Source organism: Daucus carota, chromosome 1 (genome assembly GCF_001625215.2).
Source record: "Daucus carota subsp. sativus chromosome 1, DH1 v3.0, whole genome shotgun sequence".
In the NCBI taxonomy this organism is placed as follows: Eukaryota; Viridiplantae; Streptophyta; class Magnoliopsida; order Apiales; family Apiaceae; genus Daucus; species Daucus carota.
The window spans coordinates 25,285,877-25,410,544 of NC_030381.2; the positions used below are offsets into that span (position 1 = coordinate 25,285,877).

A 124,668-nucleotide genomic window follows, 5' to 3' on the forward strand; every position below is an offset into this window, starting at 1 on the left:
GGAGTTCACCCCAAGTCACATGACTGCAGATTTGCAGTCATCAGCTCTTAATTAGACTTAGAAAATAATGTACTGAGTTTAACCAAAACTGGAGTATTGTTTATTTTTGCAGTTAAGTAAGATTAGCATTCAGCATAATTAATCATGTCATGTCAGTTATTATAACAACTAAATTAACAACCCATTTGGTCATTTGTCACTGTTCTGTCTGTTAATTGTCTCCCTAAATCCAGTGGCTGACTCACACTGTTCTGCAACTTTAATGCAGCCACAATAAACACATTTTAATAATTTCTTTTTAATTGTTTATTCAAAATAATTAATGTCATTTAATTATAACTGTATTTCATTTCACTTTTTAGAAGCACCGGTCATACATGCTCATATATATTTTTTTAATTACATATATAGTTCATTCATTCTATAAAATAGGGCTCTATTTATTAAAATTTGATATATAGTATAAAATATACCATGTTATTTAAAAATAAAGGTGTTCCGATTATTGATCATTGAGCCCGTTTGACTGTACATATGACTTATTTCTTAATACAATACTCCCTCCGTCCCATTTTACATGTCCCTTTTGAAAAAAAAATTTGTCTCAAATTACTTGTCCACTTCTCTTTTCAAAGCAACTTTTTGTACGTTTTTTCAAAATGTAACAACTTCCAATGTTTGACTAGCATATATATATACACAACTCTATCTAATTCATTACATTTATTAGGGATATGTATGAAAACAAGATATCCACCTAACATTTTCTTAAGATGCGTTATTTTTCCAAGAGGGACAAGTAAAAGGGGACGGAGGGAGTATATAATTAAACATGACTTATATGATAAACTGGAAGCTTAAAATATCTGTTTGGATAATTTTAATTTATTAATGACTTATGAGTTATTATAAATGTAATGTGCTTGTTGAATGGGAGAGAAGCACTTCTTCTCAGAAAAAGTTGACTTTTACTTTTCTTGATCTTTTTGTGTAAATAAGTAGAAGGAATTTTTAGATGTTACAAATGCTAACTTTTTCTCTCAGAGCTTCTACTTCTTTGTCAAACACTTTAATCACTTATAAGTCTTAATTTGCTTTTTAACTTATAATTCATTTTTTTACTTTGATCAAGAAGCACTTATTTCAATCTCACCCAAACGGCCCCAATAATAAAAATAAAAATGATTTATAGATAATTTATGTATTATGAGTAATTTTTATCAAAAAAAAGGTTTAAAAAAATCACTGGAAAAAATATCTCAAACTAACTTCCGACTTTAAGTCAATTTCTGACTTATCTGACTTTAAGTCGATTTCTGACTTATTGCACAAACAGACATTTTTCAACTTAAAATTTGAAACAGATTGACGCCCCGTCTTTTAAGTCGGGACAAACAGGCTCATTACGAGGAACTTTAAAAGTGTATTGAGGTATATTTAACTTATCTTATTTTTTATAAATAAATAAATAAATACATAAATATATGTATATATATATATATATTTAGATTAAATATATTTTTTAACAACATACACACACACACACACACATATATATATATATATATATATATATGGGTTGGTTCAATGAGGAACTAATTTACGTGAGTAACTGAGTAACTCCGTGTGGAGCGTTGGATTTCCGAAGGTGCAGGTTACTTTTTGTATGTGTAGACATAGGAAAACAAAACACATGCACGCGTGAAAGAAGGAATGTAGAATGCAACTGCCAACTGCCACTCAGATTCTTAAACATAACATCTTAATATCTAAATTTAATTATTATCTCAGTCACGTTCTTTTTTGTTTCCTCCTCTAAATCAATTTTTTTTTTATTATCATTAGGTTAGACAGATGTAAAAACAAAAAATTTAAATATGTATCGACTTTTTAAAATCCTTACCTATTTATTTTTGTTTTTATAATTACTAGATTATAAAGAATTTTAATTATGTTTTTGTTTGAAATATTAAATCATAAAACTAACATCATTTTTTTGTTTGTAAAAAGAATGCAACGATAAATTTTATATCTGAATAAAATACCTAATAAATAATGTTTAAAATTTTATATCTGAATATTAAATTTTGATACATACTTAGTTCTGTGATTTATTTTACCTACTACGTAAATTATTTGTGTATATAAATTTTCTTCTCATGTTTTGTAATTTTATTCATATGTAGTTTTTTGTTATATTATATTATCTATTTTAATATTTAAAAAGTTTCATGTGTTCTGTATTTATCAATATACTTGTTCTATAATTTGTTTCATGTGTTCTGTATTTTATATATTTATACATGTTCTGTAATTTGTCTCACATGTTCTGTATTTTATTTATATACCTGTTCTGTAATTTGTTTCATGTGTTCTGTATTTTCTCTATATAATTGTTCTGTAACTTACTTATATTATTTGGATTCTGTATTTTCTATACTTCTGTTATGTATTTATTGTTAATATCATTAGAATATAATATAAAAAAATACAGAACATAGAAATATTTTGAAAAAAATATATAGCATGACCAAAATAATATAATATAATTTAAAGAAGAAGATTATAAATAATATGAAATAAAGAACAATAAAAATAGAACACAAAAAAGATATTTTCATAATATATTAAGCAATAAATATATTTAAAACAAATTATTTTTAAAAATGTAAAAATAAGAGATATCCAAATATTATAGCGAAATAATTATTAAATATACAAATATAAACAAGTCAAAGGAAAAAAATGAAAATGCAAAGTTACAAAATAGAAAACATATGTACAGTTTTTTCAAATTAAAATATATATGATTAACAAAAAAGGTTGTGTTAAAAAGAAATTATATATAACTTAATTTTTATGTTTTGTATTATTGATGTATCGATTTTGTGTTTTTTAATGTTGATTTTTATATTTTCCCACAAGTTCTGTAATTTATTTATTGTGTAATTTAGGTTTTTTATTGTATTCTTTTTTAGCATATTTTTATATTTTTTTATAACACTTTTTGCAGTTATGAGACACAGGAGTAATTAGGTTAGACGTGGGTAACAAGTAACTGTCGCACAGAACAGATCCTCTGCTTTGGGTACCAACATAACTCATCTGCATCTAATATCTAATGGTTAAGATGAGAAGTTACTTAGTTATTAGTTACACTGGTTACTCACTGAGAAGCCCCCTATATATATATATATAGGGGGCTTCTCAGTGGGCAACTAGTAATTTGAGTAACCTAGGAACTCTCTAAGAGTTTTATATGAGAAAAGATGCTAAGTGAGACTACGGCATAAAAATAGGGACACTACCGGTTAAAACACACCCACGTAAACCTAAACACTTGCACACGTAAATAAATAGTGAGAAATATGATCTGGTTATAAAATATAATGTAGAAAAATACATAACATATAAAAATATTTGAGATTTTAATTTTATCGGGTACTGTATTTTTTTTGATATGTATATAATTTTTGTGTTTTTGGGTGTTGATATTTGTTTTAGTATAATATTAAATGTTTTTTTATTGTTTTGCTAAATACTTATAATACTTTGATATATGTTTCTTTTAATGTTTTTTCTGTTTAATATTTTCTAATTTATACATGACACCTACTTATTTGTGTATACAATTATTTTTTATTTTTTATTTTACATTCTGTTAGAAATTTTATTTTAAAAATAACTAAAAAAATGTGCAAAATTAATGTTATAGAAAATAAATATATTATAATAATACATGGAAGAATCCTATAATCCATGAGAATACAAGTAAATTATGATAAAAATATATAATAAATAAATAAAATTTACATTAGTACTCTGTATATATTAAATATTTTTTGTTCTGTATTTTATATATTAGCATACATTCATAGTATATTAAATTTTACATATTTTTAATATACTAGACTCTAAAAATTTAATAACAATATAAAAATATTTTAATAATCATATACTAGATAAAAAAAGTACAGAACACGGAACATAGAACATACAGGACATATTATAATTTTGTTTGTGTACTGTATTTTTTATAAATACAAATAACTTATGAAAAAGTTATAATAAAATAAAAAAAAGGGAGTATAGAACTCATCATTTTAGTGATTATATATTTAATCTTAGTTATACATGTTCTCTATAAATTATTGTATTTCTTTTGCTAAAAATAGTCATGTATGTTCTGTACTGGCGCTAGAGCAGTTGTGTTACAGATACCAACAGTTGTGTTACAGACACGTGCACGGCTCAGATCACAGTTCCTAAGTTACTCAATAATATTAGTTCCTCAATGAACCACACCCTATATATATATATATATATATATATATATATATATATATATATATATATATATATATATTTGAGTATATTTTTAAAGTATATATTTATTTTTACAAAAGTTAGAAACGATAAGCGCTTCTAAATATTTAATTCTGAACAAAATTGTAAATAGATATTCTCTTTTGGAAAGATAAACTTTTTCTAAGAAACAAACAAAGCCAACATGGGTAATTCAGATCATAAAAATAAGTTGCATGCATAGATCTTGATAAAATCGACATATTTTGTTTTGTCCCCATACGGATTCATTGTTTTGTCCATTTCGTAGTGTCTGTGGCGTTGATATATTTTTTGTTTTCTGCCTATAATTTATGACATTTTGCATCTGTAGTATATAGGTTCATGTATATAATTTATAGGATCCCCTTCAGTAGTCCTTCACCATGTCTCTCAGTAACCCCGTCAATATAATATTACGAAATTTTGTCCCATTCACTCTTTATCACTGGCAAATAAAAATAAATAACATCAAAATTTCCCAACAGTCGTCAAATATAGCAGGTTTTAAAAGTCTAACGGCACTTAAATTAAATTATTTATTAATATCGACCATAAGAGCGTCAGGTCTGTTTTAAAGTTCTAACGCCAAACAAAAAATAAACTATTTATTAATATCGTCCATAAGAGCTGAGCCTGTTTAGCTTAATTGAGTGTTTGGTAATATAAATTTATATATTAAAAATTTAAATTATTAAAATATAAAAATCTCAATTAATAAAAAAAATTATTACATATTAAAAATTAAAAACTTTATAATAAAATGTAAGCCACCAAAAACAACTATAAAAAAACTGATATTTCCAACTTATAGTTTCTAATTTCAAAATCCAGAAAAAGGAGTTCTTTTGTCAAACAACAATCTAAAAGCAAAACCGGTTTTGGACAAAGAAGCAAAGCTCCTCAATGCCAAATAGTCCCGTAATATCATTTTTATAGGTCAGTTTCTTGTAATTCGGCCCGGGATTATATAAAGAATGCAGTAAAACAAAATAATTGAAGTTAGCAACGAGAACAAGGAAGAAGAAACAAGAAGAAAGTGAATAAGACCGGGCATCTCATGAGTAGATTAATTTTGAGTAGTCGAGATAAAAAGAGTAAACTGCGGAGTACTTGTATAATAGGAGCTAGGCGGCTAATAGTTTGTATCTTAGGCCATCTCCAGCAGTTGTGATCCAAAAATCTAAATTTGAATTATCAACTGATCTAAATTCTGATCCAAATTTATGATCAACTCCAGCAGCGTGATCCAAATTCTGATCCAAATTACTTTTTGTATATTATATTACATAAATTTTATATTAAACTATATAATCTTAAATTTAATTATTAATCGTTATTAACTACTTATATATATTATATTTAATTAATTTAATTATTATTTTAACATCGATCAAAGTATCTCAAAATTAAGGAAATGAAGATGAAACTCAAGGATCTCAAAATGATATGAATAGCTACGAACAATATTTCGATTATCTCGGTGAAACAAAAATAATCTGTTCGACTAAATCAAAATTTGTATTTATCGTAATGTTTTCTGGTCATTTCCCGGAATTGTAGTTATATTTTATGCATTTAATGTACTTTTTTTTATTCAATTTCAATGAAATTTGTTTTTCTATTATTTTAAGTTTTTACAAAAACATTGATTTTATTAATGATTAATTATAAACTATTATTAATTAAATATTAATAATCACAAATTAATTTTAAGTCTGATATAAAAAAGATAAAGAAATAACAAAATCATTATTTTATAATAAAGTAGGTGATCCAAATTTGGATCAGTGAACAGTGGTGATCCAAATTTGGATCAGTACTATTCACTGATCCAAATTTGGATCACTTTTTGGATCACTGCTGGAGAAGAATTTGGGGTAATCTGCCCCAAATTTGGATCTTTGGATCACTGCTGGGTTTGCCCTAACTTGCAAAAATTACAAAGCAGAGCTGATGATTAGTACAAATCCAATGCAAGATGCAAAATAGCTATAACTATTGTTATAATTTAGCATTAAAAAATGTATTTTATTGCTAAAATAGAACTTCAACTCTAATTCTAGATGTATTTTGCATCCAAATAATTCCAAATTTAAGTAATTTTAGTCCTCTCTCCTAATCTTTATTTAAAGTTCATCACTAAACATATCAATTATAGTTAGTTGATAATGTGGCATGAATGCATAAATGCATCATTGGTTTCAAATTTAGAACCAAAGATGCATATATACATATTTGCATCCAAATATAGAACCCATTGAAGTTGAGATTTTAGCATTTGATTTCAAATTATTGAAATGACATCACTTATAACATTGCATTGGACTTGCTCTTACAGTTATGTATTTGCATTTTCTTGTTTCTTAGTATTTGTGCTGCCACCCCTCTTTGAAATATATTGAAAATTAATTTTCTCATAAATAATATTATTGAATGGTGAAATTTTTGATTTTCAAACGTTTTATGAGTTGGGAGAGGTCCATTATATAAAGTGATCGGACTTTACTTGAGGAAAAAGTTTTGGAATTGTTACTTGACTAAACTAAAAGTATTTAGTAGACAATTATGATTAATTATTACGCTAAAAAAGTAGAAAATTGGACCCGGCTCATTCTGTGACCCACAATTTAATTATAAAAAAACACTTCACAAGTATATGGGGTCACTTAGAGTTGAAACACTCCCATCAATCCCTACTTTTAACTACTTAAATGGACCAATAAACACTTTTGGTTTGTCAAGATACATGTACATTACGCACACAAGTCATAACTAAGACAGTAAGAATGCACTCATGTTATGTGTATGTGATATGCTTGTTCAGACGAAGCATATATGAGTATCTATATTTGGTTATATGACACTTATTAATCTGAATTTAATAATTTATTGTATTATATAGTTTCATCCCTTTTTATTAAGAATTATTAATATCATTATTCATCTATATTTTTATGATCTTATTTGTCTTATTTTATCTTCAAATTTTATCATTTATTTCTTAGAAAAATATGAAGAAGTGTATTTTTTTTTCTAAGTTCACCCAAATATATTCCAGGTAATCACTTTTTATATTTTTTTCATAAATACTTTCTTTTTAAATTATTGTTTATCTCTGTGTGTTAGGTGAACTTGAAAAAAATATATTTTTTCATGTTTTCTTATAATAAATGACTTAATTTTAGAAAATAAGGTAAAAAGACATGATCATGCAAGAATACAAACAGATAACAAGCTAGTTGGGTTATAAAATGCAAGGGATTATAAAATTTACATTGCAAACTGTCACAACAAATTTAAGTACTCATATCTGCTCGGACAAAGTTTAGGATTCTAAACTGTAATTAAGTCTATATTTATTCATCAAATATCATATTCAGTTATGAGAAATTTTGAGAAATTTAAGCTAAAAAGTTGCATTTATGCCTTAAACAAAAATTACAAAGAATTGGTGAAACAAGCTCAAACGATTTAAATGCACATTTGATTCCTAACTCAAAATTATTTATATTTTAAAAGTAGTAAAATATTTTGAGAATATAATTATAATGTTTGGTCATATATTAAAATTATTTATGAAAAACAGATTTATTTGGCTTCATAATTTTTTTATATCCTCAAAATGATGAGAGGTGCTTATATTCGATTCTTGGTTGTTGGATGGTTCAAAGACGAATATAAACAGTTTTTTAAAGATAAATGTATTGTTTGTTTATGTTTCTTAGAATATATAAATGAAAAAATTGTTAAACATATATAATATTATTATATTAATATAAAATTATAGGATAGTTGTATTATTATATTAGTTTCTTTGGTATAATAGATTCTCTTAATATTGTTTATATGTTGGATATAGAACCTTACTCTTATTTTATTTAGGTATAAGTTCACGATAATAAAATTTCTAGTTTTGTATTGTTTGCGATCAAAAATATAAAAGAAGATTAACTGTCATGCTTCCTAACGTGGGTGTTTTCCAAAAAAAAAAAAAGAATGCATCCAACTCGTTAGGCTCGAGGATGATTATTCGGAACCGGTCCAAACCAGCCAATCCAAATCATCCAAATCGAATATTTAGATCTCTTAACGGTTTGGTTTGGTTTTGATTTTGGTAATCAATATTTTTATATATTTAGTTTAGGTATTTAAGTGTTCAAGTTTTAATCAATACTAGGGTAAAAGCCCGTGCAAGGCACGGGCTCTACTATATAGGCTCTGTATTATAGCTAATATAATTCAAATTACAAGCAAATTTAAAAAGTACAAGCAAAATACAATTTTAACCGAGAATGACTATTGACTAATTTGTCTGTATTTCCAAACCCAGCAAGCCAGCCACATCTCCAAGAAAAACTGCATTAAATACCAGCCAAAACACCTACTTCTCTTCTCCTGCAACACCAGACTTGTTCATCTGCTGAACAAAAAGGCCACATCTGCCAATAAACATCAATACTGTGTTAACATTAATCTCCCACGCCCACCCAATACCATAAACCGCTGAAGAAAAATCTCATCTCATATTTGATATTTAAACCAGCAAAAAACAACAAAAGAATGCAACTTCCGGAAGCACATGTAAACACCTTTGGATTGGAGGCAACTCTTAGGATATATTCCATTCTTAGAAATGGAAATCCTCTAATGTTATTTCTTATACTATAATATTCAACGCCATGATTTTTAAACAAGTAGCTTCTTCATTGAAAGAAATCATCTGGCTAGGTATTCTTTTTTGAGTCTAAAACAATTTCAAATTCCGGTCTTGCTAGATAAAATAGTCCATGCTATCCAAAACCAACTTACTAATCACATGCACTGACAATTTTAATTTCCCGACTGCAGAATTGCATTATGGGAAAGAAAGTATGTGCTTTGGCCTTTATTCAGTTGTAAAATTGCTGCTCAAGCTTTAATTTCTTAATCCAATTACATATAAGGGTAAGTCTGCAACATAGTAATGTGTTGATATGAAACTTTATGGACTTTCCGGGGCCTTTTCAGTTTATTTGGATTTGGTGTTATTCATACTAATGATATTTTAGTTAAATTAATCTTTATCGTGTTACATTTGCAGATTGATAGCTTTGAGGTGTTCCCCCCGCCCCCTAACGTCTTGAGATTTTAGGATAACTGACGACTTGTGAACATATTAGGACTTCCTAACAACAAGAGCATTGACCCTTATAAAAACAGTACTTGTGCTTATCAGATTAGATTCAAAGCTAAGCTATATACTTACAAAGGCTGCTCCAACTTTGAATGATCTTAGTTCTTCAGGCTTCGCAATAACTATTCCCGGAGCTGCTGCATTATTCACCTGTAAAAGATTTTTCCATATAAGAGAAAATTTCAAAACCAATCCTATAATCTATCATATAAAGTTTTCGACTAAGCTCCAGTCTACAGAAATTAAAAGTTACCAGAATGTCAAGTTATCACAAAATTGGTTTGGACAAACTTTGCAACTGCTGAAATACTTGCTTCATCTGATATATCTAGTTGATGAAAAACCACATCAGAAAGACCAGAAAGTTTAAGTTTTTCGACACATAAAATGTAAAAGTTGTACAACTTGAAATTTTTTCAACTCGTGTTCATTGTTGTACGGGAGTCAACATGAAAGAAGCATACAAAATGACCCAAAATTTGATTCTGAAAATTTTCATACCTAGACTGAATGCAACATTTTATAGGTAAAAACAACTAAAAATTAGATACGGGTTGCTCGAATCTCGATACATACCAATCCTTGTAATTCCATTCTTGTAATTATTTCGTTGCTAAAAATATGAAGACACTTCAAAAATGCCTCGTAATCATCAGGATTCTGTAACCTCTCTTTCACTTTATGACAAAATGCAACCTCTTGTTTGTTGATGCCTGGCATAAGAGCAAATCAGATATTGCAGTAAGACATGTGTTTTTTTCATGAAATAAAAGCAATATGATAAACATGGTTGAGATTTTAAGTTTAAGCTCGCATAAATCTATATTGAACATATGTTATCTTTAATAATAACTTTATGCTGGCTTGTAATATTATTAAGCAAAGCATGTAACTTAGTTAATTTTTTGATGTAAGTAGTGATGAATAACTTCTGCAAAATTTCAAAACGTATATTATCAACTGACAATCAAGGTGCTGGGAAGATGTCCAAGTTTGACTTTAAAAACAAAACCTTATAATGGAGCAATTATCACAATATTTATATATATATATATATGAGCCAACAATCTTATATAGGCATATAAATATAAATATAAATATAAATATATATATATATGTGTGTGTGTGTATATGTATATATATATAATTATTAAATATTTTGTGTTAGAAAGGACTCTTTAGATTCCTTCCCACTCTGCTGGGACCTTCGTTTTGTGTCCCTGTAATGTCAGCATAGCAGAGGTCCGCTCCTCATACAGATGCATGCATATGCTGCCTGCCAAGTGTAGCCTTGTGTTCTGATGCCACTGCTGAAGCATCGGGCAAAAATCTTATGAACCCATCAAGCAAGTCAGGATGATCACAGAAAAGTGTAGCAACCTGCAGGAATGTATATGTACAACTATAACCAGACATTGTCTCATAGGGAGGGCATGGTTAAAATAAAGAGGGAAACATATATCAACACGCAATATACACATGTGCTCACCTCATAGTAGACCTCATCAATGCCCTTGTGCTCTTTTCGATACATATTCAATATATCCAAAAAAAGATTTGTACACGCGATCACCATCTTGAAAACGCGTCTGCTTTTAAAAATGGGAGCTAAACATTAAATTGGATGTCAAAACTAACATGAGCAATAGCATTAAACAATGCACCATCAGTCTTACCATTATCTTGGTTACAAAGTTTATTGCCTCCTCAAACTCAACCGATCTCTTGGGTGGAGCATCTTCCTCCTTGATGATAGTAATTTCATAGCCTCTAGTCAAGAATGTATTGAATCCAAATATTAAATTAGTATGCCCTTTAAATAAGACTTTCACCCTTGCAATGACACCGGCGGTGTCAATTCTGTAAAAAAAAAAAGTCAATGCATGAGGAAATGTGCTTGTAAAAAGCTCATCTAATAAACTATAACCCTAAATTTCATCACGTCAAGAACATTGTCATATTTCTCCCTATTATATGGAAACATGCCCTTAACTTCCTTTAAATACACTAAAGCATCGTTGGTGGTGAGTTTTTGTCCTGCACCAACACCGACTTTCTCTGTTGCAACAGTAGCTGCACCTCCACCGACAATACCACCACCACCATTGCCACCTCCAGCTTCATAGGTGAGTCTTCTGTGTTTTTGTGTTCGTTGAGTTATTTTTCTATTTTTCTATTTGGTTTTTATGTTGAAGCACAACTGTTCTTGCAGGTATGAAGCGAGTAAGAGATGATTTTTCTAACTCGCCGATTAAGAAGTCCTTTGCTTCTTCTCTGCAGAATCGTATGTTTCTTCACTTTGATTATGATGGTTTTGTGTTCTTTTTGCTTGTGAATTCTCTGCGAAATATGGGTTGTGAATAATTTTAATTAGTTTGTGCTTAGTTTTTACCTTTAGGGATTCTATCGGTTTAGCTTAAGAATGGGTTGTTGGAGAAGCAAGGGTTGTTAATTGAGGGTTAAGTGTAACTAAGGGTTGTTGGTTGTGTACTGATTTGGGGAATTTGTTGATGCCCTTTTCGGGAAAATGGGTTACTTGACTTGTGTGGGTGAAGTTAGGAATATTTTCGTGTATAAAGATGTGATCTTTGTGACTAATTGGTTGGGTGTGTGGGAAATACTATGATGGCTTTATCGGGATATAATTAGTTGATTAATGGCCATATAAAGAGTCATCTGCCATCTAAGTCGAGGTTAAGCATGTGATGTATAGAGTAACATGTTTTAGTCGGGGGCATTTTAGCAATTGTATGTAAACTGAGGCTATATATGTAATTTCACAGGGAATTTTTTTGCTCTTTTTGCCCCTGGTCCCCTTTTAATATATAGAAGTAGATTATAAATATTTTTTACTTTTAGAATTGTTCTTCCCCTTTTTCTCCATCTTTATTATTTTATTTACTCTTCATTAATAATCAAACTTTCTTCTTTTTCTCTTTTAAATAAAATATTTTGTTTGGTTTTTAAAATAAAATGAATTATTTGTTTTATAACAATGTATAAAGGTAGCACCTAAAATTATTTATATCGAAGCGTTATACAAATTTCACTTTTATATTTTATTAAGTATATTGTTAAGTGACAAAAAAGGGAGCACCCAGAATTATTATAAATTAAATAAAGTGTACACTGTTTTAAATATTTTGGTATTAAACTGAAACCAAACCGAACTAATCCGTTAAGAATCGGTGCGGTTTGGATTGGCTTTTATAACATTTCGGGTTTGGATACGGCTTGTAAATTTTTAAAACCGAAAAATTCGATTTGGTTCGGATTGGACCTCCAAAATCCTCCAAACCTAATCGTGCTCACCCCTACAGCTCATGCACTCGATTCATGACGGTTCCGTTGCGGATAAAAACAAGGTTTTCAAAATTATATGTGAAGGTTGTAATTTTCTATGAAAGGTAAAAAGGGACGTTATTGTTCGAAAATAGTGAATATCACAGCAACTAGGGCTGAGAATTCGGCTGGTTCGGTTCAAAACCGAACCGAACCGAAAATCGAAATACGATTTTTTTTAATAAACCGAACCGAACCGAACCGAATTCTCTTTTGAACCGAACCGAAACCGGACCGAAATAATTCGGTTAATTCGGTTTCGGTTATGAAAAACATAAATTTTTTTATGTTATTTTCTTATAAGTGTTTTTTTTAACGTAGGATCCCGCAGCCGTTACCCTTCGAGTGCGCACTGGATAAACCCACGAGCTCACGCAATAGCCTGCAAACTAGGTGAACCATGTAAACCGTGGTCTAGGGTGGAGAGGCATAAGCATCATCATGATCTCGCATATAGCTGCACTTCTTAGTAGAGAGATCAGGAATGAGAAATCGGAGAAACGTGATGTGAGATGTGGATATGCAGCTAAATCTATGAAGGGAGGATTTTTTTTTTATATAAAGACAGATTGTCAGTGAGTTTCTGGAAACCCTTCATCAATTTTCTCTGTGTTTGCGGTAGGCAGCCTCTCTGCTATCTATTGTCTCTCGCATTTTGGTGCTCTTATTGTTATTGCACTGTTTTTTCTGATTCTTTCACCCATAAATTTCACATCACTCATATTCTCATTGTTCTATTAAGTATTACTGTTATTTCTCTATTATATATATACTCCCTCCATCCCAACCAATTCTTTACATTGGGTTTGGACACGGAGGTTAAGAAATATGTATAACGTAGTGGACAAGGGGAAGAAAAGTAGGTGAAGTAGTGGGACCTATTGATTTTTTAAATATATAAAAGAGAGATAGTGGAGTAAAAGTAGTGTGAAAAGGGAGGAAAAGTGAAAAAGTGGTGGGACCCATTAACTATTTTAGGAAAGTTTTGTTATGTAAAGAAATGAGCGGGACGTCCAAAAAAGGGAACTGTAAAGAATCTGGTGGGATAGAGGGAGTATATAATATAAAATAATACATATATATTTCGGTTATAATCGTATTTATAATTTTAATAACCGAGCCGAACCGAATTGTAATTGGGTTAATAACCAAAAACTGAATTAACCGAAATTTTCAGAAAAATTAACACTGGACCTAACTAGAATTGCACGGTTCGGTTCGATTTTTCGATTTAGGTTCAGTTTTGCTCAGCCCTAACAGCAACAATGTACAGAGTAGTTATATGATATAAACAAGAATAGTTTAACGAAATCAATTCAACAAAGCCAACACAAAGGTTATATACAAGTAATCAGATATCGTATTGAGAGAGATATAGAAGAAGGGCGCACCCATCACTGTCGCTTCACATAATAATATACTCCCTCTGTTTTTTTATATGACGGTTAACTTTTTGCACACATTTCAATGTGCCGTATTATATAACTAATATTTATATTTCTAGATTTTACCCAAACTCTAGAGGTATAGTTTAAGCATCTTTATAAATATATTCAGCACAATGATAATTAGTGTTCTACCCCCGATCTTGAACCCCAGTTACAAATATGTTGAATGCACGATTTATTTATGCGTTATTTTTAAAAATTGTGATGTTTTTTCAAGAAATTTCAACATAGATACTTTCTATAACTAAGGATTAACACAGTGGGAAAATTAAAAAAATTCAAAAAAAAAGTTTGTAAGTTTGTAACTTAAAAAGATTTTTTTTGATCCTATCCGTATATATATATGGCAATTAAACAAGATTCGCTTTGACTTTCTACACGTAATTTGAGGTGTAAAAAAGGTAATTCTACATATAATTTCAAAATTTCTTTTCTTGAATGAAAATTTAATAACTATATTTTTATTCAGAAAATGAAAATTTGAAAAAATAATGTATAGAAATATATATTTTTACGTCTTAAATTAAAGTTAAAGCAACTCTTAATTTGGAATTGAAACAGAAGGAGTATTGATGATTTCAAGGAGTATTATATAGTGGTATTAGCTAGTTGTCTTAAGTCTTGTTTGCAATAAGTCATCATCTCATCGTATCACCAAAAATATAAAAAAACAATCTAAAATTTTAAAAATTTATTGTCTTTTTATTATTTAAAATTTTCTAAAAATTAATTTCAATAAAACTGTATTGAAATGTTTCCCTTTTTATGGGCCGACCAACGAGCCAAGACTATCATGAGGCTCTAGGAGAAGAGTCTCAGTTATGATCATACTTTTTATTATTTAAATCAATCATTTGAATCAAGTGTTTCATGAGATGCACCCTTTTGGCTTTAGAGGTGATTCTATTATAAATTTACAAATATTATTTTGTTTCATTCTGAAATTATCCAATTTTTGCATGTAAATATGTTTCCAAATCTGCGTTTTCCTAAGTTACATCGTAACTGATAATGGACTACTTGTTGCTAACAATTGTAAACTTTTCTTTATGTTGTCCTCGTGTAGACGATCAGAGCTGAGGAGGCGTCAAGGATGAGTATCAATGGACCATGGATCACAAAATCGTATCTTGAAATAATCCTTAAAAGAAAAGGTTATGATATGGACATACTTGATGGCCCTTCTAAATTAATGCTAATACATGTTAATATGTTTGAGTGGGCATGAACTGGAAAATTATGAAATCAGTAAAAAACTGAATGACTCGATGACTACTACAAAACCCAAGTAAAAAGACCATAGAAGAAAATTTTGTGAAGAATTAAAGTCTTTATTGAGATTTATCAAGTAACACTAAAACGTAACACAATTAAATCGATTAATCACATAATTGCAGTAACTTACAAAAATTATCTTTATGAAAATTCAACAAATTGGAATAAAATATAAAATTATATCCTCCTCTTTTAGAAAATTAATAACAAATTAATAAATAATTATCGAATTTCCTGTAAATATAGGGTTTTTTTTGAAAGACTTGTAAATATAGGTTATGTATGGTTTGAAAATCTCATGTTATTCAACAATACTATTGAAATTTTTATGTAAATGAAGGTAACACATTTTCAATACATACATACATATTACCGATGCATAAAAATATTCACATATATAATTATTAAGGTTATAGAAAAAGATTAAATAAATAAAATATAAGAAAATATAGATTTTGATAAAAACTTTTTGTTGCAGAAGTAAAATCAAATATACCAATTTGATTTTTCAAAACATGGATAATCTTCATTTACATAACAGTATCAACAGGCTCCCATATGGTTAATCTGATTTTGATACATTTTTTAAAAAAATTTTATGATAAAAACAACCAGGAGGGATGTCACAGATAACATGTCGACTGTTAAAGGAAATTAGGATCCTAGACAAGCTCCCATATGGTTCTAAAGAGTGTCGAGTCCACTGTTAAAGGAAATTAGAATCCTAGAACGGCTCTCATATGATGCTAAAAAGCGTCGAGTTGACATTAAAGTAATATATATATATATATATATATATATATATATATAAAAACGTAACTAAAATATATATACAAATAAAAAAATAATTAATTTAATAGAGAATATTTACCGGTCCATCAGTTACGATTTTATATAACGGACACATTTTTTTCTGTATATATAATATACAAAAATTCTAATTAATATTCATATTGATATAATAATAAATTTATAATTATTAAATTATATTTAATAATAAAATTCCTACCCAGGTCGTTTCGCGTACACGAGACTCCGAGATATTCGCCCTTCGACCAGAGTCGAGTCGTGTCATAACATGACGTGACGTGCCAAAGCGAGGCTTCGAACCGCGCGCGCGAGGCACATGATAGTATCGTGCTCACCCACATGGTGTACAAATCAACACCATGCACTCTTGCACACCTTAATAGTTGTGCACTACACTTGCATGTGAGGTAATATAAAGCTACCAATTTTCTATTATCAAATTCAAGTGGGATTCAAGTTGCTACAATTCAACAAACCACATAACCCACTTCAAACCAGCCTTTTCAACCCAATTTATATATTGATTACATTAAGAAAATATTTTAGATCCAATTATGAAAGTTTAAGTCATCACAACAAAGAACAACTTCCAACTATTAGTTTCCGGAAATTACATGAAGAACATATTAATAATATGTCTCAAACTTTTTATTTCCGAACAATTATACCTATGAGAACTTTTCTAAGAAGAAGAAACATCACACGACATGCTGGATATCCCCAAGAGGTGGCCTATTGATTATGGCTATGGGGGTTTGATCCCATTGAGCAACATACATTTCTTGGGGACCACTTTGACAGTGCATAAGCACTTGATTTACTTGGAGTTGTCTGGTAGGGTGATTGTCACAATATTGTGGAGCATATGACTGACAAAAAATGAGTTAGTATTAACAGAGCTAATTGATGATAAAAGCTGTTAACGTCTTAATAATGACACAAATAGCAAATTTGGGGAAGGTTTCAAATGTTTTGTGTTTTGGGAAAGACCCTTTTTGGAAAGCCAACCTGAAAGGAGCACTCAGGGTATAGTATATTCAATTATTTAAATGAAGGCTCTCAAAACTAGGATTTGAATAGCCGTCTCCCATCCTTTGTCTTTTTCCCTTTTCAAGATAGTAGAGAGGCTTCCCCTGGTTTTTATCCGGTGGAAAACCCTAAACCATTTGTTTTCTTTCATTGTCGTTAATTTTCTTTCAATAAAACCCATTTTTTTGGGTGTTCGTGTGTATCTCTTTCTGGAGTGGTTGTTTTGTCTCTCATTTAGGAGTGATTTGTTATGTTTTTTAGTTATGTGTGTATTTATTCGATGTTAAATCTATTAAGAATGATTCTACCGATATTTGGAGATCTGGAAACCCCCCCCCCCCCCCCGGTCAAATCTGAGCCGATGGTAATCATGACAATGGCTTATCTTTCGCAATCAAAGATTGTTAATCCGTTAGAGATTTACACTTTCGATAATGTCTATAGATGGTATTTGGGATGTACATAGCTGAGATGTCGCTCCTCCAATCTCAGTTTATGCGATTAAAGTTTTTAAACACTTCTCTAATAATGATTTTTATGTGATTAGGTTAATTGTGATATTGCTGCTTTCTGGGATGTTGGTGCAATTCGGATCGCTTGAAATATCTTTGATTTCAATTATAATTTTAAGAATTTTTAAATTATATGTGTTAAACGATTAGGAAACAAAACAACCAAGTGTTTGTGACGGCCGTTAAATCCGGGGGTCTGATTCGGTGCCACTAAGAGAAAAACAATTTAAAACCTGTATTTTCTGGAGAAGGTAAAACGGATATTTGAAAATATGGAAATTTTAAAAGAGATTTAAATCAAAACCACTTTGACCTCCAAAAAATAGGATCGCTAATAGGTTACAGCACTGAAATCAGAAACCAAAACTAATAAATCTTTTTACAATTTAAACTACATTATCAGGTAAACTTCGATAAGAAGAGTAACTGATAACCAAATAAATAAATCTATTTACAACTGAACTGAAAAAAGAACAATTCTAACCATAACTGATTTCACAAACATCTCCTTGACATTCTCGCCTAGCATCAATCTTACGCGTAGCTCAAACAACTCATCTTTTAGAAATTCAATAACAAATAATAAATAATTACAAAAATATCCAAGTCATCACATTGTTTGCGGCATGTTATTTGTTTTTCGACCTAATTATATCGACAGTTCAGGATTTGTCTCGCTGTATCTTATTTCGACTTATGAATATACAATCTTTTTCTGGCTGAAAAAATTATATTTAAACGATGGAAAAGCAGTCCTATTTGTACTATTATATACTTATATTTAATAAACGTAAGGGAGATAATTTGGTCGCATGGTCACATGTTCCAAAAGCTTATCATCCGTTGGATCCTATATTGAACAAATAAGCACCGTTAGATTATAACAAAATTAACTTCTAATTCTATATATAAGGCAACTGATATCTACTTGCATGTTTATAATTCATTTTCTGAACTTAAAACAAATTTTGTCTTTCACATGTTTATGATATTTTTAATCCAAAATAAATATTTCCTACCAGCTTTAATTGTAGAATCATATAAATCGCACCGTCACAAAATTATTTTTATCTAATATATTTCAAAATTAATAAGCCGAATATTTTAATCTAAAATAAATATTTCCTACCAGTTTTAATTGTAGAATTATATAAATCGCACTGTCACAAAATTATTTTTATCTAATATATTTTAAAATTAATAAGCCGGATATTTTAATCCAAGATAAATATTTCCTACCAGTTTTAATTGTAGAATTATATAAATCGTACTGTCACAAAATTATTTTTATCTAATATATTTTAAAATTAGTAAGCCAAATTTAAATAATATTATAATAATTCTAATATAAAATACATTTATAAATATAATCTAATGGAAGTTGACGTTACATATTCTACTCAATATATATTAAAATTTGAAAGAAAAAATTTAATACTTTGGCATGGTACATAAGAGAAAAGGAATGGCTTGATTACAATAGTTTATTTGAAGCTTTTAATGGCTGTGACGGTGTATTTTATACTGCATCGCCATTGTCGGATGATCCAACACGTGTGAACAGTTTTTTTTTTTTGTTTTTTTTACAGAAACAAGTCTGAAAAATAGAACCTATATATTTTTGCAATAGTTCTAACTTACAAACAATCATAATTTCATATTTTATTTAATTGAAAATTTTAATTTATTGTTTATAAATTAAATTCTTTCACATCATTTACAATATATTTAAAAAGTTTACAAATAATTAAGAAGCTCCCGTGCCTTGCACGGGCTATAAGCTAGTACTTTTAAAGCCGAAACATTAAAAGTTTGGTCGGTCGGTACTTGGGCCGAATTATGGGTTTTTTATATAATCTATTATTAAAAGTTTGGTTTTGGGCCGAATTATGGGCTTTTTATATAATCAATTATCCTTTTGTAACTAAAACTATTATTTCTTTTATATTTTTTAACAAAAAATTCAAAATTTTAAAAATAACATTGGACAACATAGCAACTATCCTTTTTAACTAAAACACGTTATCTTTTTCAGATTTCTAACTAAAAAACCGAATTATATACTTATATATAATAAGCGTAAGGGAGATAATTTGATCGCATGGTCCAAAAACTTATCATTCGTTGGATCGTATATTGAATAAATAGGGACCGTTAGATTAGAACAAAATCAACTTCTAATTCTATAAGGCAACTTAAATCTACTTGCATGTTTATAATTTTTTTCTGAATCCAAAACAAATTCTGTCTTTCACATGTTTATGATTTTTTAATTCAAAATAAATATTTCCTACCAGCTTTAATCGTAGAATCATATAAATCGCACTGTCCTAAAATAATATCAGGCAACATAGAAACTATCCTTTTTAACTAAAATATGTTATCTTTTTCAGATATTTAACTTAAAAACCGATTTTCAAAAAAATAACACATGCAACACACATATAAAAAAATAATTATTATAATCTATACTATACTATTAAAGTCGGAAATCAGAAGTTTGATCGGTCGGTATTGGGTCTAAATACGTGCCTTTCTATATAATTAATTATTCTTTTTGACTAAAATATATTATCTCTTTTATGTTTTAAAGTACTGAAAACTCAATCTTCTTAGGGATGAGCATTTAGCCCGCCACGCTCGACCCCGATCCGATCCACGCCCCCGTTTGAGTCGGGGATTCGGGGTCGGGACGGAGAGCGGGGAAAATTTTATAAAAAATTCGGAGATCGGGGTGGGGTCAGGGTTTCGTGTCTCCCCTCCCCGATCCCCGACCCCGATTGTATATATATGTAAAAAATAATTTTTTATATGTAAATAATAATATATTTATATATATTATACTAAATATATTATTAAAAATAGATATCTTTTATGATATTATTAAAATTTAAAAAAATAATCTTAATTTTTATTGATCGATTATTGTTATATTGTAATATAATATATTTAATAATTTTAAAGTTGTTGTTTATTTATATTATAAATCAATTTTAATTTTATTTAATGTTAAAAATATGAGATAATATTATTTTATCAGTATATTTTGGGTTAGTATTTTGTTTTTTATTGAAAGAGTATATTATATAATATAAAATTATTTTTCTTATTAAAAAATAAAATTCTCCGAATCCCCGCGGGGATCCCGTTCCCCATTCGGGGCAGGGATTTGGGAGGAAAAGAATCCCCGTTGGGGGTTCGGGTAGGGTCGGGGATGTACATTGAATTTTGGGGATCCGGGGCGGGATAACACTCCCCGACCCCGAAGTGCCCCCGTGCCCATCTTTAAATTTCTGAAATAACATTAAGCAACATAATAATTACCTTTTTAACTAAAACACACTATATCTTTTAGATTTTCAAACCAAAAAACCTGATCTTTATTAACATGGGTGACCGGTGTTGTAAAAAGCGGGAATCAGATTTAATCAGTAAAGACACCGAACAAAGATTAATCGATGATTAATTTTATTGATCGGAGATTAATATAATGATTAATAGAATAATTTGATATTATTTAATCAGTTCTGCGAGCTACGGAATAAGGATTAATCGTTATTAATCACCGAGTTTTAGAACAGAGCAGGCGACATATTTATAGAAATATAATATGATTATATATAATTAATAATAAAGCGGTGATACTTTTCCACTAAAATACATTAGCATTATTTTTAAATACTCTAATGGTCTCAGTTTAAAGTAATATTATAAATCTATACTATTATTATTATACTATTAAGCTCTGTTGAGTTCGGTGATCCGGTTGATTTTCGACGCACAGACCTCCTTAATTTATAATATGTTATGATATACTTTTCATTATCTATTAAACCAAACCATTAAAAATTAGCTTAGTATGATGTGTCGGTATTTGGGTTTAGGTGTCTTTTTAACTTATAATATGTTTTATATTAAATTATTAATTTTTAACATTTTCATTAAAGTATAAATGTTCGAATTAATTTTTAATTAGTCATTTAACGGACCTAACTATTAAGAATTTATTCTGTCAAAAAAAAACCTATTAAAAATTCATTCAGTCGTTAAATGAAAAATTATTTAACCACATTATTTTATCATAATTTTATTTTTAAAATAAAGTTAGTTAAATTTAAAATATATTCAATAAAATAATAAATATTATATCCACCCGTGTTTTGAACGGTTATAACAACTTAGTATTATTAGTACGAGAGTAACGTCTTTCCAAAGATTCACAAAACCCCAAACCCACCTAAATTTACACAAATAGTGTTTGCCATTTTGCAATTACTCCTCCGAAATCTCACCCCCACTAACCCCATTTCACTCTCTCTCTCTCTCTCTCTCTCTCACACTGACATTCTCGCCGGAGAGAAATATCTCTCTCTCTAAAATCTTGGGTGCTTAACTTACAAGCATAGAATTCGAAAAAGGTGGGATCTTTGAAATACCCGTCAACTGATTTCGATATATTCTTGAAAATCTTGGATTTTCCGCAGGTTTTTAGCACTTTTTGGGAATCTTGGTAAGTGCATTTTGTAGGTGACAATGTGAGGTTAGTATTCAAATCTGTAGTGTGTGTTTATTTGAGTTGTAATGATGGTAGCTGCTGTTTCTGAAGCAGTTTCAAGTAATTCATCAAGAAACCCAAAAGCAAGTCCAATTAGTGATAATCCAAGAAGACCCCCATTGTTACCTTCTGAAAAAGATAATGGAATTAACCCAAAAAAACCCAAATCAAGACAAGTTACTTCGAGATATTTGTCCCCTTCACCTTCAACTTCTAATGCATCACCTTCTACTTCTAATTCAAGAAGATGTCCATCTCCTTTAGTTTCGAGAAATAGTGCCAATAGTTTGAGTACTCCTGCTACGCTTCCGAAAAGGTCAGTATCTGTGGACAGGAGAAGACCCTTTAGGCCGGATCTTGAGTCTAAAGTAGGCAATGTTGGTGAAGTTTCTGCTGCTACTAAGATGCTGGTAACTTCTACTAGGAGTTTGTCTGTTTCGTTCCAAGGGGAGGCATTTTCACTACCAATTAGTAAGACTAAAGTGGCTCCAGCTTCGCCTAATTTGAGTAATGTTAGGAAGGGTACGCCTGAGAGGAGAAGGACTAATACTCCATCAAGGGGGAAGCTTGATGGTGGTGGAGATCAAGTGGAGAATTCTAAGCCAACTGACCAGCATAGGTGGCCTGCCAGAACACGACAACCGAACTCTTTAGCCAGAAGTGTAGATTGTAGTGGTGACTTAAATAGTAAGCTAATTGGATCCGGGAATGTTATAAGAGCGCTTCAGCAGTCCATGAATGGTGAGAGTAGGAGGGCATCTTTTGATGGTAGATTAAGTCTCGATTTGGGGAATACTGAGGTTATGAAGTCAATTGAGCAAACCCCAGATGGTAAATCATTAAATTTGCCATCTGTCTCTTCTGATCTCACTGCATCAGATACAGACAGTGTCTCTTCTGGTAGCACCTCAGGAGTGCAAGAATGCGGTGGCATACCCCTTCGACATAATGGGCCTCGTGGGATTGTTGTATCAGCAAGGTTTTGGCAAGAAACTAATAGCCGGTTGAGGAGGTTGCAGGATTCTGGTTCACCATTAGCAACAAGTCCTGGGTCGAAATCGGGTGTCTCACCAAAATTTATTCAGTCAAAAAAGTTCCAGTGTGATAGTTCATTGTCATCACCACGCACAATGGCATCTCCTAATCGAGGAGGTGCTAGACCTGCATCACCTAGTAAGCTTACGCCATATGTGGCCTCATCGCCTTCAAGGGGGATGATCAGTCCATCTCGTGCCAGGCATTCAGTTAGTAGTACAATTAATAGTCATTTTAGTGAAACACCCTCGGTTCTCAGTTTTGCTGTTGACGTACGAAGGGGTAAAGTGGGGGAGAATCGTCTTGTTGATGCTCATCTCTTAAGGCTTCTCTACAACCGGCAATTACAGTGGCGCTTTGTAAATGCAAGGACCGAAGCTACATTGTTGGTGCAGAAACGCAATGCAGAGGTAGGCAATTTAAAGTTATGTTTTTTTTTGTTCTTTTTAATAGTGAGTTTGTATTTTTACTATATTTAGTAAGGTCAGACCACGTCTCTAGTGGTGTAAGTGCAATTTGCTAATTAAATGACAAGGGGAGAACCAATTAGATGTGAATTACCTCTAATTTAAGAACTGTCAGTAAATATTTTTTTTTTAAAAAATGCGCAATGTGCACTTCTTTGGTACAAAATTATATGCCAGTATATCTTAAAAGTACCACCACAATAGCAACATTCTTGTATCAAGGAAAAAATTATATGACGGCAGCCCTTTAAAAAATTTTATTAACTTGCAAAGTCAAACTAGCACAGAAATCAAGCCAATCAGCCTATGTTGTCAATATGCATTCTTGATCAGGTTCTAATTAGACAACAATCAAGTTAGGATATAATCTATGACTATATTGTATAGGCTGCATCTTTAAAATGTGGACCTGTTCTAAGCCCTTGTTAAAATTTCTATAATTTAGTAATTGCTTTTCCATAAGTATATTTAAGTATGTACATATTGTTGTTCTACATTTTAATCAATAAAAAATTCTGTTTAGGCTTGACATGCTGTTGAGCTATCTTTGGTAAAAGTTACTTGTGGTCTATAGCTGCAAAATCTACCCTTTTTGCTTCAACTTGCAACTTAATGGAAACTATCCGGTCTTAAGTTACAATCTATAGTTTGTAATTTGGTTTATGGTAATATTGAAGTCTAAGGACTTGTATCCATTTAGCATGCCAAATAAACAAGCCATACCCAAGAGTCTAGAGATTAGTGAACCATATTTAGAGAGAGGTCCAGCAATATTTGTTGGGAAATTAATAAATAGGTTGTACAATTCTTATTTGCTCCTCAGAGGATGTCTTGTTGTAATTTCAACATTTCCATCTCTATATATGCTGCATTAAATTCACAGTTATGGTAGCTTGAAACTGTGATGTTGGGTATATTTGCAATTTTTGGCTTACGTAAAGAGAGTTGGATTTATTACCATTAGGGTTATTTTACTTTTGCTACAGAGTGAAAGGAGAATCCTTGTCAAAACAGTGAGATTGGGTCGATTAATCATTAAGTTTTAGGGAATTAATGAACAAATACAGTGATGAACATTAATAACTTTGTTCTTAAAATATTCACCATGTTTAGAAAGGAAAAAAACTTCTGTGACCAAGGCCATTTGGTCTAGCAGTAACCTCGTGCCTCCCTATACAGTTTTGATGGAAAAATGGGGGACATGTGTTCAGTTATTGACAAAAAAACTTTTTGTGGAAGTGCTGTTTGTATTGCATAATGAAAGAAAACTTTATAAATGGTTGTTGGTTGGTCTTGGGATATATCTTGTGAAAAGAGAGTATTGTGATGCTGTAATATGAAAAGTTTCCGATGTGTATCTACTTTTTTAAATTCTGAAATCAGTTATAACTGCTAGATAATGTTAAAAAGGTAAGATCTAGTATATGTTATTATCAATCAGCTCTCGGTAACTGTCTTGTCCTTCAACAAATTCAAATGTACATAATCTTTAGTTGTATCCTGAGTAATCATTTATTGTGTTGCTAATCTTCCCGAGTAATTTGGTGGACTAAATCCCTTCCTTTTATCAGAAAAATCTATGGAATGCTTGGATAACAATCTCAGATCTTCGTGATTCTGTGACGAAAAGAAGGCACAGATTACAGTTATTGAAGCAAAAATTGAAATTAGCCGCTATCCTCAGGGAACAAGTATGTACTATTCCTTTTAAATCTATATTAAGAATATATTATGACTGGGTCCTTATGTTCTTTATAACTGGTTACTTCCTCCTGCCTAGTGCTTGCAGATGAAATTATTACTGCTCCCACTACACTTGCTCACAATATACTTGCTCCACACTACCTTTCTTTTGACCCATCAAGAAAAGATATATTTAAAAAGAAAATAAAGAATTCTTTGTACGTATCATAACATAAACTCTTAATAATTTTTTCTTCTCCTGCCATTAAAAGAAATTTGGCGTACTTGTCCTACCAAGTTCTCTGGAATAAGTTGCACAAGAGGTGAATTTTGAATTTTCCTCACAAAATATGTTGATTTAGCTTCATTAGTTCTTTGCTCAGTGCTCTCATATAGTTCTGTAGCAAAAAAAATGCAGACTAAGGTTTTGAAGTCCAAGTTTTGGTCTTATATACTTATATATCTTTATGGGCTATTGACTTTTGTTTCTACGTGTTTTGATTCTCCCTGTTTGAATTGGTTTCACTGTCTTTTTTCCCCACCGCCACCTGCATGACTGCACCTTGTTTTGTTTATTCTGGTTAGTGTGATCGTTTTTGTGACGCCCAACTAAGCCCCAAGAATTCAAGTATTCAAATCATGGGGATGTATGCATGTTTATGGTTTAGTGTGTCCTCTTCTGTTAGATAGAGACCATTTAATTTAGAGTTGTTTTTTTTGCTAGGTATAAATTTAGAGCTTGTATTTTAAGCTTTAAAGCACTTGTAATACCATACTTCAAAAATTTACACTTACAATACTGCTCTAAAAGATTTTTCATAGTTTGTGTACTTCCATCAAGTGTTGCTAATGGTGTTGGCTTAAAATACAAATAGACAGGGTTTAAAGTGCATTTCGTGTATCTGCACTTCAAACTTTACAACACTTGCAATACTCATATCGTCCATTTGCATTTTCACTCAACGCTGTTAGCAACACTTGACGGAAGTATACAAACTGATGGGAATTTTGGGTTTTAAAAACCCAAAATGTAGGTAAACAAAATACACTTTTCTCTCAAATATAAGGATCCCAATAACTTTCTCTCATCTTTTGTACCTGCCCTGTCATCCATGACTATTTATATCAAATCCTGCACTATTCCTGTCTAGCCAAGACATATCAATCCACTATCAACTTCATGCCAATTTTTGATTGTGATGTAATGAATCAGTCAGTTTAGTTTCTCGTTCTCCTGTGATAGTGCCTTTGAAGCACATTTCTTTCCAAGACTCCAGGTGCTAGACTCCTGTAGATGGTGTTTCTATATTTGACTATTTACTTTTTCACTTTTTTCTCCAAATTCAGTAAGCTTAACTTTGGACTCCCAACCAAATGACGTCAACGTTGTGCTCCTGAATCCAAGAAAGAAAATAATTGAAAATGATATATTTTCCTTTTTCTCCTAATGTTTCGAAATATGGGAAGAAATTGTGGAGACAAATATGTAAGGAATTACTATCTGATTCATTAACTTTTTTTTATCTTTCTTCCTTCAAATTTATTCTGGGACAAGTTAAAGAATTCATTTCTTTCCCTTTCTTTTCTCTTCTTTCAAGAATAATGTTTTTAGAACACAGTATATGCATTTGTCAACAATCAACATAGCAATTTGTAGCAGTCTGCAGATGCAAATTCGTTTTTCATTCCCAACTGCAGTTTAAAGGAAGCTCATACGAAGGGCTTCAAATATAATTCTATTGCATATCTCATAGAGACTCTAAACATTTTGGCCAATAATATCATTTCTTTCTTTAATATTAGTTTTAATTGTTTACAATTAATTATAAAACAATACCAAGGAACTCTTGCTCTAGCTATTGCTTTCACTCCCTCTACGAGGCTTGAGGGTTTAACCCTTGTTGAAGGCAGAATGTCTGTTTGTGTGTGCTTGATTGTGTTTCAATTAAAAAGAGAGTAATTGCATCTAATGCACTTATTTACCTACTACAGAATGCTTTTCTAGAGGACTGGGCTTCCCTAGAGAGAAACCACTCTATTTCGTTGCTTGGCGCAATAGAAGCACTGAAGGCTAGCACTCTTCGGCTTCCAGTTGTCGGAGCAATAGTATGCCCAATTTTTATTCCCAAATTATATTTCTTCTTATCAAGTGTCTGTCATCCACACGATACACATCTGTGATTGAGCTTGATAATATGGTGCTGTGCTTAATTCATGACAGGCTGACATTCAAAGTATGAAAGAAGCTGTTAGTTCAGCACTTGATGTAATGCAGGCAATGGGATCCTCGATATGCTCACTTTTGTTGAAGGTAATTTTACTCATGTCAGGACCTCTGTCATTTGTTTGCTTTCGTACTGAATGCTGTGAAAATTTATGGTTGTAAATGTCTTCACTCAATAATTCTATTCAATTTGTTTATCAGATATTTTTTCATGTCTACTTGATCCTAATTAAGGAAATCAAACCTTGGTTTGATGAGTGTACTTGTGTTGCACAAGTTGCCATCAGCAGCTGTTCCTAATCCTGTCCTAGCTGGACGTAAGGGATTGTCAAGTTCTTAGGACCTAAAAAAACATTTATCAGTATTTACAAAAGATAGAAAAGGCAAGTACTAGAAGTTAGTTTATTCTGCAACTTATAAGACAACCTTAAGTTTCAGGGATGTGGTCATTGGTTTTAAGTAAGCTATTATAAGACTGAAATATTCCAGTTTAGGAGTCTTATTCATCTTTACTAAAAGTCACCATGGTTTGCTATTTTTTGTAATCACAGTGCATTGGTTACTAATGACAATGATTTGAGTTGATTAATTTCTTGCATACTCTAATAGTACTTATATCGGAGCTTGTGTATATGCAAACAGCATAAATAATTATGTATAAGCTTCTGGCAGAGTAATTTTAACTTTTAAGAAGCATGAAGATAAATTTGTGCGTAATACATTCAAAGTCCATATATTCTCAGAATGAAACATATGTGCATCTTGTTATTGGAGCATAGGATATAAATGCTTTTAGATCCAATAAAACCCAAATGCTCTCTAGGATGTTCTATGACTAAGAGATTAAAAAGGTCTTGGAGCTGATTTTAATTTATATTTGTTCGTCTTTGATAGCAAAAAAGGTATACATAAAAAACAATTGATAGTATAGCAGATTTCTTTGCTACAGAAGTATATGTCAGTAGGAATCATTTGTCAATGGAAAAATTCATTTGATTTATTTATGCTTTCTGTTTTATTCTAATGACTCTATTGTCTGTTTCTTGTTAGAAGGGTGAACTGTATGTTCCTTTATCTTTATGTTGGATTTGGTAAAGAAGAATATACTTCAGTATTGTTTGATTAATGCAATTTTGAGTATGTGGAGTGTCTCAACTGAATCTCATAGTTGGAATCTTTTTGTGGGACAATACTAGAAGTTCAATTTAACTTTATATGGCAAAATCTGCAGCTGCTATGTTTTCGTTGTTATGATTGAGCCATTGGGCCACATAAATTAAGTTTCTTCGCACTTGCGATATCGGTGAAAAGACTAGGTTAAAAATAAACGTTATTGACCCTGTGTTGGATATTTTGAGATTATACTCAACTTCAATTAAATCTAGGTGGAGGAACTGTATTCCTTGGTGGCTGAACTTGCACAAGTGTGTGAGAAAGAACGTTCTGTGCTGGAACAGTGCAAAGACTTTTTGTCTGTCCTAGCGACTATGCAGGTAAGAGCTCCTTCTTGATTGCTTTAAAGTTTAATACAGTTGCGAGTTTGTATCTCATACTTAAGCAAGCTCTTTACATTTGTTTTCTTCCTCTTCTACTTTCAATACAGGTTAAGTACTGTAGCTTGAGAACACATTTATTACAGTATAATCATGTACCAACTACCTGACCACAGTTGTAGAATTGATCAACTAAGCTAACATAACACGGGAAAAATCAACCTAGTGAAGCGACAAGTGAAGTTAATAGCAAGGGGATTCTCAATTGGCAATTTTTCGTGACAGCTGAGGGCTTCTATGTATCATATATGAGATGTCTGCTAACCATGTATTCCGTACTTTTTTTCTTAATGATCTTTTAAGGTTTAAAGCAACGTGTAAAGAAAGAAACACTCACTCGCACACAAACGTCTTCTCTCTGTCTTATGTTTATAATTAGGATTACTACATAATTAGAATGGACAGTGATGGCTGTTGGTTTTCCACAATAAGCCCAAGGGATTATGTGCAGAGTCTTATGGTCAATTTTGGAGGATTCAATGGTGCCGTGTTGATGTGTTTTTGTGGGAATTTCAGCCGGATTCCTCTTTTTATCCTTTTAGTCCCTTTCTTTGTCTATCTGCACACGAGGATCAGGTTGACATGAGACAAAGTGGAGTCATTATAACTCATGATTTCAGTAGCTATGAATTGCAGCACCAGATGAGAATGCAGAGGGTAAAAGAGTCACATTATAGTCAATAGTGGCCATATATATAATTTAGTTTAGTTTTAGTTTAATTAGCAGTAATATAACTTTTTAGCAGCGAATGAACTAGTAGTGTAATTAGAATGGACAATGTATCAACTGAAAAGCAGCCGACAGAAGCTTCATTCGTTGGTTTGGTATGAATGGATTATCAATCCACATAGGAGCCGTACGGTTTGCAATAAAAAAGGTTGACTAGGGTACAAGAAACATTAGACGATGTTGGTTAGTTTTGATTGATCGTTCATTATGATTCACTGGTTTCGGTTGTATGCAAGTAGACGAGAGTTGCATTTGATCTGAAATATGAATATTGGTTTAAGTCCTCTGTAAGAGTGTTGGCTCTTATTGTCACAATTTTCAAAAAGATGTGCTTAAATATCATTGTCGGAGAAGATGGTCGCAACACTTGGTGAAAACCTTTTCATTTGCCAAGTCTTTAAAAGGAAAGCAGCTAAGGATGAGTCGTTGAGACTACTGCTATACCGAATCCAGGACCATAGCCGAGTGACTCTGTTTTCATCTACATTGCTTTACTAGCTAAGCTTTGTGCGGGGTACACCTTCTAACCAGAGGAAAAAAGGCGCTCCGCCCGATTGAGTTTGCAGGGCTTTGTTGTCTCAGATTATGCTGGTATAAACCAAATAACTATGTCATCACATGCCAAATATACGTATCCAATAAACCAAGTGTTTGATTTGCCATCCATTCCTTGTCAGCTTATTGTCCACCCTTAACACTGACAACCGATATTATCTGCATTAATTCTCGAGGCCTTTTCAGCAACGGTCAGCGTGCAGATTTGCCATTCTTGAGAAGAACCAGGAATTTTCTTACGGCAAGTTCTCCCTTCCGAAGCAGCTGATTGCTCATGTCTTCATTGTGTGTGTATGTATAAAAGGAAAAAAAAACTTTCAGTTTTTATCTTTACGGATACCTAACCGAAACAGCAAAGTTCAATAATTAATAACGAGATCTTTCAATTTTTTCGGGAATTCCAAGATTTCAAAGCACTAAACAATAAACAGGGAAATCCATCAAAAATTAAGAGCTTATTGCAATTTGCACCCCTAAACTTAGGCCCAAAAACACATTAGCATGCAAACTTTAGATAATTGCACTTCGCCACCCGCATGTATTTTGTGCACGGCAATTCCCACCCTTTCCGTCAACCTCCGTTAAATATTTGTGTTTAACGTTAATTAAGGCGTGGGTAAAATGGAAAAAACGTATTTTAAGGTCTTCTTCCCCATTTTAATGTATATAAACCCTAATATATTTCATATTCATTAGCCCTAATTTACTACCACTTTGTTCCATAACCGTTATGAAACCCAAAACATTCTCCATCTGAATATACCCTCGAAACATTCGAACAAGGTAGTAATTTTTAAACTCGATTTAGGGTTCATAACCCGAAATGGGAGGTTTTTTATTAGTTGATTTTTGACTAATTTTAATGTCTTAAATAGTTTCCCATGTCATTTACAATCGATTGAGGTATATTATTATATCATTTGATTACTAGAATTGATAGAACTCGGTATATTATCATATCATTTGATTACTAGAATTGATAGGTCGAGTTCTTGGATTTTGTTAGTAGCTATTTATCAATTTTCCATATTCATAATTGATTGTTTGTTTGTATTGTTAATTGTAACATGTTGTAGATGTTGAGAGTTTCAGTTTGTAATATAAAATGTTGAGTTTGGTTGAGTTTTGATCGACTTCGTGTTTTCCACCAGAAGAGTCAAGTTCAGGGGTTGTTTTGATCGGAAATCATGATCGGTTGATTGTTAGTTGTTGTTGATTCCTTGCAATTCTGGTCGCCGGAAAAGATGGCCAGAATCTGGGCACTATTGTAGTGTTCTGGAGATTTACCTAAGTCAGCTGAATTAACCCACTAATAGTGTTTAATTTTTTTAAATGTCATAATTGCCCTCAACTTTTAAATGGAACCGTTAAGTTTTGATGGAAGGGGTGGAAATTGCCGCACACAAAATACATGTGGGTAGCGAAATGCAATTATTAAAGTTTACATATTAAAGTATTTTTGGATCGAAATCTAAAAATGCGAATTGCAATAAACTCAAAATTCAAACATAATCAATTTGAGATCTTCCTTTATATATACTGGTAGATATAGACACATCTTTTAATCAGAAAAAAATTTAATTTTATAAAGTCGTATGCGCCGCAAATCCTCCCACTTCTAAATATAGTAATTAATATATGTGCAAAGAGTGAATCACATAACTCATATAACTTCGCAACTTTCCACCTTTTATCCAAAATTATTATCAAATCATTTATCATACTAATTACTGAAGATTCATCGTGAATATCACAATCCTCACGCACATGATTAGAGCTAAAAATGGGGCGGGTTCGAGATGGGGATTTTATTTCCCAGCCCTACCTCATATATATTTTTCCTGCTCCGTTTCCATCCTATTTCCCGCGGGGATATATTTTTAGTCACCTTCCCCCGCCCACTGGGATTTAATATAATTTCATCCCGCTGTTATTTGTAATATTATATTTTGAATAATTACTTAAAAAATTAGTAATTTTTTCTTCAGAATTTAATAAAAATATACGATAAATGTATATTAAATGCAAAAAACTAAAATAATGCAAGTATGTCAAATCAGAATAACAATATATCATGCAATCTTTTCTTAATAATCGCTTTGCATATAAAAAATCAAAGAGGCATCTTATACATAACTGTAATACAAGTTGATGTAGTATCTAGTATCCATTACCACTCTAAAGTTATAGTTCTGTGTATTATAAAATAATAATATTAAATATAATAAATATATTATATTAATTATTATTATTTATTTATATTAGATATATGCGGGGCGCGGCAGAGAATCCCCGCGGGATCAACATATACCATACTCGTCTCATATTTTGGCGGGACAAAAAATTATTCCTTATCACTGCCCCATTACTCATATTAGTGGGACGAATCTGTCCCCATTCGGGTGGGTTGGAGCGGGTTCGCCATTTTTCCGACCCCATTTTTAACCGTACACATGATTATATAATACAGGTAATGCTGAGTAGCTTTTTAAAAATTGTTTCTTTTATCTTACACGTAGAGACTCCAAAATACATATGACTCTACACATGATTATATAATACATGTAATGCTGAGTAGTTAATTAAAAATTATGTCTTTTATCTTACACGTAGAGACTCCAAAATACATATGTAGCAATGTAGGGACGTATCGTAAGCAGTAAAGATAGAATATTTTTTTAACGGTATTGTGAATAATTGTGAGGCTAATAAAATTGAATATTAATGGCAATCTGGTAAACTACGTTAGGCAATTCTGTGTTATATTATTTGAAGTTTATACTATGAATTTTCGAAATTTTTTGGTTCTCTGCCCCAAAAGAAAAAGAATTAACTGAGAAGTCACTCCAAATATATCAAATTATAGCATCTTTAAGTTCAATAATACTGAGTTTGAAACTTTTATCTGTATTTTATGCTTTCTACATTTTGATCATACAAATTAGTATATTCAAACTTTAGTCATGCATAGAATCATATCCCAAAAATAGTTCAGAATCAGTAAAAATAAAAGTAAAAGGAACAATATTCATCCCTCTACATTTGAAATCATATTTCTAATAACAATTTATGCCACAATCTAAATAATAATAATTAATATATACAAAATTAATTTGTAACTCACATTTTCTAGCATCTTTCAAGGTCCATACTATTATTATTCTTCTGATAATCATATATTTCATACTGGTGAACCACCATTTTTAACATGTAAAAAAATGTCATTTGATAGAAGAAAATCCTCCTAGAAGACCTAAAACAAACAACATCAACCAATGCTGTTTCAAGAAACTGAATGCCTTACTTTTCTTGAAGGAGTGGATTTCCCTTCTTCAGGGATTGCTGAGCCAAGGCTTCCTGATGAGTCCGAGCCACTGTTCTCTGTTTGCCTACTTTTGCTCGACAAGAGTTTCGAAAACACTCTTTTTGACATGAACATCCTTTTCATCTTACTGATAGCTGCCTTATCTCCATATTGCTTACTGTCCCTGCTGTTGCTTCTTTCTATTCCATTTCCTAATCTCAAGGCCGCGATCTCCCCTTTCAAGGCCAAAAGTTCTTCAGCTGTAGCGACGGCATCCCAGTCTTCTTCTGTGTTAGTGGTTGCTGATCTTGAGCTGCCATGAGGTCCATTGTTAAGGTTTTTCATGGCTTTAGGCAGGTCAGGAGTGCTGCATCCTGAGGATGCAGCAGCCCGAGCTTGCTCAAAGAACAGCACTTGCACAACTACACGAAGAGGGAGCCTTTCATTCTGCACCGCGTGTGTGCAAGCATCAGCAGAGAGCTTCTTGCAGTTCATTAGCTTGCATATTTTCTTTCTCTCGCTTTTGCTGATCCCGGGGTGCTCCTACACAAGTAAATTAAACTATCAAAGACATGAAATAAAGATTATCCCAGAGTAATTACAATCATGCATTCTCATCTTGTTCTTGCACCGAAAAAGCACAGATTAATTACTTAACATGTTAGAAAGCTCAGAATTTATACACTCAACGCCTACATATATACTTTGAAGATATTTGGCGGATAATTAATAAGCAATTAATTTATCCAGGTCTTTTTATATGCCATATCATATATTATGGGCTCATGATATGCAACAAGCACAGGAGAGAAGTTGCATAACATTATTTTGCCAAGTGACAGGGTACCATAACTTTTAACATCAACAACAGAGTTAAAATCTTGAAGGGCACTTGCCTTTAGATACATGTCAATGGCCCGATATAGACCATCATGAGAGGGACGTGGATAAGAAGACACCACTTCTGCAAGATCAATAAAAGCCGGCAATGGTAAATTGCGATCCTTTGCTATCTCAGTCAGGTACCCGTCAATCAGCTTTGCCACCATAAGCTTTGAGGCTTCTGACAAAATGCCTGGTCTTTTCATCTCCTGAATCTTATAATCCTGAGCTGCATCAGCTCCAAAATTCTGTTCTTGTATCTTAAACTCGTCTAGTATCTTGTGCATCACGTTGACATCATATAGAAGCGTTTCCTCACTCCGGTTCTTTATTAGGAGATCGCTAACAGAAGCCTCCTCCAGTTGCTGACTGATTCTTATAATTAGTTCATCCTTTGTCAGATCAGCTGAGTCAACCCAAATAGCTGCTTTTAACAGCTTGAACAAGAAACTACATGAGACAGTGCTTCTCTCAGAAGGTAACAACTGTACAATCATCTCCACTATTGTACGGGTCTTTGAGAGATCTCCACTTTGGATGCCCTTACTGAAGCCTGGTAGCCTTCTATAAGCATAAGCTTTTAAAGCTTCTCCAATTACTTCGTGAGAAACTAATCCCTTATTTGTTATATGGACTATTACTCGTTTGTATAAATCCATTCCAAGCTCACACAAGTCCTCAACCCACCAATCGTTGGGAACCAATTTGGTTCGAACTCCATTCCAATTAGTATCATTTGCACTTTCTTCAGACAGCTTTTTACGGTTGTAGGAATAAGACCAATCAACTGCTGAAACATCAACAGAAGCCTTCAAAGCTATAGAATCAATGCAATGAGTGTCTAACTTCAATTCTTCGGACAAAGGTGACAATGATTTTGTATTCTGAAGAACTATAATAGAATCTTTCCAGCTTTTAAGAATGCTGGAGTTTAGGAATACTTCAATCTTGTACACCAGGTTTCCTTTCTCTTTATTCTCATGCATCTCCAGGTACTCAGCTGCACAACGTGCTGCAACGACGTTATGAGCATTAAGTGTGACAGTCATTCCATAGCAAAATTTTGCACATATTTCAAAGGCAGCCGGCCCTCCTGGAATGTCGTGTATGTCAATTTCATTGCCATTCCCTACATCTGTAGTAGCAACCAACTTCTGCAAACGAGCACTTTTGGACAAAAGAGGAAACTGCAATAATGTTATAGTTGATTAGCAAATAGAAGATTAACATCATCAGCACAAGTATACGAATCAGCAAGAATGCAGGTCAACCCGAATGCAAGCAAGATTACAACTTCGCCTCTACACACCAAGGACCTTGTTTAAACCCGGGTTTAACTTTCACTCTATTTAATTAATCTCCAATCAAAGCTAGCATTAATAAACTTGAACGGGATGCTAATGTTGTTTCTGATACCTTGACTAGTGCTTTATTTTACCTAACTAATTTACATTTACATATATAAATGAGAAAAGTGCATTTTGTGTACCTACAGGCTACATATTAAGCTCTATCACACTTGCAATACTCTATTTCAAAAACCCAGGGTTACAATATTGATCTTCAAGATTCCCCTTAGTTCTTGTACCTCCGTCAATTGTTGCCAACGGCGTTGAGTTAAAATGCATGTAAACGATAACAATATTGAAAGTACAGTATTGCAAGTGTTGTAAAGTCTAAAGTGCAGACACACAAAGTGCACTATAAACCCTGTCTATTTGTATTTTAACCCCATGTCATTAGCAACACTTGACATAAGTACACAAATTAAAAAAAAAATCTTGAAGAGCAGTATTGCAAGTGTAAATTTTTGAAGTACAGTATTACAAGTGATGTAAAACCCAAAGTACAGGTACACAAAGTGCACTCTTCTCTATATAAATTTAATACTTCCAGGAAAGTGATGCAGACGAGTATCCTACTATGCTTAGCACTTATTACTTGAAACAATATATGTTAAATTACCGCTTGTTTATGCTAAACATCATATGATAAAAATCATCAACAAGATTTCTTGAATCTTCAGAACTTCAACAGACAAAGGTTATTTCATGGCACTGTAACTCTCCTTTTGCACCGAGACACCAGTAACTCGAAAAACCAAATTAGATCATCGAAGATGCAAGAATCATCATAATTTTGCTCAAAAGAAACAGTTAAGAGTAGATAGATGATCAAGTTGAATGATTTTTGCTATATAGGTAACATAGAAGAAAAGTCAAAACTTCTGAAAAGAATCATATAGTTACTTTATAAAAGATAATTACGAGGATGCTGAAAGTTTTACTTTGTGTAGATAGAACTTAACATCCCCAACGCTAACGACGATGTCAGATGCCAGCTCAGTTGCTACATACCTGCACATGAGAATCTTTTCAGTAACTTCTATACAAAGTTACTCAAGGAACAAAATTATGGTCTGTATAACTAATGACTCTGTTACTACAGCGTACTTAACGTTAATTTGAAGCCCTGATATTAAATGTAGAACTACAACGAACTATGTGAAATATGCTTTCAATGTTTTGAAATCAACAACTGAGATTTTGTAGGAGACCTTTTCCGTATCAGACACTACAGATACACAACATTAATCCTACTAACAGTATTCCTGAAGCGGACACCAACGTTCAATAGACACAAATAGTGATACACTTGAGCTGAATAGATTCTGCTTCTACAATCGTTTACTCTGTAGGTACTTGTGTATATAAACACTGAAAATCTGGCCCGAAGTGACAATTAACTCTATCTTACGCAAGGAAGACTTCCTACTGAAGCGACGGAGCTACATGGTACTGCACTAGAGGGTCTTTCCAAATCACTGGTAAAGGATAGGACCTTAGTCAGTAGAACAGGTGCTATTTTAAAAGTGGCGCATCCATTGGAATTGCAAGGATATAGAAATGTAGGAATGTAAACACAAGGCAATTCAAATTTTTCCTTGGAGCCCAAAAAATTTGTGACACATTAGATTTTTATATAATTTTAAATATTTATTTAAAACCTAAACTGTAGTAACAGTTTTTTACCATTGAAGCTATCTTACAGGCCACTTGCAAAAATGGAGGGCAAAAAACCAGTTCTGCAATATAGAGAAACAAATCAAACTTTTCTGCAAGGTAATGGACCAGATTGAACATATTACATATGGTCTAATCACCCAAGACATGTCCTTGTGCTCGGTGACCAATTGGTTCTATACTAAACGACGACATAACCTGGAAATAAATGGTGGCTGAGAAAATTTATTAGAACTTAGTATCTATGTTGCACAAGTTATTACCAAAGATTGTGAAGTTATTAATAATTAAAAGATCTAAACTTCCTACATCGAGCTGCTGAGTTACACAAGCATACAACTTCAGATGCAAGGTACAGACAGACAGTCTTATATTAATTCACTGTATAATGCTTGCGCACCCCAGACAATCATTCAAAAATCAAAATGACATATTTAGATTACACTAACCTAATTGAGCCAATGGAACATATGAAAACATATCAAACATTTGATTTGGTTTTGAAGTAAAGACAAGAAGACGGAAGACATCGAACATATAATTCGGTTTTAAAGTAAAGAAGAGCACGCATTAAAGTTTACAGAACATTATACCTGGCATTGTTCCCATCAGTTTGAAAGGAATCAGGTTTGGATCCAAGTTTCATGAACTTCATTTTCGGAACTACAAAAGATCTGCTTCTGACAAATTACAACTAAAGACCAAATCTCCACAAACTTTTGATCTATCAATGAACCACTAACCACCAAACACTACCCAGTAATAAGAAAATTTACTGATGACTAGAGTCCTGGAAATGGAAAATATAAACGCCACGCATTCAAGGACTTAAACTATGGTCTATAGCCAGTTTTATAGAGTTGAGAGGAAGAAAATAAGATCTCAAAGAAGGGACAGTATGTACGCTACCATTATGACCAAATCTTGGCAGCAACCGAGGCAGGAGGAATTCGACAGAGAGAGAAGGAAAAAGAGAAGTGAGGGTTAGAGCAATTCTTTTTAAGTAGCTGACTTGAATGGGAAGAGAGCAATGGACGATGTTTCCTTGTTCAACGGCAAAACCCACGGACTCCGGATGCATCCGGTCTGCCAGGGAGACATAATAAACAGACTCTTGACACTAAACTATTCTGAAAACCAAAGACACTCACAAGCACAAATCTGACTCCAGTCTACTCCCTCCCTCCATTTCTTTATCATTCTTTCTCTCTCCCTCCTCCCCCTTTTCCTTGTTTCTTGATTTCCTTTATACATTCATCATAAACCCCGCAAATCAGTTTAAAGCTTCAAAGTCATTTTAATGACACACATCTACTTAATTAGCTATAAGGACTTAAAAACCTGCAACAGAAAACAGCATCTCGGTACCAGTTGAAGAAACCCCCAAAACGGCAGACAGAAAGCATCTATCTCGATTTTTTAATTCAAGATTTTCGCATAGTTAAAGGAATAATCAGGAAGAGCCCAAGTGAAGTCACAAGTATTTTTTTAAGATTGGCAATCAAACATCACGCTACTAACAAAATCTGAGGAAGCCAAAAGAATCATTTCAGAGATATCACATGGATCAAACTATAAATTAGTAACCATGTTCATCATATATCGTCCATCCAACGAAAATCGAAATCCCATATCAGAAAATGATCAACTTGCAATCTGCAGACAAAACCCAAAAGCCACTCTCCCTGTAAACCCCACCAAAACCCAAGACTTGCTACTTTTTCATCATGAGCTTTAGTAATTAAAAGCACAAGAACTCTACTATAACTACTGAACCAGTATCAAACATGTTGTGCACATACAAAAATAGGAGCAGATCATTCAAGATTTGAAGAGCACATAGTATAAGCACATGCAAATATATTATATATGTGCATGAAAATGTACGGATATATACAAGCATATAAAATTGACTAAACCAACGATGACCCTCTTGGTGAGATGGTACTTACCTTTGTGTTAAAAATCAGCTGGATCACTCACTCTCTCATGCGAATTTCCCCTGTGTACACCTCTCACGAGTCTGTTCATAAAATGCTTGGAACAAATGTCACAAAAATATTAGAATATTAATTCGCTCAAACGCTTCCTTGCACCCAATATTGAAGTACAACATGTTCAGGGGGTGTCAACCAGAGTCTCACGTCGAGATAAAGAAAATTTGCATATAAGCAGCGAAACAACTCTACCATCTTTGAAACGAGTTTGAAAACAAATTTGAGCCGACTGTGATTTTTTGGAAGAGCCCGAAAATAAATCCTTACGGACTTATCATGAAACAGAACGGATAATATATACTAATAGAACAGATAATATTATACTAATGTGAAATTAACGAGTATTGCGCATTCGAACACCGGAAAAAATTGAAATGATACCAGGTGCAAAGAATGATCAAAATTTTGAAAACGTTACATCTCGTTAAAAAAGAGACACTTTTTGTTATCACCTCAGTATACGATTTTAGTACTAACAAACCAAATATTATTGTTAGGTTGGAATTTTTCTTGTTTTCAATATAGTCGACTTTTTTATATGATATAATAAATTTAATTTAACTGATGATTAAATAATTATTTTAAATTAGACAAGAGCACCAAATTAAACGCATATATGAAGTTCCAACTCACCTGATCTCATTTTGTCTCAGCTTTCAGTCCGTGAACCAACTACTGTATATATTGTGACACTTTACCAGTCACATGATCACCGGTTCACCACTAGATTTTAGTTTATTGTTTGCTCCCAGCAACAAAACTAAGAACTTGTGTATAACAGGCCGCTGAGAAGTGCTTAATATTATTAAAAGTTATTTATTAGTAAAAGTAATATTTAACTTATATATTTGGATATTTTTTTATAGTTACAATTTATTTGATATGAAAAATATTAATATAATAATAGAATGTTATATATATTATCTTTTCAAATAATTATGTATAATTTTTATAAAATCAAATTTATGAATAATTATTGAAACGAATTATTAAAAAAATGATCAAAAAATTATGATTTTTAATTTCTAACTTATACATCAGACGTTGGCTTATAATCATTTTACTCAAACATAACAGTAAATTATAAATAACCTAATTTTGACTTTCAGACACAGGACACAATATGTTTGAGTTTGACAGATTTTTGAGCCCTTGACAACAGCCTGTTCTAAACGACCCTCAGCACTGGACCTGGTCCCCTGGATACGGGTACGTAAGGGTTAAAATTCTAATTCGTTAATATTTTTTTTAGTTAATATTTATTGATTTTTCATGAATTAATTGCATGATTACTTGCTACATTTATTCATGTATGTCAAAATAAAATACCGTGTGCGTATAAATAATTGAGAAATTTGTGGAAAGTGTTAAACATGAATCTTATTTATTATTAATTAATTAATAATTAATTATGATAATCTTGTATTTAACCAAACATTTAGAACACAGGCCACACAGAACGTGTTTATCGGGCCACTCATGGACCAGATTTTAGCCAAAATAAGGATCCTAACATGGGCCCAGACAGGACCAGAGTTTTGGAAATCGGGGTTCTTTCGTATTGCTTTGGTCCAGCTCCCCAATTCAACAGATAAACAATACTAATGCACTTGATCCAACTAATTTCCAAGTCTGCTACTTCTAAATTACAATGCGTTTCTATTTAACAACAAAAAAAACAAGAAGAAAGCCAATTACTCTTTCAAAAAAAAAAAAAAAAAAGCCAATTACAATGTGTTTCTTCTCTACAGTCAAGTTATCTATACTTTATAATATTACTGTTCACAATTCATCTAAACGGGAGATTATGTTTCCAGACATTGCAAAAATCATCTTACCCTTTTTTCCATTACATATTATTGACTAATAAATCTCCAACTCCAATTTAGTACAAATTCTGAACTTTTTTTCCTCACTTGAAGATTTATTGTCAGGTATTCGACTTTAGATCTTATTCTCATGTAAGTGACAATTTACTTACGCTTTGTTTAGTAAGGTTAGAGTGAATGGAATGGAATTTAAAATATAACTAAATTAAATGTTTAATAATTTTATTTAGTTTATCATTCTATCCAAATTTTATCATACAAAATTTATATCGACTCATTATTTCCAAATCCTTACTTTTACTCTAATTTTTCTTTGTTTCTCGAATCTCCAACTAGCCGATTAATTCTTTATAACGTACTCCATTTATTTTTTTGACAAATAGACGATTCTCTATTATTTCTTTTGATTTTACTCATTCCATTATATTCGTCCCAGCCAAACCCAAAACTAAAATCTTTTTTTTTTTGAAACTAAAACTAAAATCTTAAAATATTAGAAAGAGAATTTATCAAATTGTGTTATTTTCTAACATTTATAAATTTCAGATGGCCAAATTTGTGGTTAGACATGCCATGTTTGTAGTAATTGGATTACTAAAAGTCCAACTTAATTATCTAAAAAGATTGTAGCTAACAATCGGTCATGCAGACACATGTCCTCACGTAATGCTGAAGAAGTTTCAGTTAAATCGATAATACAACACTGAATACATGCAATTTGGTGGGAAGTAGTCATCCCACTTTCCAACTAGAAGTTTGTTTGATTCAAAACCCAACTAGTCCACCACCCCCTTATACTATAGTCTTAGAATCAACTTGATATTTGGCGACAAACTACATGCACTGTGTTTAGACTTTAGACTTGGTGTTAACCACATTAATACACGCATAGTGTCTTCTCCATTGAGTTTATGGGGCAGCTTTTGGCCTGCTCAAGTTATAAATTGACTCGTTGCTACTTGACCTTACTTGGGATGACTGGGTCACTTTGACCACTGCGGTACTCTCCGACCCTTTGATCAAACTAAACGCTCCTTGGGTCCGCTTTCAAAAGTGTAAAGAAATGATCGACACAGACATGTAACATCTTACATCTAATGCATGTATATATATTTGTCTTAATCGAACAAATTCACTTAAATTGTAAAAATAATTTAAATATCGTGATAAGAGATAAATAAAGATATTTAGAGCAACTCCAAGGCATTAGACCTCTTAGGTAAAAGTGTTTATGTGGCACCTACATGGCATCTATGTGGCACATTTTAGACAATAGGTAAAAATTCTACACTCCAACCATGACCCCTTAGCAAAAAAATATAGATAACTAAAATTGGGGTTGCTACATTTGTAAAACATCTAAAGCTATTATGTATAATTTTAGATAATACAATTATACATAATACCATTGGAGTGAAACTAGAAACTCTTAGTTATAATTTTAGATGATTATTTATATATCATATTATAGCTAACAAATATAAATAAAATCCTTGGAGATGCTCTTATAACTTATAATGTGAACTGCCGACTGCATATAGAAGTAATCTTCCATTTGTTACAACCGCCATGCACATACTTTTCTTAAAGGAGAATTCAAGTGTTCCGCGTAAGAAAGCGAGTAAGAGAAAATGATATCAACGACCTCCATAACTTTATACTGTTAAATAACAATATTAGTTGTTATATTATTTTCTTTGTTACAAGTTTACGACTGCTTACAAGTTGGGTAAGTAAGTTAGTTTCTTGGAAAAGAATATCTACTTTACTTTTCTTCTAAGTATTATATTACACTCTAGTCTTACTCCTCCGGCCAATTTAATATCGTGCATGTGTTCGAAATTTACATATAATATAATAATTGTCCCATTAATTTATTTATATAAAGTTACAAGATTTACATTTGTATATATATATAAAAGCTCTAAAATATATTGAGAAGTCGGAGTTTTATTTTAATTGAAACGGAGGTATAGTGTATAATATAATATGTACTCTAGTTATTAGAGCAGAGTACCAATGGCAACTACTACCAGGTAGCAAGTAGAAGAAAACAGTTTTGTGAAGACAGTTATTTGCTTGATCCATAAGATAATTTGTATACTTTTATAATATATAATACTAACAACCAACAACTGTCCAAATGCATTAAGAAAGCATCTCAGCTGAGCTGGGTAGCTAGCTTTGTCATTCTTTTCTGGCAAGTGGTTCTTATCTAAATATCATTTTTATTAATTATGTATTTAAATTCCAATCTTATTTTTCTACTGGTTTATAATAGTGAAACAACGCCGTAATGTTACGACGCAAACGATTAAAAAGAAATTTCGCAATCTGATTAGATAAAAAAAAAAATATCAAGAATAATCGATGAACTTGAAAGCAGTACCAAAAATTTACTTATTTATGGAGTTCCAGATTTCAAATTACAATGACGGTATTGTTCTAAAAATTTGTCATTAATCTTGCGATTAATCATCAATTAATATCTGTTTCATAACTCGTCAAACTAGTTAAAAATCTGATTATATAATTTATCATTCAAATAAGTTTTAACTAATTTAATTAATTCTTATTTCCAAATAAGTTCACTGTCCCGGAGTAATATCTAAGTTGTAGAGACGTGGGTATTAATTATCAGCCTTCTGGATAGCCGCCTTGGGTGGTGGTTTGTTTTGCAAGTGTTCCATCTCATTACTTATCCTAATTACGTCACAGTAGAAAAAAGTAGGGTAATAATACTGTATTTGTTTATATTAACAAAACTTGCTTACATTCCTATCTTGTTTTTGGTAAAGATCAGAGGCCAGATCCGCGTCATTAACAAAACTTAACTGCGGTAATAGATAAGAGATGTAGCTATTGAGAGTAGAGAGTCGGTGAAGTTACCACTGTTGTTAAGAAGCCACTGGAAAAATAGAATGAAAAAAGATCATGTGTTTCAGAAACCTACAACAGCACAAGTGGTAACCACGATCATGTCTGGGCATGTAACATGTTCACTTAACTTGGATTTTAATTTTGCAGTTGCACATTAATGACTATAAACATATGCTACCACTCATTTGCCACTACTTCACTTGTGTCAATTTTAAATCACCACCATCTATCATTTTTTTTTTTTTTTTTTTTTTTTTTTTTTTTTTGATAATGAGAATAAATCTCAACGAATATGACTCGGCAATTCACCATGATAATTCTTTCATTCAAGAAAGCTTATTATCTAACCGTCGGACATGCAAGATGACCGGGGAAATTTAGACAATAAAACTTTAATGTCCGAAAAGAAAACCGGTCTTCTTCCAAGAATCCTGAAAATAGAACAAGGAAAACAAGAAAAATATAAGTCAATATATAAAACAGATTATATCAAATATTTCCACAATCATGATAACTCATAATTGAGACAATTAAACTCTCAATTAAGGCACAATTAATAAAATATTAACGTCCTTAATTAAGACACAATTAACACCCTTAATTAAGGCTCAATTAACGCCATCAATTAGGAGGCACAATTTACGCCCTCAATGGCACAATTAAGGCCCTCATTAAGAGGCACAATAAAACGTTCTCAATTAAGGCACAATTAACGCCTTCCTTTTTGAAATCGGATCCCGTACTGATCCCGGAGCCTCTGTCGCCGCCATCCTCGGCCACCATCGCTATGCTATCTCTCTCGTACATGACCGCTTCGATCAAAATTGAGAAAAGAGTATACCAAGAATAAGCATGAGCAGATTCATGACTGCGTCGAGAGCTGGAGGAGTGATTTTATTCGGGAGTCCAAAACAAATTTAACATAACTAAATCCAAGAAACTAAACAAACACATCAAAATTGCCAAGAACAAGCATTCCATACCCAAACAAGGTGCAGTTTAAAATACATACATAGCCAAAAATCAAGAACTATCATGAACTAACACACAATCTATTACCTAAGATTATCAAAACCGCAAAAACAAAATGCAAAATCAAAGGGTGTCCAAGATCTGACACAAAAACAAGTCTTGACACTGAAGTGAACCAAAATCAATGAGATTAATCTCTCTAAAAAGAAGAAGAGATCGTAAATAATAATAAAAAATAATTTACATTTGTAGTGCAATAGGAGCAGATAAAAAGAAGAACGGACTCACCGGACAGGCTTCAGACTATAATATGATGGCTGATCAGATACCCTGCTAGAAAAATTAGTGGTACTTGATTTGCTGAGCAGGTCTTCTGTGTATCGCCACTTCTACCAAGCAGCCACCACCATCTATCATTTCATTTGCTTATGTTCCATATTTTATTCATTCACACCGTACGTCTGTTTCGGGCATATGCAATAATCGCTCGAATTTTCTCACATAATTTAAGATTACGTCAAAGGTTGTTTTTGTATATTATTTTTTATATTTTTTTCTAAATGAGAATATAAATATTAATTTTTTATTCTGAATTCTTACAAACATTTTCAAATTATGTTTTAACGGTGGGAATTCGGAATCGAAGATTGAAGTCTAAACTCTTTCGCACTAAAAACATTAAAAGAACTTCAAATATGGAGGAAAAAAAATCATAAATGAATATTGAATAAATAAATGAGCTAATCATTTAACAAGAATAAATCCAAAACCAATCAACCAATTCTTTGTACATACACCCATTTAACGAATCTTCAAATGAAAATGCAAAATAAAAAAGCTTTATATGTTACATCTATAACAGTAAAATTCGTATATTTTTCTAAAATTCAATGAGCTAATCCAAATCCATCCATTGTGGCGGGCCTCGAAAACCGCGCTTTCTTTCCCGGGTGTGGACTTTCCACTTCCTGTTCGCCGGAGTTCAAATTCTTCCGTCCAAAGTCAACGTTGACCGCCAATGGGACCGCCACTTCCGGCGAAGCCGGCAAGTTAAGGTCAAAGTCCAAGTCCTTGTGGTGGCTCGACCCGTTCCCTGACGATGACGTCACGGCACTTGCGGCGGCGCTTCCGATATTCCCGTCGTAGTGGCGGCGCTTGTGTCCTCCGAGCGCCTGGCCGGTGGGAAAAGACTTGTGACAGATGGTGCACTCGTGGGCCCTGCCGCTCGGGTTAAGCACCGACGTGGCGGTGGTGCCGGAGTTCGTGGTGGCCGAGACTTCCTCTCCGGCGCCGTTGGCAAGCTTGCGGTGACTCGCCTTATGGCCACCGAGCGCCTGATAAGACGAAAAAGACTTTTCACATACAGAGCACTTGTAATGATCCGTCGAAGACGCTTCGACACGGTGGCTCATAACGGCGGCGGAGGCGGTGGTCGTGTCGGTGGTGCCGCGAGCAAGCATAATAAGACAGAGAGCAAGATACTCTTCTTCGGTCGGCGGAGTCTCGGTCGTCTCGGAACGGGGTCGTTTCGTGCGCTTCTTCTTCATCCACGGCTCATGCATGGTAGGAGTAGGGTTGGTTTGTTTTAGGGTTAGGGTTTTGTAATGAAACGATGGGGGTGGTGTGGGTATAGTTGGCGAACTAAGAGCTTCGATTGTCATGATCTTGTGGTTTGAGTTTGGGAGAGATTGAGTTTGAGAGAGAGAGAGGAGAGATGTAGTGTGTGTTTGGGGGGAGAGAGAGGAGTGAGGAGAAAGGTAATGATAGGAATGAGTGAGAGTGAAGAAGAGGTAAGAATATATATAAGAGTGTGGATAAGTGTGGGAGAGTGGGAGAGGTGGAAGGGGCGAGAGAAGTTGCGTGAGGCAAGGCGGTGGTAGTGTTGTACATGTATTCGTCATTATTCTTCTTTACCAAGTATGTATATATTATAATCGTCTAAAATTGAGAGTGTCTATAATATCAGAATTTATTGGAGGTAATTAATTAGAAATTTATTGAAAGGATTATAATTTAAAATTTAGTGTAATTGATACATAGATAAAATATTTTATAAAAAATGATTAATGACTAATTGAGAGATTTTTTAATAAGCTGAAATTTAAAATACATTATCATATAATTTTATTACATTAATTTTGTGATATGTTCAATTATTCATCATTCCATTATTTAATGCTATTGATTATATTTTCGTTTTCATTCCAACTAATTCTGTATATATTACATGTTTTAATACTGTAATCACCAACAACATGATTATGCTATCCTTATATATCAAATTAAATATTAAATATAAATTTATTTAAAAATAATATAAAATGTGATAATCATTAAGTTATTTGATTTAACTGAATGAAATTCTTCCATTATAAATATATTAGTGAAATAAAAGTATTAGCAAAGTGATGAATACATAAATAGTTACCATAAGAGGAATAATAAGAAATAGTAATAATATGAAAATGATTAGATAACAGAAATAGAAAGGTATAAATGTCCAAATAAAAAATAGGAAAGGTAGGAGGCGAGTACACGTTAGTATGAAGGAGTGAAGTTGGGTGTAAAGAAGGAGTGGTGGTGGGGTGGTGGGTCACATATACATACAATATACATACACACACAACTAATTTCAGCTGTTGCCTGGTGGCTTTCCTCTCTTTCTGGTTCAATGTTATGACTTCTTCTCAGTCAAATTACCATTTTATACACTCAACACTCCCATTTTGCCCTTTTACGTTTTCTATTAACTTAATTACACAACTAATCAGGCTTATAATAAATCTAGTATTTCACACACGTTTTAGCCTCCTTTTCTACAGCTATTAATACCATCAACTTGTGAAATAAATTGACCTTTATATTATAGATACTCCTACTTACTTTCATATCAACCTTATCTATAAGAATACCTTCGTTGTTTGCGTACGACAAAAAGGTGCATATATGCCGTCATCCATAGATTCGTAGCAGTAACTATAGTAACTGTAATCCATAATTTGGCCCCATCTAAGATACCAAGTAAGTTTTCGAAATAAATTATAATTTGTTTGACAATTTATTGTCAAACAAATGATATTTTTTATTAGTTTCTTTTTTGGCTGCCAAATCCAATTATTTACTTTTCAAAACTTACCAAAAATAGTCAATGAGTCCCACCACTTCTCCACTTTTCTTTCTTTTTCACACTATTTTTACTCCACTATCTTCTTTTTATACATTAAAAATCAATGGGTCCCACCACTTCACCCACTTTTCTTTTTCTTTTTCTTTTTCACTACTTTATACTCCCTCCGTTTCAATTTACATGTCCACTTTATAAAAATCACATAGTTTAAGAAAAGTGGATGTTCACAAATTATTTGCATTAAATGATCAAAATATGTGGAGTGAGATTGATCTAGGAAATATAAATAAGAGATATGTGGAGTAGAATTGACTTTGGAAACATCATTTTACATTGAGAGTTGAAATGGACAAGTATTTTGAAACAAAAATTTTTCTTAAAAGTGGACAAGTAAATTGAAACGGAGGGAGTACATATTTCTTAACCTCCGTGCCCAACTCATTTGATAAGAAATGGGAGGGACAGAGGGAGTAGTTCTTTATTAAATTATATTTTTGGATAAAAATTGAGTTTAGATTTTGTTTGAAACCCTGTTTGAAACCCAGTACGTTTAAATACTAGTATAAAATTGAGCTTAAAATATTGATCTAAATCACGTCATTTAAAATTTTAAAATTTGGAATAAATTATTTGCAAACACAATTTTATTATAATCTCATAATTATGACAAATTTATATTTCTTTTAAATTTATACTAATAATAACATATCAAAATTTGCTTAAAAAGATACGCCCGTGTATATAGAATATGCTGTATAATATATATACGTTAAAAAAATTTAGCTTAAAGAGCTCTAAAATGGCGGCTGTTCACATTAGTTGACGTGAACGTTATACACTCAATTCATCGTTACTATTCGTAAACGAAGAGCAAACTAATTACCGCGTTAATACCTAATCTGCAAGTAATCTGTATTAAGTGGAATATGTCATCGTGGCGCTATAATTATGCATTCTAGTTATTTGCATGTATGTTAATCTGTCTCCTTACAAGTTCACCAGCATAGACTCCAACTAAAATGAATTTACAAACGTCAAAAATAAACTAAAATATGTCATTACTGACGCGGGTTGAATCATTGACTTGTAAATCAAACACTTTTTACATTTACTTTTCATTTCAAAGAGCGGACACAAGACTTTGACCAAGTCGGGTCCAATGGTTGCGATTTTAGTAGTAATGTCCTAGAAAAGTCGTACGTACAACAAATACATGTAATTTAGTCCTATGTGGAGGCAAGGGTACATACAAATTACTAGTAGTTGTAGTTAAACAAATGATCAATTTAACATGGGCTTTGAATAGGTGATTAGTGGCCAGAATATTTGGTAATGTGTGAGTGTGAGCAGAGGAAGCATCCATATGTGGGCATCTTATTTGACTGGAGATGAAACACTAGTCGAAATGAATATGCTCCATATTGGTGTGAGGTTAATTTGGCTATATTCTTACCTTTTTCAACTTTTATCACGCTCTTTATAATTCCCACGTGTGCGGTAATCCTGGACACTACTTTGTTTCTTGAAGGACTAGACGACTAGTTTATACGGAATTTTTTATCTTAATATTCGATTTTTAGTGTGCCAGTGGTGGCTAAAGCGAACAACCGTGTTTTGTTTTTTGTTTTTTTAAAAAAAAAAAACTAGATAGCTAATTGATATAAATACTTTTTGTGTTAAATATTAATATCGCATTCCTACTAAATTCATATTCGTAAGAAAAACACACACATATATATCCTATATATATATGCTGAAAATAAGTTCTAAAATTTATTTCAATCAACAATCTAACACGTGTTGAATTTATAAGTAAGACAGGCTCTAAAGGTGTGTTCACCGGATAAGATGAAATGAGAGAAGAATAAAATGAAAAATTATATAGAAGTTATACGAAAAAAGAAGAAAGTATGTAACAATAGTAACAAAATATGGATGAGTTTAAACTTTTTTGATAAAAATTGTAATTTTTTTTTTTTTTTGAAAAAAAAGGAGATAATTCAATAAATAATGGCCATACGGCATCTACAAGAATGATCGAGTCGAACAAACATAGAAAAAATTAACATGCCTGTCTTCATACCCAAGATGAGACAAATAAGCGATGTTGAAATTGACGATGGTACATCTATAGATCCTTGCTCTGTGTTCACCATCTTTTCCAAAAACTCCGTTTGAGCTATCGACCACAAATGCAATTCCCGAAAGGCTTTATCTATGAATCCAAACCACTCTCACAAAAGGAGAGAAAAATCACACACTCTCACCAGGGAGAGAAATCAAACTATAATCAAAACAAACTAAAACAATTAGATCTGCACCACGACGCTTAGGAGATAATCGATCCACTCACAAATCCAAAAAAGCCTTTGGAAGCGAATAAGAACGAAAATCGAAAGTTTCGGTGATATAGATCTAAGAAAACTTTCCCCGAAGATGGAGATTTATTAAGAAACTCAATGAAAAAGCAAGAACAATCAAAAACTAGCAATCAAACGAAAAGATTTGGGGCTTTCCACCGGAAACCGATGGAAGCCCCGTCGGAGATGAAAAGAGGAGGCGCTATGTAGAAATGGAATGAGCATCATTATAGCTAAAATAGTTACAATGAAATCAATGAAGGATGAAAATTTTAAAACATTTTCTCTAAAATCATTAGGGTACAAGATTCATTTCATTCTACCTTCATTTCATTTCATCTAAATAAACACAATCTTAGATTTTTATTATTTTGGAAATGTCATTTTGAATATTTTCTAATTCTTTTTTATGTTGAAAATTATTTATGTAGCATTTTCCGTGCATGCACGATTTATAACATATTCTAGTATATGTCATTATAAATTTAAAAAGTTATGAAATAATTTTATTTTGTTTTTTTGTAATTTATTAATGACTTGTTTCGATTAAAAATTTGAAACTCAGATCAATAACATATTGACAAAAAAAGGGGGTTATAATAAACAGCAAAGTATAATTTGATTTTGATCAAACAAGTTATCCGGCATCTATACTATACTATAAAAAGCCAACATAGGTTTAATTTGTAGTCGTACAAAATTTTGGTTAGCTTTTTTTGGTTTAGTCATGTTTTATTGATTTACCCATTTTACCCCTACTAAAAATATAAAGAATACAACTAACAATCAATCTCTTATTTTCCAAACCTTAGTTGGTAATTCAAATATTAGTTTTACAAACAACAGCAAAGAATATCACGGGATCCAAGCATCAGTCTCCCTCTCCATCACACATACACTCAGCATTCGCCTTTTGTCTCTGTCTCCACCGTGCATAGTAGTTTCACATAAAATCCAATAAAAAGTGGCAAAGAAATAGCTCAAAGAGATAAACTTAATAGTTTTTTGAGTTTTAATTGTTGTTTTTTGAGTTTTAATACTTTATTATTCTTAATATAATTCTTTTTAACTTTAATTTATTATACAACAAATATTTTTTTTCCATACGTATGAAGATATATACGAAATATGAAAAATCTGATTTAAAATTAATTGAACAATATATTAACACATATTAATAACAGAAAAATATTCATAAATAGATAATAAATTGTAAAAGTTAAATTTTTATGAGAAAATATAATTAGTTGGTTAATAATTTAAATTCAATTTATTAATACTAAAATACTAATAAAATGATATTAAAATTTAAATTTATAAATAATTAATTACGACCTATATACCCGCCCGTGCTTTGCACGGGTTAAAGGCTAGTAATAATTAACATGTAGAAGGATAATCAAATCTATACTGAAATACGAAAATAAGTATCGCAATCTATGGCCTTGCAACGTACGCAGAGGCTCTCGAGTCCTGATCCTTCTCCACGGAGCTGTCACATTATTTTCCTTTATGGTACTCATAAGCGTAAGAATAGCAGCCATATGTTATCTCCACACATCTTAACTCAAGACAGAGACAGAAATGGTCAACGAGTGGCAGTAGTCGTATACAATCAGTTCACTGTATAGTGGAGTGTACATGTAAATTATAAATGGATATACTCGCACGTACAAATGGCATACAATTACATGGACCGGAGGCCATAGATTGATAGATCACGGGTTGTTGCCTGTTGGAGTTGGACCGGACTTCTTCTGTTCACCTTTTACGATTTTAATTATTATTTTAAGTGTGAAATTTTATAATATCTTTTAAAATGATCTTATATGGTTTTATGAAATTAAGTTATAAGCTAGAATTTGATTTTAACTTATATATATTTGACTTTTTAGGCCTGCCAGATGAGCACTATATTTTGTATAATAAGTTTATAGTAGTATACTCCCTCCCTCTTAGGCTTTTAATATATAAATCTCTTTTTATTTTTGACTATTTAAATTGATTATATTTTGGCCGAAATTTATAGATATTATATAACTAAAAAATATTAAAAAAATATCATCAAATGGTAAATCAAGTCTATTTAAAAATTAATCAATTTGATTTTTGAAAAAGTAAAATCAATTTATAAATTGAGACGAATGGAGTATCTGGTAAGATTTATGGTATTCCATTAGTCTATCATTAATTTGTTTGATTAATTTAATTTTTTAATCTTGAAGAAATTAATAGCATCTACTCGATTGATACTACATCATACATGGTGTGGCCATGTAATGTAGAGGACTTCTTTGCTCAGTCAGACACGGCACGCTACGCGCTGTTTAACTCACTGCGTCGACACGTGTCTCAAATTCATGTATGAGTTCACGACAAGGAGTCAAGGACTCCCAGTTATTCGATACAAGCGAATACAAAAATATCTTATAAGCTATCCTCGGCTGCTTTGCATAACCATGTTCTGCCATTTGGAGTTTTTCCGAACCCTTGTGTTAGGGGTGAGCAAAAAACCGAATAAATCCGAAACCGAAACCGAAACCGCCAAAAACCGCTAGAATCCGAACCGTATAAAACCGAACCGAACCCGAAACCGAAAATTTTAAAACCGAACCCGAAACCGATTATGCGGTTCCGGTTATAGCTAGGAACCGATCCGAAAAAAACCGAACCGATCCGATTTTTAAAATAATTATAATATTTATATAATATTTTATATTTATAATATTTATAGTATTATTTATATTTTAAAAATACAAACTTATATATATATCTACTAGAAATCTAGAGTTTCTGGGATTAAATAGGACTTGGGTCTGTGCTAGTAGTTTGGGCTCTTGATATGCTGCTTGCCTGCTTCTGTTTCTTCTTGTTTGCTATTTTATTTTTTAGTTGCTTCTTTTTTTGCACGTAAATTCTCTTTCTTTGCTAGTGATCCTAATGCTTTTTATTTTATTTCTCTGCTAGTCCTTTACTCCAGAAAGAGACTTCCTTCAACTCCATCCTGAGTCTCCTGACTAAACATACACATTTTAAATAGCATTTGATGAGGTTTACAATACACTAGCAAGACTTCTGGATTTGTTTATTGCCTGTAACTTGATTTAGTGCTAGTGCTGGTTCACAGAATGTTCTACCTAGTAGGCAACATGCAATAGCGTGACTGAACTAAATTTGTATTAATACCTATGTAGACTTATGAATTTTTATGTTTTCTATGTTTAAACTTCGGATGGATGCATAATTTTAAGTTAAGTTTAATTATTTATGTATAATTTTTCTTTTTTTCTTTCATGCGGTTTTATAACCGAAACGAACCGATAGAAACCGAATCCGAGGTTTTGGAACCGAAACCGAAATCGAGGATGAGGTTGCGGTTGAGGTTTTTGATTTTTAAAACCGAGGGCATGCGGTTCCGGTTGCGGTTTTATCCAAAAACCGCACCGAACCCGCATCCGCTCTACCCTACCTTGTGTGGTTGTGTGTACGTTTAGCTGTTTTCGAATTTCGGAAAATTATTGGAATTTTTTCCGTAATCTTGTCAGCTTGCACGCTACTTAAACCAAAAGATTGAGTTCTTTAATTATAGTTTATTAAAAATGAAACAACTTATCTATTGAAAGACCAAAAGAAATAATCTCTTCATACATTTTACTGAGCAGGTGAATAAAAATAGTCCTAATGGAAGTCACGATATTATAAATACTTTAGTCGTAATATATTTCAGAATAAACGAGAGTCGATCGGGACACCAACGGGTTCTACAACTTCAGATATTTAGTCGTTCTGGATTATGCGAACTGGTTTGATATATGGATTGGAGCGAGATCAGATAAGAAAGATCAACGCGACACTGGTACGAGAAACTTCTGGTATATTCCAGAAAGCGAGTTTAGAGATGTGTACAAGAAGTGTTGTTCTGACCTCATGCCTTGCATAATCACTTTGCTAAGAGTATTAGAAATGATCACTCACTTGACTTTAGGGATGAGGAAAACCGAACCGATAACCGGAACCGAAACCGAAACCACAAAAAACCGGATGAAATCGCACCACCAAAAACCGAACCAATTAATAACCGAACCGAATAAAAACCGAACCATTAATATGGTTGCGGTTTGGTTTTAAATTTTTTAAAACCGAATACAAACCGAACCGAACCAAATAAAATTAATTATATATGTATTTTAAATTATGTATATCAATATTTTAATTTAATTTTATAGACTATCATATAATTGTCCAATAAACTATATTCTGCTTTACTTCTTCTTTATTCTGCTTTACTTCGCCAATATTTAAGTTTATATGCTACAACAGAAGGCGGCAACTAACTGGCAAGTGCTGTCCAGTGCACAGGTTACTTCAATAACCATTAGTAATTTATTTGAGATACTTATGAGGGTGTGGTGTTGCCATAGCTCATGCATATATTATTTTATATATTTATATTATGAAAAATTATATCGTTATTTATATATTCATATCGCATTTTGATAAATATATCAAAAAAATTATATATTTGGTTTTGAAACCGAAACCGCACCATTTAAAACCGAAACCGAATTTGAAAAACCGAACCGCACCATTTATATGTGGTTTGGTTTTGGTTTTTGATTTTACAAACTGAATTAATATGGTTACGGTGCGGTTTTTGCTCAAAACCACACCGAACCGCACCATGCTCATCCCTACTTGACTTGGTTAATTTTCTTCTCCTCGAATCCCCGCGTGGAAAACCACTGAATTTATCTATGCATAAATAACTGCATCACAATTTCACAATTCTAACTCAAGTGATCTTCGGTTGACGTTATTGATTGAAGTGATCGCTTGCATATACATATATACTTCTTCGGCAGTTCAGTTTTTTTTTAAATGATATGATTAATCAAACAGAAGATGAGTAAAAGTTAACGATATGAAAGATTGGTTGACTTTGGATCTTTGATCAGTCTCTATTTTTCTACCGTCACAACCACTGAATTTATGCGTTCTATTTTGGTTATAGAATTTATATTACAAACTCTTTTTGCCTGTGCTTCGTACACGGAAATTCTCTATGCTCTATCCAATATTTTTTTAAAAATTGTGACTGATTGTCAATGATGAGAAGAAATTATATTAATCAAAGATAGAAGGTTTTAGTGGTGCGGTTTCATTCGGTTTTTTATGGTTTTGATTTCGGTTTCGATTTTTGGTTCGGTTTTGCTCATTTCTAGTAATCATCATCACTTTCGTAGCTGTCAACATTATATTTTTAATGATCATTATAATTATCATGGTTAAATTAAACCTGTAAGCCATTGTGTAAAAATTTGTCGAACATGCAAGACATTATGCTCGCAGAGGATTGACTATATTTGAAATGCTATATTATTAACGAAATATATATTTTTATAAGGTAACAGATGATGTAGTATTTCACTGCAGATCTTTATGGGTTCAACAAATATAATCGATATTAAGAGGGTGATTATAATTATTGAAGGGTTTTATACAGTTGGAGCAGTGTTCTAAAAGTCCGCGATTAATCGGGATTAGTCGCTGATTAATCGCTGTTCGGTCGGCCATCGTCTCGATTAAACGTTAATCGGTGAAAAATTCGTTTTTCCTGAAAAATCGGTCAAAGAATTAATTGGTAAAAAGACGGTAAAATCCGCAAAAGTCGATAAAATTATGTTAAATTTAAAAATCAAAGAAAAAATATTTAATATTTAAAATTTAATTTTGAGACACATTGGACTATTTATGGGATGAACTAACCTGAATATGTAAAAAAGGGATATTTTGTAGATAAAATCATTGATTTTTTAATTTATAAAATTATATGATGATTATAAATCTATTATAAATATATTTATATTTGTCTAGTTTAAAAAATAATACTAAATTGATTTTGATTAATGATCCAACTAATCAGTCCGATTAATCCCCAATTATTCGATTAATCGCTGGACGATACTTTCACCGACGAAGTTCGATTCCTACTTTTTACGACACTAAGTAGGAGCAGTAAAATCTATACACATTATTTATCTACAAATTTTAATTCGATATGACATATAGATTTCTTATTAAAGAATTTATATGATTAGAAATGCTCTTAACACTTGGGAAGACGTGTCAAAAAATCAACACAAATTAATATAAATTGAAATGAGACAAAGTGATAATTTATATATTGTATAATTGAGGTGAAAAACCAACCCTAAAAAAGAAATAAAATAAGAAATAGAGATTAGAAATAGAGCAATAACTCGGGAACGATCTAACACAATCGAGAGACAGAGAGACAGTGTGACAGAGAGAGAGAGAGCGAAAGAGAGAAACAAGGTTGAAGACTGAAGTGAGCGTCTTCACTTCCTAAACCCTAAATTATACATACATATATACATACAATCATCTTGAATCTATAATTCTAAACCACAATTTCTTTCAGTTGATGCTACATCAATGGTGGTCTGCAAATGCCGCAAGGTAGATCACTCACCAACTTTTACATATTCTATGCTTCGATTAAATTCAGATCAGATCGCCACATATTTATTTATTCTTCTATGGTCAATTGAATAGTTTTTAGATTTACAATTTAGAAAAAGATTTATTTAGAGTGTTACTATTTTGCAAAATGTAGCAGTTTTTAGCTAATTAGTGAAGATGAGATGTTGAAGTTGATAATTTTGAGTGTGATTAGTTGTTATGTTAGTGAAGTTTCGAAGAATGAGAGATTTCAATTGTGAGGTTAGTAAATTTTATCTTATGGGATAGGGGGATAGGTTATCGTGTGCTGTAATTTACTTGAATTGTAACTATAATGTGCACATTATATGTGAAATTAAGATCGTAATTGTTTGTTATTTGTGTTTCAGGCGACTAAGCTATACTGTTTTGTGCACAATGTTCCTGTTTGTGGGGAATGTGTATGTTTCCCGGAGCACCATATATGCGTGGTACATTTACATTGTCAGCATCATTGAAAATTAATATGCCTGTAGTAATGAGATATGTTAATCAAGTGAAAATTATATATATTCTTTGTTGTGCGTGTATAGGAGTATGAGGAGTTCTGACATGTTCCGGCTTAACAGCTCTGGCTCAAGTCCTTGCTCCTATCACCACCTTTTTAATCTAAAAAGAAACCAGACACTGTATTAACAAAAAATGCGAACTGGTTTGCCATGCCAAATTTTGATATTAGACTTCAATTTTAATTTACTGTAAACATCTCTAAGAAAATGATTATTAGCTTCTTACATGAGTAGATCAAATGCATTTTTCTTAACTACTCTGGATACATATTAGCTGATGTTATGCTTCTCAGGAATATAGGTGTCAAGATTGTATTACTTACATGTCAAAATTTGGTATATAGATCCGCACTTATTCCGAATGGGTAATAGATGGAGAGTATGATTGGCCTCCTAAGTGCTGCAAGTGTCATGCTGTGCTTGAAGAAGGGACTAATGGGCAAACCACCCGACTTGGTTGCCTACGTATGTGATCTAAACTCTAAAGAAATGGCCCATGCAAGTGCTGTGCTTATATAACATTGTATTTTCGAGTCATGCAAATTAATGTATCCTTTTTGTTGATCAATTTAGATGTAATGCATACAAGCTGTTTGGCTACACATATTAAAGATTTTCCTCCTCACACTGCTCCAGCTGGATATGTGTGTCCAGATTGTTCAACTACGGTGAGGTCCTCTTACGCCAGTTGTATTGTTCTCATTGGAGTTAGGAATTTAATAGTTGTGTAGGGAAGTATGTAAGTGCACATATATTGATTTTCTTAAATTTTGTCAAGTATGCAAATTTAGTGTTTAAAAAATTACAATTAAGTAGTAGAGAACTATGTGTGGTCTAGTTGTTTTATATCCGACCTTGGATTAATATAGAGAGAACAATGTAATTAAAGTGAAAACTGAACTACTGAAGACTTCTAGACTTGTACTTGGTTACAAATGGCAAGTAAAATTTATGATCTATAGTCATGTGGTGTTTTGTTTATGTTAAAAGCCATTTTATTCAATACTTGTCACATAACATATCTCACAACTTTTAGTGAAAAGAGCATAAAGTAGTAATTAGAGTTTCTCATAGTCTGTACCTATTTTTCTTTTCTAAAATGCCTTGATATGCTTTATGAAAGCCAAAAATTATAAATAATCACAAACAATGTATCATTGATATGTAATATATTCGATGAAAAGTGTATATAATCTAAAACCGGAATGGAAGAAGGTAATAAGTAGTAGACTTTGAGAGTGATAATCAAGTAAGTAGAAACCTACTAGTTATGCTTTTGATCAGATAAATAAATTATATCCACCAAGTACCTAAACTCGTCTATATAGGAAAGTTGTCTGCATTATGACACATGATATTATAGTGGAATTGTTTATGTGCTGAGTATGGGATCTAAAAATATTTTTTGATTTGGGTTTGTATATATATATATATATATATATATATATATATATATATATATAGACAAAAGTTATTTGGAGTACTATAAATATTTGGAGTCTTGGAGTCCAAATCTAGGCCCTCCATTTGAAAGTGATCCAATGGATGAGAATTTAATTGTTTTTTTTTTAAAATCAATTTTTAAAAGATCTGTGTGTATTGTACGTGCGTGTAGCGCGGGTCTTTTGGCCGTTTCAACAGGATGAGGGTTTTACGGTAGTCAGGCGGTAATCTTGTCCTGCATTCTACTAACTGCCATTTTACTATATCCTTTCTCCATGTCGTTCATGTTGGTTGTGCTTCGTTAAATTCGTGGATTCGCAGGACGTTAATGTGATGTCTAATCCTAATCCAGAAACCAGTAAGTACTGCATATAAACTGTTGTCTTGCTTACATGGCTGTATATGAAATGCTCCATGTTCGTTTGTTGTTCAATTTCTTTAATTGATTGTTTGCACGAACAGGTGTGTTAGACATGTCTGCAAGACAGATGGAACTGCGTCCATCTATACAACATAAAAACCTATGCGGTAACTGCAAGACAACTACACGGCACAAGTTCGCCAAAAATCAAGACTAAACGCAACTTTCACATATTAAAAAATTAAATTTGCAGTATGCAGTCCAAATAAGAAGCATCTCCGCTGAACAAGTGTTTACGCATCACACAATATATCAAATCAGCAGGACGCAAACAAGTAGTACTTTTACGCTTACAAACTGCAGTACTATAGATTCCACACACCACATATACAATGCCCCACTCTGTTTCAGACCCCAATTCAAAAGCTCCCCACACCAATAAAAAACGCGGTACTCGAACACCAAATTTCACAAGTGGCAAAACCATCTTTGGCATCCCATTCTACAAATTGGAGTACCACTTTTACTTGACCATAACGATATAGACAGCCCAATCTCCAATTTTAGGACAGAAAATAAGGTCAGTTTATAGCATAGATACAAGGAAACGGGTACGCTGCCACGAACCGCGATCTAGATCGTTCGTACCCGATACGGTCGGAAACGCGAACGGAAACGTTCAGGGTCGCGACCCAGATCGCCGGAAGTGACGACCCGCAAGAAAACACTTCATTCTTGTTTTGAACAATAGATCCATGTCTATGTCATATGATAAGTAATTTATTTTATCAATAAATGTGTACTTTTATTTGTTATTCAATATCTTTTTCTTTATAAAAAATTATAAATGTATAAATTACCAACTAAAATTGTATATTATAATGGAATTTATATATATGATTATAGAATTCTTTTTAAAAGGACCAATCGTACCCATACGTTCCATCGTACCTATACGTTCCATCGTACCAGATTCACTAAAACTAATGTTCCACGTACCCGATTTCGTTCCCCGTTTCGAATCGAACCCAGTCCTATGTAACTATGGTTTATAGATTCAAATTAACACATCTGTATCTGCAGTATTTTATTAGTTTTAATCTCAGCCACAGGATCTTTATAAAATCCAATGGTAGATCTTAGGGACTCCAAAATGTCAATAAATCTAGCACCCCATAGATCTCCACTCAATATATATATATATATATATATATATATATGCTAATATTAAAATGTTTTCAAAGTGAATATGTGCTATTGTATGAAATCCTGAAACAGTTGGGAGTGTCCAACAAAACAGTGGATTATTGCAATATATAGCGAAGACACTATCAGATTATTTTGACATTTATATTGTGATAAATACGCAATTTGAAAGTTTTGAGTAGAATGAGCAACTGCTATTATGTTTATAGACTTCTAAACTTTTCTGGCTAAAGTTTTGTTTTTCTGTTGCAGATATGGCCTCCTAAAATGGTTAAAGATTCAGGGTCCCGTCTTCACTCCAAGCTAAAAGAAGCTATCTTGCAGGTATCTAAAGATACTGAAAATGAGTGCTTTAAGAATCTTTGCCATCACTCTTTTGTTTATTTTGGAATAGCATGATCAACTTTTTATTGCTGGCACTGTCTGAAAGTCCTTACTTTATCTTGTTATACTTTGTGTCTTGCTCTCAAGTTGTCAGATACTTCTGGGAATGGGATGCATTATGTCTTCAATTTTCCACCAGTTTTTCTGTCACTAGTCTTATCTCTTATGTAAATCTGGATAATGGTTTGAACTCTTAAACCCAAAGTGCCTGTAATTGAAGTCTACATTCCTTAGGGCTACTAATAACTAATGTTCCTTTGGGATGAGGGTTGTTCATCTATAAAGATGAAAATCAATAGTTTAATTGTCTTGCACTGTCCTAATATCTACTGAGTGAGATAAGCAGCTACTTTTACTAAAGATATCAGTTTCTCATCTTTGATATGGTTGAAATACTGGTGCAAATTAATCAAATATACATATATCTCTAAGAAAAATATCTGTGCCTTGATATTGAATCGCTATCTTGTATTTGTCGAATTTAACTTATATTATTAATAAAAGGTTCAAGTGAAATATTAGAAATATCATCTAAATTAATTTTGCGATGGACTTACAGTTAGAGATACATCATAAAGAACCTCTTACATTTTCTTATTATTTACAATATCACTTAAGAAACATATGAATTCTTCATAACAGCCACCGTCACACAAGCTATCATCTTCTTTTCTCCTTCCTTTCGTCCACATATTGGATTATTTTGCAGATCTTGATTTTGTTTCAAGACTTTTACCTATTATTGGCCAGACCATAATTTTTTCTCGGCATCATCAATTGGTGTAGGATTTTTAATATCTCGGTATTCAAAACCCGTCTATGGTGCCTTCTCTTCTTTCTAGCTCTTCCTACATATAGTTTGTCAGAGTTGGCAAACTGAATTGAACCGCCAAAATTTGAGTCAAAGTTGACCTGTGATGGCCTGATGGGGATGAGTGACCTGCTTCACATGTCCTAGCATGATCCACGAACAATGTAACACTGAACTCGACTCTGCTGTTGTTTTGAATGCTTTACTTGGTTATTTTTTCTGTATCCTTGTTTTTAAGTAGTTAGTTATAAGTTAAAGCTATACTATGAATTCGCAAGAGTCAAGACACTCAAAGCTTCGAATTACTCAAACCAGTCCTTTTCTTGCACATAAGAACCCATATTTTAGTATGTTATCTATTTATGCGAGTTTGTTCCTTGCATTTCTTTTTTAGTGAAATAAATTAAAGGTGTTTGTTAATAAAAGCATCACTTGCATGGTTGTTTATTGTGGAACACATGTGACATAATGTCCTAAATTTTCTCCTTTGTAGGCTGGCAACGAGAAAAAGTTGCTTGGAAACCATCCAATTTCAGTTTCAGCAGTAGATTCGAGGGATACTCCCCCTGCATTTGCTTCTGATCCATTGATTCATGTATCTGGTAGTGGAGGCATGCTAAGCGGTTCTACTAAACCTTCAAGTATTGGTATTGAGGAGATAGATAATTCTAGTGCAGGAAACCCGTCTTCATCCAATAACGAGTCCAATTTCTTGAAAAGTTCAAGTCCTGTAAGTACACTTTTGCTTTGATCTTTTTCACTAAAGTGCTGCATGTCGAGCGAATTTCATACTAATATGCATTATTACACTAAAAGTAGGCATTTACTGTTGTTTCTGCCATAAAATGCCGCCCTGCACCTTGTAGTGAGTAAGTAATCTGTCGGTAGGCAAGTATATTTGCTATATCATGTATCCAAATATAAAGATATCCGCCACAGAATATTACAATATTTCTAATATTGTTTATAATCAGAGTAGAATATGCAGAAGGTATCTATGAGGATAATAATAAACTTGGAAGCTCAAAATTCTTATGTTAATTTTGAGGAGCATAAGGTGAGGTCTGTGTACATCTCACCGTCTCCAAACCTTGTTTACAGTGCAGCAGTGCTGACATACTGATTGTAATATTTTGCTTTCTGTTTAATAAACTTGGATTGTATTTTTAAATGAGAAGAGTCAATTTTGAATTCTGAACAAAAATCTATTTGTTCAATAGGAGCACATGGTGTGTTATTCTTCATCAAAGTTTCACTGACATGTGGAATATCATGTATCTTCTTTATTATAATGTTAAATGTTAAACTACGCAGCCTGGTGCTACCACAAGGAAAAGTGCATTACAAGCTGAAAGACAGAACTCTGAACTGTCGTACTATGCTGACGATGAAGATGCAAATCGGAGAAAGTATACTCGAAGAGGTGAGCACCTTTTTTTTGGCTATGCATTTTTTCTTTACCTAATCTATTGACTGTAGTTGATAATCATTTTTATACTTCTATTTAAAAATAACAATGATCTCATTTGTAGGATCATTCCGTAACAAGTTTCTTAGATTGCTGCTGCCCTTTTGGTCAAGTGCATTACCAACTTTGCCTGTCACTGCACCGTCACGGAAAGACACTTCACATTCAGATGAAGTCCAAGAAGGTCGTACACGGCACCATAGAACTTCAAGGATGCATCCAAGGAAAATTCTTCTGATTATTGCAATTATGTAATGTCCTCTAATCTACTTATAGGTCTATATGATGTTATTGTATGTGGGGTGTGTAATGTGTGATATATAAATCTATATATCTTAAATGGTTACAAAGCTTTTGTTGGTCCTCTGATATAGCTTATGGAGATGCTTTGTCGCAGCACTAGATAGTAAAACTTGATTCCTTTACCCATCAAAATACATGAACTAATAAAAATCAAGATCTTCACATTTAGTACTGGAGGCAGAAAGATTGCTTTATTTGCAGTTGAGAAGAAAAGGGAAGAGTTGCATGCAACTACTGACAGTTTGGCTTAAGCTATGTGAATATGTATTCTTTGGCCTCCAGTACTAATTTAGTGCTTAAATCCCTTTCCGTGAATCATGTAACTAGTGGATACTAGATTTACTCAGACACTGACAAATGAGCCAATGATCATGAAACAATTTTTACCGAAAGCTGCATTATATGTGATTCTCTCATTGTTTCCCGCTTGGATGTTTCATATGGTGCTACTCTTATCTAAGGTATCCTATAATTGTATTCAGGGCATGTATGGCAACAATGGGTATTCTCTATTACAGACTTGCTCAAGGTGGTTTTGGTGAGGAGTTGCCTGAAGAAGAACCTCAGCAGCAATAGCAATTTCTAAATCGAATATCAAAGATTCTACAGTGCCTTTCGCAACCTTTTAAATCATTTGTGGTGCTTAAGTTCCGTTTGACCTTAACCTATGTGACCTTGTATAATTCATTATATGAACATACACTTGGATGATAGATAAAGGTTACAAACTCTTTCATGAGGGGCTGGCTCCCTCTTTGCCTGTGTCATATTCTTTTGTTTTTGTAATCGTTTCTTTAAAATTTAAGAATTTTTTCCTTTATTGTAATTGTAAATTTCAGTGTTGTTCTCTAAAGCCAGGAGGGCCTTGTCCACCTTTTTGTTGTCAAAATGAGTGATTGTTGATCAATTATATTCAGGAGATTATAGTTGATGTTAATACTATTCGTTATTATTATTTTCTAAATATCTTCCCTTGTGTTGCTTCTTACAATGAAATGAAAAGGCTGAGCCGCTAATGCCATGCGCTCTCTTACTGCAACAAATTTTGCCGATGCTTTGCTCTCAGGTATATTTGGCTATTTCCTTGATCATTCAGGTGTCCGTGTTTGATGTAGTATTCCAGAAAAACCTCAAATATAATGTGGCTGTCTAACTAAAATTAAAAATGTTATTTATTGTTTATTTTTAAGTTATTAAAAATTTTTGGATACTGTAATTTAATAGTTATTTCAGTTTTTGTACAGTTCTGTAATTAAACAAGTAGAGTATTATTTGAGTAGAAAATAGAATAAAAAGAATTTTAAAAAAAGGGTTAATTTTTTAAAAGTGATTCAGATTTTTATGCGTTTTCATTGAAAGAAAAACCCTGCTTCTTAAACGAACAGGAACTAGTAGGTAGTATACTACCAAACAGTTAATCGAACCAATTATTAGAGCAGCGTGTTAAATGTTTGTTATGATGTTTATAAAATACAATGATATAATAACATTAAGATCGTATTACATAGGACTTTCTTGCACGACCAATATATCGGTGCATGCTATGGATTGAAAATTAACTTGTTAATATGTGAAAAGTGAAATTGACAATCTTAGTCATGTTCTGTCGACACATGTTTATGAACACGATATAAGTTAGCTGGAACTTAAGTTAGAGACATTCTCAGCTGAATTCGAATAATTGATAATATTTTTTATATTTTATTTGTAAAATTGAATAATTTTTTTATTTAGATCCCGACTAAAATTGATCACAAAAAAAAAATAGAATAACTGTGTTGTATTTTAACACCAGATTATTATGTTTTCTGATCCCGGCACGTTCCTGATCCCAGCAGCAGTTTGATTATTTTAGAAGAACAACTCCATTGACTAGAATGTACTATTTAACATTATCGTGAAACTGGGAGGCCGTTATAATGTATAAAAGATTCCCCTCTTGAATCATACTATCTGATAATAGAGGAGGATTTTCTGTTAAGATCTTTAATTTTATTATTTCTAAGTTGGCAATCGAATGTTTATAAAAGTATGAGCTATTGATATGCATGGGCTGGAATTATCTATTCATATTGCAAACTGCATAAAACCCAATTGATAATCGTAATGATGGTTGACAATGATCATGGGTTTGACACGTATTAAATCTCCTCAATTTTGCTGCATCTATATCTACTCGTACTAGGCCATAAAATGTTCCGGGCGATACCAGATACCAGTCTATTCAAGTATCAGATCATATTATTTTTAGTTTGTCCAGATTTGGATCCGGGATATTTGAGATCTGGATCTGAACCGAATATGATATAGTATCGCATTTTTAATATTTTAACCGGGTAGTTTATGATCCATCGAATATGAGCCGGATATGATCCACTAACATTAAATATCATTATTATTTCAATAATTCAAATAATTATCATTTAGTCTAAGTAAACATACTATTATAAATATAATAATTTTAAATTAAAACTTATAATTATATGTTGGTACATATCATTTATTAAATATATATATTACACGGGTTTAATTTTTCCGCCAAATTTGGATCGTTTCCAAAACGGATACGAGACATATATCATATTTTCGAGTCGGATATTGACCAAGATACCGGATAGTCCGTAGTAACTTATACAAATAAAATTGATACCTACCTCTCCGCTTCCCAGGCCTCTCGGATTTTCTATGCTTCAAATCTTGATATTGGATTCTGAAATCTGCAACTTTTGTTATTTTATCAATATTCATTTATTCATTAAAATAAAGTAGAGAAAATCTTAATTATATCGATTTTTTTATTATCATTAGTTTACTATATTTTAATTTATCACGAATCCATACTATACATGATAACACTAAAAATTGTCACGAACTCCTTTTCTTATTGGGATGGAATCCGAGATGTTTGTGGAATTGTGATGAAAATGGAGGATTTATGCAAAATAACACCGGAAGAGGGTTGAAACCTCGCAGGATGTCTCTGGTAAGAAAATAAGACATGAAAATAATGTTGTATTTGGTTCAAGGGAATGAAATTAAATGAAATGACTAAAAATAAATTGAATAGTAAAGGTAAGAGGAGCGTTTTTTTTAAAATAGTTGAGTGAATGCAAAATTTTACGAAGAGATTTGAGAAAAAAAAACGAGTATAAGTTGGAATGGAGAAGGATTCCTAATTACCCGGGGGAATGTGATCTCCAGAAGGTCAAAATAGTAGATAATTGGTCTGTGTAAATTATAATTATGGAAGTTCTTGGAGTTTTAGACGAGATGATTTAGATTAAGGATTGGATTATGATCAGGGATGTTTTAGACGAGATGATTTAGATTAAGGATTGGATAATAATCTAGGATGATGTGAATTTTTGAGTTTGCATAAGTAAGGTAAGTACTTTTGACTTACTTTTATTTTCTGAAAATATATTTTGATTCTGCAAATTTCAAATTTTTGTTATAAGATATAAAAATCTTGTTTAGATTTTTTCTATTTTTTAACGTAGGAACCCGCAGCCGCTACCCTTTGAGTGCGCACTGGGTAACCCACGAGCTCACGCAATAGCCTGCAAACTATGTGAACAATGTAAACCGCACTTAAGCGACAAACTTTGATCCAGAAGGCATAATCACAAATTCTCCTCCCTTCGAGAATCGAAGCTGTGACCAAGAGGATACAAGTCCTCTCTTTAACCAGTTAAACCAATCCTTGTGGGCTGTTTCGAAGTTTACAATATATAAGACATGAGAATTTTTGAAGACTCAGTCTCTACGTTTCGACCCTAATTTACGCTATAGTTCTAGAACTAGTCCTAGATACCCTTAGTAGGCGCACAAGTGTCCAATTTTAGATACCTATTAAAAGCGTGTTATTATTGAACTTTAGATCCTGGTCACTGGAAAAGTGTGACCAAAAAATAAGAATAAGATGCTGGTCACTAGCAAAGTGTGTCTGTAGAGCAAGACTGTGATTTTTATAAGATTTTCATTTTGTTTTATTATGTTCTGTTTAAATTCTGAAATTTTTTTAAAATATTAATTGTGGGTTGGATTTGCTTTTAAAAGTGTTTTGAAAATTATTATTGTTTTTAAGAATAACATTTTATCAAAAACACCCACCGATTTCGAGATTAATTTTGAGTCAAATTGTTACTTGCTGAGCAGTGTAGCTCATCCTTTTTTAATTTTCAGATTTGATTTAAGAGCGAGTTTATGTGTATTTGATTAGAGTTAGAGGATATTAGATTCAGAGATGTTTGACACATGGATTATAGATTGTTAGTTGCGTCTTCGTAATACTTATTTTTGAAACAGAATTTTAGATTAATAATATGAATTTAATATTAATATTCTAAAAAGTTGGGATGTCAAAATGCATTACCACAATTCGTAAGGATAATTGGTGGCGTTAAGAGCCATCGCCAAAAGATCTTTACTATTTTATTTTAGATAGTAATTGTTTCATCCCATTCTTCTCTCTTGCCCCCTCTTCGTAGAATATGTGTATGTCTTTCGATATTTATCGATGTATTTGATAATTTTTTGTTGTGTTATCATTTAGTGATAAGATTTTAGGGTGTTGTTTTTTATTCACATCTCCTTATCCAACCTTTCTTCCATTTTACATCAGAAATCATAAAAATTAGTCATCTTTGTTTTCTGGGTAAGCTGTCATTTTGGTCGGCTATAAGATAAGTATAGAGCTTGTCTAAATTTGAAGAGTTTCCAAAAAGTTTGTCGTGTTTCAAATGATTTTAGGTGATAAGACCTTCTCCAATGCATGCCGGAGTGGTGTCTTGGAGAATGGGAAAAAGATCCGTGTAGTGAATCATGCGCTGGAGCGGAGAGTTGGCTGATAAGACCTTCTCCAATGCATGCCGGAGTGGTGTCTTGGAGAATGGGAAAAAGATCCGTGTAGTGAATCATGCGCTGGAGCGGAGAGTTGGCTAGGGTGGAGCCCAACTTGGTGGCTGTGGTCAACTCCAGGGTTTGATGTTTACTTTTTTGTTTCTAGCTTGACGTGGCCTTCTTTATTGCTTAAGTAATTTGTATACTCCTGCACTACATATTCTTATCTGACTGCATGCTACTTTTTCTTTCTGAATGTGTAACGTTAATATCAACGTTAATATGAACGTTGATAACTTTTTTAACGTTAAAAAAAAAATCACTATAAATACCAAATTCACTCATTGTATTTTTTCCACACTTTCTTCCCTTCTAAACATTCTGCCTATATTTTTTTTTACCTACAAAAAAATGAATCCAAACAATTATTCATCCTCAAACCCACAAAATTTCCACTCACAAAATCCCAACCCGCAAAATTCTCAATATCCATATTCGTTTTCAAATTCTTATTTTCCATACGTCCAAAATCCAAATATTGATATTTCCCTATTTTCAACTCCACAAAATTTAGGTTACAATCCTCATACACCTAATTCTCAATTTCCATTTCAAAATCCATATTTTACAAATATTATCGATCTTAATGATGATGTTAACGAAATCGAAGATGTACGTTCTCAGTGGAAATGGAAGGAAGATAAACTCTTAATTCTTAATCAGTGTATGGTTGAATGTGTCAACTGATCCTATAATTGGTGCTGATAAAAAAAGTGAAGCATTTTAGGATCGAATTCGTCAATATTGTGAAGAAAGTGACCCAGAACTTATCAAAAGAGGAGCTATAGCTAGAAAAAAAGATGACAACGAATAAACGAAGGGGCTCAACGATATGGGTCATGTTACGAACAAGCTGAAGGAAGAGCAGGAAGTGGTTCGAATCTGGACAACATAATTGAAGCAGCTCGTGATCTCCACAAAACTAGATATAAAAAGAAGTCGAATTTTGAATTGCATTGGAGCGAGTTTCGAAGACAGCCTAAGTGGAGAACTCCAACGTCAAGTTATGAAAGTGGAAAGAGAACCAAATTAAGTGACTTCGGGGAGTATTCAACTTCGCTGAATGATGAAAGACGTGAGAATGTTGCGGAATCTCCTGTCCGTCCTAAAGGTAGAAATGCTGTTAAGAAGGGAAAGGGAAAGGCAAAGGCAAAAGCAACAAAAAAATTTGGAGGATGAGTATGAATCGTTGAAAGCAGATACGACGAGAAAATTAAATCTTTTAATGTTATTCAACAGAAGGATATAGATACACGTATCTTGATGGCCGACGCAACTATAATGAATGATGACCAACAGGAGATTCACGCTAAAATGCTTGCCGAAATGAAATCAAGAATGATGTAGATTTCTGTTGATCATTTTGATGGTGATCTCCTAACCTTGTAGCGTATAGTGTCTGTCAAGTTGTTAACAAAATTCTTAATCTCGTATAGAGAACTTTACGAGGTTGATTTAGATGATATTAAGCTAATGCTATACAGAGGAAGGATTTGTGCAGTGATCTTATGAAAATTGATATGCATTGTCATATTGAATCTTTTGTTTAGGCATCAGTAAAAAAATAAAACTAGTGCAGATGCTTAATATATTAGAGGAGTTTTACATCAATGTTCATGCATGAGAAAGTTTTGCGGGCTAAATGCAGCATCATGGGATATAAAGTGTCATGGACATGTTCTAGTGCATATTTTGGGGAAAATTGAAGCATAAAATATGTAGAAATAAATTATCTATTTAAGAAAAATATGAAAATTCGTATTTCTTTTCAAGTTCATGCAAACAAACCCTAGATAAACAATAATTCAAGAAAAATTTATTTTCAAGAAATATGAAATGTGTTTATCTGGGTGTGTTTAGGTGAAATTGAAAAAAGTACACATTTCCATATTTTTAATAAATAAATAAATTACTTATTTCCGAGAAATAAGATAAGACAAATAAGGTTTTAGAAAAAACAAATAGATAACATTAACTGTAATTTATAAAGGAAAAGCGAGTTGGAGCTATAAAATATAAGAATTACAAAATTTGGACCGCAAACTATGACAAAAAAAAGGTATACGTGTGTTTGGGTCAAAATTAACGATTACACAATGTAATTAACTATACCTTCAATTATCATTTTAACTTTATCATGTTATTTCAATTATATATTTATTATTAAAAAAATTTTAAAAAATTAGAAATATAAATTTTAGTTTAGGAAAAAGTTAAATTAATAAATAAAATATTTTTTTCTACCACTCTAAATGACGTCCAGAAAGTTAAATAACAGCCAAAACGATGAAAATATCAGAGTAAGAAAAAAAAAAAGTGCACATGTGCAGAGCAATTTTAATTATATGAGCCATGAGGTCGTCGTAATACTTGACCCAATAAAGTTTGGTTGGTACTACAGGAATCAGACAACCTGGTTTTGGATTCTTCCACAGATGAGTAAAATCTAGCATGACACGGTTTTTTTAATAAAAAAAATCTTACAAAATTAATATTTTATTAACCAATAATTGAATCTAATACTTGAAGGATAATCCCTTGTCTATCTCTCTGGAAGGAATTAAGGTATTACTTCGACAGTTATATACGGTTGCAAAGATGTTTAAGATTGTAATGCAATGATTTTTTTGTAGCATCAACGCTTTCGTATATGGTATATGAGTTGTATTAAAATTAAAAGAGTTAAGTTCAATGGAGACCACATTTTTTCTGGAGACCCGGAGACCACCTATGTTCTGCAAGTAAAATATTTCATAAAAACATTACAAAACGTATAGTTTTGCAAATTATGTTCTATGAAATCATTATTTTATTTAAAATCTTGAATATCATATAAGTCTTACATGTAGAACATTACAAAATGTTTTATTTTATGAAATATGTTTAGTTTGCAGAACATATGTTCAACTTGCAGAACATATGTTATCTGCTTATTAAACATAGATGATTTTCAACTATTTTAATGAATAGATGATATTTGTAGAACATATGTTACAAAATAATGTATTTTATAGTGTTTTGATTGCAGAACATACGTGGTCTTCGAGGTCTCCGATGAAATAGCGGTCTCCATAGAACTTTCCTCTAAAATTGTAATAGTCAAATATGAGATTTGTTCTATTTAATAAAAATTATTCTCTAATCAAAATACATTTATAAGCCGTTTTATACATTCCATTTCAAATGATCGATTCTGAATCACAAAATTTGAGTTGTCATTTAAAATTTTCATATTTATACTAATATTTTAATGTCTTGATTTCAAATAAAATCCAAATCCACATTTTTAAACAGGTTATTTGATCAAATTCGGAATTTGAAATGAAATTCAAGTTCGCAAACATGTCATTAAAAATATCTACAGACATTTAGATAATAATTTGAATGTTTGGATTTCAAATGAAATCCAAATCCACATTTTCAAACAGATTATTTGATCAAATTCGGAATTTGAAATGAAATTTAAATTGCCAAACATGTCGTTAAAAATATCTACAGACATTTAGATAATAATTTTAATTACAAAAATGTATAAGACGAATTCATAAAATCTCTTACAAACATCATGAAAATAATAATAAACGAAACAAGAAGAACATAACTTGATATATAAGAAGATTATATATATTGTAAATTTAGTAAAGAATATTATATCTAATAATAAATTATTATTAAAAGCGTGTGTATAAATATTTCATAAAGAGAAAAAGAAATATATTGTCATAAATACTGTATTTTTCGATTCACAAGAATACATACAAAATTATTTTTCAATATAATTATGTGCTGTCTTCATGATCCATGATAGTAAATCACTGTATAATATTTTTAAATAAATTTTTATTGATATGGATTTAAATTACAAATAAACTTTTTTAAGTTATGAATACTTTTGGTCACGTATATCAGAAAAAAACTGCATATGTATACATTATCAGCAGAGGTGATCTTCATCTGATATCAAATTATTAGAAATGGCAGATTAACATTATCCTCTCCAAGTCTCAAGGAAAAATGGCGTTATTTTATCTCAATGATTCCTTAACTTCATTCCCTTTGAGCTGTACTTTTGTCCCATTCTCGTATAATTAAACATACCTTGCTACAACAAACGTGTCCTTTTACAATATATCAGGTCTTTTTACAACAAAAATTTTAATTTAAATATGTCACACGGAAAAATTCTTTTATTTTTGCTCAAATAGTAAAAACAGAAAAATGTCAAAATTTCCGACATGCATCGTAAATAAAAAAGAAACCACAAGTTTAACCTGTTGGGGCCCTCAAAATTCATAATTAGTTATAATATATCTAATTTAGGACGAAACTCAGTCACAAATAACTATCGACGGAATCTGTTATGAAACGTCCGTCACAAATTTCGGAGAAAACTTTGACTTACCACATTTTCGTCATAAATAGACATATCTTTTGTAGTGTCTGCATATCCGTATTGTCATGGATAAGAATTTTTGAACCCTCGACATCCCGTCGTATCACTTGACAAGTATAAATATCTTTATCTAGGTTTTCTTCTTTGTTCAAACAAGCTTAACATTCACAGACAAAAAAGAAAATCACAAATGGAGTCCTATGAGTCCATTCTAGGATCAGAATGGAGTGCTTTGAATGCCATGCACTCCACTGAAGAATCCGATTTCATGGCGCAGTTACTTAATTACTGCTCCATTCCAAATGACTTGCATAATTCTGGATCTCAGAACACTGATGTTCATCATTTTCCAGGAGGTACCAATTTTTATCACCTGACTTCAGACCATGGCAGCTGCTATGCAGGCAATTTTGATCACATCTTGGCAACATATGATGATTTCATTCTCTGCAATGAGGAAGTGATAGAAGAGAACAAATCGCGTGTTCAGCTCGAACAAGAAGATCAAGTGCCGGAGTCTGAATCAAACAAGGATGCTGTATTCAGAAATCCATTGCAAAAATCTAAGAAAAGAACTACCAACTCGAGAGAGGTAAGTATAGAGAGTAGAAGTTGATGTATTCTTTTTCTTTATGTTTTCTGCAGTTTTCGTATTTGACATTTCTAAAACTTAGGTTCAGAAGAACAAGAGAAATGTTAAGGCCAAGAAGAAACAGAAGCATACAAAGACTAGCTGCACAAACAAGGAGCAAAATGGTTCAAGCAGCTGCAGCTCAGAAAATGACTCCATTGCTTCACATGAACTGAATGGAGTTGCATTGAATTCTTCAGAATCAAAAGAAGCTAGAACAATCAATTCAAATGGTCAACCGCGCGCTGTTAGGGGATCAGCAACTGATCCACAAAGCCTGTATGCAAGGGTAAGTAGTTCAGCTGTCAGACGAATACTTTACCTTCTTTTCTGCAGCATCCGGTGCTTTCCCATTGTGTTTGAAGCAATGTAGCCGCGTCCATGTTCATGTACTGAATATAATATGCATTTTGCAGAAACGTAGAGAGAGGATAAACGAGAGATTGAGGACCTTGCAGAACCTTGTTCCTAATGGAACAAAGGTCGACATCAGTACAATGCTTGAAGATGCCGTTGAGTATGTGAAGTTCTTGCAACTCCAAATCCAAGTAAGTAAAAGATAAAGAGACCATACACGGTCCAGTAGAAACACTAGATATATTTCCAGAAATGATCATGAAACTCATCATGTTATATCCATGTGTTTGCAGCTCTTGAGCTCTGATGATAAGTGGATGTATGCACCTATCGCGTACAATGGAACTGATGTCAGGACTTGATACAAACATCTATCTTTATTGTATCGATAATTTCTTTCCGCAGAGTGTTTATTCTTGTTAGTACTTACACAGAAATGGCCTTTGTTGCATATTTTTACCTTGCTAAAACGGCTGTATCCTAATAACAGTCCCCAGTAACCTCTGTTCCCAGTCCCCAGACTTGTATACCATATTAGATCTGTTTCCATACATGTATCCGATAGTGAGTTTACATGGATGGACAAAAAGAAGGAACTTTCTCGATTTGCACTACTATCTGCTCATTCATCTGAAGCTCGACCGAGCACGAGCAGTTGTGCCTTCGACAAGTTTTAGTTGGCTGCCATGTATTCAAGTGCGAGCAAAAAGAAAAATCTGTTGATAATGAGCAAAAGAAACGTTCGCCTACTCTCCACAGTAATACTAAACTCTATTAGGTTGTTAGGTACCAAGAGTGCAGCAAAACAGGCATTTAGCTAACCAAGCTCAAGTCAAGCCACTTATCAGAGCACAACTCCGCTCAAATCATCAAGTAAAAATCAGAAAAGTACTCAGTCAGGCTGGCCGAAGTAACAGTCATCTCTCCTTGAATCTGCTAAGTTTTTTCGTATCTTATTATATTCACAATTTCACATAGCTATACTGCATTGTTCAAAAATCGGGAAAGAAAAATATAATAAATAGAGAAACTGTTCCAGGAGTTCATTATTGTGAAGTGCCATATACCAATACAAATTAGCTAGCTCAGAAGAAAGTCAGCCTACCCTATCATCCATAAAAAGTGGAGAGAACAATTGTGGTAAGAATACAACCAAAAGAGTACAAGAATATTACACCAGAATTTATCCAATAATTTTTCAATCTACCTTTACTTGGCATAGTAATTACTAATTCTACACAGATTTTGGGACAATTTCTTTGCATCTATCTTTTTTATTGTCCAAAATATACTAAAAAGGCGCAAGAGGTCTTAATATTCTTATCTGAACATAAATAGCTTGTGTACTCCTTGCTTCAAACAAAGTTCTGATAAATAAAATGATCAGACTTCCTCTTGGTCGATTTCCTTCAAGCTCGGTCATCGCTGACATGATTTGGAATTTCATTTTGACTGTCTAGGGGCATGTATTGCGCCATTATGGCTCTGATCTCCGAGTCCATGTATGACTGGAAACACATATTTCAATGAGTGATTTGAGTATGAATAAAGATAATATTTGTAGTTATTTTTTGAGTTCCAAAGTTGGTAATGAGCTTACTTATTAACTATTTGTAGTACAAAGTAACTTAGCAATATTATCAGCAGAAACACCATACATACCCTTAATCTATATTTGTACACCATATATGCACCACCAGCAGCCATAGCCAAACCTATCAGAATGACCCAAACAGCGGTCCATGCAGACTTTCCTTCGGCTGCAGTTGTACCTGCAAATCAATGGAATAAAATCAGAAAGCAGCCTTTTGCCTCACATAAACACAAAGAAAATGATTAACATTGTAACTAAAGGGTCTTTAAAGAGATGACGTAACATTTGCCCCTACTAACTTACTTATGCAAGTATCATGCTCCCTGATGTAAAGATTGTCCCCGGAACATGTGCATTCATAGCTACCCCAGGTATTCTTGCAGCTGCATTCAGGGCACTGACACGCTTTCTTATCTTTGCATTCATCAACATCTGGATGGTGAGCAAATCATGACTTAGAAAATTCGAATTACATTTAGAGCAACAGTAAACATGAGCTTATGTTGTATCAAGGCACTTATTGACAACAATAAAGCTACCAAAAAAGAATCTCTTTTTGACAAAGTACCCGGAAAATACTGCGTTACAAAAGTTCAAAATCCCAATCAACTCTAAAAATAATATGCGCTACAAGAAAGTGAAAAACTGATGCATAACTCACAGCCATCAGATTATCGAATACCACGAGATAATATGAAATTTACAAAAGAATACTGCTCATTTGCTTAAAGTTGTCCTCTTTACAATAGTCTAATAATCTTCACCCTAATGGAAATTAAATGGGTTCATGGTCTTAAGAAATCCAGTACGAGTACAATGATTAAACAGGTCCAATGACCAGTACTTATGTCACACAAGGTAGTTTTCTAACAATGGGCATCAATTAATAAAACCAATGATCAATCACATAATATTCTTCTGCAGCAAGTAAAACCAAGTTTTTGGTTCTCTTACCTACACAACTTTTCACACCGTCGCCTTTAAAACCTGGAGGACACACGCATTTGCCATCCCCTTTATCCTGTTCTCCATTAGAACCATAATATGACATTAAATTCAATTTTAAATTGAGGACTTTGAAACATAGTCAAAAGATTTGTCACCAACCGAACAAGCAGAGAAGGTATGTCCTCCCTTAGTTTCATGCCAACAACCTCCATTATTGACCTTACAGCGACCAGGCCCACTTGCTGCAAATAAACATAGGATGTACAAAGTTCACAAAAGTTAAAAACCATTGTTTAGCTTACAATTTAACCCAAGGAATTACATGAATTGCCTATTTGATCTGTTCAGTGGATAAAAAGGTGGAACATTAAAATTAGACTATTAATTATATTAATATGTACATAAAAAAAATTAAAGAATGAATTGAAATGTGCTTCAAGACTTCAGCAGATGGATAAATGATTATTCCTGGATCCTTAGAATCTGCTATAAGAAAGTGCCCCAAGTAGTTATGTGGAAGAACACAAATAATATATGGGTTTTTGAACAGCAAAGGAATGACTATTACAACTTAAACTCATCATTTTGGACATTTCATAATAACAATACCTATACTGAACTCATTCATTTTCAACCAGCTACGATTAAAGAGTACAGAATAATCAATTCTCTAACAGATTAGCTATTGTACAAAACTGAAAATCTGATATACTAATACCACCATTTTCTTATTTTCAATCGAGTATATATGCAATAAGGAGCCTAAATTAAGAAAAGCAAGTACCAAAAACATGATTAGTATAGAGAGATCCCAATATATGACATTGCTTTTGGGTAAGATCTACACTATGAATAATATAATACAACTTCAAATATCTTGTCCGAAAATAAGATTTACTTCATTTCCTTTAAGCTATAACGGACTGAGCACAGTACCATGTTACTAAACAAGTCAATTTTCCTTTCTTGTTCAGACTTCAGAGTTCAGATATATCATATATGTTTGCATATATCTAGAATTACCGGAAACACAAACCAAACTTAACTAAATGAAATATGATAGTATTGCAGTGCATCGATGAAAAGGTAATTGGGTTAGATTAATGAAAATCTAGAAGTTGCATGACAACCTTACTGAGCAAAATTAGATTTCAAAACCTACTATTTTATATATCTGGGTTTTAACAGTAAAAAAAAGTTTCTCACAAAGTCATCTTAATAATCAACATCGTGTCATAGACACACTGCTTACATCCGATAGAGTGACTAACATTTTTTTGCATCATGGTGACCTAAAAAATAACATAACTGCTTCCTTGGAGTTTATTATTTTCTTAAAGAAAAATTAAATTAATTAAAATACTTTACCTACACAAGAGCTATAACCGTCACCCTTAAACTGCACGCCGTCAACTACAGGGCACTCGCATACTCTTCCACGAAATGTATCCTGGGTCCATGAATATGTAAGAATAATAAAAACATCAACAGCACTTCCACAACTCTAAATAGGTACCTTGCAGGCAGTGATGTTGCTAGCCTTATCTTCCCAGCAGCCACCATTTTTTTCCATGCACTCATTTGTCTCAACATCTGAGTAAAGAGATACCAACTCAAAACCATAAAAGTTCATTTATGTAAGAAATTTTCATGCTAAAATCTAGTTTCGAAACATAAACCAGAAGATAGAACCCACCACCACTCAAACACACAGCTGGCTCAGTTGTTTCCTCAAAACCAGAACATAAAGCCTTTAGAACAGCCCCTTTCGCCAACTTCCCTGCAAGAACACATATCATATCAGCAGTATAATTCCTGAAATGACAAAGGAAATACAAAATTAAACAGCTCACCTCTGTACTGTCGATTATTGACAACAAGGGTTGGCAATATGGTTACATCACCCCTTGTCCCTTTCCCGACCTACATGGCATATAATTGTCTATTAGTTACATTTCTTAAATTAGGCTTACACTGGTTCACATTATTATTACCACAATATTTTTTTTAAATACAATAGAGAAGTTAAAAACTTACTTGAGCATCTTGCTCTTCTTTCAGTACAGGGTTGTCAGAATCAGCATTTGGATCCCCCATACACTTCTCAATCTTTTTGGAATCAAGCCCTGTGCAGGAAAAATATTAAATACACCAACCACAGATCCTGATATCCTTAGCATAAAGCATAAAATACATTACCCAAGGATTTGATAACACTGTCAGCACATTCCTTGTTGTACTTTTTCTCCTTCATGGGACATCTAATTTGAAAATCAGTAACGTAGTCCCACCAGACCCAAGGTGTTTGGCTTTCATTTGCCACTTTGAACACACATAATTGTCTTAAATTTTCAATAACCACATCTTTTCCGTCATAACCTGAACTGAAATCCTGTTCAGGATCAGGAGCACAATATCTCCCGTGATTTATGCACTGGGATTTGCACTGTTTGCTTATTGTGAATGCCATAGGACAATACCATGTTATGTAATGAGGAGTGAACTGAGTATAGCCGCCTCTTTCAAGCAGCTGGGCAGCGCCCTTGAAATCTTTAACAAAGTCCATCAGCATATCACATTTAATGCCACATTCATCATTACTGTTCGTCCAAAGCTCATACTCCACACGGTCATCTGGGTGAGGAACAGATTCTCTCCAGTCAAGATTAACGTTGACCATATCCCCATTGCTAATCACTTTCTTCAATTTTTCACCAAATGATTTGTCGAGTAGTGCAGATGGTATTGTGATGTTCTGAATATATTTTGCAGCCTTAACATCCTCTTCAGGTGTGTCCATGGTTATTAATGGTTCCTCCGTGTCATCCACTACAAGAACAGCAGAAGCACCAGCATTTTGGACATTCCACACTTTCAGAGCAAAAAAGCAATCTGCAAACAAATGAATGCAATAATAACTCAATTTAATACCAGACAATATATAAGTACACTAAAGTTATTACTAAAACTTGTACATTCCTCTACACTTTAAGAAAGCTATAATATCTCAAAAATTTGGAAGGTATCTGTTTAAGGTACTTATAGAATGCTTTTGAGACAAGATTACTAAGATTCGCAATCAAATAGTTGAGAAAAACATTTCTGATCACATAAATATGAATAGTAGAAACTGATGGTTTTAACCAAATATAATGAAGCTATGAAACAATTCAGCAACATCTGGTTAGTATAAACTCAAGATGAAGATTACAAAATGAATATGGCACAGGAATCTGAAGATATGTCCTTGTCATACAAGTTTTGTTTTGTAGTGTACACCGCCAAATGTAACATGTAGCTGATGATTTTGTTCTCCTGTTTATATCAATGACCTATAAATTCTTTTATTGACACTTTGTGTTCTGAACCTGTCTCGGAATATATTGTATTAGCCACTGTATTCTACATGTTTGCTCTGCTTCTCAAGGATAGGATATAAAGGGTGCAGTACTCACATCTAAAACTGCATTTTCTGATAACTAAAGCAATAAATCATCCAATTAGTCAAGACTCCTATATTGAGGTATAGGTTTTAACTACAGAATACTGAACCTGACAGGCTAGTTTTGTTCTAGTTTCTTATTTTTCAATTGTAGATATGTGTTCCACAAATATAGATACTACATATAACAGCAGATGCAAAAACGAAAAGTTACAGAAAAAAAACATATACTTTATACCTACACACAAACAGCAAAATTATTGTAGGCAATAAACCTTAGGAAAAAATACAAACAATTCACCCATAAGAAATCGATAGTAAGAGCTAAAAGTAGCAAACATAGAAATGTTAGCAAGAGTGCTCTCAATCACCTCACAATCGGAAATGAGCTAAACTTACACAAAAACCTAAAAGGGTAAATCCAGAAATGGACCAATTGACAAATATTCAAAAGGATACCTTCTAAGATGGACAAACTAACTGTCAATCAAAACTCAAAAGGGTACCTCCTAAAAGCGATAAACACCTCAAAATACAAACCATCTATAAAAACCTTGAAACTCGAACCAAACCAAGCAAACAAGACAATACAAAAAAGCTACCAACTTCAATTTCTTCAAAACAAACCAACCTCACACATAATCCAACCCATCAAAATTAACAAACTTTAAATCAAGAATACAGAAAGGGTAATCGAAAACTACCTCCACGATCAACCAACACAAAAGTAGGCAAAGACCCAGGCTTGGATTTGAAAGAAATCCCAAAATCATCAAAACTCTTGCACCCTTTCTTATTATCTTTAGGATACACAACAGTACCAGCCATGCTACCTCCATACTGAGGAATCCCAAAGTTCCCAATTGCACTATCATGGGTCCCCTTTAAACTATCTGGAGATGTCACTCTAAAGCTATTCTTCTCAACTACAAACTTGCCCATCACTGATTCACAAAAATTAAGCACCATAAACCCTAGAAAAAGCTTAATCTTGAGACCCATCTCAGCAAAATAGATACAGATAGAAAGTGGGTTTTTTCGGTGGAAATCTTGGGAGTATACAGTAGTTGATTTGGGTTTGTTGTGTGATCGAAGACAACAAGTGTGTGTTGAAAGTGACTGTGAATCTGAGATTTATTTACTTAACCCTTAAAAATAGAGCAATCAATTTTTCGGATATTAAGATAAGTGAACTAATTAACCCTCGTTTTGTAAAGGAAAAGATTTATGTTTAGATTTATGTATTTAATACTCAGTTGCAGCCATCAGAGCAGTTGACTTGCTTTGTCATCTATCTACTCTTGTTTCAACTCCTTACCCCAGAAAAAAAACTCCTATTTAAATTCACAGATATTATTGAACAAAAAAAAATTGAGTACAATAATTTAATTGAGGAGATTTTATCATCCTATTTATATTAGCAATCTTTTTGGTGCTTCGTACATGATAAATATTAAAAATATTTTTTTATTTGGATAACTGATTGTTATTATATAGTATGGTAGTCGATCATTAGACCGTATTGCCGATCATTACGTATGTTTATTTATAACATCTTCCAAATTACAATTGTAAATTAATACAAATATTGTTGTACAATTTGATTTTCAAATCTTAATAAATCACAATTTAAATCAGTATTATTAATAATATCAAGTATCAAAGCTATTTATTCGAGTAATGAATCAAGTAACAAGAATATGAATTAAGCAATAAGTTTTGAATAACTATAAATAAGTGAGATAATATCCATTGCGAAGAGATTTTAAATATGAATAATAATTGTAAAGAAAATACTAATATTATAAAAACTATATCTTGATCCAGTTTTGAAACTCAACAGATTCATTAGATGTGTAGCATTGGAATTGGAATTTTTTTTTTATATAAATTAGTAGAATCAGATGTCATATGTTAACGTGTGCAAATAAATTTCATTTTGTGATAAATTAAAATTCAGAATTTATGCTAGCAAAAAAAAAACCACTTTCACCCTTTTGGTAGATGATTTTGATGTTACTGACATCTCGTTTCCTTCTGAAAGTTGGACAACAGAGTTCTAAAAAGAAAGATAGAATGATGTTAAGTTAGATTAGTTTGACCAACATCTGATTTTGAAGTGCTTTGCATCATTTTCAAATTCAATGTGATAAAACAGAATTTGAAAGTATTAGATTAAATTTATGCAACAAACTCACATCGTGAATTGTAGATGTTGTGCTAGTTGTTCCTGATGTCGCACATATTGTAGAGGTAGAAGCACTTGCATCGCATGCATCAATAGCGAAAATATATATATTCTGCTATGTACCTTAACATTATCTTCTTTAAGAAAAATGTTAAGCTTAAGTTATTTTCCTGTTATAGCTTTAATTTTCGGTAGAAAACATTAACTGTCTGATTTTGTGATAGAAGAAGGCAGACACGGTAAATTTTATACAACTGATTACCTATTGAATACAAAATTTTGTTTAGTTTACTAATCTGGCTTTAATCTTATCTGAAATTATTTTTGTTACCATTGTATCGACCATCTTTTTCACTCCTCGATCCATCAAAATAAATTTGTATGCTTCTGTGAGGTCCTCGCCAACTATCACCACTATGTATTTGATTCAAACACCAAATGCAAAATGATCTTTAAGATTAAGTCTGGGATAACTATGCATCACGAATGTACTGCATTTGTCATATTAGGTTACCTCTTTTTTGCAACAGGAACGCAATGTTTGTAGTTTTCGCAATAAAACTTTTTATCTTGTTTCTCCCCCTTAGTTCACATCCTCCACAACTATCACACCACCATCTATTTACTTCAACACATATAACCTTAACAGCACAGTGCAGTACATGTTTTTGCAAGTTGAAATGAGAATATTACAAAATTGATGTCAATTTTACCTAATTTAAGCAGCTATGCTTGTTAAGAAAACTAAATTGTTGTAACTTAAAAGTAGAAACCTTTATATATTTCTTTGTAACTTTTTCATATAGTTCATTTAGTGTCATCGTTTTCACGATTTGCTGCAAAAAATCTGTGTAGGCGTGGTTGTTTCTTCCTCGCCAGATGTGTATCCTTCATCCAGCATCCTATAAACTGTCAAAGTTATTTACATTATTTTTTTATATTACGACATATGTGTTATTAATGTCAGTTTATATGCCAAGTTAAATTTAATTACCTTTTACGCGTAGCAATCAATATCAAGGTTCACATGTATTATGGAAGAAGGATGTGTGATTATTTTTCCAGTTTCTGAATTAAGATTTGTAACAAAGAATTGTATCAATATGTCACTAAACAAATTATGTACCGGAAGCTAAATATAAATAGATTATTTACTTTATTAAAGTGTTATTAGAAAAGTAAAATAAAAATTGTAATCACTAAACAAACATAAGAGTATTAGTCATTCGAACTATAAATCACAATTCTTGTAATCTTACAAAAGGGAGTATCTAGTTGCATTTTAGTGATATTTTGTTAATCCAATTATGCAAAAGAAACACAGCTCAACAAAATATTGACTTAGACCTTCCACGTCAACAACATGAAAATCAAGCATTAGTATGTTGAAGATGGGTATTTCTCCGGATAACATAAGTTATGTACCTATATTATCAGATTGTAATCATCGAGGACTTTTACTCGAAGGGAACTATTATTTTAATAATCCAAGAATCAGAGCACCTTTCCAATTATTGAACTTGTCGCTAATTTCATCTTTGGAGGACATTTTTTAGGTGCATCAATCAGTCCCTAAAGCTTTCGCAATCAAAGATCAATCTCAAATTCATCTTATACAATGCTCACAAATTGAACATGTTTGTTCATAGCATCTGCAAAGAAACATGCTCTACAAACACCAAATAATCTCTTGTTGAGAGACTGCTAAATTTCAGCAGTAGTTACTGTTCGGTACTTGTCACGGCAGTTGAGCAGCGAACGAGATATTAGAGAACGCGGCCCCTACTCTAACTATATAATTGAGATCTTAAGGGATGACGGGTATTTTCCTCTAATGGAGTTACGAACCTTGATCCGATTTCTGTATGTGATCTTATCACTTTAATACAATAAATTATAATTAACTTATATTTGAATCCACAACACATCTAGTAAATGCAAACAAACTCTTACAAAAGTTGTCTATGGCATGCTAAATCTATTGTTCTAAGTTTCCTTTTTGTAATACATGCACTGATAATGTTTAGTGTTAAAATAATTCTCATTATTTCAATCTCTTCGAGCCTTTAGCTTAGCTAGTCATTGCAAAAACAAAAAGTGCAAATCTTGCATGATAATGTTTAGTGTTAAAATAATTTTTAAATTCAAATTGGTTAACTGCATACTGTAGTAGACTCTCTGATTGGTGCTACAATAATTCTAATTTTATTTTCTTATTGATTAACTGCATATTGTAATAGACTCAAGATGTGTTTTACTTGCATCACCTTTCAATTATATGAATATAATTTAAGTAAAACCATTCATAGTACGTTGGAGCAATATTAAGGGTGAGCAAAACCGAACCGGAACCCAAAAACCCAACCGAACCGTGCAAATTCGGTTCCATTCGGTCTTAATTTTCTAATAATTTGGTCTATTCGGTCCGGACCGAATAGACTGAAATAAAATTCGGTTTGATTCTGTCCGTATAAAAATATTTCAATCCGGACCGAATTTTTCATACAATATATTATATTAATTTATATTTATATATATGTATATGTTATATAAATTTATATGTTATAATTATGATATCTAATTTATAAATTTAGTTATATCTATATTTGATCAATTTGTGGTGACTAATTAATATTATAATTTTAAAACAAATTATTGATTATTGATTTTATTTATATATATAATATAATTATATTTTTAAAATAATTTCGGTTCTTTTGGACCGAACCGAACCGTCCATTATAAAATTTCGGTCTAGTTCGGTTCGAGAAAAAACTAAATTTCATTTCTGGATCTTTCGGTTCTGTTCGGTTTTAGGCCGGATCACCGAATGCTCACCCCTAAACAATCTAGTCAAATCCAGTTTTTATCTATTTGGCATGCTGTTGGGATCCAATAAAATGGGACGACACAGGCTTGTCCATCGTAGATGCATCATGCACTGAGAGTATTTATTTATTTTTGCCAGAACCTGAACAAAAACACTCTAGTTGAAGATGAATGAACCAATTATCCCTAAAAATATGTTAACACCACTCTGAAGAGCAGCAAATGAGATTTCCATACTATTCAGCTCATCACATTTGTGACTTGCTGCACACTAACAAGTGTGGACTCTTTCCAACACCTGAATCGTTTCTCAGAGTGTGGAATCAAAGTTTCAAATAGCCATTGCAGTCCTTTCAGCATTCTTTAACATAATCTCGCGTATTCTAGTTTTCAACCTTTCGCAAATTTCTCCTTCCTCATCACTCATTGTGGAACTCTCTTTGCCTTGGCCCTCAAGTGACTGTGACCCTTTACTCACAATTCCTTCTAACCAGTCATTTAATTTTTTCATCTTAAACATCATCGCGACAAGTTTCCTATCAGACCGAGTTGAAGAGGCCTTAGCCTCCACCTCGTCCAAATATTTCTCCCCGCAACCAAAAAACCATCTTTGACATTCATCCTGCAGAGAAGCAGCCAGATCATTGGAGGCACAGTGACTACTTCCCCTCGCCCACTCCATCTGATCCTCCTTGTTTCCTGCTAACATAAGTGACATTTCATCATTCGGTTGCTTTGGGTAAATGTATGGGGCTTTTGGCTTGGTTGCACAACATGTTGTACATGATTTCTTTGTTTCTGTAGCATCCTTGTCGCAAGCAACAGCCAGAGATTTAGTAGAGTTGGATGGCGGGAGAAGATCAGATGCCACGGCTGACTTTACCCATAAATCAGCGTTTCTCTTTCTTTCAATTGCTAAATCAAGCACTTCCTTGACTGTGCAAGTGCTGTTGCCAGTATCTGATGTTCTCAGCAAACCTATATCTGTTAGGGACTGCATTATTAGTCTCGCGTGTGTTAGATCATCTTGAAGCTTTAGAAATTTGTTAACGGCTGGCTTCAGATCATCCACTTCATTTGACTGGAACTCTGAGAAAGTACTACAGAAATAGGTAAAGGCAATCAGAGACTCGAGATCAAATTCCAGAAGATATATGCAAAAATTTCAATCTGTCCAGAGTTACCATGGACTTGCAATAGATCAATTTCCAGAAGATATATGCGGATAAATATGAAGATCAACAATTAGGAAACATACTAAAACTTGTGAAAAAGTTACAATGTTCATACATCTGCGCACCTTAGGCATCGTATCAATCTCTCTGCAGCACAAGCCTCCTGCACAGCCTCAACTGCACCTCGCAGAGCAGCATCTCTTTGCCGTACCACCTCCTGCAGTGCATCTAATAGTTTGCAGCCACTTATTCATAATCTGATGTAGAATGAAGTCCAATCTAATATATACTGTAATATATCTACCTTGCTAATCTTCAAAAGTCTTGAAGGAAGAGAGTCCCATGAAATTTTAGTTTCTGCTCCTTTTAACTCCTCAAGCGAGGGAAATGTTATTGAATGTGAATTCTCTTCAACTGCAGCTGAATCCGAGACCTTGCTATTTTTAGAAGCTTCAACTGGTCTCTTAGCCGGAAGACTTGCTCTTCTTCTTTGTCTTGTAGAGCTTAAGGTATCATCAGAGCTATCATATCTAACAGTACGAACAGGTGAAGCCTGTCTATACAAAAATCACCAGAAAGATTCATACCAGCTAGGAATTTCTCGACAAAAACTTAATTAAATCTAGCATGGTGAAATAGGAATACATAATTTTCTCGTCGTTCATTTCCAGTTGCGCCTCTACCATTGTTTCTATTCTCTGCTTTTAATATTTTTAATTTTCTAATTCAAATTCTTATTTTAAGCAGTAAAAATGAAGTCCAAAATCATGATGGATATGAAGATAACATCAATAGGAAAAGAACAGGCATTGGAAAGCTCACATTTGCACTGCGACTATGTGCAACGCGTTTTCTCTCAGGCGTTCTTCCTCTGCTCCTCCCAGGCATGACATTGGAAGAGTCGAACATTTCTTTTGCACTCAAAAGTTCTGACTGTGTCCAACTTCGTCTCTTTAAATTTCGTCTTGATGAAACAGATGACCAAGTACTCAAATCCGAATCACTATCCTCATCAGGACAAAAATTGTCCCCAACACCATCCACTTGCATCTTTTCTGAGTCATATTTTTCACTAGAGCCATCCATCCCCATTTTCTCATCATCAGGATGGACTATAAACGACGCACTCAGAGACCGACCTTGCGTTTCATTTCCCTGGTTCAAACCAACATTCTTTTGCATCAATGCCTCAGAATCAGACACCGCACGACACAATGTTCCCAAGGACTTGTCTATCTTTTTCTCCGAAATCACACTCTTATCAACCAACAAATCTGTAATAGACGGCTCAAGAAAGCTCTCCATATGTTTTCCAGGAAAGATCTCTTCCGGGGTCCCTTCAAGCGGACGCCTGCCTGGCAGAGGCGTCACGCCTCTCAAAATCGGAACAGGATGAGACTTCTCCAACTTCTGCACATAGATAAATTGGCCAAGTTTCAAATTGTTACTCAAAACCATCTCATTCTCCTCTTCAGGCAATGTGACATACATGGCATGTGTAACATCGCAAACTTTAAGGTAAAACCCTTTATTAGGCCAAAAATCACCATCTTCCAGCACAGGAATTATGCTTGTAATTTGCAAAAGTGCAGCTTTGTGATCAACCTCTATTCCATTTTCATCACTACTCATATCTTCAAGAAACTTCACAAGAACACCAGATTTTAAAAATGCCATATTGCATGGACACAAAATCACAAACAACCAAGCTAGACTAGAATCTCTCTGACATACAATCTTAAATGGGTTTTTACAGACAAAGATACTACATTTTCAGATTTTATGTTAATTCAAATTCTTGAATTACTAAGAAATTGATTGTATTGTTTTTGTAAAATGAATAATTGATGTCTGTGTATGGTGCGAAGGAAGCGGAAGATCACCGAGTGGCGAGTGGTATGTAATTGAAATGCCACTTAATTCATAATTTATAAGAAGGGTTAGGAGGATATAAGCATAAACGATAGTAACTTATTTTAAAATTTTTAAAATAAATACATATTTTAAAATTTATTTGCATGAGTATATCGCGTCTCTCTCCGCAAACCTTAATTTTCTCTTCTCAATCTTTTTTTTTCTTAGCAGCGGCAGGGGCTTCCACCGAATCTCTACCGCTGAAAAGTCCCAAAACCTTTTATTTCCTTTCTTTTGTGTTTCTTCCTTCTTTCTATAAAACTTTTTCGACATTTGTTTGTTTTTTCGGATCTAAGGATTAAAAACCTTTTCCGATTTGGCATTCTTTTTCTTAAATCTCAATTCCACGGAGATACAGATTTCTTGTTCTTCCTGGTGCTTTTATCCTCGAAAGTGGTCCGAGTTATCTTATTTTTGTGGGTTTGTTCCCCAGATCTAAGGATTGTCTTGATTTAGTTAATATTTCATTTACGCAGTGGGTTGTTAGATAATCACGTTTTGTTTTGGATTTTTTGTTGTCTCACCGTTTGTGTGAGTTTTGTTATCTTCTCACCGTTTGTGTGAGTATGGTGCTTGATTTAGTAATAGAAATTGTTAGGGGATTGCATTCTCAGTCGATAGCTCAAACTGTTTGTGGCGGAAGCGAAAATGACGAAGTATGTGTATATATCATCTTCAACAAATCACGTAATTTTATCTCCAAGAAGAATGGATTAATCAGTGATTGTTTTTGTATTTTTTTGCTCGACGCGACTGTTTATGTAGATGCCGTATGACTTTTTTTATTGAATTAACTCATTTATCAAATTAAAAAATTTATTTTAATTTTTTTGCGTCGTTATGTGTCTTTAAAAATAATTTTAAAATATAATACTTAAATTTTAAAGGGTCAAAGGGGCTAAAGTAGCTATTAGAAACTAACATACACATTGTTACCTCTCAAACAGTTAAAGTTTACGGTTGTTTTTAACGGAGGTGTGGATCAGAGTTACAAACTGAAAGTTAATTGAAACTTAGAGTTACAAACTACCACGTTTCAAAGTGTGGGGTCTGATTTGTTAATGAGTCAAAATATCGGGATACAAAGTGCAATAATCTTTTTTTTTTTTTCAGTCTTGAAATACAAATTGCACATGGTTTTTGAAAAACAAAAACAAAATTTCGATTGTCAATTTTCTTCTAATCTAAATTTGAGATTTTGGACCTGACAGATTTTTTTTTTTTTTTAAAGATTTTGGAAGGTGGAATCTGGCCAGTACATACTACCCATATACCAAAACGTTTTTCATAACTAAATGTCAATAGCGTGTCTTATCATTCTACTGCTAGCATATTTGTTTACGAAACCTGAATATTGGCAAACAAGTCAACCAATGTAATCATAAATTATGACTTTTTTGAGTTCTTTTCTAATTATTTTGATTAGTAACGCAAGCTCGCACTTTCGTTAACTAATTCATTTTCTACGGGTACTAAACTGATTTGTTTATTTAGCTTTAACAAAGCGACATTTAAAATATAAACTGATTTGTTTATTAAGCTTTAACAAAGAGACATTTAAAATATAGTATAATGAGTCAAATGAAAACAGAAACCTCTGTATTTTTCTGTTTACATATAACTTATGAATCGTTGTCCAATTAATCAAGTAACCTTTTAATACCCTGTTAAGTAATATATGTTCTATTATATCTTGAAATAATCGAGATTTATGAAAATTTAGAATTTTTTTTATTTTCATTTCAAATTTTATTATTATTGATAAATGATAATTGGTTAGTGCCATTGTGTTTCCAGCTATAGCAGCTACTAGTCAAACATATATTGCTTCCTAATTCCAGCGGCTCTATCCCAATCTTGAATTCATTTTGTTCAAATATTCCCAAAGTCAAATTTGCAATACAACGCGTGCATGTCTCTGCCTATTCTAAACCTTATCTAATATCTCACTATATATATGTCTGTCAACACATTATTCTTCACAAATTGTAAACGCAACTCACAACTTATTCAACTGCAAGAGGAGTGAAAAAAGAAGGGGAAGCAGCAAAGTATTAAAGCATGGAAGGCTTGATACCATTTCTCATCCACACCATCAAGAAACAGAAGACTTACAACAAGTATCGATCCCTGTCGGACACTTCTAACCGAAGCTACCACGTTCTGGTGGGACCCAACTCGGCGGAGGGATCGTCTCACCGTCGAACGAGGTCAGACGTAGATTTCTTGGGGAACAAGTCAAGTTACGGTGATAATTTAGCTCATTCGAGTGGCATGATGAATAAAGGTTCTGCTGTCACAGCTGGGAATGCTCATGATTCTAAGCTTGTTGGGTCTGGCGTTTTTCATGTTGCGAAAGATGGTAAAACTTATGATCAGCATCGGGACTAGGTTAAGTATTGATGGATTATATTAAGTTAAGTTACCTTTGAGGTACAAGATCAATTGTATATTAAGTTTGGTTTGTTCATTTCGTGGTGTTTATTCTAATTCATTTATTTGATAATCTTACCTCCAACTTTGAATTGATTATTTGTTGTATGATTTATTCTTTCGTCTCGTTTAAGTACGGCATATTGATCAAGTCGAAATTTAAGTTGGATCGAATCTAATATATGAGTCCTGTTTCCTTGCAACCGTGTGTTAGAGAGGGTTTACCAAACACACTATACCAAGGCTGTTAGATCTATATTTTAAGGGCACAGACTCACTCAATTTTTTAAATGAATTTTATATCAAACTGACCACTCGTTACGTCAAAATATCTCGCTTAACCTACCCATCTCATTGGCGACTCATTTAAGCCACTTTAACAAAATATATATCATTTTATCCACATTATTATTCATATTTTTTTACTTAATCATTTATAAAAAATTAACCGTTTGTTTTTTTACCACAAAACCACTTCGAGTATCTTCATAATATCTCGAGTATCTATCAAAATAATTTGGGAATTAATAAAGCAAGACAGCTATGTAGTAAAAATATTTGGCTATAAATATATATTTATGTGATCACCCTAACTCTGTTGCTTTAGAATTTACTAAATTATTTTGATAAATACTAGAGACAATTATGAAGGTACTCGAAGTGGTTTGGTAGTAAAAAAAATAAACGATTGATTTTTGGTAAATGATTAAGTAAGAGATATGAATAGTGATGTGGGCAAAATGATATATATTTGGTTTATAGTGGCTTAAACGAGTCCCCGATGAGATGGGCGGGTAAAGTGAAATATTTTGACGAAATTGGTGGCCAATTTGATATATAACCCTTTTTTAATGGATCCGCTATAAATATTCGCAGAACGAGAGTTTCTCTTTCCACGGAATGAAACTTTAATGAAACTTTTCCGTCTCACATATAATAATAGCGGATCCATTAAAAAAAGATTGAATCTCCCTTAAAATATAAATCTAACGACCCTCGTACAATGTGTTAGATAATCTCTTTCTAACAAGGAATAAGATCCCTAACATAGTGACATGTATTATATATGTATTCGGTTGGGAATTGGGATATGAATTTTTCGATCAAACTCGGATCTGACATGTATATATTTCGGTGGGTTGGGGTTTGATTTTATATAATAAAATTAAAAAATAAGCAGGCAACGACTAGACTAGAGTCTTTGGTGGCGGATCATAACAGGGAGGGCTGATCACAAACAGAGCTGAGCTGGCGGAGCTGAGTTTTGACCGAGCCGAATTTTAATTTGTTTTTTTATCGAACCGAGCCAAGCCGAGCTTTCTTATCGAACAAAAAATTGTGTTCGAGCTCGAGCTCGTTAACTAACAAGCCGAACACGAGTTTCTTCATGAACAAATACGAGCCAAGTTGAGCCGAGCCGAGCCAGAAAAAAATAAGGTCAAACCGCTACTTGACTCTTAAAATAGCAAGCCAAATAAAATTTTCAGTGTGTTCTGATGGTACCATATTATAATTAATATTCTCCTGATCGATTTGATATATTATAGGTAGAATTCGGCGTTCAATAACATGTATTATGAAATTATTCTGAAAATATTGTATTTTTTCGAGTTTTAACGAGCCGAGCTCGAGCCGAACACACTAAAAGCTCGGCTCGAGCTCGTTTACTTAACGAACACATTTATGTGTTCGAGTTTGAGCTCAAGTTCTTAACCAAACGAGTCAAACCGAGCTTTTATCGAGCCGAGCTCGAGCTTGTTCACGAACAGCTCAATTCGTGAACAGCCCTAATAACATGCAACCAACCAGCCAGTAATGAATTCAATTCTACAAACGAGACCAAGTCGTTAGAAGACTTAGAAACATTTAACAAACAGAGTCTTCGAGCTATCTAACAGAATCTTCCATGGAGCTAGCGGCGGGCTAAAATCATTGATAAGATAGAACCCGTAAAATGTTATACAAAATTTGTTGAATCAATAAGATATTGTACTTCAATAATATTATTTATATTTATTGATTATAATTTAAAAATAATATGCTATTAATATTTTAAATTATTAAAATAAAATATATCTGTTCAATATGATAATTAATGATGTGTAATTTTCCTAAAAATTTATTAAAGTCATGATTATTATGTCTTCATAGATGCAAATCTCAGTGGTGCTGAAATCCAACACATTATAACAAAGGATGACATAGTGAAGCGGCTCAAACTCAAGTATAAAGCTGCTACCGTTAACAAGTTGCAGAATATTTAAAATTGAGAAAATAGCCTAATCATCCACCACAACGTTGAAGCAAGAGAGAGGAGGTATTACGGGTAGCAAGTTTCAAATGTTTTTTGATTTTTTGTGATAGGTACAGTGTATTGTGCTGATAATATGGTGGCAAATAACATTATATCATTTATTTCAAGGGTTCAGATGGTTGAACATAGTACCTTCTGCTTGTGAATTATACTCCCTCCGTTTCTTTTTTCTTTTCTTGTTTGTGATGTCGGTACTGTTCATAACATGAGACAAATTACTAATTTACATCTAATCTATAAAACTAAATATAGTCATGAGTGATTTTGTTAGATTCGTGTTCACAAGTACTTTAATACAGTGAAATTTTTATATTTAATGCTACTACGAAATGAAAGATATTAACGATCAAAAGTGTGTATTGGCAAACGTGAAAAGTACAAACAGGAAAAGTATTTAGAGACGGAGGGAGTAGTAATTAATAGTTAAGAAGGATAAGCCTAATATGTGTAAGAAAGTTATGTCAACTATCTCTGTTGGACATTATAAGCATGGAGTTCAAAGAAAGGTGTTTTCATGAGTTTTAAAGATAATGCAAGTGTTATTGCGAATCAAGGTTCTGCTATTACTGGAACAATGGGATTGAGTGTGAATTTGTGACCCACAATTTCCGGTGCATTGTTTTTCTTTATAATTCTAATCTATCGTTGGTGTTATGAAATGAAATGGAGGATGCCTTTTGGCTCTTTGATTTCTCTCATGGCCTTTGGTTTTTAGTTTTCTCTCATTAAAAGTTGAAACTCTTAACCTTTTATTTGTATTCCAAGGCACTTGTTTCTATTGAGAAGTAGTAAGAAATACATAGATATTATCACATTCTCTCCTCTTTAGCTTTATGCAATACTTCTCATATATCATACTATACACTTTTCTTGTATTATATACATAACACATTATGAGCACGATTCGCTTTTTCATTTTGTTGTATGTTGAACGACTCGCTCTTCTGCTTTGTTTGTAAGATTACTCTCTTGCTTTATTCAACGAAGATCTTGTTATTTCAGTTTGTTCATCAAGTAAGTACACTTCTTATAGTTATTTTGCTTCGCTTGCAATAGGATGATATTAAAACTAAAATTTTGGCACAAAGTTCTGTTACAGTTGTTATAGAACAAATTTATTATGTGCATCTTTTGTACATTTTAGTTGCTTGCTCATCATGAGTTTGCTTAATTTGTAGCTGGGGTCATTAACCGGCGATGAAAAGAATTTGGTTGAAATAGATAAGACATGAACTATGATGCCCCAAACACAATCAACATAAGCAACAATGTAGTCCCATGAGGAGAGCAAAAATGTTTAGTCAAAGAAGTATGTTAAGATCTTTAATTACTAAGATCTTTAATATCTTAGAATAGATACTAAAATTGTAAGGCTATAAGCCATATTAGTCAAAAAAAAAAAAAAAGTTATCTCACAACTCCAATGCCCATAAATTACCTTTGTAACTAAAGGACGTTGTCCATTCTCTGGGATGCTTTTATATTGGTAAAATATCTAAGCATTCATAAACTTAGGACAGAATTTTAAATAACATTTGATATATCTGATAATTATTTGGTCGACCGCAACTACTTAAAGAATTTGATTTGACGGAAATCATGCCATTTGCAAGTTGCTATTACTGATAAACTTGTGATTTTTTGATAATTCGAAATGAGGATGAAGCTGTATGGTATAACAAATAGACGCAAGGAGACTACACACTTGCCTGCTTTTGGCATTAAAAAGGAACTACAGAATGATAGTTTGTTACCAGTCTATTAACCCCCAGTTAACTATCCCTCCTTGTGTGTGCATTTTCCCAGAAGACATTATAATTGGATTGTTATGTGCTTATTATGTGTCTTGTAAATTTTATGTCTAATTCATTATCCATCGAAATTTATTGAGCTTATACTTGTTGTAAAGGTCTTTTAATCATCTACAATTTTTTTTCTTCGCGTATTTCTAAAATATGCTTATAAGTATGTCAAAATCTGTTGGGTTCCGTCCCGAATTCCTAAATAAGTCAAGAATCCTAATTGGAGAAGGTATCTTATTTATGATAATTGAGGTAATCCGATTCTTGGTAGAATATTAATTGTGGAAGGATTTCTATCCAAGATAGGAAAAGATGGTAATTATCATAAATAGGAATTTGAAGTAAATTAGGATTAGAATATTTGTGGTGCCTATAAATATAGTTATTTGTAGGAGTTTTATGTATTGCAAAAGTTAGAGAGTTGTGTGAGAGATACACAAGAGAGAACTTTTGTGATCAAGTTGAGGGGTTTGTATACAAGAGTGTTGAGTGAGGGAGCGACTCCAATCTTGTAATACATTCATATTTAGTGGATTGGTGGTTTTACCCTCCCTTGAGGGGTTTCCACGTTAATTGTTTGTGTTCTTTACTTTCGTGCTTGTTATTGTGTATAATTAACGTCAATCTATAGTGGATGCGATCCTAACAAAGTGGTATCAGAGCCGATAGTTAAGAAGTTGATCCTGGGTTGCGGGCTGTAGTTGTGTGATGTGGGGGAGGCTCTCCAGAATTACTATTGGAGGTCTTGGACGGCTTGTGTCGAAAGTCTTTTCGACAAAGGTGGTCGGACGGCGTGTCCCGCAAGATGAGTAACCGATGAGGAGCGGCGGTATAAGAGTCACAAGATTGGTGGTTCTTGGATTGAGGGGAGATTGTTGAGTGGGTTCAACCCAAGTCCCACATCGGAAAGATAAAGAAGATTTATCTTGAATATAAGCAGCCAAATAACTCCATTAGTATGAGGCCTTTTGGGAGGAGCCCGAAAACAAATCCGTGCGGGCTTGGCCACGGCCCAGAGCGGACAATATCATACTAATGCGGAGTTAATGGGTGTTGCGCGGCCCAACAAAATCTGCATTTTGTGTAATCTGATTATATGATTCAAGTTGATCTGCTGTCACTTCTAAAAATCATAGTAAATTGAATATTTGTCCAAATATTATGAGAAATACCATTCTGGAAACCTCTTTTCGATATCTACGTTTTGTCTTTACATTCCATTGCCATATTATGTGATTTCGATGTCTTAAATATCAAAATACTATCATAATCAGGAGCTGATTCTGCATCTGCAGCCCAGAAATATTTATTTTCTGAATTCGTTACTTGTTTGTTTTTAACGAGACTTACAATTCTGGAAAGGTCTCGGAATATCCTACGTTTTTCGTGTTTTAAACGTTTCCAGATAAAATGATCTTCATAGAGTAAATTGATATTCTTTGAAACTGATCAGATTTGACTTTATCATAATTCTATGACTTTATCATAGAGTAAATTGATAATTCTTTGATTTATGATATTGGATTAATATATTTTGAGATTATTTTTGATAATGTATCAAGTATGATGATTCTCATTTGTGATCTCCTACATTGTTTTATGTTTGCCACATAGGATATAAAGCAAGTTTAGATTGTATACTTGTAATTAACTTGATGCAAAATGAATCCAAATTATTAGTCATAACTCATAAGTTACTCTTCAATCCAAGAATCCTACCTAGTGATCAATAGATAATAGGTTGTCCTAATTTTCCTAGATAGTGCATAACATCATGTATTATGATTTAAATTAGATGACTTATATGCACATACACTATTTCACTTATATCTATTTGTCTTGCTCACACATTAGAGTGTATTACATACACATGCTCCAAATAAGTGGCATTTTAATCTTTATATGATATTATTGGTATATGATAGAGTTTTAATATCACTATGTGCCTTTAAATTTATAGTTGATTTAAAATTAACGTTGGTGAAAGTGTTTTTAACCACTTAGGTTAAATGATTTTGTTATAATCGACAACTACCCGTTGATGTTGTTTTTTGGAATAATAGTAGATAATAACAACCAGAAGTTGTCTCTATATAATAAAATTCTTTTATTATCACTCAATGACGTTGTGTTTAATTTTTATTAAATTTCTAAAGGATACTGGTCATATTTTTCATAAATATGATATTGAGCGATGTCTATAGAATAAATGTTATGTGTTTAAACACTTGATTACATTCCAGAAGAATGATATAGTAGTACAAATTATAAGTTTATCCTAAATGATATAATATCCCTGAAGGGTGGCTCTATATAAAGAATAGTATGATATTTGGATACAATAAATTTTAATTGATTAAATAAATATTATATTATGTCCCGTAGATACAATATTATGAAATTGATAAAATATTTGGGTTGTTAAATGCATGAGTTGATATCGTAACTATATGTGGTTTACTAAATTTGAATTATATAGAATGCCTCATTATAATTATTCTAAATATAAGACTCGGGAAGAGAAAGTATAAAGCTCTGGAAGAGCGTATATAAAGCTCTCGAAGAGCATGCATATTTTTTTACTCTCTCAAGTACATTTTACTCTAGAAGAGCATGTATAGTATTGATGCAATTATACTCTCCTAAGAAGTTTGAAGAATGAAATTTGATATAATTTACCGAATTGAGATATCAAGTGCCTTTAAATATTGAGTCTATTTCATTGCACTAGAAGTAATTTGGAGAAAGCTTCGCTATTAGTTTATAATAACCATAATTGAAATTAATTTTGAAGTAAACCAGAAGTTTACTTATAAATTAATAGTTTGGTTTGACTGACTAAGCCATCTCAATTTGGTAATGATGTGAATAGCAATTGATATTTTATATGGATTTTTGTTGAAGAACCTGTAGATTCTTCTTCTCGATGATATATATGTTATTTGCTTATAAGGCAAAATTGATAACCAACAAAGATATAATTGTGAGGATATGAAGATATAAAATGAGATAAAAAAAAATCTCCCACTATTGAACAATGAGATATTTGATTGTATACGAAGTTATTATCAACTTGCAGGCTGAAGTTTGCAAGATTTATTAATTATAATTATGTTTATAATGTTGGTGTATCTCACAATAAGTATTATCTCGTCCAAAACAATTGGTGAGTTTTTTGTATCACATATTTATCGATTCACATCATATAAATCAATTTTCATAATTTCTCCCAATCATAAACAAATCATTTGGTCATCACAAATTTTCCACCATGTTAGTAAGATGGATCCCTCAATTGGAGATATATTACATATGAGTGTATTTGGAATCATCAATATATATTTGTTATGACTTGATTTAATGAGTTTGTATTCCCAAAATTAGGGGGAGAAAATAAATAGTCGGTGAACATAGATATATAAGAATGAATTATCATTGCCTCATCTTGATCCACAAAATAAAGAATATGAACCAAAAGTTCATAAGATAATTTATTTTGATGACCATAAATAGTAATTATGTCACAAACACCGGCTACATATGCTCCTCTGATATAAATGTCGCAGAAGGATTATGTCTAAAGAACGCCTGAAGCGTGATAGGCAAGTTGGTTCCATATCTTATATATAATAAAAGGTGAAAAGGAGCAATAATTGATGATAGCTAGATTGAGAAATCAAAAATTGTTGAATGATCTCCAGAAGAGATTATAGACATTACATTGAAGGATCTCCGGAAAAGATTATAGACAAGACAAATTTGAGAAAATGAAAGTAATGAAAAATATTGAGATCTCGATATATTATGTCTTGTCCAGAATAAAGTGGAACCATAAATTGAATCGACGTCGATGATATTTATAGAACTTGAGGTTATTGATAATAATGAGGATCATGAAGCAGAATCTGTTAGAAAATATTGATAAAAGTGGCCAAAGAATAAAGGATATAGTTGAGGCAATTATAAAGAAAATTTATTTGGACTGGTAGTCCATTCACACCTGAAGTTGTGCAAATGTGTGCCTTATGAGTCATTTTCTTTTGAAAATAGATAAATTTTTGAAACTGCAGTTCACACACCCAAAGGTGTCAAGTCAGTGGGATATAAATGATTATTTGTGCGAAAACAAAATAAAATTATAGAAATGTAAAGCTCAAGTATGATAACCTTGTGTTGGTTATGATTTATGAAGAGTAATAGTATTTATGGTGGAAATGATTATTTGATTGCTAAATAGTCTCGCAATATGTGAAGGTTCAATTTAAGTTTTATAAGACCCACTTGACAATAATTATCCCAGAAGGATCTTAACTGCCAGAAGCAGTATAACAAAGTCTCGAGAACATTACCCTCTCAAACGAAGAAGAGATTCGGACCAGCAGTCCAACACAAAATTATTTCACAAAATACATTGTATCATTGTATAACAAATTACAGGTGACAACTCATAAAGTCTCTGGCTAGAGCAGATGGAAACTATAATGTGTTTCTAGTTGACATTGAAATGAGTTGCACCTCATAATTAAAATAGATCTATGTTATTTTATGTGATGAAATGTTTCGTGGTGTATATATTGAAGGAAGAATTCCCCCTGTATGAATGATATATTGTTATATGTGAATCCCAGAAGGATTATAAATATACGACAGTACACTAATTTTTCTGAACAGTTAGAAAGAAGTTCTCGGTCCTCAAGTACCGTACTTAAGTAAAGTAAAACATGTTTAACCAATTATATATGTCTTGACATAATTATAAATATGTCTTATCTAAATATGTGTGTATTCTGATGTTACATAAATGTAATTTTATTCGATCTCCACTAACCTATCTCATAAGGGTTTTGAGTCAATTTTTCAGGAGCAAAGTGCTTATTTGAATTACGATAATGAGAGATCCGAAAAATGATATTCATATGAAGAATATTGGAGGTTTTTCTTTTGTTATGAAAATAAATTGTTGCAGGAAAATTTTGATGAGGCAGCATCACGTGCAAGGAAGAATACATCAAATATTTGTTCACAAAGACACTTCTTACCATTCCATTCGAGAAATTGGTACACCAGAATTGGAATGTGCAAACTTCAAGACATTAACTGATTTTCTTTAATTGTCATATCGTGATGAGGGGGAGACATAAATGGTATATTTTTATTTTATACAACTCATGTACTCTTTTTCCTTCAATAGGGTTTTGTCTAACTGAGTTTTTCCTAGTAAGGTTTTAACGAGGCATGATGTTGATACAAGTCATCCAAGGGGGAGTGTTATGAAATGAAATGGTGGATGACTTTTGGCTCTTTGATTTCTCCCACGGCCTTTGGCTTTTAGTTTTCTCCCATTAATAGTTGAAACTCTTAACCTTTCATTTGTATTCGAAGACCTGTATAAAAGCACTTGTTTCTATTGAGAAGTAGTAAGAAAGACATAGATATTATCACATTCTCTCCTCTTTAGCTTTATACAATACTTCTCTTATATCATATACAATTTTCTTGTATTATATACATATCAGTTATTAGTTTATATTCATTATGATGTAATGTAACAATGATCAAGTTAATTGTAGTTTTTTCATAAGATATTTTGTAAAGAATTTTTTGGAGAGTTTTTAGTGTTCAATATAATTAAAACCTCCTCCTAAAAGCATAACACCATAACACTTAAAACCTCTGTAACCCACAAGACCAAGTCTTAACTACTCTAATACGCCGTCGCTAAATTATTCTTGTTTAATGTCATATCCCCGTGAGATTTAGGGCTCTCAACTCCAAACTTAATTAATCAGACCATGTCCGACGGGGCTGACCTCTCTTTCTCTTCCCCGAACCAATATGTGTTCAACTCTTCGAACCGGTGCTGAATTACATTTACGCCGAACATGTCCATACCAACGTAAAACGCTCCCCCCTTATTTTCTTAGAGATAAACTCAACACTTAAAAGGCGTCGAAAAGTAACATTTGATAAATGATCTGTCATGGTGTTACCACAAATCCAACGCAACATGCACAATCCTGTTGTATCTATTCGACGTTCTTGAGCTTTACGCAATGGTCAACACTCAGAACCATATAGTAATGATGGTCTAATTGCCACGTGATAAAACTTTTTCACTCTGAATATTTTTTTAATGACTAGAATTCAAGTATTTAATTTAAATAAAATAATTTAAAATTTATAAGTTATTTTTTATTAATAAAATTTATTTATATGCATTAAAATTAAGTCGGGGTAGGTACAAAATCATTACTAAGAGCATCTCCAACCATGAGAATCCCTTGGCTAGGGCTGCCAAAAAAATCCGAAAGATCCGATATCCGTCCGAAAAATCCGTTACCGTATCCGGGAAAAAGCGGATATAATCCGTATCCGGAATAAAACGGATATTATCCGTATTCGAATCCGGGGTTTGCGGATACGGATATGGATATAGGCGTATCCGTACCCGAAAATATCCGTATCCGAAATTATTATATATATATATAATAATACTTATATAAATTTATTATTTATTTATATTTTTTATTTTATCATATAAATTTTGAAAAAGAATTAATATTCAAAATAAAAAAGAAACATTAAGTATATTGCAAATGGAGAAAATGGAACTATCTTCATCAAGCCTTTTCTTTTAAAAATTGTTGCAAATAATGTTGTTTTTGTGATTTTAAGTTGTTAAAATTAATATATTGTTCAAAATATATGGTCTGATTGCCCAAACTTCTGTTAAAGTATGTTATTAATTTTTGACTCGGTATACATTTGCTGTTGAACGGTACAAAATATGTTTTTTTAATTAATCTCAGAATGTACATTTGATTTTTGGTGATGTTTGAAAAAGCGGATACGCATATTATCCGTATCCGGATAATATTTGGCCGGATACGGATACGGATCTTTTTATTCTAAAATTTGCGTATCCGTATCCGGATCCGGATCCGGTTTTGAATAGGCGGATACGGATATGGATATAGGCAAATCCGTATCCGTTATATCCATTTGACACCCCTACCCTTGGCTAAAAATCTAGTTGGCTTACCAAAATTAGAATTTATAGCCAATGTCCACAAAAAACATCACTCCAACCATAACAAGCTCTTGTATATTATTATAGCCAACCCCTTGTGGATGACTATATTTGTCGAACCACTACAGATTTGTGGTGAATTCCACGTCATCTCCCGCAATTCATTTTCCTCCTTTCCGCTGATTACATATTATTTATTACCATATTAAACTGATATATTTTATTTATAACAATCTAAATATTAATAACATACTATTTTTAAATTATAGCCAATCAATATAGCCAATACCATTGAAACACAATGTCTTACAGCTTCAGCAAATTCTACATAATGTCTTACCGGTCCAATTTAGCCAACAATTATAGCCAACGCCATTGGAGATGCTCTAACTTTTTTTTTTGAAGGCTGGAGATGCTCTAACTTAAAAAGGGACTACTATCCTAGCTTTAAGATTTTCTTTTTATAAGAAAATCAATTTCCACCTTAACAAGACGAGAATTTTTTGACTATATAGTTAAAATTGTTACTTTTAATTTTTTTAAAATAAAAATAAATGACCAAAACTTTAATTAAAATGGGAAAATTTTAAAAACAAAATTTTTAACTAAACCATTAAATACTTAGAAGTGTGGGTAAAAAATTCAAGCCATCTATATTTGAAAATGGAGGGATTATATTTATTTAGGCTTGTTCATTTAATAAGAGTTTGATGGAATAAGATCATGTGGGCAGTTGAATGATGGGTTTGGAATTTGAGTAAGATGGTCGAGGAGGGGGGCGAGGAGCAACACCTCGGCTCTGCTCGACAAAAATTATGGAGATGTCGATGGCGATGAGAGAGAGAGAGATGACAGAGAGAGATCAGCTGGAAAGAGAGCAAGACGAAGAGGTGACAGACAGTAGCAAGGGAGGGCCGAAAGATGGAAGGAGATAAATTTGGAAGTTAAGGCACCTTCACATAAATTTGAAATCCCTAAAAAGCTCGTAAACGACGCAGAGGTAATGACTAAGAATTCCTCTTTTCATTTTTAATGATAAAATTTTCACTTACAACTCTTTTTACATTATTTTCCTTGTTTTCAAAATCTCCTTGTTAATAGATTTTAAATTTAATATTATAATAATAATAGAGAATAAAAATAGGAATCATTATTGGTGTTATCATTTAACATAATGACTTACTTTTTTCTTAAAAATGTAATGTACGGACTTACTTGAAATTGAATTGAATATATATATTTAGGGAGCCCACCGAATATTATTGGAGATGCTATGAAACTTCCAACTGTTTAAAAATTTCTATAATTTATAAAAAATAAATGTTAGGTACTCAAAAAATTATTTCAATTTTTTTTTCCAAATAATGTATCAAAATCTGATTACCCGCACTCACTAAAATAATAATGAGAATTATATACATCAATCACCCAATTACAATATTTCATTTGTCTGCCGCATCATTTTATAAAGAAATTTGGAAATTTTTTGAAATAATATTGCATTGCCCATTACAAAGTAGTATTATAATCTACTCCCTCCGTCCCCTTTTACATGTCCCTATTTGACTTTTAACCAGTCAAATTAACCAAATTTTGACTAAACATTACAAATTATCTCTTCATTATTTTCGAAATTTGAAAGTTGCATATTAAAATACACTAAATATATTTTCTAATGATATAATTTTTATTATTTTTTGAATTATATGATATATGTAAAATTTCAGTCGAAATATAGTCAATTTGACTGGTCAAAAGTCAAACGGGGACATGTAAAAGGGGACGGAGGGAGTACTCAATTTAGTGATTAATAGGATAAATTTAATTGCTCAATTACTAAATTTATTGCTTAACTATTTTTCGTCACAGCGTGCGTCAACTTTTTTGTTTTATGGTGTCAATGGGTTTTCTTTTAGATACAATCTCAATCATGATTCATGCCGACCCTTGTTTAAGATAAATTAGCAAGACTTTGAATAGTCTAGTTTCGCATTTCCAGCAAAGTCTCTGCTATCTCATAATTGAGCAGCTGTATTCCAAGTTGATTATACCTACTATGTGATATGTTATGTCATGATCCTTATCTGAACTCCATAAATTTAAAAAATTTACTTTAAAAAATACAATAAAAATTACATATATAATTCTCTCTCTCTCTCTCTCTATATATATATATATAATTTTTATGTGAAAAAATATTATAACCTCAAAATTTTAATGATTTTGAAAATTGTATAAACTTAAAATTTAAAATAATTTTGAAATTATAAGAAACATAATAATTCACCAAAAGATCTAATAAAAAATTAAATAAAAATTATAATATTTATAAAGTATTACCAAATCGTTTTCCATCCAAATTTCAATCATGGGACCCTTGTTTAAAACAAATTAGCAAGACTTTGAACTTTCTGATTAGCAACTTGTATAACAGTCAATATTGAGCAGCCGTATTGCAAAGTTGAAGCTCTCATCTTTTGTTTCAAATTTCCTTCCTTCACACAACATCTTTTGTACCATATATCTTTGCTATCCTCCAGTACAATATCCCTGCTACCATATACATATATCTAATGGCTTCAACAAGTTCTCAAACTCCCGCTAGCTGGGACGTTTTCTTGAGCTTCCGTGGCATAGACACTCGACTTGGTTTCACCAGTCATTTATACTCTGCCCTGGATCACAATGGTATTTGGACTTTTATGGATGATCCTGAGCTACGCTGTGGAGAAGTTATCTCAGCTGCATTGCTCAAAGCTATTCAGGAATCTAAAATTTACATTGTTGTCCTCTCTGTAAATTATGCTTCTTCGAGTTGGTGCCTTGACGAGCTGGTAGAGATCCTTAAATGTAACAAAACAATGGAAAGAGCGGTTATTCCTGTGTTTTTCAACATTGATCCATCAGTAGTGCGATACCAAAATGGGAGATTTGGAGAACATTTTAAAAGGCATGAAATTAGATATGCGGATGAAATGGAAAGAGTGGAGAATTGGCGCCTTGCACTATGTCAACTTGCTCAATATTCAGGAATACATGTAGACGGTAAAAAGTAAGTTTCCTGAATTTCATATACCAGGTAGTATAACTAGATCAAATAATTACAAATAGTCATCAATTTATATCACGTATTTAGGTTAGTTATCTAAGTACATACTTTAGAGTATGGATGAGCAGAAGCCGAACCCAAAATTAAAACCGCACCAAAAACCACACGAAACCGCACCAAATAAAACCGCACCGAATAACCGAACCGAAACAAAACCGCACCGATACTTTGGTTTTGGTTTCCAAAAATTTTAAAACCAAATACAAACTGAACCGAACCGTAATAATATTTATATATTATTTATTCATTTTATATATTTGGACATAATATATAAATTATATCTATTATACAATATATTATTATATATATAGTATATACACGGTCCAGTCAGATTTCACATTTAACACTTGTTTTTGCCGGTCCATTTGTTTGTTGGGTTAATCGGTTGGGAAAGAAACTGGCATAATTAATGCATTTGAACATCAGGTTTGCTTGCCTCTAGCATCTATTGCATATGTTAGTTATGAATGTCAAAACTGGAGTTTAAGTCGTGGATCCATCTTAATGTGGAATGGCCAAATACAAGTCTTCACTTGTCTTATAAAGACAAAGCTCTTTTTATTTCATATAAAAGATGTATTACATTGCAGGTCTGAAGCTGATATTGTCAATGATATAGTTGAGGAGAGTCTACTACTTTTACACACAGAACCCACTGCTTTAGATGTTGCCAAATATCCAGTTGGGTTGGAATCCCGCGTTAACGACATAACAGCAGCATTGTTGAGCAGCGGCACAAAAGGTGTCATTAAGATCGGGATATATGGTATGGGTGGCGTAGGCAAAACAACTCTTGCCAAGGCACTTTTTAATAAACTCTTGCTAGGAAGCTTTGAAGGAAGCTGCTTCCTCGAAAATGTGAGGGAAAATTCGGGGAATATAAAAGGCCTAGCGTCTTTACAACAACAACTCATTAGCGATGTTCTTAAAATTAGTAAGGACGAAGTTAAAGTTAGCAGTGTTGACCAGGGAACTAAGCTGATAGAACGAAGAATCTGTTCAAGAAAAATTTTGGTTGTTATTGATGACTTAGAGGACAATAAGAAATTTGAGTCACTTGTGAGACCATTTGCTCCTGGGAGTGTAGTTATAATAACTACAAGGGATGAAGAGATACTTGATGTAATTGAAGTGGAAACTCAATATCGATACAAGGTTAATGAGATGGGTGACGCTGAGGCAAATACACTATTTTTTAGACATGCATTTCGAGATACTGAACCAAATGATACTTTAAGGATATTGTCTAAAGACATTCTACATCTTGCTGGAAGACTCCCCTTGGCTCTAGAGGTTTTCGGCTCGTACTTGTATAAGAAACCCGAGGTTAAATGGAAATCTTACATTGAGAGACTGCAGCGAGATCCCGACAGCAGTATCCAGCAAAGACTTATAATTAGCTTGGATGCCTATGGATCAGATGATCCCCTGCTAAAGAAGATGTTCCTTGACATTGCTTGTCTATTCATTGGAAGGAATAAAGAAAATTTGGTTGAAATATTGAATACTTACTATCCCTACGCGGATGATAAAATTAATATTCTTCAGAAAAGAAGTCTATTAACGTTCAATGACAAAAACGAAGTGCGAATGCATGATCTGCTTCAGGATACGGGAAAGAAAATCGCGCGTAACAACTCTCCTGATGAGCCTGGAAAGCATAGTAGATTATGGGTACGAAAAGAGATATGCGATCTGTTGGAGAAAGACAAGGTAATTATATCATACGTATCCTCATCTAGTTGATTTATATGAAATTACACATAAGATTATTATGTGTTGATGTATTAACCGTTTTCCTCTCTTCCAATCACTTAGATTTATTATGCAAGTAATTAAGTTTTCTTATTGATTGATATGCATGTGTTAGGGAACAGAAGCGATTGAAGGTATCTTGCTCAACCATTTTGAACCCGAGCTTCCTAAACCCAAGCTGGAAGATTTGCTCGAATTATTGGAATCCGAGGATGATTTGCTCCGCTATTTTGGACCCGAGCTTTCTAAACCCAAGCTGGAAGAATCGTTTTCTACGAAAAGTTTAAGAAGAATGACTAGATTAAGATTTTTTTTCTTGGACGGCATTAATCTTACTGGCAAGTTTAAACTGCCACTAGAAGATTTGAGGTGGTTTTGTTGGAATCATTGTCCTTTAAAGTGTTTACCTTCTGATTTTTGCCCCGAAAAACTTGTTATTCTGGAGTTGCCGAATAGCAAATTGACAACAATGTGGAAAGAAAAGATGGTAGGCACTCTGAGTTTTATTTCTTAAATATACAAAAATGTGAGATTTGATACCTCCTAATCGCGCTCATTATTGCAGGTTTCGCAAAAATTGTTTTTCACCCCAGATTCTAGAGGACTACCGCGTCTCATAAATTTAAAAACTCTAAACATGTCATTTTCTGAAGATTTAACTACCACCCCGGACTTCAGAAGACTACCGCATCTTGAAAGTTTGAATCTTGAGGGTTGTAAAAGTTTGAAGGAGGTCCATAAATCAATTGGAAGTTTGGTGTGGCTTGTTTCCTTAAATTTGAAGGATTGTGTAAACGTAAGAAGTCTTCCAGATACCATCTGCGACTTGGGAGCTTTGGAAGTTCTATGTATTGAAAAATGTACAGGGCTAAAAGCACTGCCAAGAGAATTAGGGAAAATCAATTCCCTAAAAGAGCTCAATGCTTCCAGAACAAGTTTTCCGAAATTACCAGATTCGATCGGAGATCTTAGTAAGCTTGTTAAGCTGGAATTATGGCGAAATTTCAACGAAAAGAAACTTGAATCTCTTCCAAACACCATTTGCAACTTAAGAGCACTGGAAGTTTTGAAGGTTACTGTGAAAGCATTGCCTGTTGAACTGGGGAATATTGAATCTCTAAGAGAGCTCATTACATCGGGAATAGCCATTTCAAAATTGCCAGACAGCATTGGCAACCTGAGATCATTGGAAATTCTTGATATATTTTTTTCTCGTACTCTAGAGAGGTTACCTGATCAACTGTGGAAGCTTACAAGGTTATCGGAGCTAAGGGCATATGCAACTATTTGTTTAGAGAAACTTCCTGACATAGAATCAGGCCAGACTTCATTACCATTGACAAAGTTGTCTTTATATCATAGTAATATCACTGCCCTGCCATCAGGTATTAGTCAGCTCTCAAACCTAGAAGATCTTGATCTCGGCAGTTGTGGTCATCTGTTGTCCATAGCAGAACTTCCTCCTAATCTGACGTACATGTCTGTCGATGACTGTACATCTCTGAAAAGATTAAATCTATCCAGTTTGAAACTGTTGCGGAAGTTGCACCTTCAAAATTGCAGTGCTTTGACAAAGATTTTAGGGCTGGAGGAACTCACTTCTTTAGTTTGGCTAATTTGCCGCGGCTCTCCACTGACACATACTTTAACAAAGCCATTGTTCCAGGTTTGAAAGATCTCAAACTCGAATCTTATAATTTTTCAGAAATTTGTTAGTTAACTAATTTGGCTTCTTTCTTTTTTCTTTCTTCTTACAAGATGTACTCTGGTTTTGAGGAAAAAATTGATATTTGGCTCGAGGCAGAAGATTTTCCAGATTGGATTATTCAATCAAGTGTAGAATGGTCAGCTGACGATGACATTTCAGATGGAGACGCGTCATCTTCTGTGAATTTGCAACCAAACTTGTCACACAATTACTTGGGGATGATTCTCTGCTTCGACCTGCAGGATAAAGATGCCTATTATTCTGTTACGACTTCTGCAAATAATATATTCGAGAGCCGTATATATTCATCAAGTATAGTGATAGTTCCAAGATCAATATTAACAGTCACAGATAGCGATCATAAAATCCAATTTGCATCAAGAGTACGCAGACATTGGATTCATCTCCTGTACAAAAATGAAGACAATTGCATCACTGTCAATGTTGCAGATGAAAGAAACACCCCCTCGGCCAATGATACGGTTGATATGAGTAACGATGATCATAGTGCAAGTGAGCTTGAGGATGATGAAGACGAAGACGAAGATAAAGAGGACGGCAGAATGCTGGAGCTTCAAAGAGAGGGCGATGATGGAAATGAAACAGAATATGAATCATTTAGCAGTGACGAAGACTCAGAGGGTGATCGATAGGGATGACATGGAATATGAATCATTTAGCAGTGACGAAGACTCAGAGGGTGATCGACAGGGATGACATGGAATATGAATCATTTAGTAGTGACGAAGACTCAGAGGGTGATCGACAGGGATGACACGGAATATGAATCATTTAGCAGTGACGAAGACAAAGAGGGTGATGACAGGAATGATACGGAATATGAATCATTTAACGAGGATAATGATGATTTATAGGTTCCTTTTAAAGTCTTGCAAAATTTGCAATCTTGATTGCTGATTATATCAGTGATGGGTCTAAAGATGAAATGTCATACTACCAGTCTAATTTTGTGGAATCTGCAACCTATTTCAGTAGTTTTTGTTTTACTCAGTTCTTTATGGGCACTTTTGTGATAGTGCAATCACTTTTACGTAAAAAAATAATAGTAGACTATGGTTATCATAAGAAATATATGACTTGTTTAACAACTGATATCTAAGTTTAAGAGATAAAAACATAATTGTGCAAGAGGTTGCAAAGACTACTCAGGTTTTATTTAGCTCTATCCTGTGAAAAATATGATACACTTCTTGAAAGTGGCATACTCTACTGACAAATTATTTTTAGGCTTCAGTGATTTGGTCTGAAGCTTATCTAAGAGGGAAGAGGGATTAGATGTATTTCGTTATATTGTGGTAAAATGAAGAATATAGTAGCATCATGACTTGGCAAATACCCGTGTAAAGGTTTAAGTTTCAAAAATTTTGACGGGCTCAATCCTTAAACCAGTTCATTGAAGGCTCAAATTTTGCACCAAAGTTTAAGTATTATGCATTTCCTCAATTTTGAAATACAAATCGTTTGATTTTTTAACACAGTAATATTAAGTTCTTTGATCGCACAAATAAAATCAATATTTTTACAATTCTTAGCTGAAATTTTGTAAGTGGCATCTAAATCGCACTTACTAAGATTATTAAAAAATTATACAACTTCAACCCTCCATTCACTTAAGAGAAAATATAGTCAATCATGTTTGGTTGATTATATTTGTCCAATCAAACCAGCCCTTAGATATAATTTTACACAATCACAATTATAGATAATCTCATTAGAACATATACATGTCATCTTAGCAAACAAATTTAATAATAAATTTAGCCAATCAATTTACATATTCCCCATGAGATATTCTAACGCCATGCTCCCGAGTTATAAACAGGAAGAAAAGCAAGTGAAAAGTAAGTAAAGTTATATAACATTCACTGCTATTTGTGCTCCCGAGTTTTTTGAAGGGATGAAAAAACTAAAATAGATGCAATTATAACATAGTTTCACTCCAAAACTTTCACCCCAAAAGTGAGATGAAAGTGAAAGAATCATGTGCTTTTACTTACATTTGCTTGTTTTCTCCCCCAAAAAAAATTGTGGAGTAGGGCCTAACTGTCTGTCTGATTGTCAAATAGTAATAGTACATATATGGCAAGAGATAGACATTGAAAAGAAGCTGCTTGAGATAGGCATCGATAAGAAGCTACTTGAGATAGACATAAAATAGAACAAAGATAGATTGTTGATAAAACATATATTTATATATGCTTTTATATGATTTTATTCCCATAATTTTAGTATTTTATAATTAATCCGGATTTTACTGATTGATTTTAAGTATTTAATGGCAGAAAAATAAATATTCTTAAAGTTGAATTAAATGAAGCTTATTTGGGCTTAATTAGATGGAATTTCGGATTTTATGGGTTACCTAAGCAACAAATCTTGTTTGGGCCAAAACTGGAGTTCCGGACGTCAGAATTGGGTGATTCAACAGCCCACGCGAAGATATTGGAATTTTCTGCAAATCTCAAGTGGTCCAGCAATCAAAATCTAACTGTAGCATCCCATAATCAGGCCTAAAAGTCAGTCTACAAAATTCTTTTCACAATCCAACTTATTTTAGGAAATTGGATTTGTTCTTCAAGAAAACCATTAAAAACACTATAATTATTAGGGTTCGTATTATTAGAGACATATCGTAGATTGTTTTTTAGAAAGAGAGAAAAAACTTTGTTAGAGAACTTGAGCAAGGATTGAAGGGATTCAGTCTAAGTTCGAGAGATTTCATCAAGTTATATTTTCTTATCTCTCTACTCCTGAGACATGATTTCAGTAATATATATCTTCTTGTTTTCTTCAATTTTTATGGGTAACTAATCCTCTAATTCGAGGATTTGGGAGTATTTGCTGGCTTAATATGTTTGTTTGATTTAATATTGTGATTTTTCCATATATGCTAATCTGTCATTGAACTCTTAACACGATTATGTGAGTCGCGAACCTGTAATTGTATCCGTAGGATTTATAATGAATCGGGAGAGGATTTATATTTCGTGTTCATGATATGACAAACATAACTCAAATAATTAATTGGGAGATTATTAAGCGAGTTGTGGAACAGAAAATCCTTGGTTCGTGATAGCTTATAATTTGATTTTGATTGATCATGGGAATGACTTCAAGTTTAAAATATAGGTATTTTATATCTTGGGAGAGAACATTATAAATAATAGAAGGATTTTTTTTAGCATAGTAGAGACTTGCATATCATAATTGAGTGACATTCACGACAGCTAGCAAAGAAACATAATTCTTGGATTGCCTTTTATCATCGTTAATCCATATTTTTAATTGTTTTTTTTATAAAAGAGCTAATTCAATAATAAAAGCCATACGATATCTACATAAACAGTCGCGTTGAACAAGTAAAATACAGAAACAATCACTGATTAATCCAATATTCTTGGAGATAAAATCGCGTAATTTGTTGAAGATGATATATATACACATGCTTCGCCACTTTCGCTTCCACCATAACCAGTTTGAGCTATCGACTGAGAATGCAATCTCCTAGCAACTTTTAATACTAAATCAAGCACCATACTCACACAAACGGTGAGAAAATAACAAAACTCACACAAACGGTGAGACAACAAGAAAACCAAAACCAAACTAGCAATCATAGATTTGCAATTGCGAAAATAAAATACTGACTAAACCAAGGCAATCCTTAGATTGGAACAAACCTACAAAAACAAGATAACTCAGACCATTTTCGAGAATAAAATCACTGGGAAGAACGAGAAATCCGTAACTCCGTGGAATTGAGATCTAAGAAAAAGAATGCCAAATCGGAAAAGGCTTTAAAATCCTTAGATCCGAAAAAATAAACTTATGTCAATAACTTAAATAAAAAAGGTTAATCTTACCTAACAAGGAAGATTTTAGGGGGATCAACAAGTTTTATTGAAAGAAGAAAACAAAAAAATAAAAGGTTTTGGAGCTTTCCACCGGTAGAGATCCGGTGGAAGCCCCGACGCGGCTAAAAAAAAGAAAGAAGAACTAGTTTAATAATTTAGTTGATGGTAAAAATAATAATTTTCTTCTAAACTTCAAAATAGAAAAGAGTAATATACTTGATTTGATATTGTATTCAGTCCTTCCCTGAGAAAGAACTTTACATAAATTATGCACCACCAAATTAAAGTTGTTATTCAAAATTAATAAAATGAAAAATATGTTCATCCAGAAAAGTGAATGACATATTTATCTCTTTAATAATAAATAATTATTTATCCTAATGATATTTATTTATTTTATTTTTGAATTTATATTTTAGGTTATATAGCTCTACATCCAAAATATAAACCCACTTAGAATATTATTTATTATATTAAGAAATAATTTTTTTATTTGCTTTTCCTTAGCACATTATCTCACTTTAAGAAAATTGTAGATTTCGAGTTATTATTCATTCATCAAAGTTATTCTTTATATTACATTGAAATTTGAATTTTAACATATTTACTTATCTTCAAAGTATTTAAGAATTATAAAAAAATATTAACTAAACCTTTAAACATTTTTTTATATATATACTAGTCCCACCTTGAACAAGATACTTTTTTCATATTGAATCGGCTAATTAAAATAAAGTACCAATCATCATGATTGAGGTTATAAAAATTTACAAATTTCCCCAATTTATGAAGAATATTCTTGACATAATTTTTTGAAGCTTAAAAGATCAATTTCAGAATATAGCTAGTATTTGGAAAGGAATATGATGGAGGCACATGTTTTCGTTATTAGAGAAACTATTATTTATAAGATTGACATTTCTTGCCATAATTTCACCGTTCATCATCGACATAAGAAAAGCAATTGAGCAAGGGCTATAGCGAGAAGAGAGCAAGAGTTTAGATTTATATTCGCCACTTTTTTCTTCCCTCGGAAAGAATAACAAACGGACATACAAGAAATTACATGTAGCCATCCAAGAGCATTGTCTGATCAGGATATATTTCAAAGTTGAAAAATTGATACATCATATTATAGTAATAACTTTATGCGCTAGCATATATTTTAAATCTATAGACTTGGAACTTTAATATAAAGCAACTTTATTCAACTCGGAGTTTCCAATTTTGAAATTCGAAAATGACATAATTTTTATAATTTAGAGTTCTTTATATCTATCCCTCTCATATGTAACAGATCAAAATATATTAAAAATATAAGAAATTGGAGAGAATATTAACTTGTCCATCAAATTAATTTCAACATATCGTGCTAGGCTAGAAATGATTCGCTTACAAATATTTATCAAGTACAAAACTTTTCAATTGATCGTTAAACATGTATAATTTGCAGACAACATAATCAAAGAAGGTAAATCAAAATAACATTTATATGAAACACTACCCGTGTACACCCAAATATTTTAAGATCTTCATTGATCTGCAACAGTCTATAACCAATCCTAACTCCTCATCTATTACTTTCCAATATCATGAGAGATCTTAACTTTACAAATTTTGTGCTAACTTTGAAAGTGTCTGGACGGTGAAAGTGTTACCCCCGTCCTGAATAACAAATGCATGAGATCTAACAAATGTCATGAATAATCAGATTGCATCACCGGTATGGTAACTCGATGAGTCAATTTTTTTAATTATTATCAAGGAAATTAATTCGAGAAATGTTTGCATCAGCAATTAATTAAAAAAAATAGATCCCTCATAATTTTTGAAGTGTTAAGCAATCATCATTTCTCGGCGTAAATAATTTTCTTTAAGATTATAATTGATATCCAAATACGTTAATGTTAACCAAAAGAATGTTTATACCTCGACGTGAATAATTTTCTCTACGACCCATATCATTCATAAGGGGGTTGATTTGGACGGGGTTCATGTTTGGGTGGTTTGAGTGGGAAAATTATGGTGGTTGATGAAATCAAGGGTTGTTTGGATAGTGGCATATGTGAAAAATTGGATATCGTTGGAGGAGTTTGTGATAAACTGGATTTTAAGACTTCGAGTGCGGGCAATTTGAATGGGCGAAAGAGGGTGATTGAAGAGATTGAGGATGAGGTAGATCAAATTGTTGAGGGAAGTATGGATGATGGTAGCGGTATACACTGGAGCGGATAAGGGAAAGGCAAAAGTACAACCTTGGATGTCCTTTGACGAAGAACTTGAGTTGTAGCAACATTTGGGTTATTTTATGAATCATGGTCCGACATTTGATTTGCAGCTGCCTAAAATAATCCAACATAATGAAGTTGGAGTTGGGGAGTTAGACTATTTAAGCTAGTGACAAGATACTGAATAAGGTTTCTAGAAAGAACATAAATATAGAGAACCATAACTGAGAATTGAACAAAATGCTAGGGAGTTAGAGTTGAGAAATGAAACGTTGCAAAAAACTGCTGAGGATTATAGACAAAGACCAGTTGAAGATGGAGTACGTGCTAATATTCAATTTGCAAGTCCTTTAGGAGATGATTGGCATGGAGAGTCTTCATCTAGTAATCAAATTTTCCATCAACTGTTCAGAACATATAGAGAGAGCATAACTGAAGCAGAGTGATCAACCATTGATAATATAAAAATCTTTGAAAAATCTTGAAAATAATATTTTATGCAATTTTAAACCTTCGTTTCTTGATCTTTCTTTAATGTCCTTGCCAATAGTGTTGACATGATTATGTCTCTTGAAGGTTTAAATAATAATCAAGCAATGAAGGGACAAAACACCAAAAAATATTATTTTCATGATTTATCGAAGTTTCCATCTTATCAATAGTTGACCACTCTCCTTTAGTTAATTCTCTCTCCGCATGTTCAGTGCAGTTTACAGAACATTCTGATTACTAGTTGAAGACTCTCCATGCCAATCTTTTCCTGAAGGACTTGCACATTGATGATTTAAATGTATCCTATCTTTAACGTGTCTTCGTCTGTGGTCCTCAACAGTTCTTGCCTACTCCTCATTTCTCAACTATAACTCTCTAACATTTTGTTCGATTATCAGTTTTGGTTCTTGGTTTTTCTTTTTTCCTGAAAACCTAATTCAGTATCGTGTCACTAGTTTACATAGTCTAACTGCCCAACCCCAACTTCATTCTGTTGGATTATTTCAGTTTGTTGCAAATCAAATGCCGAACATGATTCATAAAATAACCCAAATATTAGTACAAAATTCTTTTTCAAAAGACAGCCAAGGTTGTACCTTTCTCTTCCCCTTGTCCGCTTTGGTGTATTCCGCCACCATCAGCCATACTTCCGGCAACAAATTAATCTACCTCATCCTCAATCTCTTCAATAATTGATACAACACTGCAAGAAGTAGGAGGATCTTTCTGCAGATCCTTGAGCTCTTTCAAGATCCTCTTTGATGCCATCATTCAACACACCTGCCCATCAAAAACCGCAGATCAACTTTTAAGTCATTTGTATAATAAACACATAGATACAAGCATACATATACACACGAACATGAAGATTTAAAATAGTTACCTAGATGATCCTCCCTGATGCTTTCAAATTATACGCATCTGAAGTCTCAAAATCTAGTTTTGCATAGACCCCTACAGTGATACCCAATTTTTTGCGCACACTACTGTTCAAACCACCCTTGATTTCATCAACCACCCTCTTTTTCCCAATCAAACCACCCAAATTCGAACCGTCCAAAATAAATTTCTTACGAACTCCTATCTAAATCACTCCTAATTTTATCAACCATCCTCCCTTCCCCAATCAAACCACCCGAATTCAAACCATCAAAAACCAATTTTTCATGAACCCCCCGTCAAAATCACCTTTAATTTCATCAACCCCTTATTCCCCCATTAACCCACCTGAATTCTTACTATCAAAACCACACATAATTTCATCAACCACTTCTTCTCACTCACACCACCCGAATTTGAACCATCAAAATCCAATTTTGCTCCATCCACGCCATCCACATTCAATCTCCAAGAAATCCCACCATTAAAATCCAATCTTTCACCATCAAAACCCAATCTTTTACAAATATGACAACTAAAATCACCCTCAGTTTCACTAAACCCCCTCATTTCCTCGCTCACACAATCAAAATCGAATCTTTACCAACCGCTCCATCAAAACACCCTCAATTTCATCGGCTCCTGTTTTCCCCATTCAAACCACCCATCTTTCTCAAATCCCCAATTACAGACCCAAAATATAAATTCTTTAACACAAAACCGAAATCATCCAACACCGAAAACTCAATAGAATTAGAACTTGACAACCCCTAAGAACCAGAATCAAAATCTTGACAAACCCTTTTTAAATAAAAAATAAAAATCTCGGAAAGTTTGAGCCTTACTTTATTAAAAAAAGAGGTTTTATAAGAGTACAAGATTAAGAATAACACAAGTTGTTGAAGTAGTATTAATGTGTTAAAATAGTGACAAATTGATAATATAAAATGGTCATTGACGTTGTGGAGATGAGCTGGATTTGATATATCCAACAAAAAGATTTACCTACCGTTGTCAGTACGTGCAATTTTGGAGAGAGAAAGAGACAAGATATTGTTAGGTAGAGAATGTTTCAACAAAATGTTGAATGTCCCTTTTCTTTATGTTGATTGTTGCATTTATTATGATAAGTTTTGCTTTTGATAAATTTATTAGATCCTCGAAATTAGATATATAACATTTTTTGTATTATAGTTAAATGGAAAGTGTGAACGGCGAAATTGGTAGTCAACCAAATTTGAGGCTGCAGCCAGAATCAAGATCTGTGATGGTGGCCACTTCCTGAAACTTGTAACGGAGAGCGGTGGTGATGTATGTAGATGTGGCTGAGATCGTAGGCTAGGATTCTGGATTGTTAAGAAAACCAGGAGACACTTCACTAGTATCTTGCTCTCAAGAATTGTTGATGCCTACAATGTGCCTACGTACCCCTTTTTATAGGGGATTAATCCGGACGTAGTTTTATTTTCCTAAGAAACCTACTTTGATTCCATTTCCCTCCTGCCGCATTCTTGAAAGGGCCCCAATACGATGAGACCTAGTCACGGGCCTTGAAGACTCTCGATAAACCCAAGACTTACCCCAAATGCAAGAGCGCTTCTCTATTCCTCAATGAGGACAACCCATCAGACTATAGAGATAGAGCCTTCTAGGGTGTATCTTCAAGACTCGCCAGACTTCATAGCAAGGCCTCCTATAGTCTTCATCCTCTACCTCCCAAGGGGGACGACTCCTCAGACTACAAGCTATAGTCGTCAGTCAATCAACACTAGGTTCCACACATGCTCAAGGGCATACCCCTGAGCATAACATGTTTCCTCCTGTCATTCTTATCTTCAGATTATCTTCATTTATCAATGTGTCTTCAACAACAGGGTGCGCCCTGAAGATAGGGCGCGATCAGATATATGTTGTCGCGACCACATATGATCCAGCCCATTCTAGAATATGTTAGCCCAAAATAGTCTTCGTTCATCATCATTCACGTGGGCCTAGCCTATAAAGCATGTCTTCATATAAATCATTTCCTTATAAAACTGAGATGTGTTTTTCCCTCCAATCTGGGCGTGCCCTCATCGAAGTCCTTCAGGCCGCGGTCAGATTTGTAGGCACGCCCACATTTTGCTGAGCCCAATCTTGAGTGTGTCAGTCCATATCTTCATCTTCTATACGGGCCTAGCCCATTAGTAAAGTCCATTTTGAATTTTGGGTATAACAGAAAGATACATCATTTATTTTGATTATTAATATATTAGGTTTTATCTTCATATATTCATTTGTCATAGAAATTGAATAATGTGGGAGTAAATTGGATAATTTATGATAGATGCAAATAATTCAAAGTGTTATTTGTATATAAAAAATATAAAATGAACAAATTCTATTTATTTTGACAGTATATAAACACGAAAAATGAATATATTTTTCTTTATTTTGGTAGCATATTAACAAAAAGTCTAAGTAACATCAATGCAATTCATCAAAATAACCTCCGATATCTCTTTTCGCATGAGTTAGGTCTGCATATGTTGATTCCAACCTCTCCTCTTTGCATGAGTGTGGTCTTTCTTATCGCAAGTAAATATTGAATTGAGTGAAAAGATTCTTAATATTTGTACTTCATTTTAATTATTTACTTTTTTCTAATTTGTGTATATCTATTTTTACTATTTGTAAAAAAAAATTCAATAACATGCATTGATACATTATTCGATTTTTTTTCTACTTCTTATTTACTTATTATTTCACATATATGCATATTAATAAATAATTCTATTTCTAATAAAAAGATCAATGATCAATTTATATACGCGGATCTTTTAGCTAGCTAGAGCATTCACAATATTATCAAAAAATAATATTTTCAGTGAGAAGCAGTAAAATGCGGGAATGAGACTTAAGCGGTGAAGACACCGTCGAAAGTTAGGTTCAACTAAGGGACGAACACAATACTGCTCCCTTATAAATTCAGATGTGTTTCATTATTTAAATATGTTAAGTATTTATTTAAAATATTGTTGAAACATAGAAATTCAAATTTATAAATATATTTTAGAATTTGCATATATCCAATTTTCTGGTGTGTAGTAGGCAAAGAAAATATTGTTTCTTGGAGATAGTTTTTAAATTTGTTTGTGAAAGATTTGGAAGTTAATAAAAGATAAGAATGAGGCTGTTTATAATTGGTTGGTTCTTAGGTATCCTCCTAACTCGTCACGTTCTTTTCTCAGGACATTTTCTAAGAATGATATATTATTAAATAATATATTGAAGTGTTTAACAGATCTATATTATAAGCCAATGATAATGAAATTATTTGCATTTTAAAGATAATGCGCACAAAAATGATGAAACGAATTTATAGTAGGCATGATGAAATGCTTAGGGAGTCAGATCCAATATAAAGAGCATGGGATACGTATGTGGTAAACAAAAGAAAGTATATTTCTTACTTATGCACAATAGAATGGAGCGGTGACTGGGCTTTTCAAGTATAGAGACCATGGGATACGTATGTGGTAACCATGGATCTTAGGACATGTGCATGTCAAAAGTGAGACTTGTCTGGGCTTTCTTGCATTCATGCAAATTCTGCTATTCATGATGGTCATGAAAATGCTGAATTATACATCGATGATTATTAGAAAAAGTAATTTTTCTTCATATCTATAGCTTCACTACTAACCCTCTAAGTAGTTATGAGTTGTGTCCGAATTCTGAAAAATATGAATTGTTGCCACTAGTTGTTGAGAATACTATGAACAGGAAGAAAAATAAAGTTAGGAGAAAGGAGGTAGAAGAGCTCAGAAAAAGCAAAACTCGATCGTGAAAATTCTAACAAACTCCTTAGAACAGGTCTCGATCGTTAAAATAATTTGCCCAATTGTTAGGTCCAAAGTATCGTAGAAGGGGGGGTTGAATACGATACTCACTACAATTTAAAATTCTTTCGAATCTTGCGGATAAACAAATTGCAGTCCTGTAATGGGTTTCGTGTTCCGGATATTTATTGGGTCGGTTTCTGAGGATATGCAAATATTAAACCAACACACAATATTTTCCAAGGTATATCTGTATATTGATAAATACCTCGAAGGTGCTATAAATCCAAACCCGAAGGTTGGCTACAATGGCTACTACTACTTACACTCACAAACCCTAGCTTCTAAATATATATATATTACAAAACTAAGCTAGAGTTTATTTGTGTGTAGTAGTGTGCAAGGCACAAAGCCATTCCACCATAAAGGTGGTGGAGAGTGTTACAAATGAGAACAAAATCCATGGGTATTTATAGGCTTCTCATTAACTAACCCTAGTTAACTGAAGTTGCGCCAGTTGCTTCATGCATGCCAAGGAAAGAGATTTCTTACTTAGATTATATACATATAAATCAAGTTGGCGCCTCAAGAGAGAGAGGATGGCGCAACTTGATTATACATATATATAACCTAGGGTTTGTATCACTAGTTGGCGCTTGGGAGGGAGTTTGCGCCTCCTGTACACTCATACAAGGGACTTAGAATTTCTAAGTTGTTTTAAACTTGCGCCAAGTGTGTCTCAGTCAAAACCTGCGCCTTGACTTGTGGTCAATTGTTGCGCCATATTGGGCATCAGGTTGTACTGATAGTTTTACTTAGAATAAAACTATCTTAACCAAACTTGCGCCCCAACAGTGGTGACTCCCCACTGTTATCACTCCTTGGAATTCTTCTAGGTCAAACCTTGCGCTTCCAAAGCGTGTACCACCTTCCCTGTTATCTCTCCTCAAACTTCTTCCAGGTCAAATGTTGCGCCTTTGATTTCACTGTGAAGACACTTAGAAAATATTCTAAGTGTAGTGAACTTGCGCTTGATACAGTAGAGAACTCCACTGTTATCTCTCCTCCCTCACATGCAAACCCTAGTTTGCCCTAGACACCTGACATCATCACATGCATGCATAATATATATAATATAATATATTATGTTGGTTATTATAGTAATAAATAAAAATATATATAAATATATACACACAGATATATTTTATTTATAGGAACATATAATAATATATGTACATATATTAAATATATTCTCATATATTTAAATATATATAATATATATTATATGTAAATACAAATGTAAATAGATATATAAATATATATAGAGATATATATAGTTATTTATAAATATAAATATAACATAAATATATATAAAGAAAAGTATATATAAATATATACTATATATTAATATTTATATAAACATATAGTAACATATATATACACATATATTTAAATATATTCTCATATATTTAAATATATATAATATACATATAACTATGTGTAAATATAAATATAAATATATATATAAAGATATATATAACTCTCTCTAAATATACATATATTTATGCACATAATATAATATATATATACACTTAATTATATAATTGCTTATGTAAAATATAAATACATATACTATATACATATATATTTATTTAAATATACATACATATAAATATACATATACATATGTTTAAAAAACATATATACATATATATTATATATATTATATTTAATTAAATATACATATATACATATATATAAATATATTTGTACATATACAAATATATAAGTGCACACATATAAAAGATAGGTCACCTGATATGGCTTTGTGTGGAAGCTTGACATATGGCATTTGAGCAGAGACTTGTTACAGCTTGCAGAGGCTAGGCATTTGGCTTGGCTTGAGTTTGGAACAAATGACTTGTTATGACTGGATCAATTCTTCGATCGATAAATACTTTGCAAAGCTCCGTACGTGCTGACGCTTAGTGCACTGGTCTGGTTCACAAGCGACTAACACTGAAGTTAAACATTGTACCGTCTTTGTCAGCAAACATTGATCAGTCGGTTCCGGGTTAGTTTATGCTTCAGTTTGTTGATTAAATAACCAACCAAGATATATAGAAATATCTTGCTTCAGGGGTTGCACTGAAATCTTTCGAGTACTTGGACAACATCTTCATTGCTTCCACAATCTTGAATACTTCAATCTTTATTCTTCACTGAGGCATGAACATATTAATGAACTTCTTCCAGTGAACTTATTCCTTCAAGACTGTAGATGGCTTCTTCAACCTTTGTCTTCGTATCTTCTGATTCTGGTGCAGGCGTAGTGTTATTTACTTGTCCTGTTCTATTGTTGAGTTATCATCCCTATGTAACAAATAGGGTTGTCTTTACATTTAGACTTACAGCAGCATATACAAGAACAAAGAGCACAACAAAAGGTTTCATGCTAACGGGGAAGTACAACAATATGATGTAGATATTGACCCTAAGGTAAAAAATGATCAGTATGTAATTCTTTTTTAACTTTTTTCTTTCAATTTAGAATATAAAGATTAGTTATCTATATTTATAGAAATTTTATTTTATTGTTAAAGGTGAGAAGGAAAAAAATCCAAATACAACGAGCAATGAGGCTAAAACAGAAGTTAGTCTCCTAATCTCATTAATTAACCATTTTATCATAAAGGCCCGGAGCTTAACAAGGAGTTTGCAAAATTTTGGAAGAATGTTTATTGTCATTAATTTTGAATGTATTGGCTAAACATTACTTAATATTTTTGGAAGTTAATTGGGTTCAATTTTACTCTATGAAATAGCTTTTTAGCAGATTGCACTTGCTGAAACTAAGGACATGTTTTTTCCTTTCAAGGTGCTTGTGTTTGGTTGATGTAATGTTGGATGTAAATTTTTCTTATGGAGATGATTTTGAAATACTTTTTTCTAGACTTATTATTTGTTCGGGTATTTTATTAATTTGAAAAAGGTTTGTGCATTGCTTTTTTTAGATTTATAACTCTATCAGAAATGCGAGAGCATGGGTGTGTTAGAAAAAGAAATATGCACGAATAAAAACTACTTTTGAATACTATTTTGTACATAAGAGAAGCTATTCTGTAGGGAATATTTTATAAAGAAAATAACTTAGCTAGAGATAGACTGGTAAGAAATTGAAGTGTATCCAAACAAATAATGGAGGGGACTTTTGATGTGTATTGTAGATATCAGGGTATTCGGCACCAAAGGACTCCACCAAAGACATCTCAACTTAATGGTTTTGCAGAGAGGATGGACATAAGACTAGTGAAACGGGTCAGATGTTTACTTTCACGTGCTGAGTTGCCGACGTCTTTCTAGGGTGAGCACTGACTCCTATGATAAATGTATTAAATCTCTCACCTCGTGTTCCTTTATAGTTTGATATTCTAGACAAAGTTTCGAGTGGCAAAGATGTTTCCTATGATCATTGAGGTGTATTTTGATGTAAGGATTTATTGTATATTCCCAAATATGAAAGGTCTAAACTTGATGTGAAGACTAAATATTGTATATTCCTTGGTTATAGCCAAGATGAGTTTGGTTATAGGCTATACGATCCAGTTTCAAAGAAGATTGTAAGAAGACGAGATGTTATCTATGTTGAAGATCAAATTTTGAAAGATATTGGGAAGGCATAGACAGTTGCTTAACATAACAATGATCTAGTTGATTTGGATCCAGTTCCTCTAAGACATGTGGACTCGCATATTGGAGATGAGGTTCATGATGATGACCAACATGACATTAATATCGATAATCCAGAGTAATGACATGAATGATGATGCCCACGAGGAGTCACCGGCAAAAAAAATTCCATCCTTCGTTTCACTCGGGCGGTCTACAAGAGATCGTCATCCTTCTAACAAGTATCTTGTCGATGAGTATGTTCAATTGATTGATAGTGGTAAAACTGAATCTTATATAGAAGCTATGGAATATGAGCACAAGAAGGAGTGGTTTTATGCCATGCAAGATGAGATGAAATCCTTGTACGCAAATAATACTTTTAAGTTAGTGAAGCCACCTAAGGGAAAACGAGCTTTGAAAAATAGGTGGGTTTACAGAGTGAAGAAAGATGAGAATACTTCACAACCATGATACAAATCTAGGTTGGTCGTCAAGGGATTCGGTCATAGAAAAGGTATTGATTTTGATGAGATCTCTTCTCTCGTTGTCAAGATAACATCAATTCATATAGTGATTGGTTTAACAGCTAGTCTTGATTTGGAGGTTGAAAAATGGATGACAAGACAACTTTTCGACATGGTGACTTGGACAAAGAAATCTATATGGAGAAACCTGTAGGTTTTCAGATAAAAGGTAAATGGGAGTATCTTTCTAGACTTCTAAAAAATCTATATGGTTTGAAGCAAGCACTAAGGCGATGGTATAAAAGTTTGGGTCATTTATGAAGGAGCAAGACTACCGTAAGACTATTTATGACCATTGTGTTTTTGTTTATAGATTTTCAGATGATAATTTTATCATATTATTTCTTTTATGTGGATGACATGCTTATTGTTGGCAAAAATGCTGAAAGAATTTCCCAGTTGAAGCAACAATTGAGTAAGTCCTTTGTCATGAAGGATTTGGGGCCGCCAAAAAAGATTCTTCACATTCGTATTCATTGAGATAAAGTGGCCAAGAAGTTGCATATATATCACAAGAGCACTATATTGAGAAGG

The 124,668-nt window shown here is 32.7% G+C and overlaps 10 protein-coding genes across 13 annotated transcripts; 5 read left to right on the forward strand and 5 right to left on the reverse strand.

Moving 5' to 3' along the window:
* The first annotated feature begins 22,235 nt into the window (after positions 1-22,235).
* On the forward strand, positions 22,236-29,763 carry LOC108205719 (QWRF motif-containing protein 2). Its single transcript, XM_017375759.2, has 6 exons — positions 22,236-23,936; positions 25,565-25,684; positions 27,669-27,782; positions 27,898-27,987; positions 29,286-29,393; positions 29,504-29,763. Exons 1-6 carry the CDS (start codon positions 22,518-22,520, stop codon positions 29,561-29,563), a joined length of 1,911 nt encoding a protein of 636 aa, XP_017231248.1. The 5' UTR covers positions 22,236-22,517; the 3' UTR covers positions 29,564-29,763.
* A 4,021-nt stretch (positions 29,764-33,784) lies between these two features.
* Positions 33,785-40,146, reverse strand: LOC108194311 (BTB/POZ domain-containing protein NPY2). Of its 3 annotated transcripts, none has more exons than XM_064093797.1 (4): positions 39,900-40,146; positions 37,212-37,281; positions 34,939-36,111; positions 33,785-34,585 (listed from the first exon to the last, which is right to left on the reverse strand). In XM_064093797.1, the coding sequence occupies exons 3-4, from the start codon at positions 35,971-35,973 to the stop codon at positions 34,022-34,024; spliced, it is 1,599 nt and encodes a 532-aa protein (XP_063949867.1). In that variant the 5' UTR covers positions 35,974-36,111; positions 37,212-37,281; positions 39,900-40,146; the 3' UTR covers positions 33,785-34,021. The 3 variants fall into 3 exon arrangements, with proteins under 3 accessions (XP_063949867.1, XP_017216754.1, XP_063949868.1); XM_017361265.2 differs by lacking the exon at positions 39,900-40,146 and adding an exon at positions 38,541-39,870; XM_064093798.1 differs by lacking the exons at positions 37,212-37,281; positions 39,900-40,146 and adding an exon at positions 36,890-37,157.
* Positions 40,147-46,321: 6,175 nt separating this feature from the next.
* LOC108205529 (zinc finger protein ZAT10) lies at positions 46,322-47,407 on the reverse strand. Its single transcript, XM_017375524.2, has one exon. It carries the CDS (start codon positions 47,284-47,286, stop codon positions 46,513-46,515), a length of 774 nt encoding a protein of 257 aa, XP_017231013.1. The 5' UTR covers positions 47,287-47,407; the 3' UTR covers positions 46,322-46,512.
* A 9,978-nt stretch (positions 47,408-57,385) lies between these two features.
* On the forward strand, positions 57,386-64,939 carry LOC108204133 (uncharacterized). Its single transcript, XM_017373455.2, has 9 exons — positions 57,386-57,592; positions 57,985-58,065; positions 58,488-58,608; positions 58,717-58,811; positions 61,406-61,477; positions 62,842-63,078; positions 63,663-63,771; positions 63,881-64,067; positions 64,602-64,939. The coding sequence occupies exons 1-9, from the start codon at positions 57,569-57,571 to the stop codon at positions 64,693-64,695; spliced, it is 1,020 nt and encodes a 339-aa protein (XP_017228944.1). The 5' UTR covers positions 57,386-57,568; the 3' UTR covers positions 64,696-64,939.
* An 8,615-nt stretch (positions 64,940-73,554) lies between these two features.
* On the forward strand, positions 73,555-75,207 carry LOC108219786 (transcription factor bHLH139). The gene is made up of 4 exons (XM_017393303.2): positions 73,555-74,006; positions 74,089-74,334; positions 74,462-74,593; positions 74,696-75,207. The coding sequence occupies exons 1-4, from the start codon at positions 73,605-73,607 to the stop codon at positions 74,762-74,764; spliced, it is 849 nt and encodes a 282-aa protein (XP_017248792.1). The 5' UTR covers positions 73,555-73,604; the 3' UTR covers positions 74,765-75,207.
* Positions 75,208-75,401: 194 nt separating this feature from the next.
* Positions 75,402-81,688, reverse strand: LOC108204517 (vacuolar-sorting receptor 3). Its single transcript, XM_017374004.2, has 12 exons — positions 81,091-81,688; positions 79,144-79,836; positions 78,982-79,070; positions 78,798-78,867; positions 78,641-78,724; positions 78,461-78,537; positions 78,313-78,394; positions 77,104-77,186; positions 76,951-77,017; positions 76,300-76,428; positions 76,065-76,174; positions 75,402-75,910 (listed from the first exon to the last, which is right to left on the reverse strand). The coding sequence occupies exons 1-12, from the start codon at positions 81,386-81,388 to the stop codon at positions 75,812-75,814; spliced, it is 1,881 nt and encodes a 626-aa protein (XP_017229493.1). The 5' UTR covers positions 81,389-81,688; the 3' UTR covers positions 75,402-75,811.
* Positions 81,689-85,734: 4,046 nt separating this feature from the next.
* LOC135146755 (uncharacterized) lies at positions 85,735-87,264 on the reverse strand. The gene is made up of 4 exons (XM_064084824.1): positions 87,224-87,264; positions 86,883-87,135; positions 86,704-86,795; positions 85,735-86,503 (listed from the first exon to the last, which is right to left on the reverse strand). The coding sequence occupies exons 1-4, from the start codon at positions 87,262-87,264 to the stop codon at positions 85,735-85,737; spliced, it is 1,155 nt and encodes a 384-aa protein (XP_063940894.1).
* Positions 86,269-89,449, reverse strand: LOC108198355 (uncharacterized). The gene is made up of 3 exons (XM_064093806.1): positions 86,883-89,449; positions 86,704-86,795; positions 86,269-86,503 (listed from the first exon to the last, which is right to left on the reverse strand). Exon 1 carries the CDS (start codon positions 88,253-88,255, stop codon positions 87,344-87,346), a length of 912 nt encoding a protein of 303 aa, XP_063949876.1. The 5' UTR covers positions 88,256-89,449; the 3' UTR covers positions 86,269-86,503; positions 86,704-86,795; positions 86,883-87,343.
* Positions 89,450-90,444: 995 nt separating this feature from the next.
* On the forward strand, positions 90,445-91,010 carry LOC108195064 (uncharacterized). The gene has a single exon (XM_017362000.2). The coding sequence runs from the start codon at positions 90,554-90,556 to the stop codon at positions 90,881-90,883; it is 330 nt and encodes a 109-aa protein (XP_017217489.1). The 5' UTR covers positions 90,445-90,553; the 3' UTR covers positions 90,884-91,010.
* Positions 91,011-102,580: 11,570 nt separating this feature from the next.
* On the forward strand, positions 102,581-109,654 carry LOC108204392 (disease resistance protein RPV1). 2 transcript variants are annotated; one of them, XM_064093815.1, is made up of 5 exons: positions 102,581-103,071; positions 105,771-106,893; positions 107,051-107,422; positions 107,501-108,601; positions 108,694-109,654. In XM_064093815.1, the coding sequence occupies exons 2-5, from the start codon at positions 105,949-105,951 to the stop codon at positions 109,294-109,296; spliced, it is 3,021 nt and encodes a 1,006-aa protein (XP_063949885.1). In that variant the 5' UTR covers positions 102,581-103,071; positions 105,771-105,948; the 3' UTR covers positions 109,297-109,654. The 2 variants fall into 2 exon arrangements, with proteins under 2 accessions (XP_063949885.1, XP_017229284.2); XM_017373795.2 differs by lacking the exon at positions 102,581-103,071 and adding an exon at positions 104,452-105,123.
* Positions 109,655-124,668: the final 15,014 nt, after the last annotated feature.

Coding starts and splice junctions, on each gene's coding strand:
- LOC108205719 (XM_017375759.2), top strand. CDS start 22,518: ATGATGGTAGCTGCTGTTTCTGAAGCAGTTTCAAGTAATTCATCAAGA. Junction 23,937..25,564: donor TGCAGAAACGCAATGCAGAG/GTAGGCAATTTA, acceptor TCCTTTTATCAG/AAAAATCTATGGAATGCTTG. Junction 27,783..27,897: donor TTCCAGTTGTCGGAGCAATA/GTATGCCCAATT, acceptor AATTCATGACAG/GCTGACATTCAAAGTATGAA.
- LOC108194311 (XM_017361265.2), bottom strand. CDS start 38,602: ATGAAGTTCATGAAACTTGGATCCAAACCTGATTCCTTTCAAACTGAT. Junction 36,112..37,211: donor TTAAGTTCTATCTACACAAA/GTAAAACTTTCA, acceptor ACATTATTGCAG/TTTCCTCTTTTGTCCAAAAG. Junction 34,586..34,938: donor CCATTGACATGTATCTAAAG/GCAAGTGCCCTT, acceptor TTACTTGTGTAG/GAGCACCCCGGGATCAGCAA.
- LOC108205529 (XM_017375524.2), bottom strand. CDS start 47,286: ATGACAATCGAAGCTCTTAGTTCGCCAACTATACCCACACCACCCCCA.
- LOC108204133 (XM_017373455.2), top strand. CDS start 57,569: ATGGTGGTCTGCAAATGCCGCAAG. Junction 58,812..61,405: donor GTCCAGATTGTTCAACTACG/GTGAGGTCCTCT, acceptor TTTCTGTTGCAG/ATATGGCCTCCTAAAATGGT. Junction 61,478..62,841: donor TAAAAGAAGCTATCTTGCAG/GTATCTAAAGAT, acceptor TCTCCTTTGTAG/GCTGGCAACGAGAAAAAGTT.
- LOC108219786 (XM_017393303.2), top strand. CDS start 73,605: ATGGAGTCCTATGAGTCCATTCTAGGATCAGAATGGAGTGCTTTGAAT. Junction 74,007..74,088: donor GAACTACCAACTCGAGAGAG/GTAAGTATAGAG, acceptor TCTAAAACTTAG/GTTCAGAAGAACAAGAGAAA. Junction 74,335..74,461: donor CACAAAGCCTGTATGCAAGG/GTAAGTAGTTCA, acceptor TGCATTTTGCAG/AAACGTAGAGAGAGGATAAA.
- LOC108204517 (XM_017374004.2), bottom strand. CDS start 81,388: ATGGGTCTCAAGATTAAGCTTTTTCTAGGGTTTATGGTGCTTAATTTT. Junction 78,725..78,797: donor CAATAATCGACAGTACAGAG/GTGAGCTGTTTA, acceptor GTGTTCTTGCAG/GGAAGTTGGCGAAAGGGGCT. Junction 75,911..76,064: donor TGTACAAATATAGATTAAGG/GTATGTATGGTG, acceptor ATGTGTTTCCAG/TCATACATGGACTCGGAGAT.
- LOC135146755 (XM_064084824.1), bottom strand. CDS start 87,264: ATGGTAGAGGCGCAACTGGAAATGAACGACGAGAAAATTAT. Junction 86,796..86,882: donor GACTTTTGAAGATTAGCAAG/GTAGATATATTA, acceptor GATGCACTGCAG/GAGGTGGTACGGCAAAGAGA. Junction 86,504..86,703: donor AGATTGATACGATGCCTAAG/GTGCGCAGATGT, acceptor CTATTTCTGTAG/TACTTTCTCAGAGTTCCAGT.
- LOC108198355 (XM_064093806.1), bottom strand. CDS start 88,255: ATGGCATTTTTAAAATCTGGTGTTCTTGTGAAGTTTCTTGAAGATATG.
- LOC108195064 (XM_017362000.2), top strand. CDS start 90,554: ATGGAAGGCTTGATACCATTTCTCATCCACACCATCAAGAAACAGAAG.
- LOC108204392 (XM_017373795.2), top strand. CDS start 104,645: ATGGCTTCAACAAGTTCTCAAACTCCCGCTAGCTGGGACGTTTTCTTG. Junction 105,124..105,770: donor ATACATGTAGACGGTAAAAA/GTAAGTTTCCTG, acceptor ATTACATTGCAG/GTCTGAAGCTGATATTGTCA. Junction 106,894..107,050: donor ATCTGTTGGAGAAAGACAAG/GTAATTATATCA, acceptor TGCATGTGTTAG/GGAACAGAAGCGATTGAAGG.